The sequence below is a fragment of the Salmo trutta genome, chromosome 4 (assembly GCF_901001165.1).
Source record: "Salmo trutta chromosome 4, fSalTru1.1, whole genome shotgun sequence".
NCBI lineage: Eukaryota > Metazoa > Chordata > Actinopteri > Salmoniformes > Salmonidae > Salmo > Salmo trutta.
In genome coordinates, this window is record NC_042960.1 from 54,948,587 (window position 1) to 55,075,117 (window position 126,531).

At 44.1% G+C, this 126,531-nt stretch overlaps 6 protein-coding genes across 7 annotated transcripts; 1 reads left to right on the top strand and 5 right to left on the bottom strand.

Annotated features, from left to right (window-relative positions):
• The first annotated feature begins 19,168 nt into the window (after window positions 1-19,168).
• Window positions 19,169-21,135, top strand: LOC115192642 (MICOS complex subunit MIC13). Its single transcript, XM_029751394.1, has 4 exons — window positions 19,169-19,353; window positions 19,786-19,942; window positions 20,050-20,101; window positions 20,202-21,135. The coding sequence occupies exons 1-4, from the start codon at window positions 19,325-19,327 to the stop codon at window positions 20,297-20,299; spliced, it is 336 nt and encodes a 111-aa protein (XP_029607254.1). The 5' UTR covers window positions 19,169-19,324; the 3' UTR covers window positions 20,300-21,135.
• Window positions 21,136-27,975: 6,840 nt separating this feature from the next.
• Window positions 27,976-32,901, bottom strand: LOC115192643 (spindlin-Z). 2 transcript variants are annotated; one of them, XM_029751396.1, is made up of 5 exons: window positions 32,804-32,901; window positions 32,053-32,091; window positions 31,577-31,830; window positions 31,134-31,367; window positions 27,976-30,831 (listed from the first exon to the last, which is right to left on the bottom strand). In XM_029751396.1, exons 2-5 carry the CDS (start codon window positions 32,070-32,072, stop codon window positions 30,626-30,628), a joined length of 714 nt encoding a protein of 237 aa, XP_029607256.1. In that variant the 5' UTR covers window positions 32,073-32,091; window positions 32,804-32,901; the 3' UTR covers window positions 27,976-30,625. The 2 variants fall into 2 exon arrangements, with proteins under 2 accessions (XP_029607256.1, XP_029607255.1); XM_029751395.1 differs by having other exon boundaries at window positions 32,053-32,094.
• An 11,599-nt stretch (window positions 32,902-44,500) lies between these two features.
• LOC115192645 (complement factor D) lies at window positions 44,501-46,783 on the bottom strand. Its single transcript, XM_029751398.1, has 5 exons — window positions 46,688-46,783; window positions 46,251-46,413; window positions 45,973-46,105; window positions 45,499-45,753; window positions 44,501-44,952 (listed from the first exon to the last, which is right to left on the bottom strand). The coding sequence occupies exons 1-5, from the start codon at window positions 46,740-46,742 to the stop codon at window positions 44,797-44,799; spliced, it is 762 nt and encodes a 253-aa protein (XP_029607258.1). The 5' UTR covers window positions 46,743-46,783; the 3' UTR covers window positions 44,501-44,796.
• Window positions 46,784-47,196: 413 nt separating this feature from the next.
• LOC115192644 (mast cell protease 2) lies at window positions 47,197-49,055 on the bottom strand. The gene is made up of 5 exons (XM_029751397.1): window positions 48,516-49,055; window positions 48,254-48,404; window positions 48,000-48,135; window positions 47,620-47,886; window positions 47,197-47,504 (listed from the first exon to the last, which is right to left on the bottom strand). The coding sequence occupies exons 1-5, from the start codon at window positions 48,613-48,615 to the stop codon at window positions 47,343-47,345; spliced, it is 816 nt and encodes a 271-aa protein (XP_029607257.1). The 5' UTR covers window positions 48,616-49,055; the 3' UTR covers window positions 47,197-47,342.
• A 16,888-nt stretch (window positions 49,056-65,943) lies between these two features.
• On the bottom strand, window positions 65,944-69,162 carry LOC115192646 (duodenase-1-like). Its single transcript, XM_029751399.1, has 3 exons — window positions 69,034-69,162; window positions 68,609-68,776; window positions 65,944-66,148 (listed from the first exon to the last, which is right to left on the bottom strand). Exons 1-3 carry the CDS (start codon window positions 69,092-69,094, stop codon window positions 66,087-66,089), a joined length of 291 nt encoding a protein of 96 aa, XP_029607259.1. The 5' UTR covers window positions 69,095-69,162; the 3' UTR covers window positions 65,944-66,086.
• Window positions 69,163-80,865: 11,703 nt separating this feature from the next.
• Window positions 80,866-112,282, bottom strand: LOC115192647 (fibroblast growth factor 10-like). Its single transcript, XM_029751401.1, has 3 exons — window positions 111,872-112,282; window positions 83,293-83,396; window positions 80,866-81,145 (listed from the first exon to the last, which is right to left on the bottom strand). The coding sequence occupies exons 1-3, from the start codon at window positions 112,227-112,229 to the stop codon at window positions 80,951-80,953; spliced, it is 657 nt and encodes a 218-aa protein (XP_029607261.1). The 5' UTR covers window positions 112,230-112,282; the 3' UTR covers window positions 80,866-80,950.
• Between the last annotated feature and the right edge of the window lie 14,249 nt (window positions 112,283-126,531).

Here is a 126,531-nt window from a genome sequence, read left to right on the forward strand (position 1 = left end):
AATATCCCCAAAAACGAAATATGTTTTGGATGAACACATTTATATGAAATCCCAAAAACAAAAAACATGAACCAAAATTCACGCTACTTCTGCTAATAAAATCCTGTGCAATCTGGTCCCTACACAGGCTCAGGAGCCTGGCAGGGCGGTACTTCTTCCGTTGCCAGTATCCCTTGGAGGTCTTCTGCTGTGAATTCTTTCAAGCCCAGAAACGTTTCTGCCGCAGCCACAATGATGTACAATTTTGGGGATTTCTTCGACACTTGAGCGGTACAATTAATAATTGTTGCAATAAACAGCACAAAATCCACATTTTTCACACAAAGCGTGTCCGGTTCTCTTGATTGACAAACATTCACTAACGGCTGGGGTGTATCTACTACTATTTCATCAACACTAGAGTCGCTTGCTTTCTCAATTCAATTAATCAATCAAATGTATTTATAAAGCCCTTCTTACATCAGCTGATGTCACAAAGCACTGTACAGAAACCCAGCCTAGGGCCTTCCTCTGACACCGCCTGGTATAGAGTTCCTGGATGGCAGGAAGCTTGGCCTCAGGCAACAGAACATTGTACTGTCTACACTTGGTTTGTTGATTATATTAAAACATTTTAATTAAATCATTTTTAATCCGAACTAAAGTTTTGTTGCTAAGGATTCCACGACGCGGTTAGCCTTTATGGCTGGGACCGCAAGTTTGTGTTCCTTTTTTTGCGTGGATTCCGCGACTGCTAGCTGGCTGTACTACAGACACCTATCGTTGTCGTGTGAAAGACTCATTGTTATCTTTTCGTAAAACAACTGGTTGCAGTAAAGAGCCAATCTGGATACTAAGGAGATCCTGAGGGAAATCGACGAGTACCAATAGCTTTACGCTATGGAGGGACAACATACTCCATCATGGAAAGATCTGACCACCTCACAAAATAACTTTAACCTGACAAAAAAAATAAAAACAGATTCATCTACAGACACGGACGATTTACTTACAATTGAGGTAGAGGCTAGTGCTCTGGCTGGAATCCATGCAACACTGGAAAAGTTGTGTGAGGAGGTAGCAGGGCTGGGGGGGGGAGTTTGGAGTTCAGGCATAGGGAAATTCTCACGCTCCAAAGAGAAAACAAGACACTCACAGCCAAGATAAAAATCCACGATTCCAACATGGATTGTCTACTCAGGGACAACAGGAAGATGAAGGAGTCACTACTAGACATACAAAGTCATAGCATGCGTGAAAATCAATTTTTTTCTGGGATTCCTGAGGACGCATACAATAATCCTGAGGGTGCGATCAAAGAATACAATCAAACCGCATTGAAACTACCTATAGAGACTTTAAACAAGAGGGCTTTCCACCGAGTACACAGACTTGGAGCTCGGAGCGACAAGACCAAGGGTCCCGGACCGATCATCGCAAAATATGAACACTACCAACAAAAGGAGCTGATCAAAAGCAGAGGAAGGGAGCTTAAAGGGACCAAATTCGGTCTCAATGACAAATTTCCAAGAGAGATAAATGAATGTCGTAAGAGACTGTATCCGGTACAAAGACAACAAATGGAGAATGGTAACCGTGCCTTTATCATTGTGGACAAACTCTTTATAGATGGACAGCTATTCCGAGACAGCTCCATAACACCGTGGCTGTACTAAATTCTGCAGGGACTTCAGGTTACGAAAAACAAATAAGGTATGGGAACTGTAAAAGTATCTGAACATTATGAAGTGGATATGAACACACACATACTCAATTACATGCTTGCTTACACATATGGACACACACACACCTGATCTCGCTCTTTTCTCTCACTCTCTCTTTCTCTCTTTTCTCTTCTCTTCTCTCCCTCTCTCTATTGTCAAGAACTGTTTTATAATTTAATGTGTATTGTCTGTCTATCTTTTTTATGTATTTGTCTACAAGTTTATATATGTTAACAACAAGCAAGGGGAAGATATCAGAATAGGGCCATTGGGGAATAATAAGATATTGTATGGAATACATTTGTACTGTAGTGAAGCCGTCTCTCGAGTAATGCAAGGTCTCTTTCATGATCATGTGAAACGTCAATTGTTATGGAAATGCTGGGATGTGTTTTTCAATTATGTTAAAGGTAATTATGATGCAACTATGATGGTGATACGATATGGATTACAATTATCATCATGAATATTGAGGCTATACACACTACATGTTACACACATAGACACTCAACCATGCAAATTTGCAGAGTTATTATTTATTTGGACAGCAGATTTGCTACACACATAATATCTTGTCTCAATTTTCTAACATCTGTGGCATTGGCTCACAAGCAAACAAGCAAGGGAATAAAACAAATATTGCTAAAAACCTATTTCTTGAATTCTAAATATCAGACATTTGAAAGCTCTAGTTTTGACCTTCATAATACCTCTGATGGCAGTAACTTTACAAGCACTAATTATGGTCAATTTAGACTGAGAATAGTATTTAGTTATGGTAAGGGCTGAAATAAGTATAGCCAGTTATAATTGTAACGGTTTAGCAGATTATTTAAAAAAAGATCAGTCTTTACGTGGCTAAAAGAAAAGGAATATAACATATACTGTTTACAGGAAACTCACTCTACATCCTTAGATGAAGTTGCGTGGAAAAAGGAATGGGGTGTTGAAATCATTTTCTGTCATGGACAAAGGAACTCAAAGGGTGTGATGATATTAATTAACAAAAATCTCAATCTGAATGTGCAAATAGTCAGGAATGATTCGCAAGGAAGGTGGATCCTTTTGAAAATGAAAGTGGATGAAAAAGAGATTTGGCTCATTAATCTATATTGTCCAAATCAGGATGATCCACCCTTCTTCGAAAACATTTATACCAATTTATTGAACTTACAGGCAACAAATGATCTAGTCATTATGGTAGGAGACTATACCACAGTGTTAAGTACCTCAATGGACTGTAATGGTAATCACTCTACAAACTATCATCATCGTGCCCTTAAGGAAATCACAAATATTATGGACACATTAGAAATAGCGGATGTTTGGAGACTAAAAAACCCTGACCTAGTGAGATATACATGGAGAAGACTTAATCAAGCTAATCGTCTTGACTACTTTCTTGTCTCTTTCTCTCTTGTATCAAAGGTTAAAAAAGTTTTCATAGGAATACGATCGGATCATCATCTAATTGGCATTCACATAACTCTTATTTTCCACGTGGACGGGGATATTGGAAATTTAATCAAAGTTTACTGGAGGACAACTTATTTTTAACTAAGACAAAATAATTTATAACTGAATTTTTCCAGTATCATATATGTTCAGCTAATCCCCGTATTGTTTGTTATACCTTTAAACCATTCAATTCATGTCAGGAATCCCGCTTCCTGAGTCTGTTTTCTGCCTGAGCTGACTGTTTTTTTGTTTTGGTGTCTGTTTCCTGAGGTTCCTGAAGGCACCCTGTCTGGTTGCCAGGCGATGAAGCTAGGCCGGAGAACTCTTGATTACCCACACCTGCATCTCATCAGCCATCTGCACACCTGGTCCTGATCATCACCTCTTCTCTTCATAAGCCCTGACCTGACATCCATTCCCTGCCGGATCGTTAGCAATGAACAGTATGTTGTGTCAGCATATTAGCCTCATGTTACCAGAGTTACTTTTGTTGTTCTGTACTTTTTGCCGGTTACTCACCCCCGTTTACTCTGTCTACAGTCATCCTCCCGGAACATTCAACTCCCTTGCCTGGCCGTCGGTGGTTTCAGTGACATCATTGGATCTGCCTATTCACTCTCATCAACTCACCTCCGCTGCCGCTCCGTCTCCTGGATTATTCTATTTTCACCTCGAGACTGTAAATAAATACTCACCTTCATTTTACTCACCTTGTTCTGGTCTGCTTCTGGGTTCAGCTTTAGAGAATCGTGACAATTCAATAGTTCATCAATAATAAAAAAGCAGTTTCTGGCTAAAGAGACAAGACTAACAAAGGAAATCCATAAACAACAGTACAGGTAGATAGCAATAAAAACGATACTACAGAGATAGAAAATAAGTTAGAGGGAAAACAAAAAGAACTTGAGGAACTTATTCAAGAACGATCTAAAAAAATAAAGCAAACTGGATGGAATATGGAGAAAAATACACAACATACTTCCTGAATCTCCAATACAGGAACGCTAACGAAAAGAATTTGCAGAAACTCGTTACTGAAGACGGAGTCATCTATGATTCTCCAAATTATTTTTTAAAAGAGGAAGCTAATTATTTTAGGCAGATGTTCTCTTTTCCGTAGTCACGACTTCCGCCGAAGTTGTTCCCTCTCCTTGTTCGGGCGGTGTTTGGCGGTCGACGTCACCAACCTTCTAGCCATCGCTGGACGCATTTTTCATTTCCATTGGTTTTGTCTTTTCTTCCATCACACCTGGTTCCAATCCCATCAATTACATGTTGTGTATTTAACCCTCTGTTTCCCCTCATGTCCTTGTCGGTGATTGTTTATTGTAAGTGTATGTGTACGTCTGTACTGGTGTGCGTCGGGTTATGTTACCCATTGATTTTTATTATTATGTTTACCGGTGGGTTTTTTGTAAATAAACTGCGCCATTGGAAACACAGTTATTTCTCTCCTGCGTCTGACTTCTCTGCCGCCAGTTAAACACCCTTACATCCGTCTCTGTCACAACTGTCTTCGTCCTCAGACGAAACAGAGAAGTCCTCGTCTGAGAAAGTAGACCAATACGCAGCGGAGTTTAATTAATCAAGAATGTGAACACTATACAAAAACAAGAAACACAACAGTACAACAGTCTTGCAGGCTATACTAAACGCAGTGCAAAAACAACTACCCACAAAACACAAAGACAAACACACCCTACTATATAGGACTCCCAATCAAAGGCAACTCAACACACCTGCCTTCAATTGGGAGTCCAACCCCGATTAACTATACATAGAACCACAGACATAGACCAGTGACAAACCCCATACACATACATCAACTCCCCTCTGCCACGTCCTGACCAAACTACAATAACCAAATATCCTCTATACTGGTCAGGACGTGACAGTACCCCCCTTCAAAGGTGCAGACCCCAGAATGCACCTACACAAAACACAGAAACAAAACCAAAACAACAACAAAAAAATCCCCTAAACAACAAGGGAGGGAAGGGAGGGTGGCTGCCGTCAACGACGGCACTGTGCTACACCCCCCCTCCCCAACCCACCTATATAGGAGGCGGCTCAGGTGCGGGACGTGGACCTCACTCCACTTTCGGCGTCGCCCACTTAGGTGGCGTCGATGGCTGCGCCGGGCAGACGGACCACTCTGGCTGACCCGGGCAGACGGACCACTCTGGCTGGGCCGGAGGACAGGCGGGCCACTCGGGCTGGGCCGGAGGACAGGCGGGCCACTCGGGCTGGGCCGGAGGACAGGCGGGCCACTCGGGCTGGGCCGGAGGACAGGCGGGCCACTCGGGCTGGACCGGAGGACAGGCGGGCCACTCGGGCTGGACCGGAGGACAGGCGGGCCACTCGGGCTGGACCGGAAGACAGGCGGGCCACTCGGGCTGGGCCGGAGGACAGGCGGGCCACTCGGGCTGGGCCGGAGGACAGGCGGGCCACTCGGGCTGGGCCGGAGGACAGGCGGGCCACTCGGGCTGGGCCGGAGGACAGGCGGGCCACTCGGGCTGGACCGGAGGACAGGCGGGCCACTCGGGCTGATCTGAGCAGACGGGCCACTCTGGCAGATCCGGACAGGCGGGCCACTCTGGCAACTCCGGACAGGCGGGCCACTCTGGCAGCTCCGGACAGGCGGGGCACCCTGGCAGATCCGGACAGGCGGGGCACCCTGGCAGCTCCGGACAGGCGGGCCACTCTGGCAGCTCCGGGCAGGCGGGCCACTCTGGCTGATCTGGGCAGTCGGGCCACTCTGGCTGATCCGGGCAGTTGGGCCACTCTGGCTGATCCGGGCAGTCGGGGCACTCTGGCTGATCCGGGCAGTCGGGCCACTTGGGCTGATCCGGGCAGACGGGCCACTCTGGCATCTCCTGGCAGACGGGCCACTCCGGCATCTCCGGGCTGACGGGCCACTCCGGCATCTCTGGGCAGACGGGCCACTCTGGCAGCTCCTGACTAGCGGGCGGCTCTGGCAGCTCCTGACTGGCGGGCAGCTCTGGCGGATCCTGACTGGCGGGCAGCTCTGGCGACTCCTGACTGGCGGGCAGCTCTGGCGACTCCTGACTGGCGGGCAGCTCTGGCGACTCTTGACTGGCGGACAGCTCTGGCGACTCTTGACTGGCGGGCAGCTCTGGCGACTCTTGACTGGCGGGCAGCTCTGGCGACTCTTGACTGGCAGGCAGCTCTGGCGACTCCTGACTGGCAGGAACCTCTGGCAGCTCCTGACTGGCGAGGCTGGGCTGACGCACTAGATGCCTGATGCGTGGAGCTGGTACAGGACGTGCCAGCCTGGGCACACGCACCTTAGGGCTAGTGTGGGGAGCGGGGACATGCCGAGTCAGACTGGGCTGACGCACCTCAGGGCTAGTGTGGGGAGCTGGCCTGGGGCTCCATCCTCGCCTCGCCAAACAGCCCCTGTGCCCACCCCAAAAAAAATTATTGGGGCTGCCTCTTGGGCTCCCTTAGCTCCCATAACTTGTCCTCCCAGAATCTTCGCTCCTTCTGCCAAGTCCATCCATCAACCCGATGCTCCACCTGGCGCTGCTCCCTCCTCCTCCGCTGCTTGGTCCTTTTGTGGTGGGTAGTTCTGTCACAACTGTCTTCGTCCTCAGACGAAACAGAGAAGTCCTCGTCTGAGAAAGTAGACCAATACGCAGCGGAGTTCGTGTTCATTTTTTAATTTAATTCATCAAGAATGTGAACACTATACAAAAACAAGAAACACGACAGTACAACAGTCTTGCAGGCTATACTAAACGCAGTGCAAAAACAACTACCCACAAAACACAAAGACAAACACACCCTACTATATAGGACTCCCAATCAAAGGCAACTCAACGCACCTGCCTTCAATTGGGAGTCCAACCCCGATTAACTATATATAGAACCACAGACATAGACCAGTGACAAACCCCATACACATACGTCAACTCCCCTCTGCCACGTCCTGACCAAACTACAATAACCAAATATCCTCTATACTGGTCAGGACGTGACAGTCTCATCCTTTCCCACTGAATGAAGATTATGGTAAGGAATCTTTTCAAAATAATACAAAAAATGGGAAAATAACAAATGTACAGAAAGATCAGTGAGAAGGCCAAATTACAGAGGAAGAACTTTTTGAGGCTTTTGAATCCTTTCAGTCTGGAAAAAACCCAGGGCTTGACGGCATACCAGTAGAGGTATATAAAATATTTTTTAATATACTAAAAGCTCCATTGTTAGATTGTTTTAACTACTATAGAAATGGTAGTCTGTCAGGTACTCAGCAGGAAGGTCTGATTTATCTATTACTAAAACAAGATCCAGATGGAAAATATAAAGACCCAGTCTATGTAAAAAACAGGAGGCCCCTTGCACTTCAATGTTGTGATGCAAAAATACTAGCAAAATGCATAGCACTCAGAATTAAAAGGGTTTTACCAGGTATTGTTCATCCTGATCAGACAGGTTTTTTACTTGGACGATACATTGGAAATAATATACGACAATTACTAGAAATAATAGAACATCATGAAACATATAAGAAGCCAGGAATGGTATTTATAGAGGATTTTGAAAAGGCATTTGATAAAGTAAGACTGCATTTTATTTAGAAATGCCTGGATTTTTTCAATTTCAGTAATACTCTTATAAAATGGGTAAAAATAATGTATAGCAACCCCAGCTGTAAAATAGTAAATAACGGCTACTTCTCATTGAGTTTTGAATTGTCAAGAGGAGTTAAACAAGGGTGTCCACTGTCACCAAATCTATTCGTTATGGCCATCGAAATGATAGCTATTTAAATCAGATCCAATGACAACATCAGAGGATTAGAAATCCAAGGCTTAAAAACAAAGGTGTCCATGTATGCCGATGACTCAAGTTTTATATTAAGTCCGCAAGCTAGATCCCTGTAATGTATCATTGATGATCTAGATAACTTTTCTGTACTCTCTGGACTAAAACCCAATTATGATAAGTGTACAATATCACGTATTGGACCCTTAAAAAAATACAACTTTTACATTACCCTGCAGTTTACCATGGAGAGGTAAATACCTTAAATACCTGTCTATTTATGGAAAAATTGCCCTGATTAACTCCTTAGTCATATCTCAGTTTACTAATTTACTTATGGCATTGCCTACTCCTGAAGATTCATTTTTCAAATCATATGAGCAAAGAATATTTCACTTTATCTGGGACGCTAAACCAGACAAAATAAAATGTACCTATCTATATAATGAATATGAATTGGGTGGGTTTAGATTATTAAATATAAAAGCACTAAACCTCTCTCTAAAAGCTTCACACACTCAAAAGTTTTATTTGAACCCTAAATGGTTCTCAAGTAGATTACTAAGAAAAGCTCATCCATTGTTAAAAAAAAATATTTTTGACTTTGTGCAGATTGCCATGTCTCATTTTTGATTAATTGAAAATTATACTTTTTTCAAAGTATCTCTCTTTTTCAAACAAGCATTGCAAAGCTGGCTACAATTTCATCCCCCTGAAAAGATAGAACAAATATTACAACAAATATTATGGCTGAACTCAAATGTGCTGGTTGATAAAATACCTGTATTCATGGGAAAGATGTTTGAAAAGGGTATTTTGTTCTTAAATGATATTGTAAATTGGAATGGTAGAGCTATGTCCTTCAGAGTTATCAGAATTGTACAGAAAGGTCTGCTCAATCCGAGAGTACAACCAATTAATTACAGCATTACCCCAAAAATGGAGACAGGTGGCAGCGGGAGGAGGTAGGGAACTTGTCTGTCTAAAGGATCAAAACTGGCAGAGGAATAAAAATATCATAAACTGGAAAGTATACCAGTTTCATTTGAGGACCAGGATGTTGACAACTGTGCCATACAGATTGAAAAATAGTTGGGAAGAGAATTTTGATGTACCGATTCCATGGTACAGGGTGTATGAGTGGATATATAAAACAACGTAAGATTCAAGACTTCGTGTTTTTCAGCTAAAATGATTATATAGAATTCTTGCCACCAACAAAATGTTGAATATTTGTGGCATAAAATCATCGAAGCTCTGCAGATTTTGTTGTGACAGAATCAATTGACCATTTATTTTGGTATTGCCCTCAGGTAGCCTGTTTCTGGTCTCAGGTTCAGGAATGGCTGAAAATGCATAGCATTGATCTAGAATAGACCCTAGAAATAGTACTGTTAGGAGATCTGGAGAGACCGGGTCAGTCAATTACTAATATACTAATACTCTTAGTAAAAGTAATTATCTTCAACTCGCAATCTGTAGATTCTATTCGATTAGATAGATTGAAATTGTACGTTAAACATCACAGCATAGTTGAAAGATATGTGTTGTGTAGAAACACAAAGTGGGTGGCCAGCAGAGATAGATGGGATGGGCTGAGGGAAGCTGAGGGTTGGTATGTGGAATTGGAGACAAGTGGGAGTGGAGTTCCTGTGTGGGAGATAGAATGACGGTCAAAGATGAAAGTAAAAAAGTCTAAATAAAACATATTAAAAAGTACATTTGAATGACGCTAAGTGTGTCATAAGTGTCGATGAAGGGGGACCAAAACGCAACGGGTAAAGTGCTCATCTTCTTTTATTATTAAATAAACTGAACACAAACAAAAATAACAAACCAACAATAAACAGTTCCGTAAGGCACATAGGCTATACCGAAAACAACCACCCACAAAAAACACAGGAAAAACAGGCTGCCTAAGTATGGCTTCCAATCAGAGACTACGAAAGACACCTGCCTCTGATTGGAAGCCATACCTGGCCACACATAGAAAAAGAAACATAGAAATAGAAAACTAGAACCAAAATCCCCTAGAACCAAACAACTCCAAAACACACAAAACAAACACCCCCTGCCACGCCCTGACCATACTACAATTACAAATGACCCCTTTACTGGTCAGGACGTGACAAAGTGGCAGTGTTTTTACAATTAATGCCGGTTTGCCTGAGGCTAATGCCGTGCAGGTGTTTGTACACAGGCATATACACACATTCTCATTCAAATAAGCACATACAAGAACACACACATACATGTAATAGTGCCAGGCATGCACACAAACATATAGATTTGGCATTGTTGTTATGGTTTTAGTTGTCCTTGACGTCCTTTGTTAAAACATTTATTTTTATTTTTTTATTTTTTTTGCATTGTTGTTTGTTGTTTTCTTCTGTCTTTTCCTTTTTCTCTTTAGTTCATTCTCTTGGTTGTTGGTGCATTGGGGGGTTCTTGGGGATGGGGAATGGAATAGATTGTATTATTTTATTTTATTTTTTCCTGGCGTGGGGGCTGTGGGAGGGGACTCCAATAGTTGAGTGACAGCTATTGGGGAACTGTGGGGTGATCTTGGAGGGTTCGGGTTCACGTTTTTTGGCCTGATGGTAGATCGGTCAACATGCCCTTGAGCAGGGCATTGACCCTGGATGCTTCTGTGTGTTGCTCTGAATGGGAATCTGTTGGATGACTGGTATGATGTAGTTGTTGAGCGGCTTCACTGCAAGTATATTGTATGTTTCGAATATTAAAAAAATATTACAAAAATATTTCACCTTTATTTAACCAGGTAAACTAGTTGAGAACAAGTTCTCATTTACAACTGCGACCTGGCCAAGATTGTAACGATTGGCGTCGGGTGATGAAGAAGCGGACCAAAACGCAGCTGGTAGCGAACACATGTTTATTCTTACACTGAATAAAACACGTGTTCGCTCCCAGCTGCGTTTTGGTCCGCTTCTTCATCACCCGACGCCAATCGTTACAGAACAACCCACCGAACCAGGACCAAGCAGCGGGAGGAAAAGGAGCGCGAGAGATGGGCTCGCGAGGGAAAGGAGTTCTGGACCTGGGAGGAGATCATGTCGGGGAAAGGACCCTGGCGGAAGGATTCCCAGGTCGAGGAGGTGATGCCAGCCGGTGGAGGGAGTCGCAGGCGGCGGTCGAGGAGGCCCGGAAGACACCCCCAAGAAATTTTTTTGGGGGGGCTAATGGGGTGGTCCGGAAGGGCAGAGGAAGAGCCCAGACCACTGCTCTCATGGGGGATAACGGCGAAGGAGGAGGCAGAGATGTGGCAGGTCCTGGAGGACCTGCGTAGGGACAGCGTGGAGGAAGAGCCTTGGGTGGCAGAGGTGCGCACGGTTTCGCCAGTGCGCCTGCACAGCCCAGTGCGCTCTGTGCCAGCGCCCCGCATTTGCCGGGCTAGGGGGAGTGTTCAGCGAGGACGTGTTGTGCCGGCTCAGCGCTCCTGGCCTCCGGTGCCCCTTCTCGGTCCGATGTATCCTGCGCCGAGGACGCGCACTGTGTCTCCGGTACGGCTGCACAGCCCAGTGCGTTCTGTGCCAGCGCTCCACACTTGCCAGGCTAAGGTGGGCGTTGAGCCAGAACGGGTGATGTCAACTGTGCACTCCAGACCTCCAGTGCGCCTCCTCGGTCCAGGATATCCGGCGCCGCTTATGCGCACTGTGTCGCCGGTGTGCGGTCACGGTCCAGCACGTCCTGTGCCAGCACCTCGCCCTTGCCGGGCGAATGTGGTGCGTGTCCACAGTCCAGTCCGGTCCATCCCTGCTCCCCGCACCAAGCCAGTGGTGCGTGTCCCCAGTCCTGTACGGCCCATCCCTGCTCCCCGCACCAAGCCAGTGGTGCGTGTCCCCAGTCCAGTCCGGCCCGTCCCTGCTCCCCGCACCAGGTTAGTGGTGCGTGTCCCCAGTCCTGTCCGGCCCATCCCTGCTCCCCGCACCAAGCCAGTGGTGCGTGTCCCCAGTCCTGTCCGGCCCATCCCTGCTCCCCGCACCAAGCCAGTGGTGCGTGTCCCCAGTCCTGTACGGCCCATCCCTGCTCCCCGCACCAAGCCAGTGGTGCGTGTCCCCAGGCCAGTCCGGCCCGTCCCTGCTCCCCGCACCAGGTTGGTGGTGCGTGTCCCCGGTCCTGTCCGGCCGTCCCTGTTCCCCGCACCAGGCCCACGGCGCGTGTCCACAGTCCGGCACGGCCTGTGTCCGGTCCACCGGTGACCAGTCCTGTTCCGGTCGGCGGCTCCGCTCCGGAGCCTGAGCATGCCGCTCCACCGTGGTCCAGTCCGGGCCAGAGGGGTAGGGCTAGGGTGGAGGCAGGGGGAGAAACACGCCCGGGGCCAGAGCCTCCACCGAGGGTGAGGCGCCCACCCGGGTCCCCCCCCTAATAGACTTTAGGTTGGTGCGCCGGGAGTACGCACCATTGGAGGGGGGGGTACTGTCACGCCCTGACCAGGGGAACTCTGCTATTTTGGTCAGGGTGTGGTATTTCTATGGTTTATTTTCTATGTTTTGTTATAGCCTTTCTTTGTGGTTTATTTCTATGTTGGGCTCGGGGGTGATTTCCAATCAGACAGCTGTCGCTAGTTATGTCTGATTGGGAATCACATTTAAGTTCCTTTCCCCCCACGATGTTTGTGGGTTGTTGTCTCTTTTTGTTGAGCAGTTAATGATCAGGCATTTTCTTGGTTTTGTGTACGTGTTTTATTCAGTGTAAGAATAAACATGTGTTCGCTTCCAGCTGCGTTTTGGTCCGCTTCTTCATCACCCGACGCCAATCGTTACAAAGATAAAGCAAAGCAGTTCTACACAAACAACAACGCAGAGTTACACATGGAATAAACAAACATACAGTCAATAATACAGTAGAAAAAGTCTATCTACAGTGTGTGCAAATGAGGTAAGATAAGGGAGGTAAATAAAATAGGCCATAGTGGCGAGGTGATTACGATATAGCAATTAAACACTGGAGTGATAGATGTGCAGAAGATGAATGTGCAAGTAGAGATACTGGGGTGCAAAGTAGCAAAATAAATAAATATATACAGTATGGGGATGAGGATGAGGTAGTTGGATGGGCTATTAACAAATGGGCTACGTACAGGTGCAATGATATGTGAGCTGCTCTGACAGCTGGTGCTTGAAATTAGTGAGGGTGATATGAGTCTCCAGCTTCAGTGATTTATGCAGTTCGTTCCAGTCATTGGCAGCAGAGAACTGGAAGGAAAGGCAGCCAAATGAGGAATTGGCTTTGGGGGTGACCAGTGAAATATACCTGCTGGAGCGCGTGCTGTGGGTGGTTGCTGCTATAGTGACCAGTGATAAAAAAAATGAAAAAATAAAAAAGCTTGGCCTCAGTGATGTACTGGGCCATACGGACTACCCTCGAAAGTGTCTTGCGGTCGGAGACCGAGCAGTTGCCATATCAGGCAGTGATGCAACCAGTCAGGATGCTCTCGATGGTGCAGCTGTAGAACCTTTTCAGGATCTGAGGAACCATGCCAAATCTTTTCAGTCTCCTGAAGGGGAATAGGTTTTGTCGTGCCCTCTTCATGACTGTCTTGGTGTGCTTGGACCATGTTAGTTTGTTGGTGATGTGGACACCAAGGAACTTGAAGCTCTCAACCTGCTCACCTACAGCCCCGTCAAAGAGAATGGGGGCATGCTCTGTCCTCTTTTCCTGGACTCCACAATCATCTCCTTTGTCTTGATCATATTGAGGGAGAGGTTAATATCCTGGCACCACACAACCAGGTCTCTGATCTCCTCCCTATAGGATGTCTCGTCATTGTCGGTGATTAGGCCTACCACTGTTGTGTCATTGGCAAACTTAGTGATGGTGTTGGAGTCATGCCTGGCCGTACAGTCATGAGTGAACAGGGAGTACAGGAGGGGACTGAGAGCGCACCCCTGAGGGGCCCCCGTGTTGAGGATCAGCATGGCGGATGTGTTGTTACCTACCCTTACCACCTGCGGGCGGCCCGTCAGGAAGTCCAGGGCAGAGGGAGGTGTTTAGTCCCAGGGTCCTTAGCTTAGTGATGAGCTTTGAGGGCACTATGGTGTTGAACACTGAGCTGTAGTCAATGAATGGCATTCTCACATAGGTGTTCCTTTTGTCCAGGTGTGAAAGGGCAGTGTGGAGTGCAATAGAGATTGCATCTTCTGAGGATCTGTTGGGGGCGGTATGTAAATTGGAGTGGGTCTAGGGTTTCTGGGATGATGGTGTTGAAGTGAGCCATGACCAGCCTTTCAAAGCACTTCATGGCTACAGACATGAGTGCTACGGGTCAGTAGTCATTTAGGCAGGTTACCTTAGTGTTCTTGGGCACAGGGACTATGGTGGTCTGCTTGAAACATGTTGGTATTACAGACTCAGTCAGGGAGAGGTTGAAAATATCAGTCAAAACACTTGCCAGTTGGTCAGCGCATGCTCGGAGTGCACATCCTGATAATCTGTCTGGTAGGCTCGTGTCACTGGACAGCTCTTGGCTGTGCTTCCCTTTGTAGTCTGTAATAGTTTGCAAGCACTGCCACATCCAACAAGAGTCGGAGCCGGTGTAGTACGATTCGATCTTAGTCCTGTATTGACACTTTGCCTGTTTGATGGTTCGTCGGAGGGCATAGTGGGATTTCCTATAAACTTCTGGTTAGAGTCCCGCTCCTTGAAAGCGGCAGCTCTACCCTTTAGCTCAGTGCGGATGTTGCATGGCTTCTGGTTGGGGTATGTATGTACCGTCACTGTGGGGACGACGTCATCGATGCACCTATTGATGAAGCCACTGACTGACGTGGTGTACTCCTCAATGCCATCGGAAGAATCCCGGAAAATATTCCAGTCCGTGCTAGTAAAACAGTCCTTTAGCTTAGCATCTTTTTCATCTGACCAATTTTTTATTGACCGAGTCACTGGTTCTTCCTGCTTAAATATTGTCTTCTATCAGGAGCATAGAATTAGGGTCAGATTTGCCAAATAGAGGGCGAGGGAGAGCTTTGTATGCTTCTCTGTGTGTGGAGTAAAGGTGGTCTAGAGTTTTTTTTCCTCTGGTTGTACATTTAACATGCAGGTAGAAAATGCATTTAAGTTTCCCTGCATTAAAGTGTCCGGCCACTAGGAGCACCAACTCTGGATGAGCGTTTTCCTTTTTGCGTATGGTGGTATACTGCTGATTGAGTGTGGTCTTAGTGCTAGCATCGGTCTGTGGTGGTACGTAGAGAGCTACGAAAAATACAGATTAAAACTCTCTTGGTAGATAGTGTGGTGTACAGCTTATCATGATATACTTTACCTCAGGTGAGCAAAACCTTGAGACTTCCTTAGATATCGTCCACAAGCTGTTGTTTACAAATATACTTAGACCACCACCCCTTGTCTTACCAGAGGCTGCTGTTCTATCCTGCTTATACAGATTAAAACCGCCAGCTGTATGTTTTTCATGTCGTTGTTCAGCCACGACTCGGCGAAACAGAAGATATTACCATTTTTAATTTCCCGTTGGTAGTTTAATCTTGCTCGTAGGTCACTAATTTTATTTTCCAATGATTGCACGTTAGCCAATAAAACAGACATCTTGGATTCTCATGAAGTATCCCATATCTACCTCCATCAACACCCAGGCTATGACTCCTTTAACTGGTGCTCTACTTCACAGTTCAAAGCATAATACTTCGGGATTTGCAATTCTTGTGATTCCAAATGCCTTCTTCTGCTCTTCAGAAACAAAATTAACCTGAACAAGCCCATTCCTGGTCACGCTGATTGATTCCACTTTTCCCAATACATGCTTCACCTTCTTCGATACCTCAAACGGGTTTCTCAGATACACATCCTTATATATAAAAAAAAACGCATCCCAACAAGAAACAGACACTTATCTGACTCATCATCCATTCCAATTTTTGACAATTTCCTTTTCCTTCCATTATGTGACACTGCGATTTTACATTCATCATCTTCAACTTTACTCAACACTGTTCCCAATTCAGACTTGGCATCCACTTCCGCCATGATCCCTGCATGTCCCTCCTACGGCGAAGTCGGTTCCTTCACGTAGGTCAAACAAAAACACTCTAATGATTGGTTGACAAATAGTGCCTCCCACAATGCAGGGGATGGCTGCAAGTTAGAGCTAGTGAGGAGCAACTTCAGAAAATTGAAGTCAACTGCAGTCTAAACTTCATGACCTTTGATCACATGGTTGTTGTAAAGTTCATGCAGTTGACAAGTAGGCGCAAGTCAGACAATTTTTATCCCTGTAATGCAACACACTTTGAAAGGCAGAGACCAATGATGGTCACCGACTTAATAAAAATTATCTACTTGAATGTGCCCATTATTATAGGGAGGGGATGCAGCCAACTAAATTATAGGCAAAATCAATTAGGGTGCACCAACCAGAGCAATAAAATGATAACAGCAGATATTATCATTATTATTGATAGGCCTATTATTATCCCTCTCATTAATACAGTCATCAATATGTCTCTGACTTTATTGTGCCTTGATTACTTTTATCAGTTCACTGCAACTAGCGAACAAGCTGCAACAAAAGCTTAAACTGGACAGTTTTATCTCAATCTCTTCATTCAAAGACTCAATCATGGACACTCTTCCTGACAGTTGTGGCTAATTTGCGTGATGTATTGTTGTCTCTACCTTCTTTCCCTTTGTGCTGTTGTCTGTGCCCAATAATGTTTGTACCATGTTTTGTGCTGCTTCCATGTTGTGTTGTCATGTGTTGCTGCTTTGCTATGTTGTTGGTTAGGTCTCTCTTTATGTAGTGCTGTGTTGTCTCTCTTGCCGTGATGTGTGTTTTGTCCTATATATATATATATATATATACACTGCACAAAAAATAAAGGGAACACTTAAACAACACAATGTAACTCCAAGTCAATCCCACTTCTGTGAAATCAAACTGTCCACTTAGGAAGCAACACTGATTGACAATACATTTCACATGCTGTTGTGCAAATGGAATAGACAACAGGTGGAAATTATAGGCAATTAGCAAGACACCCCCAATAAAGGAGTGGTTCTGCAGGTGGTGACCACAGACCACATCTCAGTTCCTATGCTTCCTGGCTGATGTTTTGGTCACTTTTGAATGCTGGTGGTGCTTTCACTCTAGTGGTAGCATGAGACGGAGTCTACAACCCACACAAGTGGCTCAGGTAGTGCAGCTCATCCAGGATGGCACATCAATGCGAGCTGTGGCAAGAAGGTTTGCTGTGTCTGTCAGCGTAGTGTCCAGAGCATGCAGGCGCTACCAGGAGACAGGCCAGTACATCAGGAGACGTGGAGGAGGCCGTAGGAGGGCAACAACCCAGCAGCAGGACCGCTACCTCCGCCTTTGTGCAAGGAGGAGCAGGAGGAGCACTGCCAGAGCCTTGCAAAATAACCTCCAGCAGGCCACAAATGTGCATGTGTCTGCTCAAACGGTCAGAAACAGACTACATGAGGGTGGTATGAGGGCCCAACGTCCACAGGTGGGGGTTGTGCTTACAGCCCAACACCGTGCAGGACGTTTGGCATTTGCCAGAGAACACCAACATTGGCAAATTCGCCACTGACGCCCTGTGCTCTTCACAGATGAAAGCAGGTTCCCACTGAGCACATGTGACAGACGTGACAGAGTCTGGAGACGCCGTGGAGAACATTCTGCTGCCTGCAACATCCTCCAGCATGACCGGTTTGGCGGTGGGTCAGTCATGGTGTGGAGTGGCATTTCTTTAGGGGGCCGCACAGCCCTCCATGTGCTCGCCAGAGGTAGCCTGACTGCCATTAGGTACCGAGATGAGATCCTCAGACCCCTTGTGAGACCATATGCTGGTGCGGTTGTCCCTGGGTTCCTCCTAATGCAAGACAATGCTAGACCTCATGTGGCTGGAGTGTGTCAGCAGTTCCTGCAAGAGGAAGGCATTGATGCTATGGATTGGCCCGCCCGTTCCCCAGACATGAATCCAATTGAGCACATCTGGGACATCATGTCTCGCTCCATCCACCAACGCCACGTTGCACCACAGACTGTCCAGGAGTTGGCGGATGCTTAGTCCAGGTCTGGGAGGAGATCCCTCAGGAGACCATCCGCCACCACATCAGGAGCATGCCCAGGCGTTGTAGGGAGGTCATACAGGCACGTGGAGGCCACACACACTACTGTGCCTCATTTTGACTTGTTTTAAGGACATTACATCAAAGTTGGATCAGCCTGTAGTGTGGTTTTCCACTTTAATTTTGAGTGTGACTCCAAATCCAGACCTCCATGGCTTGATAAATTGGATTTCCATTGATTATTTTTGTGTGATTTTGTTGTCAGCACATTGAACTATGTAAAGAAAAAAAGTATTTAATAAGATTATTTCATTCATTCAGATCTAGGATGTGTTATTTTAGTGTTCCCTTTATTTTTTTGAGCAGTGTATATATAGTACCATTCAAAAGTTTGGGCTCACTTAGACATTTCCTTGTTTTTTTAAAGAAAAGCTATTTTTTTTGTCCATTAAAATAACATCAAATTGATCAGAAATACAGTGTAGACATTGCTAATGTTGTAAATGACTATTGTAGCTGGAATATCTACATAAGCGTACAGAAGCCCATTATCAGCAACCAGAAACAGACGCCTCACAAGTCCTCAACTGGCAGCTTCATTACATAGTACCTGCAAAACACCAGTCTCAACGTCAACAGTGAAAAGGTGACCCCGGGATACTGGCCTTCTAGGCAGAGTTGCAAAGAAAAAGCCATATCTCAGACTGGCCAATAAAAATAAAAGATTAAAATGGGCAAAAGAACACAGACACTGGACAGAGGAACTCTGCCTAGAAGGCCAGCGTTCCTCTTTCTTTTTTAAAATCCCAGCCCCCGCAGGAGGTCTTTTGCTTTTTGGTAGGCCGTCATTGTAAATAAGAATTTGTTCTTAACTGATTTGCCTAGTTAAATAAAGGATAAATAAAATTTAAATAAATAAATGTATGCACATGTTTTCTTGTGTTCTGAAATGTACAATCCCCCTCCCCCATCAACAGCAGCTGCAGCAGTATCACGAACTTTTTCTATCATTATTCGTTTTTATACCCAGACGAAATCCAGAAAAAATATCATTTGTAGTATAATATAAATAATTTGAAACATGTCAGTCTCTAAATATATTTATTTTTATGTATTATATTTTTACGAATCAGCTACTCTCGTTAAAAAAATCGTTTAAAATAACTGTGTCAGAGGGTTGCCCTTCAACGTAGTTTTCGAGGTAGCGTAACCGGTTACTCTTCGTTGTCGAGTTCATTCATTTCATGTGCGCTGTTGCAACTAGCCAGTAAATACACAACGTTAATTCAAGAAATATATATAGATTTACCCGTGACACTATGGCTGCTAAGCTATTGCCTGTTCTAAAGTAAGTTTTCGAGAAAGCATAGCTAACGTTAGCTAGCGAGTTATCTGGCAAACTGGTTAGCAGGTTGACATTTAGCTAGTTAGCTAACGGTAGTAGCTAGCTTTAATTTTGCTTTGAATTCATTAACTATGTCCATTAGTCATTATCCAGCCAGTTAGTTAAACAGCACACGATCTAATAGCTAGCTAGTAACATGTAGCTAACAACACTAACTGGCTAGATATACCAGATAGCTAGCAAACGATGATGCAACATTGTGAGGTGGTTTTCAAGTTATGAATTTACTTTTTGTGCATTTAACACGTGAATGTGTTTGTACACTTTAATGCCAGGTGTAACGTTTAACAAGGCATGTTTCTCTGTCATCAAATACGTGGCACTTCGCCATCCACTTAGTTGTTTTATCTCAGTGTCAATCTTTTTCTCTCACAGGTTGGCCACTAAGGTGACTATTGCAGGAGGTGCTTTGTATGTTACCTATGATTCTGGACTATTAGGGGGAAGTGAGCAGGGCTCAGAGGTCCTTGGAAAAGCTAAAGCTGCGATTCCCCCTGCAGTGGATGAGTGGGTGAAGTATTTTGGCTTTGAGGTAAATATCCCTTTATTGTACTGTGATTTAACTGTCTGACAGCCAGAATAATGCACTATGGAGTATGAGGTGAGGGAGGATTAAACGTGTATATGGCTTTCGTCTAGCTTCCAGCCGTCCCAAAAATTGGATTCTCCCCTGTCGAAGCGTGGAACTCGGGTAAGAAATGGTTGACAGTTGATTCATAAAGGACTTTTCCAGACTTACAATTTATTTTATTTTTTTAGCAATTTCAAGAGTTTCCGTTATTTCATTCCAGGGGTGCAGTCATCCATATCTGCTCTCTCATCGGGCCCTACAGCATTAGGTGGCTACACCAACCAAGGCTTGCAGTACCTGAAAGACCTCACCAAATGAAAAGTGACATCCTGCAACTAGCAGACATTTTAAGAACCTAATTTCTGTTATGGATTGGTCCTAATGCAATCACAACCAAATCCTCAGGAGTAATATGACTGGTGCAAATACATACAGCCCTCCTGTAAAAGTCGCTTGCTTTGAATGCATAGCACATCAACTATAAAATGCATTGGTACAGTAAAATCAGTCGAATTAGGCCATGGCCAGTGTTGATTTGTGGAATGTGTAGTTGCTGATAATGCCAGAACTCAATATTTGCATTCTATTGGGATGACAGTAATTTGTCAACAAGTAGAATACATTGCTTTACGCTACTTTGTGAGTAAAAAAAAAAGACTGCATCTGGATACCACAGCAAGACCTGCACCCAAAAGAAATTACAACTGATTGACATGTAGTGTTATGTCTTGTGTGCACATTGTTAATTGTACAATTTATATCTCAAGACTGATATATTTGGCATGTTCTGACATTGACCTGATTCCATATGTATCCCATCCAACACATTTTATACAGAAAGACTATTGTTTTCTGTATGTGTATATATTTCACTATTTAAGAGTGTAAAATAAACCTAAACATGTCAGATATGAGGCCTTTGGTGGGATCTGTCTTTTTTACTGAATATGTGCTGTGTACTTTAAATCAGTGGTTCCCAACTGTTTTTGCTCCACTAACTGAATTTTGCTCTGCTCGGAGTACCCCGTCATGTGTATTTTAACAGTAAGCCTATGGCAGAAATCAACTATACTTAACAAATATAAACAAAACTTGTAAAGTGTTGGTTTCATGAGCTAAAATTAAAGATCTCAAATGTTCCATACGCACAAAAAGATTTGTCTCATGGCTTTTTCTTTTCAACTGGCTAGAAGGCCAGCATCCTGGAGTCGCCTCTTCACCGTTGACATTGAGACTGGTGTTTTGCGGGTACTATTTAATATAGCTGCCAGTTGAGGACTTGTTAGGTGTCTGTTTCTCAAACTAGACACGCTAATGTACTTGTCCTCTTGCTTAGTTGTGCACTGGGGTCTCCCACTCTTCTGGTTAGGGCCAGTTTGTGCTGTTCTGTGAACGGAGTAGTACACAGCCTATGAAATCTTCAGTTTTCTTGGTATTTTCTCACATGGAATAGCCTTCATTTCTCAGAACAAGAATAGACTGACTAGTTTCAGAAGAAAATGCTTTGTTTCTGGACATTTGAGCTTGTAATCGAACCCACAAATGCTGATGCTCCATATACTCAACTAGTCTAAAGAAGGCCAGTTTTATTGCTTTAATCAGTACAACAGTTTTCAGCTGTGCTAACATAATTGCAAAAGGGTTTTCTAATGATCAATTAGCCTTTTAAAATGATAAACTTGGATTAGCTAACACAACGTGCCATTGGAACACAGGAGTGATGGTTGCTGATAATGGGCCTCTACGTCTATGTAGATATTACATAAAAAATCTGCCGTTTCCAGCTACAATAGTCATTTACAACATAAAATGTTTACACTGTATTTCTGATCAATTTGAAGTTATTTTAATGGACAAAAAGTGCTTTTCTTTCAAAAACAAGGACATTTCTAAGTGACCCCAAACTTTTGAGCAGTATGGTATATACAATCAAATGTATTTTTAAAGACCTTTTTAAATCAGTAGATGTCACAAAGTGCTATACAGAACCCCAGCCTAAAACCCCAAACAGCAAGCGCTACAGAAGTAGAAGCAGTGCCTTCGGAAAGTAGTCAGACCCCTTGACTTTTTCCACATTTTGTTAGGTTACAGCCTTATTATAAAATTGTTGAAATAGTTTTTTTCCCCCCTCATCAATCCACACACAATACCCCATAATGACAAAGCAAACGCTGTTTTGACATTTTTGCTAATTTATTACAAATACAAAACTGAAATATCACATTTACATAAGTATTCAGACCCTTTACCAAGTACTTTGTTGAAGCACATTTGGCAGCGATTACAGCCTCGAGTCTTCTTGGGTATGAAGCTACAAGCTTGGCACAATCTTGGCAAACCTGAGTTTCTCTCATTCTACTCTGCAGATCATCTCAAGCTCTGTCAGGTTTGTCACATGCGTCGAATACAACAGGTGTAGACCTTACAGTGAAATGCTTACTTACAAGCCCTTAACCAACAATGCAGTTAAGAAAAAAAAAGTTACAAATAATTAGAGCAGCAGTAAAATAACAATAGCAAGGCTATATACGGGGGTACCGGTACACAGTCAATGTGCGGGGACAACGGTTAGTTGAGGTAATATGTACATGTAGGTAGAGTTATTAAAGTGACTATGCATAGATAATAACAAAGAGCAGCAGGGTAAAAGGGGGGGGGGCAATGAAAATAGTCTGGGTAGCCATTTGATTAGATGTTCAGGAGTCTTATGGCTTGGGGGTAGAAGCTGTTTAGAAGCCTCTTGGACCAAGATTTGGCGCTCCAGTACCGCTTGCCATGCGGTAGCAGAGAGAACATTCTATGACTAGGGTGGCTGGAGTCTTTGACCATTTTTAGGGCCTTCCTCTGACACCGGCTTGTATAGAGGTCCTGGATGGCAGGAAGCTTGGCCACCAGTGATGTACTTGGCCGTACGCACTACCCTCTGTAGTGCCTTGTGGTCGGAGGTCGAGCAGTTGCCATACCAGGCAGTGATGCAACCCGTCAGGATGCTCTCGATGGTGCAGCTGGAGAACCTTTTTGACAATCTGAGGACCCATGCCAAATCTTTTCAGTCTCCTGAGGGGGAAGAGGTTGTCGTGCCAGCTTCACGACAGTCTTTCTTTTTTTTAAACGTTTTTATTTAAAACATGTTAAGTCAGTTAAGAACAAATCCTTATTTACAATGACGGCCTAACCCGGCTAAACCTGGATGACGCTGGGCCAATTGTGCGCCACCCTATGGGACTCCCAATCACGGCCGGATGTCATACAGCCTGGATTCGAACCAGGGACAATAGTGATGCTTCTTGCACTGAGATGCAGTGCCTTAGATCGCTGCGCCACTCGGGAGCCCAGACCGCTGCACCACTCGAGAGTCTTGGTGTACTTGGACCATGTTAGTTTGTTGGTGATGTGGACGCCAAGATACTTGAAGCTCTCAACCTGCTTCACTACAGCCCCGTCGATGAGAATGGGGGCATGCTTGGTCCTCCTTTTCCTGTAGTCCACAATCATCTCCTCTGTGTTGATCACGTTGAGGGAGAGGTTGTTGCCCTTGCACCACACGGTCAAGTCTCTGACCTCCTCCCTGTAGGCTGTCTCGTCATTGTCGATGATCAGGTCTACCACTAGTGTGTCGTCTGCAAACGTAATGATTGTGTTGGAGTCGTGCCTGACTGTTATGTCATGAGTGAACAGGGAGTACAGGAGGGGACTGAGAGCGCACCCCTGAGGGGCGCCCGTGTTGAGGATCAGCGTGGCGGAACTGTTGTTACCTACCCTTACCACCTGGGTGCGGCCCGTCAGGAAGTCCAGGATCCAGTTGCAGAGAGAGGTGCTTAGTCCCAGGGTCCTCAGCTTCGTGATGAGCTTTGAGGGCACTATGGTGTTGAACGCTGAGCTGTAGTCAATGAATAGCATTCTCACATAGGTGTTCCTTTTGTCCAGGTGTGAAAGGGCAGTGTGGAGTGCAATAGGGATTGCATCATCTGTGGATCTGTTGGGGCAGTATGCAAATTGGAGTGGGTCTAAGGTTTCTGGGATAATGGTGTTGATGTGAGCCATGACCAGCCTTTCAAAGCACTTCATGGCTACAGACAAGAGTGCTACGGGTCGGTAGTCCTTTAGGCAGGTTACCTTAGTGTTCTTGGGCACAGGGACTATGGTGGTCTGCTTGAAACATGTTGGTATTACAGACTCGAACAGGGAGAGGTTGAAGATGTCAGTGAAGACACTTGCCAGTTGGTCAGCGCATGCTTGGAGTACATGTCCTGGTAATCCGTCTGGCCCTGCGGCCTTGTGACTGTTGACCTGTTTAAAGGCCTTACATCAGCTGCGGAGAGCATGATCACAGGCTCCGGAACAGCTGATGTTCTCATGCATGTTTCAGTGTTACTTGCCTCGAAGCGAGCATAGAAGTAATTTAGCTTGTCTGGTAGGCTTGTGTCACTGGGAAGCTCTCGTCTGTGCTTCCCTTTGTAGTCTGTAATAGTTTGCAAGCCCTGCCACATCCGACGAGCGTCGGAGCCAGTGTAGTACGATTCGATCTTAGTCCTGTATTGACGCTTTGCCTTCGATGGTTCATCTGAGGGCATAGCGGGATTTCTGATAAGCTTCCGGGTTAGAGTCCCGCTCCTTGAAAGCGGCAGCTCTACCCTTTAGCTCAGTGCGGATGTTGCCTGTCTTGACTGTGTGCTTAGGGTTGTTGACTTGTTGGAAGGTGAACCTTTGCCCAAGCTTGAGGTCCTGCGTGCTCTGGAGCAGGTTTTCATCAAGGATCCCTCTGTACTTTGCTCTGTTCATCTTTGCCTCAATCGTAACTAGTCTCCCAGTCCCTGCAGCTGAAAAACATGCTTCACTGTAGTGATGTTGCCAGGTATCCTCCAGAGGTGGCACTTGGCATTCAGGCCAAAAAATTCTAACTTGGTTTCCTCAGACCAGAGAATCTTGTTTCTCATGGTCTGAGAGTCTTTTGGCAAAGTCTTTGGCCAACTCCAAGCGGGCTGTCATGAGTCTTTTACTGAGGAGTAGCTTCCGTCTTGCCACACTACCATAAAGGCCTACTTGGTGGAGTGCTGCAGAGATGGTTGTCCTTCTGGAAGGTTCTCCCATCTCCACAGAGGAACTCTAGTGCTCTGTCAGTGACCATCGGGTTCTTGGTCACCTCCCTGACCAAGGCCCTTCTCCCCCGATTGCTCCGTTTGACCGGGTGGCCAGCTCTTGGTGGTTCCAAACTTCTTCCATTTAAGAATGATGGAGGCCACTGGGTTCTTAGGGACCTTCAATGCTGTGGAAATGTTTTCCCCAGATCTGTGCCTCAACACAATCCTGTCTCGGCGCTCTACGGACAATTCCTTCGACGTCATTGCTTGGTTCTTGCTCTGACATGCACTGTCAACTTATATAGACAGGTGTGGGCCTTTCCAAATCATGTCCAATCAATTGAATTTACCTCAGGCGGACTCCAATCAAGTTGTAAAAACATCATGGATGATCAATGGAATCAGGATGCACCTGAGCTCAATTTCAAGTCTAATAGCAAAGGGTCGGAATACGTATGTAAATAAGATATGTTTTTTATTTTTCCAAAAACATTTCCAAAAACCTGTTTTCGTGTTGTCATTATGGGGTATTGTGTGTAGATGGTAAGGAAATTGTTTTATTTAATTAATTTCAGAATAAGGCTGAAACGTGACAAAATGTGGAAAAAGTCAAGGGGTCTGAATACTTCCCGAAGGCACTGTACAGTATGATCACATATCTCTCTTATGTGTGGGAATACTTTGGAACAGATTTCCAAAATTAAATTAAAATCACTTGTAGCTGATTTGCTGGTATTTTTACAGCCTTATGTCTAAAATACAAAATATATGATTATTTTTGGAAGGGAGGCTCAACTTGGGGGGACAAATAAAAACCCCTGCGGGCTGCCAGGTGGGGAACCCTGGCCTATGGTCTCATGCGTCTTCTCATGTACTCCCTGTGGAAAGGCCAAGTACCCGCAGGGGTCCTTGTACCCCTGGTTGGAAACCACTTTAAGGTATGTCGTAGCCTACTTAGGTAAAGTACTTGGATGTGAGGTTGGGTCAGAAGTATTATTAATTAAATTCTACAATGTATACTGCCTCAAAGTCCTATAACTTTGGGGGGAGTGGGGGGTTTAAAAGTTTCAGTCAAATTAAATCACAACTGTACATCATTCTGAACCTAAATCACATCCAATGGGTGAAAAATGGCAGAGGAAAGGGATGTGCAAAAAAAAAAAAAAAACTTTATTACTCATGACAACAATTACACAAATGTGTTATGGATTGCTACAACTCCAGACCTGGGAGGAGTAAAAAAAAAAAGAAAAGAAAAAAAAAAGAAAGAAAATGAACAATAACAGATGAGTGCACACAATCTTTTGGAGTTTCATTTTACTGTACATAGAAACACCACAACACAAATGGTGGTGATACAAGTAGAATTGAGAGATTGGTAGTTTAGCAACCAAACCGACATGTACGCGACTATGGGGCAAAACATACAGGGTTGGCTTAGATTTTTGATAAACTATATTTTGTCTCTAATGTTTATTGAAAACATAAATGTGCACAATGAGCACTTGTATGGGGTCAATTTCACTCCACATGTATTGAATTCAAAATAAAATATAACGTGAACATGAAAAATAAAGTTGAGAATGTAAACATATTTTCGAGGACGGGTGAAATAATGGATGTTGAAATCAAAAACCAAACAATTGAAAGCAAAATGTATAGAATTGTAAACAAAAATTAGACATCAAAAGCCAAAAACTTGTAAGCAAATAATTTTAAAGCGAGAGGAAAACTATGACAAATTGTAAAAAATATATATATTTGAAAACGAATGCAAAAATTGTTTTCGGTTAAACTTTCCCAGCAACCAATCCTGTTGAATACATTTTGCCTACGCTCTTGCCTGCATGTACCACCTTTTTGGTTACGCTACTCGTATCTTTGCTTTTGTTGGCTGTTTCTTTGCTTTCACTACCAGTCTTTTCGATTGTGAGTTTTGACATAATTATTCCGTGAAGAGCGGGGTTTAGAGGGATGCGTAGACAATGAGTCTCCATTGGTCCACTAGTTTTGGAGTGAGGGTTCGTCTTAACCCAATCAATGAACATGATAAGTAGGTAATAGAAAAAAAGCCTGTCTAAGTAGACGGTCTGACGTCACCTGGTTTTAGCTAACGTACTTCAAAATTGTCAGTCACGGGTCAATAATGTATGGATATTAGAAGCATGTCTATCTAATACATTTAATGACAAACCATCTAACTACTTAGGTAAACATATGAATAACCTGTTGCACAACGTTCGGCGCAGGTGTTGGTAACTGGTTCGCCATATCTGTTGCACAACGTTTGGAGCAGGTGTAAGTCATATGTTTACCTAAGTAGTTAGATGGTTTGTCATTAAATGTATTAGATAGACATGCTTCTAATATCCGTATATTATTGACCCGTGACTGACAATTTTGAAGTACGTTAGCTAAAACCAGGTGACGTCAGACCGTCTACCTAAGTAGGCAATAGAAAAAAAGGCTGTCTATCATGTTCATTGATTGGGTTAAGACGAACCCTCACTCCAAAACTAGTGGACCGATGGAGACTCATTGTCTACGCATCCCTCTAAACCCCGCTCTTCACGGAAAAATAATGCCAAAACTTACAATCGAAAAGACTGGTAGTGAAAGCAAAGAAACGGACATCGAAAGCAAAGATACGAGTTGCGTAACAAAAAGGTAGCACATGCAGGCAAGAGCGTAGGCTAAATGTATTCAATTGGATTGGTTGAAAGTTGAACCGAAAACTATTTTTACATTCGTTTTCAAATAAAAAAAAATATATAATTTGTCATAGAGTTTTGCTCTCGCTTTAAAAATTTTTGCTTAAAAAATGGTCTTATTTTTGTTTACAATTCTATACATTTTGCTTTCAATTGTTTGGTTTTTGATTTCAACATCCATTATTTCACCCGTTCTCTAAAATATGTTTACATTCCCAACTTTATTTTTCATGTTCACATTTTTTTTATATTTTGAAATCAATAATTATAGCGTGAAATTGACCCCATACACTTGTCCCTCAAATATAACGTTACAGAATATTAGCATAGATGTGACATCAGTCAAAACGCCTCAAAACAAGACATGGTATCAAGAACTAGGTAAAACGAGCCACCTACAGATTCCCCACGTGGCAGGTTCTTGTCATTGTTGCTAGCTATCTGACCATCCAGAATCACAACACACTGTCTTCTTCCCCATTGAAGCGTGCGCATCGTTTTCGTGACGTCAGCTAACCCGTCTATAGATAAGCCCTGACAATTAAAACATTTTACAGTCACATTTTCGAGTTAAACATTTTACTAAAATTGGACTGCAAAGACTGCCACAAAATTATCTGCCAGATATATCATATTATACCTCTGCAACTGTCATAACCAATATGCTTGGTTGCATTCAAGTTATGCATGCAAATCTGACAATAAAAGGCTACATTTATACTGGCAGCCCAATTCAGTATTTATTTCTCGCTAATTGGTCTTTTGACCAATCACATCAGATCCTTTCACATATCTTTTTCAGAGCTAATCTGATTGGTCAAAAGACCAATTAGTGAAAAACAAGATCAGAATTGGACTGCCTGTCTAAACACAGCCTAAGTACAATGACCCTTATGCACCATGGACCAATGTACTGTGTAAAGAGATAGACTGGATACCCTGGAGTGGTGAGTAGGACAGGAGACTGTAAATCTGAATTCTCCTAACCAGTCCATTGGAGTTTTGGGCTTCCAGGGATTACATTATGGAGTGTAGCTCCCAAGTCTTTAAAATAAGATTAAAAAGTGAAAACTTGTATTTTTCCTCTCAAAGGACCAGGCCTAAGGATTTTTTGGAAGCTGTCTTTGCTGCATTTCTCTAAATGAGATTTCTAGATGGGTTTTAAAGCTGGTGTTTCAATGGGATATTTACAATATAACGGGAGTAATCCCAACAGCATACATTTACAACACAATCTAAAGTTACAGATTAAATACTGTTTGCCGTGTTATAAATGTTTTATTTTCTCCATGCGTTTTACCATTATGGTTTACCATTGCTACAATATACCACTTGTTGTTGTTGGTCATGGATGTTATATTGGGGGAAATTATTGGATACTGCATTAACTGCCAACATTGCACATATTCTCTAATACAAACCGACAATAGCAACAACCTCGTCACGCAGTCTTTGACACATTTGTTTCTTTCGAGCATTTTTTACTTTTACTAATACTGACCAAATAGTGGCTTTAACATTAAACATAATAAAATTGTGAGAGGTTAGCAAACATATAGAGTATGGCAACATGATCAGCCTGAAGGCACTTTATGATGCTTGTTTATTTTCTATTGAAGATCAGAATGTAGTGTAAAGCCCTGCCTCTATTCTACTCCTCAAGCTAATCATACTGTCTGATGATGTTTTGAACATGTCAGGTATTGTTAGGGTGAGGAGTTTTCCTGATCTGGACAACTCATCAGGTTGTGTGGTCAAGAAAAACTCTCGGCCCTAACTTTATGAAATCCTGTATTCCTTGTTTCTAACAAGTCTTGATTCAGCATTATGAGTGTTATTTGAGGCAGTTCAAAATAGTGTTTGAACCATCACCACACAGCAGTGCTTCTCAACTCCAGTCGTCCAATAACCCCAACAGCAAAGATTTTTGTTGTAGCCCTGGACAAGCACACAGATTCCAATGGTTAACTAATCATCAAGCCCTCAATGAGTTGAATCAGGTGAGTTTGTCCCGGGCCAACAACAAAATGGTGTGCTGTTGGGGGTACTCAAGGACTGGAGTTGGGAAACACTGCTATACACTACTCCTAGGCCAGTGCAACCCAGTGCTATGAATCCAATGAAAGCACTGTGGGTTTATCAAGGAATGATTGTCTATGAACTGACTGACACAAATCAAACAAAGTTAGTTGCCTATTAATAAAGACAACAAAAAAATGTAATGATGCTTTCAGGGGCATCACAGCTTACTGCATTTCACTTTCAAAGCTAACACTTCACTGAACAAAACCGCTCAAACTAGTCTCTACAAAGAATCACTTATACATCATGCTCGCTGTTTGGTCATTCAAGGAACAAATATGAATGGCTACTGGGGGCAGCTTTTAGTTTTATAATATATAATTCAGTTCTGCTTTGAATTAAGCATCAAGATGTGAGAAACAATTGAAATGTGGTCGTTCTTGCACTATACTGTAAGTCTGTCATAGGGCAAGGTGCACTCCTGGACTGTCCAAGATGTGAGTCTGTCATAGGGCAAGGTGCACTCCTGGACTGTCCAAGATGTGAGTCTACGGTGGAGCACAACCACAAAATGGGGTAACCAAAGAAGTGGGGAGGGTAAAAAGGTCCTTCCAAGTGTACACGTTCCCACCCTCCTCCTAGTGGCCTACAATAGCATTGCTACAGTTCTGCTGTGCATATCATAGAACTAGATTGAATGTGGACTAATAGATTGCACTTCCTGAATGACAAAGCATAACTGTTAAACCCTCCAGGGCCTTTAGAGAGTTCGAGAGATAGAGAGAGGAGGATAAGTGAAAAGTAAGCGATGGAGTGAGTAAAGAAGTGTCCTATGTGGTCTTGACCAGGTCGTAGACATGGATGTGAAAGTCATCGTCGTATTTGATGTAGTATACAGAGGGCTTGGCAGGGACTTGGTAGATCACTAGGCCTGTTCGCTTCACACCTTTGTCAGTAACATACTCCACCTGCTTACCCACAAGACTCTCAGTCTCCTCGCCTGGCTTTCGGTCGGCCGGAAGCAAGTGCTTATTTTCTAGAGGGAAAAACAATGAATAATGTCAATGCTAGGGGTCTGTTCTTGAAATCTGCTTAGGGGAATTATCAAAATATGTTATGCTTATAAGTATTCATAGATAAATATTTGTCCTTTCTACAAGAACAAACACAGCAAATACTGTAAAGTAACCCTCCTAAATCCACTATCTTATAATTGGTGTGTAAAGAATAAACAAGTTGTTCTCTGTAATCAGCCTCTCTCCAGTTCTCTGTAGGGGGAAGTATCTGAACACTCTGCTGCAGGTGGAGATGATACTGAAGCTGAGAAATGGTCAATACCTGCTTCAGGTAAGATCCTGAGATCTCCCTCGGCATAATCGTCCCACAGCTGGTACATGTATAGCACTGGGTCCTTCTCATAGGTGATGTAATACCAGTTAGTCATGATGGGAGCCCTGGAGAGGACCATGCCTCGCCACTCATTCTTCTCTCCATCCTCCTTCTCAAAAAGGTGCTCCACCGCTTTGCCTACCAAATCCTCTGCCCCGTGAGGAACCTTGATCTTGTTGTTGACTGAGGAAGCAGATAAGTGTCGTCAAGGAAGAGACCAATATCGCATAACCACTGTGTCCCTGCTGTCTGATCATGCAGTAGCAGATATACAATAAGAACACGTCATAACCTGTGCAAACCAAATTATGCAGTTTTTGTATTACTCAGAGCAGAGGATATGAAGCCTGATCTAAAAAAGGAGTCAAACCCATCATATTCACAACACTCACCAAGTTTCTCTGTGAGGACCTGTAGATTAGACACCCTTTCGTCCTTGAATAGCTCGATGCCGTAGACGCAGTCAAACCCGTCGTACTTGACCATGAATAGTGAGGGGTTGACACTGAGACGGTCCAGGACGGTGCCTTTCCATTTGCTCTGGTTGCCCTTCTCCCTCCAGTTGTGTTGTATTCTCACTCCTAGGAGACTGTTGGGGTCAGGGGTCATCACTGTGGTGTCACTCAGCTCCCCGCTACTCCGCTTTCTGGGGACACAATTTATGTATGTCATAGTTGGATATGCAAACTCATAGGATAATTTCACAAGGAAGTGGGACATATTTGACATGTTATTATGAGTTAAACAATTCATATTTGCTCATAAGTGAAGCCTAGTGTAGCTTACCCTGACAGTCTGGAAAGAGGAAAATCCCAAAGTGTGCATGTCATGATAACATATTTACAGAAAACAACATGTTTACACATACCTGCCCCTTTTCTTGGACATACCTCCAAAACTTCAAATACTGCTGAGGGAAGAAACAGATAGAAATGTTCAGAGATTGGGAGAAAAACAGCCATTTTCAGAAAGATAATGCTAATCTTAGAAAGAGACTGAGCTGTTATGTGTACAGTAGTGGTTGAGACAGACAACCAGAGCAGCCAATGGCTTAGCATGTCTGAATAACTTCCTGGTTATTTCCTTGTATGCATTGCATCCATGGAGGTCACTGCAACCAATGCAGAACAAAACTGCCGCAGTTATACATCTTTACCCCACATTTCATAATCTATAATAATTCATGTAACTAACTATTTGAAGATACACAACCGGGATCAGGAAAAACAAACTCATAGACTGCAAGTTGGCTATGACAGATCAAGAGAAGTGCTATTCAACTTCAAGAAAAATACGTCAGGCAACACCACTGTATCCCACATGCATAAATGACAGGAGTGTAGCCAATTTAAATTCGCCACAACGATTGTATCACAAATGTAACATCGTCAATGTTACTATGTGACCCAGTGCTAGCCTATCGCACACACTGCTGATGAGACATGGAAAATGCGCGCCACAAGCACTGTTTGATCGTAATAGGTTATCAATATTTATTGTATTGATGTCAACTCCACGATATGCTGTTGTTCGGCGCACAAGAAAATGTAAATCTGTGTTAATGTCCCCGATAAATAATCAATAACACAATGGATTCTCTCCCATAAATATCATATTACCTGTACACGAATTTCATGCCAAAACGACTAAATTCTTCCAACAGAGAAACGCACACTACCGTCAATGCAAACCTTGCGAAACCTATTGGAAATGGGAGGATACTTCCGTGGGAAAAAAATAACTACAGCCCCCATAGAACCTCGAGGAGCGATGTCCGTTGATAGATAGGTGAAAGTCAGCGCAATGAACAATGGGAATTGTTGTCATTGTGGTGATGACCGCAGGTTTCGTTCAGGGTCGTTCTACGAAAATGGTGACTTTTTGACCAGACAACTATATATATTCTTTTTTTTTTTTCAGGGTCGTTCTACGAAAATTGTGACTTTTTGACCAGACAACAATATTTGTGTTGATTCATAATGTAAAGAGGTTAACTATTACCTGACTATACGTTTTGGTAAATATATATATTTTACCACAACTTATAGTCAGGTAATAGTTAACCCCTTTACATTATGAATCAACATAAATTACATCTTAATGTATTTTTATATTTTTACTACATTAAATACAAATACAAATGCTTGTGCTGCCTTTCTGTCACTGGTGTTACTGTTACCTATATTTGATAACAATTATTTAACATAACAATGGCTAACTGAACATCAAATCAAATGTTATTGTACCTATGTGTCTGGCTAGACTGTAAACTCTTCTTCCAGGCTCACATTAAGCATCTCCAATCCAAAGTTAAATCTAGAATCGGCTTCCTATTTCACCCATGCTGCCAAAGATACCCTCGTAAAACTGACTATCCTACCGATCCTTGACTTCGGCAATGTCATTTACAAAATAGCCTCCAACACTCTACTCAATAAATTGGATGCAGTCTATCACAGTGCCATCCATTTTGTCACTAAAGCTCCATATACTACCCACCACTCGACCTGTATGCTTTCGTTGGCTGGTTCTCCCTACATATTCGTCGCCAAACCCACTGGCTCCAGGTCATCTATAAGTCTTTGCTAGGTAAAGCTCTGCCTTATCTCAGCACGCGCTCCAGCAGGTATATTTCACTGGTCATCCCCAAAGCCAATTCCCCCTTTGGCCGCCTTTCCTTCTAGTTCTCTGCTGCCAATGACTGGAACGAACTGCAAAAATCACTGGAGACATATCTGCTCACTAACTTTAAGCATCAGATGTCAGAGCAGCTAACCAATCGCTGCAGCTGTACACCTGTACACCCATCTGTAAATAGCCCATCCAACCAACTACCTACCTCATACCCATATGTGTTTTTGTTTTTCTGCTCTTTTGCACACCAGTATTTCTACTTGCACATCCTCATCTGCACATATATAACTCCAGTGTAAATTGATAAATTGTAATAACTTCGCCACTATTGGCCTATTTATTGCCTTACCTCATTACTTCATTTGCACACACTGTATACAGATTTTTCTATTGTGTTATTGACTGTATGTTTGTTTATCCCATGTGTAACTCTGTGATGTTGTTTTTGTCGCACTGCTTTGTTTTATCTTGGCCAGGTCATAGTTGTAAATGAGAACATATTTTCAACTGGCCTACCTGGTTAAATAAAGGTGAAATATATATTTTTTTAATTAGTCACATGCACCGAATACAAAAGGTGTAGGTAGACCTTACAGTGAAATGCTTACTTACGAGCCTCTAACCGACAGAGCAGTTTAAGAAATATGGATAAGAATAAGAGATAAAAGTAACAAGTAATTAAAGAGGAGCAGTAAAAAAAATAAGAATATATAGAGGGGGGTGCCGGTACAGATACTAATTTGCGGGGCACCGGTTAGTTGAGGTAAGTGATCAAAGTGATCCATTTTTCATTTGGAAGAGTCAGCTTTTTAAACCAACATGGCTCAGTTTAAATTGTACATGTATGTAGAGTTAATTAATTAAAGTGACAATGCATAGATGACAACAGAGAGTGGCAGTGGTGAGGGGAGGAGGGGGCAATGCGAATAGCCTGGATAGCCATTTGACTAGATGTTCAGGAGTCTTATGGCTTGGCGGTAGAAGCTGTTTAGAAGCCTCTTGGATTTAGACTTGGCTCCGGTACCACTTGCCGTGTGGTAGCAGAGAGAACAGTCTATGACTAGGGTGGCTGGAGTCTTTGAGGTCTTGGATAGCAGGAAGCTTGGCCCCAGTGATGTACTGGGCCGTTCGCATTACCCTCTGTCGTGCCTTGCGGTCAGAGGCCGAGCAGTTGCCATACCAGGCAGTGATGCAACCAGTCAGGATGCTCTCGATGGTGCAGCTGTAGAACCGTTTTGAGGATCTGAGGACCCGTGCCAAATCTTTCCAGTCTCCTGAGTGGGAATAGGTTTTGTCGTGCCCGCTTCACGACTGTCATGGTGTGCTTGGACCATGTTAGTTGGTTGGTGATGTGGACACCAACGAACTTAAAGCTCTCAACCTGCTCCACTGCAGCCCCGACGATGAGAATGGGGGCGTGCTCGGTCCTCTTTTTCCTGTAGTCCACAATGATTTCCTTTGTCTTAATCCCGTTGAGGGAGAGGTTGTTGACCTGGCACCACACGGCCAGGTCTCTGACCTCCTCCCTGTAGGCTGGCTCTTTGTTGTCTGTGTTCAGGTCTACCACTGTTGTGTCACCGGAAATTTGAATGATGGTGTTGGAGTCGTGCCTGCTTGAAGCCACTTTCTACCACTCTAACTTCCAAGCATCTGCCTCTAACCCTAGGAAGCTCTTTGCCACCTTCTCCTCCCTCCTGAATCCTCCTTCCCCCCCCCCTCTCTGCGGATGACTTCGTCAACCGTTTTGAAAAGAAGGTCGACAACATCCGATCCTCGTTTGTTAAGTCAAACGACACCGCTGGTCCTGCTCACACTGCCCTACCCTGTGCTTTGACCTCTTTCTCCCCTCTCTCTCCAGATGAAATCTCTCGTCTCGTGACGGCCGGCCGCCCAACAACCTGCCCACTTGACCCTATCCCCTCCTCTCTTCTCCAGACCATTTCCGGAGACCTTCTCCCCTACCTCACCTCGCTCATCAACTCATCCTTGACCGCTGGCTACGTCCCTTCCGTCTTCAAGAGAGCGAGAGTTGCACCCCTTCTGAAAAAACCTACACTCGATCCCTCCGATATCAACAACTACAGACCAGTATTCCTTCTTTCTTTTCTCTCCAAAACTCTTGAACGTGCCGTCCTCGGCCAGCTCTCCTGCTATCTCTCTCAGAATGACCTTCTTGATCCTAATCAGTCAGGTTTCAAGACTGGGCATTCAACTGAGACTGCTCTTCTCTGTGTCACGGAGGCTCTCCGCACTGCTAAAGCTAACTCTCTCTCCTCTGCTCTCATCCTTCTAGACCTATCTGCTGCCTTTGATACCGTGAACCATCAGATCCTCCTCTCCACCCTCTCCGAGCTGGGCATCTCTGGCGCGGCCCACGTTTGGATTGCGTCCTACCTGACAGGTCGCTCCTACCAGGTGGCGTGGCGAGAATCTGTCTCCGCACCACGTGCTCTCACCACTGGTGTCCCCCAGGGCTCTGTTCTAGGCCCTCTCCTATTCTCACTATACACCAAGTCACTTGGCTCGGTCATATCCTCACATGGTCTCTCCTATCATTGCTACGCAGACGACACACAATTAATCTTCTCCTTTCCCCCTTCTGATAACCAGGTGGCGAATCGCATCTCTGCATGTCTGGCAGATATATCAGTGTGGATGACGGCTCCCTTGTGTCCTCCTCCAAGAGTGCTAAGAACCTTGGCGTGACCCTGGACAACACCCTGTTGTTCTCCACTAACATCAAGGCGGTGACCCGATCCTGTAGGTTCATGCTCTACAACATTCGCAGAGTACGACCCTGCCTCACACAGGAAGCGGCGCAGGTCCTAGTCCAGGCACTTGTCATCTCCCGTCTGGATTACTGCAACTCGCTGTTGGCTGGGCTCCCTGCCTGTGCCATTAAACCCCTACAACTCATCCAGAACGCCGCAGCCCGTCTGGTGTTCAACCTTCCCAAGTTCTCCCACGTCACCCCGCTCCTCCGCTCTCTCCACTGGCTTCCAGTTGAAGCTCGCATCCGCTACAAGTCCATGGTGCTTGCCTACGGAGCTGTGAGGGGAACGGCACCTCCGTACCTTCAGGCTCTGATCAGGCCCTACACCCAAACAAGGGCACTGCGTTCATCCACCTCTGGCCTGCTCGCCTCCCTACCTCTGAGGAAGCACAGTTCCCGCTCAGCCCAGTCAAAACTGTTCGCTGCTCTGGCACCCCAATGGTGGAACAAGCTCCCTCACGACGCCAGGACAGCAGAGTCAATCACCACCTTCCGGAGACACCTGAAACCCCACCTCTTTAAGGAATACCTGGGATAGGATAAAGTAATCCTTCTAACCCCCCCCCCCCCCCAAAAGATTTAGATGCACTATTGTAAAGTGGTTGTTCCACTGGATATCTTAAGGTGAATGCACCAATTTGTAAGTCGCTCTGGATAAGAGCGTCTGCTAAATGACTTAAATGTAAATGTAAATGTAGTCGGAAGTTTACATACACCTAAGCCAAATGCATTTAAACTCAATTTTTCACAATTCCTGGCATTTAATCCAAGTAAAAATTCCCTGTCTTAGCTCAGGTAGGATCAACACTTTATTTTAAAAATGCGAAATGTCCGAATAATTGTAGAGAGAATTATTTATTTCAGCTTTTATTTATTTCATCACATTCCCAGTAGGTCAGAAGTGTACCTACACTCAATTTGTATTTGGTAGCATTGCCTTTATATTGTTTAATTTGGGTCAAACGTTTCGGGTAGCCTTTCACAAGCTTCCCACAATAAGTTGGGTGAATTTTGTCCCCTTCCTCCTGACAGAACTGTTGTAACTGAGTCAGGTTTGTAGGCCTCCTTACTCACACACGTGTTTTCAGTTCTGCCCACAAATTTTCTATAGGATTGAGGTTAGGGCTTTGTGATGGCCACTCCAATACCTTGAGTTTGTTGTCTTTAAGCCATTTTGCCACAACTTTGGGGTCATTGTCGATTTGGAAGACCCATTTGCGACCAAGCTTTAACTTCCTGACTGATGTCTTGAGATGTTGCTTCAATATATCCACATACTTGTCATTTTTTGGGATGCCATCTATTTTGTGAAGTGCACCAGTCCCTCCTGCAGCAAAGCACCCCCACAACATAATGCTGCCACCCCCGTGCTTCACGGTTGGGATGGTGTTCTTCGGCTTGCAAGCTTCACCCTTTTTCCTCCAAACATAACGATGGTCATTATGGCCAAACAGTTCTATTTTTGTATGATTTTGTATGAAAATTACGATCTTTGTCCCCATGTGCAGTTGTAAACCGTAGTCTGGCTTTTTTATGGCGGTTTTGGAGCAGTGGCTTCTTCCTTGCTGAGCGGCCTTTCAGGTTATGTCCATATAGGACTCGTTTTACTGTGGATGTAGATACTTTTGTGAATAAGGGAGAGCCGCCCACTCTAGAAGCTCAGATGCAAAAATGTCATATCCAACGTTTCGACAGCCAAGCTGTCTTCATCAGGGTATCATCACAAACACTGCGAGATGACTCGTTTATATAGTGTCAGAAGACACACAGGTGTCTGTAATCATGGCCAAATGTGGCCTAATATCATTGGTTAACTCTGAAATATAAAAATGGCATACAAAGAACATACAAAAGAACAAATGGATAGCATACGATCATAGATACATTTTAGACTACACAAGCTTACAAACAATTACAATGGCAAAGTCACAAAAATCACAAGAATGGCTTCAGATCAAAGTCTACATTGAGACCGAAGGGAGCAAGGGTCTTTAAATTAAAGATCCAGGCAGCCTTTCGTTTTAATAATAAATTATCAAGGTCACCCCCTCTCCTAGGGAGGGTGACATGTTCGATGCCAATATAACGCAGAGACGAATCGAGTGGTTTGCTTCCATAAAGTGGGCCGCAACTGGGTAAGTCAAGTTTTTGCACCTAATGGTGCTACGATGCTCTGAGATACGTACTTTTAATTCACGCTTTGTTTTACCCACATAATTTTTACCACAAGGACAAGTTATAAGATGCCTTAGTGGAGCACGTAATAACACCTTTGATTGGGATCGATTTCCCTGTTTGTGGGTGTTTGAAGGATCTACATTTATAAGTGCCATTGCATTGAGCACAGCTATTATACTTGTAATTTCCATCCAGTAGGAGCGCAAATAGACGTTGTTCAGGAATATCTTGGGGTGGTAAATCAGAGTGTACCAATTGGTCTCTGAGATTTCTACCCCGCGAGAATACGACCAAGGGAAGGTCCGAAAACACAAGGGAAGGTCCGAAAACACATTACCGAGACTATCATCGGATTTTAGAATGTGCCAATGTTTGAGAACGATTCCCTTAATTTATTCAGAGCGCTTTGAATAGCGGGTAGTTAGAACGCAAGAATGCGTCTTTTTGCGAGGCTGACCTTGAAAAAGGTCATGTCTCATTTTGTTTTGAATTTTCTCAATGGCAATATTAATCTGATAATTTTTGTACCCCCTCTCCTTGAACTTTCTGTGCGTCTCAGCCATATTTCTGTCGAAATCTGGTTGTTTTTTACAAATTCTTTTGATTCGACAGAATTGGCTGTAGGGCAAACTATTTTTCAATGGAAGTGGGTGACAACTATCAGCCCTCAACAAACTGTTACGATCAGTAGGTTTCCTGTAAAGGTCAGTATATAGAACATTATTTTCACACAAGATCAGAAGATCAAGAAAACTGATTTGGCGTGTATCAGATTGCATAGTAAATCTCAAATGTTCAGAACAGGAGTTAAGAAAAGCATGGAATGCCTGGAGCTGTTCTGCATCACCCCTCCATAGAACAAAAATATCATCAATATACCGTTTCCAAATAATGATGTTAGGCAAGAAAACATTTTTGAGAGGGTTGAAAATGGACTGTTTCTCCATGTAACCCACATACAAATTAGCATAGTTAGGAGCCATGGGGGATCCCATAGCAGTACCCTTCGTCTGAATAAAGAAATCATTTAGAAACATGAAATAGTTATGTGTGAGTACTATTTCAGCCAATGTTATAATGCAGGCACTGGAAGGTAGTTCATTAGGGTCACGTTGCAGAAGAAAATGTTCCATGGCTTCAATACCGCCCTCGTGTGGAATATTTGTGTATAACGACTCAACATCAAAAGTAACTAACAAGGTGTTCTTAGGGAGAGGATCAAGAGATTCAATGATAGAGATCATACTGCTGGTGTCCTTTACAAAGGAGGGGAGCTGTTCTGAGATCATACTGCTGGTGTCCTTTACAAAGGAGGGGAGCTGTTCTGAGATCATACTGCTGGTGTCCTTTACAAAGGAGGGGAGCTGTTCTGCGAGTGGTCTAATAAAAAAGTCAACAAAAGTAGATAGAGGGGCCGTTACTGCATCAATGCCCGCTACAATAGGGCGCCCTGGAGGTTTTGTAACATTCTTGTGTAATTTCGGCAAAGTATAAAAAGTGGCAATTTTAGGGTGTTGAATAGCCAGAAAGTCATGTTCTTTGTTGGTTATCTGACCAGAATTTAAATACCCAACTAGGACAGTAAAGATAGTATTCTGAAATTGGGAAGTAGGGTCACTTCTGAGTTTTTGTAAAAGGTGTTGTCAAGCAGCTGTCTATGACACTCATTTACATAAGCTGTCCTATCCATGAGTACAACCGACCCACCCTTATCAGCAGGACGGATAAGGACTGACGTATCGGATTGTAAATCAAGCAAAGCTTGTTTTTCATCCTTAGGTAAATTATGGAAAGATTTGGACTCCTGTTTGTTCTGAAGGAGATGAGCAACATCTTTTTCAACAAGTCTGCAATATGTCTCGATAGAGTGATTGCGATTGGCTGGAGGTATAAAATAACTCTTGCTTCTAAAAGGAGTCGGAGTATGTAGAGGTGAGTAACCTACTGGTTCAATAGAAGTGTCAGGATTAGGGGAGCTAAAGTATTCCCTTACACGGATGTTTCTAAAAAACTTGAACATGTCTACCTTAACATCAAAATCGTTACACTGGGTTGTAGGCACAAAAGATAACCCTTTAAATGTATATATTGAAAGGTTTCTAGACCCTCTAGAGAGGGTCTAGTGTAAGGACAATGACACACAATGTTATCTATATGCCTCTACAGTCTTTTTGAGGGTTTCAAAACAAGTGCCAGGTGAAGTGGTACACCATATGAGAATATAGTGACCCACTGCATCTACTGAAGTGTCCCATTACAACTTAAAGCCACACTTTAGCAAAAGTAGGGGTCTGATGTTGATTTAGGAGTGGTAGCATCCACTGAATAATACATGATCAATTTTCCACTGGGCACAGACATCAGTTCTAGTTCTAATTTTGATTTACATTTGGTTGAGTTGTCAACAAATGTGAATTCAATGTTAAACCAAGAAAAGTGTGCGAGTGAGCTCAGAAACATTTAGAAATAACTGTTTTGAAGTTATGTCTTGGTAAAAGCCCATACCCACTGGCGGACTAAGCATTAGGCAGAAGTGGCAATTGCTTCAGGCCTCACATCATCAAAGGGCCTTTCTAGCTGGGCATAAATTATTATTGTACATTTTTTATCATGTTTAAATAATTTATCCCCCACATGCTCCACTCGAGGCGTAAAAAAATAAAAAGACCCATCAAAATCTGTCTGTTTAAGCTAGAGATATGTTTTTTGCATGGGCTGCGTCTCAATCCATCACATCTGCCCATCGATTTCTGCCTTCCGCATCTGCAGTGGAAGGTTGCAGAGCTACAGCAGTGTTTGTCAGAACAGAAGACAACCCTGAAAATCGGTCTTCTCACGAAAACATCTGTAGCATCGAACGGTTTGGCTACACACTAATATGACCCATCTTTGGAAAGACCCCCACAAGTGTCACGGGACACCTCTGAAGGTAACCCGGAAACTGGCCAAAAAATGTATGAAAGCAAATAGGGCATTTCCACAAAAGGTATAAGGGTAATTCCACTGTAAAAAAAAATAAATATATATCTATATATTCTGAGCTTTCTTATCTCTCAGATAGACAACAGACACTTCAAAACATACTTCCTTTTGATTACATTTTTGACTAGCAGTTTTTCCATGTTATTCAATGTGTTTCTATGGGCTAATAGCAGTTTTTCCATGTATGTTTCATCAAATAAATGTTTTTTATTTTTTTATCAGTGGTCCTAAAATTCGAAATCATATAGCTAAATGATCCTTGGTATGACCATCGTTAAACAATTCCATATGTTAGCTTAGAAATCCCAACCCGGGCTCTTAGACTCAAGGGGATATAATACACATTTATTTAGTAAAAAGACAAGTGTTGCTAATAATACTGCCATCGTTGTCCAGGCAGAGGACAAATACAGTATGTGTAGCCCATGGACAGTATCTGATGCTGTATGGAAAAAAATAGTATGGGGGCCTCTACTTGGGGCCTCCAAATCACTAAATCTGCTCCTGCCCATACTTCCTGGTGGACACCTGATTCTAAAAGATAATCAAAGATGGATGCCACATGTCGGTCAGAAGTCAGTGATATAGGGAAACTGATTGACAATTACATTGGTAGAAGTTTGTATGCCTTTTTACCTCTTTTCACAGATGGATCCAAGGACCCAGATAGTGGACACACAGGAGCAGGCGTTTACATGAAGGCTAATGAACTGTTGTCCCCAAGTGGGTGGAGGACGTACAACCTGTTAGAATCATAGTATGCACAGATTCTCTGTCCGTATTGAATAGTTTATCATCTGGTAAATCTAATAGGAGTGACCTACTATTGGAGGTATTAGAGCTTTGAAACATGATATATTGATGTTAATGTTCCACTTGGTAGAGGTGAGGCCAAATGTAAGATCAGAGCCATTTTGATAGATGAGTGGCAGAAGAGATGGTACTCTGAGCACAACGGCTGGCATTTATATGCCCTCCAAACAAAGGCCGGTGGACCAAGATTCTAAGGTCAGATTAGGAAGAAAGATGTGGTATTTTCTCGATTGCGTTTAGGACATTGTACATTGAACTTCTCATTACATCTGGTTGGCCAGCATGTGAATGGTTTGTGTCTGAATGTGTATGGTCAATGAAATGGTGGAGCATGGGTTGTTATATTGTTCTAAGTATGCTGAAGAGAGGGAAAGATTGAAGTGTGGGGTCATTGAGGTTGGACAGGGTTGGGAGGTTTGGAAGGGATTTTGGGGATGGGCGAGGGTCTATTAGAAGTTATTAGGGCTCTTTTTTTATTTTCTCAGAAGTACTGCGTTAGGTAGGAGGATTTAGAAATGTGGAACTGATGTTGTAAAACGTGATTGACCACCCACTTCAGCACAGTAGGTGGAGGCATGCACCTTTAACATTTGTTTGCAGACTGCCATTATATCATAGAAGAAAAAGAAGATGCCACGTCTCAGACAGCCGTACTTTGTAATGAATGATGGTCACCAGTTGAAGTATCCTGTGGTAATGAATGATAGTCACCAGTTGAAGTATCCTGTGGTAATGAATGATAGTCACCAGTTGAAGTATCCTGTGGAAATGAATGATAGTCACCAGTTGAAGTATCCTGTGGTAATGAATGATAGTCACCAGTTGAAGTATCCTGTGGTAATGAATGATAGTCACCAGTTGAAGTATCCTGTGGTAATGAATGATAGTCACCAGTTGAAGTATCCTGGGGCAATTCATTTCTGGGGGATTTTCAATTCCCCCTTTTTTGTTTAAGCTGGGCTGAAGCACGTTTGGGTATACTTTTTAATCATTAGGCTACATTATGCTTTGAGACAGGCAAAAACACTGCAATGATTAATCAATCAAGCACACCAATCAATGACATAGTCTGACAACGTGCAGTATCTGACACTGAGTCCTCTCCTCAGGAGTGGTGTAATGTACTTAAGTAAAAATACTTTAAAGTACTACTTAAGTAGGTTTTTGGGGTATATGTACTTTACTATTTATATTTTTGACAACTTTTACTTTTACTTCACTAGATTCCTAAAGAAAATAATGTACTTTTTACTCTACACATTTTTCCCTGACACCCAAAAGTACTCAAAAGTTATTTTGCATGGCTAGCAGGACAGGAAAATGGTCAAATTCACTCACTTATCAAGAGAACATCCCTGGTCATCCCTATTGCCTTTGATCTGGTGGACTCACTAAACAAAAATGCTTTGTTTTTAAATTATATCTGAGTGTTTGTGTGTGCCACTGGCTATCCGTAAAAAAATAAAAAACAAGAAAATGGTGCCGTCTGGTTTGTTTAATATAGGGAATTTGAAATTATTTATACTTGTACTTTTACTTTCAATTCTTAAGTATATTTTAGTAATTAAATTCACTTTTGATACTTACGTTTATTTAAAACCAACCACTGCTCCTCAGGTACACTATCGTAGGGATTTGATGGAACCTGCCGGAGCCAACAATGCATCCAACCTTCAGTAACATTGGCCAACTTATATATATATATATATAGAGAGAGAGAGAGAGTCTACTGCCTGACCATCCATACCAGGTGAGTGACCAAGAGCCTAAATGATGTAGAGAATCTGCATATGCTAATGTACATTGTTTTGTTTTTACTTTAAATCAGTAGTTGCTTTTAGTCTTTGAACATCAAGTCAAGAAATGATGGCCTGAGGATTTTTGCTAAATAATTTAGGGAACTCATGTCCTCCAGAGTGAGACACAGGAGCCAAAATGAGTTAACAAAGTTTAATAAAAACGTCAACAAGGGAACAAGTGAACAAGTGATCATTAAACACCTTGTGCAAACCTGGTCTAAATGAGATCATCAGTTATATTGTGTAAACACACACTGACAGCTTACATGCCCAAAACCTTAAAGGCAAAATCCACCAAAAAATTGGGGCTGGTGACACTTTGCTTCTTGAGTCCAGTATCTTAACTTGACTGCTGATATGCAAAACATTTTGTGACTAACAGTGGACTAATGAAAACAATTATAAAATATATTTTTTTGAGTGGATTTTCCCTTTAAGGGTTTCTAGTTAACACTGTCTGAATCCATCGGCGGTAGGAAGCCACTCGTGTGTACACATCAGGGGTACTGGGGTTGGCACACCTCTGCCCTGAGAAAGAGACAATGCCCGCTGACATCCCGTTACACACCAACGGACCTCCTGAATCACCCTGCAAAGAACAAAGGAGGAGTAGCATAGTTACAGCCTTGACTAGGATCAACTTTTATTCTAATTACCTTAAGAGTCTAAGTGGTTTTAAGATGGTCATACCAAGGATAATTTAGCCACTGAATGTTGAATTTTAGAACCCCTTTAAGGAGTCAACAATTTATGTGTTCTCTGTCACCTGCATGGTAAATGGTCCAGGAACAAAGGACAATGCCAAAGGACTAGACTTTATATATTTGTTTTACCCACATAAAAAAATGGCACTAAACTACTTCCATATATTTGTTCATAATTTTTTTTAAACTGGTACCGGGCTACCTTCAGACCAGTCCTGTGACGCAGTGGATTGCAGCCCATGCAAAAAACTGATATCTCTAGCTTAAACTGATGGATTTTGATGGGGATTTATGTATTATCTAATTCGATTTCTGCAGGGGCATGGACATCGGCTCTAGGGAGTTATAGCCAAGTTGTAGCCAATAATAGCCTGTCCCGACCAGGAAAAACTCATTGCAGAGAGTTATAGCCTAAAACAGTGCAGTCATACCGAGCAGAAGCCTTGGAAAGCTCTGGGGCCTGTTGCGCACACCATGCGGCTGGAGATTTCAACTGCTGTCCACCTGCGGGCACATTCTCTGGGAGGGACGATGGTGGCGTTGACCTCCTGCAACTTGTCTGGTAGTGTGCCATTATCACCTATATCCCCCCAGCCGGCCGTGGTGCACAAGCTTCCCTCAGCCATAGAGCCATTCATCAGAGGGATCAACTGTACTGCTGTGTTGAAGGTGGCCCTCCCTCTCAACTAAGAATGATCAGAGAGATGACACACTGTATAGATGATCTGTACGTCTTCATATGTATATGTATGATGTAAATATATTTAGGATATAATTATACTTTTTCTATCAGTTTTGCATGATTCTATAATCTATTTGATGTATTTTCATGGACATTAAACCTACAATGAGAAGTTAGCTTACAATAATCTCCATGGTGATACTATGTCCTTGATGTCACTCACCTTGAGAAGCATGATGTCATTCTCCAGGTTGTCCCCATACCTCGGATGTGGAATGGATCGAACCACATCCAATACTTGTTGTGAATTTTCATCCTCTGACAAGTCGTGAGCCCCAAGAACCACCTTGTATCGTCTGAAAATCAGTACATGAAAGAATTTAGGAGGCAATATTTATTTGCGCAATTACCTTGAAGGACTAGTGCAATAACTTTGAGGGAAATTAGTTTGAGAAAATCTGAGAGAGGTTAATATGTTAATGTTTTGAAAGAGATTCTCACCCGTCACAGTGAGCAGCGGTGAGGACAAAATCCTCTCTCACCAGAACTCCTCCACAGATGTGTTGACCACGAGACTGAAGGGAAGCCATGTAGGGACGAGAGTTGCGAGCAGCCTCTCTGCCACCAACAATACCCACTTTCGGCACCTTGCGCCCATCAGTGCCTTTGAACAGAAAGTAGAGAAGACTATTTCAATAGCTTTTGTCTATAGCTCTGCAATGCTACTATATCCGCACAGCTTACAACAAATGATGGTACTGTATGTCAGTTTGTTCATTACTGCCAAATAGAATATGAACCGCTGTATGCAAAAGCATTGAAATCGGTCAAATATACTTTTCATAACTAGTGCTATACTTTTCAATGTTAGTCTGCATGGTGCAGTCAGTTTAGTGCTATTGGTAGTTAGTGTGTTATAGAAATTAAACATAGCTTACTATTCAAGGCGATGAGCAGAATAACTATGTGAAGAACCACTGAGCAGATTGCCATAGTGCAAATGGACAAATGCCATGATGCACCTCGTGGGTATAAATATGTAGGGTGGGCGGGAGGGTGTTACTTTTTCAAAATGTGGTTATAGACAGTACTGGCTCTTTGTTCAACCCCCCAGTGTTTGCCAATATGTTGCTGTGGCTTCATGGTTTCAAATGTTGCTTGGTGTAGTCTATGATGAAAGCTGGTTGTGATATTATGAAATGATGACTCTGCTGGTTGGTCTGATTGCATAGCGAACACTTGTGCAATGAGACGCTACCACTAACCGTTGTTTAAAGTGTTAGAAATTTGTGGTGTTTGTGGTTCTGTGCATTACAGTTTGCCATGATGGGCTCAGTTTGTTGGTTTAACGAATAAATACAAAAAATGGTTTGGCCTGCAAAATTGTTTAGGTATAACACACAGTGCATGCCTTCTGATGTGTATGCAAATCATATCACTAGAGCAATTTCACCATGATTAAGAACACATTTATTTCCCTTACAGTACATGGTAATGCATTAGACAGTTTAACAGCAAACTAAAGAATCAGTAATATCATCAGTTATGTGTAATAGCCAAAGGCATAATTTTGCAGCAAACAAAGTATCCATTCTAACATGACTGCTTGTTGATGACCTCCTTTATCCAGGGTAAGTACTTGGAAATCTGAGTGTAAACATTGGGCACGTTGGGATAGGCACAGTTTCCATTCATGTTGAAGGAGACGATGCCCACTGCCTCTCCATTGCACACCAAAGGACCACCAGAATCCCCCTGTGGGAAAGAGAATAATCCCCTTATATGCCAAACATTGCTTACTGGTTCTTGCTTTGGATCTTCATGTATGATGTGTGTGTATTGAATGTAAATTAAATTAAATTAGACCAACCTGACATGTGCCTTTGTCGGTCTGGTATCCACCTGCACAGATGACATTGGGAGGAAGATTAAAGTCGACGTAGTCCCACTGCTTCTGGCAGACCTTCAGATCAATGGCTTCCACATCCACCACTTGAAGGTCGTCAACGATTGGGCTGCCTGTTTTTGTGAGGCCCCATCCAGCAGCAAGGCACTTTGTGTTGGGTTTGAGGACTTTATCCTTGGTTGGAAGCCTCACTTTTTTCACAGATTTGCTTAATTTAACTTTCCTAGACAGCTTGAAACACATTTAATATCTGTTTAGCAGTTATGAAAGTATATGACCTTCTAGCACTTTTAGGATACTCTGTTATATCATATGAAGACAAATATATTTAACTAAAGCCCTACCTTTAGAAGCATGATGTCACTACCATCCTTTACATTTTCATATGAGTTGGATTTGCATTTGCGTTCCACATTGTATCTGACAGCTTTCCCGAGGCCCATCTTGATGTTGTGGGTACCAAGAACAACACTCAAGTTGCTAGACAAGGTGCAGAACAATGTGTTTATCAGTCTGAGTAGTAAGGACGCTCAATGTATGTAATGATATGTTATTATTTGGAATTTACAGTTGTAATTGAGTTAGGCTACTACTGTACCTTTTGTTACAGTGTGCAGCTGTTAGCACAAAGTCTGGAGTGATGAGGAATCCTCCACAGATGTGCTTCTCATCGTTCTGCACAGAGGCCATGTACTGCAAGGAATTCCTCTTGGCTTTTTTCCCATTGATGATTTGACCCCCAAATGCAACTGAGAGGGTAAAAGTAGTACAGACAGCCACAATGAACAAAACCGTAAGGTAATAGGCAAATGTTAGAATCTCATTGATGTGTGTCCATTGAGTTCAGCAGAGAGACTTACCCGAATGTCCCAGATAGGTCAGGAGAACAGTGAGTAGAAGTTTGTTTATGGTGTGCATGTTTGGAGGGCTTGTCAAATGATCCAGGATTACCTGATTCATATGGCCCCTTTATATACACTAGACAGCAGTTTTTTTTCTGAGGAACACTGTGTGGCTTCACTTCTATGATGACTATCTATGATAATTCTAGCGATCCATGTATGGTTTCTTCCGGTAAAGGCAAGGTAGGTGGTCTCTGCATTTACTGGAACTCTGGCAGCCCTTCTACACATTAATGTAGGTGGTGAGTTATCATAGACACATAATAGCCTGCAGTAGTGCATACCTCATAGGTCAACTCATCTCCCCCTCTCTCATGAAAAAGCCTTGTCTTCTCTGGTTCGATGCTTTCCGGTGTTAGCCTGCCAACCAAGTGGTTTACAAAGGAGGACAACACTCTTGATGCCTTGAAAGACACTGGGACCTTGCCAATCCCACCAGGGTAAAAAGAGGGACCGTTCTTTTTCACAATGAAAACAAAATGTAAAAATATGAAACGGGGCATAACTTTCAAATCACTATAGAAACAACAGTAAATGACATATTTAAATGTGTTGCTAGTTTAAGATTAAGAGGAAGTTGTGCTGTCAACCTTGTTGACTCATCTTGATCCTTTGTGGTATTCTTCTGTGAAATGTTCTGCATCCCCTCTGAGTGACAGACAGGCAAGCAGGCAGAGAGGCAGACTGGAAGACAGACAGACTTACAGACAGATCATGTCCTCTGGTCTGAGAACTGCAGCTGTGGTGTGGTTTCAAAGCATTGTGTCGCCTTCATGAAACCAGAGTTACTTTGTTGTCTTGACCACAAGTTTCCACGTGTGGTGGAGTTTGATAAAGACAGCTGAAGATGTAAGAGGAGATAGCTTTCTAAAGATGTATACAAGTTGGCTTAAAGAGCTTAGTCATCATTTTAATTGCACATACTCTTGGTCTGAAGTGAAAGATGGAAAAGACACATTCACTTGCATGCATATACACTCTCTCTTACAAGCGCATTCATATTCTTCTCACACTCTCACGCTAACACACAGCACTGAGTTTATTTAAGGACTGATGGTCTTTTCTGTTTGATAAATTACATTTTATTAATTACAAATGTCTTCATTTGGTTCCTTAATACTTTATGATACACTTGATCCAGGAGAGATACTTGGATATTTTGGTATAGACGTTGGGCTCCTTGGGATTGTCACAGTTTCCTTTTTCATTGAAGGACACAACTCTCACTGCTGTCCCCTTACACACCAGAGGCCGTCTGAATCTCCCTGGTTAAAAAAGCTACTCTGCAAATCAAGTCACTTCTCTATAATGAATGCATTATCAGACCAACCTTAACTACATTCTCTGACCATACCTGACAAACACCTTTATAATCAGCTGCAGTATCACCAGCACATATCATAGACGGGGTTATGGTGGCAGTGTTCCCCCATGATCTCTGGCAGGAGGCTCTGTCTATGACGGTGACATTCACCTCTAGAAGATGTGGGTTTGCAGTTCCGCCTGTTTTGGTGGCACCCTACCCAGCTACATACAGTACAGTAGAATTTGGCCATGATGTCCTTGTCTTTCTTAGGGAGAGGGATCTGTTGCACAGATTTGCTTTTCGGCATAGTTTTGGCGAGCTATATTTGGAGCATATGACTGTAGTTAGATACAGTTGATTCTCAAGTAACCTATATGATATTATGCAAAGCAGTATTATGCACATCTTCAAAAGGTTTTCATATATGATTACTGCACCAGATTTGAACAAACACAAAATGTTTGCTTATTTCTTTCTCTATTTGATCTAAGGTCTGTTGGCATATATTACCTGGGCAATGGTGTGCTAAGCTAAGAGACATTCTGACATGTGTGCATTCTTCCACTGTCATGTACCTGCAACAGCATGATGTCGTTCTGAAATAACTTATTTGTACCCAGGATGTATGTGGTAATATTTCACATCAATCCTGCGAGCAGAGCTTTCCTGCCTTGAAATGTCATGAGCACCAACCACAACCATCAGATTCACACCGCTGTGAAGAGGAAACAACAGTCTACTTGCTGAGCATTGTCTCCGCAGAGGAACTCTGGAGCTTCTTCAGAGTGACCATCGGGATCTTGGTCACGTCCCTGACCATGGCCCTTCTCCCACGATTGCTCAGTTTGACCGGGCGGCAAGCTCTTGGTGGTTCAGATGGATTGAATCACTATGGGGGCCCAAGTTCCTCACACGGTACGTGGCTGTGTGGTTGAGTAGGTCAAATTTAAAAGAAATTGGTCACGCCCTGACCATAGAGAGCCCATGGTTCTCTATGGTATAGTAGGTCAGGGCGTGACTGTGGGTGTTCTATGTTGTTTATAAGAAACAATACTGTGCTGCCGTATTCATTGACCTGGCCAAGGCTTTCGACTCTGTCAATCACCACATCCTCATCGGCAGACTCAGTAGCCTTGGTTTCTCAAATGATTGCCTCGCCTGGTTCTCCAACTAGTTCAATGTGTCAAATCGGATGGCCTGTTGTCCGGGCCTCTGGCAGTCTCTATGGGGGTGCCACAGGGTTCAATTCTTGGGCCAACTCTTTTCTCTGTATACATCAATGATGTCGCTCTTGCTGCTGGTGAGTCTCTGATCCACCTCTACGCAGACGATACCATTCTGTATACTTCTGGCCCTTCTTTGGACACTGTGTTAACAACCCTCCAGACGAGCTTCAATGCCATACAACTCTCCTTCCGTAGCCTCCAACTGCTCTTAAATACAAGTAAAACTAAATGCATGCTCTTCAACCAATCGCTGCCCGCACCTGCCCGCCCGTCCAGTATCACTACTCTGGATGGTTCTGACTTAGAAAATGTGGACAACTACAAATACCTAGGTGTCTGGTTAGACTGTAAACTCTCCTTCCAGACTCACATCAAACATCTATTTCGCAACAAAGCATCCTTCACTCATGCTGTCAAACATACCCTCGTAAAACTGACCATCCTACCGATCCTCGACTTCGGCGATGTCATTTACAAAATAGCCTCCAATACCCTACTCAATAAACTGGATGCAGTCTATCACAGTGCCATCCTTTTTGTCACCAAAGCCCCATATACTAGCCACCACTGCGACCTGTACGCTCTCGTTGGCTAGCCCTCACTTCATACTCGTCGCCAAACCCACTGGCTCCAGGTCATCTACAAGACCCTGCTAGGTAAAATCCCCCTTATCTCAGCTCATTGGTCACCATAGCAGCACCCACCTGTAGTACGTGCTCCAGCAGATATATCTCTCTGGTCACCCCCAAAGCCAATTCCTCCTTTGGCCGTTTCTCTTTCCAGTTCTCTGCTGCCAATGACTGGAACGAACTACAAAAATCTCTGAAACTGGAAACACTTATCTCCCTCACTAGCTTTTAGCACCAGCTGTCAGAGCAGCTCACAGATCACTGCACCTGTACATAGCCCATCTATAATTTAGCCTAAGCAACTACAGTGAGGGGAAAAAAGTATTTGATCCCCTGCTGATTTTGTATGTTTGCCCACTGACAAAGAAATGATCAGTCTATAATTTTAATGGTAGGTTTATTTGAACAGTGAGAGACAGAATAACAAGAAATACATCCAGAAAACGCATGTCAAAAATGTTATAAATTGATTTGCATTTTAATGAGGGAAATATGTATTTGACCCCCTCTCAATCAGAAAGATTTCTGGCTCCCAGGTGTCTTTTATACAGATAACGAGCTGAGATTAGGAGCACACTCTTAAAGAGAGTGCTCCTAATCTCAGTTTGTTACCTGTATAAAAGACACCTGTCCACAGAAGCACTCAATCAATCAGATTCCAAACTCTCCACCATGGCCAAGACCAAAGAGCTCTCCAAGGATGTCAGGGACAAGATTGTAGACCTACACAAGGCTGGAATGGGCTACAAGACGGTGAGGAGTCAGCCCAGAACTACACGGGAGGATCTTGTCAATGATCTCAAGGCAGCTGGGACCATAGTCACCAAGAAAACAATTGGTAACACACTACGCCGTGAAGGACTGAAATCCTGCATCGCCCGCAAGGTCCCCCTGCTCAAGAAAGCACATATACATGCCCGTCTGAAGTGTGCCAATGAACATCTGAATGATTCAGAGGACAACTGTGTGAAAGTGTTGTGGTCAGATGAGACCAAAATGGAGCTCTTTGGCATCAACTAAACTCGCCGTGTTTGGAGGAGTAGGAATGCTGCCTATGACCCCAAGAATACCATCCCCACCGTCAAACATGGATGTGGAAACATTATGCTTTGGGGGTGTTTTTCTGCTAAGGTGACAGGACAACTTCACTGCATCAAAGGGATGATGGACGGGGCCATGTACCGTCAAATCTTGGGTGAGAACCTCCTTCCCTCAGCCAGGGCATTGAAAATGGGTCGTGGATGGGTATTCCAGCATGACAATGACCCAAAACACACGGCCAAGGCAACAAAGGAGTGGCTCAAGAAGAAGTACATTAAGGTCCTGGAGTGGCCTAGCCAGTCTCCAGACCTTATCCCTTAGAAAATCTGTGGAGGGAGCTGAAGGTTCGAGTTGCCAAACATCAGCCTCGAAACCTTAATGACTTGGAGAAGATCTGCAAAGAGGGGTGGGACAAAATCCCTCCTGAGATGTGTGCAAACCTGGTGGCCAACTACAAGAAACGTCTGACCTCTGTGATTGCCAACAAGGGTTTTGCCACCAAGTACTAAGTCTTGTTTTGCAGAGGGATCAAATACTTATTTCCCTCATTAAAATGCAAATCAATTTATAACATTTTTGACATGCGTTTTTCTGGATTTTTTTCTTGTTATTCTGTCTCTCACTGTTCAAATAAACCTACCATTAAAATTATAGACGGATCATTTCTTTGTCAGTGGGCAAACGTACAAAATCAGCAGGGGATCAAATACTTTTTTCCCTCACTGTACCTCTTCCCCTACTGTATTTATTAATTTATTTATTTTGCTCCTTTGCACCCCATTATTTCTATTTTTACTTAGCACTTTCTTCCACTACAAATCTACCATTCCAGTGTTTTACTTGCTATATTGTATTTACTTTGCCAACATGGCCTTTTTTGCCTTTACCTCCCTTATCTCACCTCATTTGCTCACATTGTATATAGACTTATTTTTCTACTGTATTATTGACTGTATGTTTGTTTTACTCCATGTGTAACTCTGTGTTGTTGTATGTGTCGAACTGCTTTGCTTTATCTTGGCCAGGTCGTAATTGTAAATGAGAACTTGTTCTCAACCTGCCTACCTGGTTAAATAAAGATGAAATAAATAAATAAATAAATAAAATTAAAATGTTGGTGTGCTTGGTATGGTTCCCAATCAGAGGCAGCTGTTTGGGGTTGTCTCTGATTGGGGATCATATTTAGGCAGCCATTTCCCCACTGTGTTTTGTGGGATCTTGTTTTTGTGTAGGTGCCTATTTGCACTTCACTGTCTTCACGTTTCGTTTGATCATTTATTGTTTTTGTATTTTGCTGAAGTTTCACGTTATAATAAAGATGTGGGTCCAATCATTATGACGAACGTGATAGAAGATCCCACCACAACAGGACCAAGCAGCGTGCCCAGGAGGAGATGGCCTCCTGGACTTACGAGGAGATCGAGGAGAGAATATCATGGACTTGGGAGGAAATCTTGGCAAGATACGAAAGCCTGCCGTGGAAGCAGACGCAAGGAGAGAAGGGAGGACAGCGATGACACCGGGGTTCGCGGCCACAAAGACAGCCCAAAATCTTTTGGGGGGGTGCACAAGGGGTGGTCGGCGGAACCGAGGAGTGAACCAGAGCCAGTCTGGGAGAAGAGGAAAAAACTGGAAGAGAGTGAACGGAGAGAATCAGAGACCGTCAGTGAGTTGAGGGAGAATTTGGAGGAGAGAGAAATGAGAGAGTTATTGAATTGGTGGAGGATGCACGACATTTGCCCTAAGGAGCGTGTTATTGGTTTACTGCCACCTGAGTCAGCTCTCCATACTCGTCCTGAGGAGCATGCTATCAGTCTGGTGAAAGTTGTGCCGGCTCCACGCACCAGGTCTCCAGTACGCCTTCCCAGCCCTGTACGTCCTGTTCTAGCTCTCCACACTCGCCTTGAGGAGCGTGTCATCGAACCGGTACCATTGATGCCGGTTCTACGCACCAGGTCTCCAGTGCGCCTCCACAGCCCAGTACGTCCTATGCCAGCTCCTCGCACTTGCCGTGCGAGGTGTGTCATCGAACCGGTACCATTGATGCCGGTTCTACGCACCAGGACTCCAGTGCGCCTCCACAGCCCAGTACATCCTATGCCAGCTCCTCGCAGTGGGTCATCGAACCGGTACCATTGATGCTGGCTATATGCACTAGGTCTCCAGTATGTCTCCACAGCCCAGTACGTCCTATGTCAGCTCCACGCACCAGGCCTCCAGTGCGCCTCCCCAGTCCGGTACGTCCTGTGCCGGCCCCACGCAGCAGGCCTCCAGTCCGCCTTCACAGTCCAGAGCTTCCGGCAACAGTTCCCAGTCCAGAGCTTCTGGATACGGTTCCCAGTCCAGAGCTTCCGGCGACGGTTCCCAGTCCAGAGCTTCCGGCGACGGTTCCCAGTCCAGAGCTTCCGGCGACGGTTCCCAGTCCAGAGCTTCCGGCGACGGTTCACAGTCCAGACCTCCTGAGACGGTCCACAGTCCGGAACCTCCTGAGACGGTCCACAGTCCGGAACCTCCTGGATGGTTTACGGTCCGGGACCTCCAGCGACAGTCCCACGGTCCGGAACCTCCAGCGAAGGTCACGGTTCGGAACCTTCAGCGAGGGTCAATGATCCGGAGCTTCCAAATACGCGTCCAGTCCAGCTCAATGGCAGGAGCTCTCCTCTGCGCCGATGCCCAGTCCAGACACGTCGTCCAGTCCCGCTCCATGGCAGGAGTTTTCCTCTGCGCCGATGTCCAGTTCAAACACAGTGTCCAGTCCAGCTCCATGGCAGGAGCCCTCCTCGGCGCCGATGCCCACTCCAGACACGGCGTCCAGTCCCGCTCCATGGCAGGAGCCTTCCTCGGCATCGAGATCCAGTCCAGGCACCGTGTTCAACCTGAGTCCATGGCTGGATCCGCGGGATGAGCGGTTTCTTCGGCCCGCACCAGAGCCACCACCAAAGATGGTGGATTCGCGAGCTGAGCGGGTTCTTCATCCCGCACTTCAGCCCCCGATGCTGGCGGATCTGCGGGTACTTTGTCCCGCACCAGAGCCGCCATTGACACTAATCACCCCCCCACCCTCCCTATTTGGTTTCAGGTTTTCAGGTATAGGTTTTCAGGTATAGTAGGTCAGGGCATGACTGGGGGTGTTCTATGTTGTTTATTTCTATGTTGATGTGTTTGGTATGGTTACCAATCAGAGGCAGCTGTTTAGCGTTGTCTCTGATTGGGGATCATATTTAGGCAGCCATTTCCCCACTGTCTTTTGTGGGATCTTGTTTTTGTGTAGGTGCCTGTTTGCACTTCACTGTCTTCACGTTTTGTTTGATCATTTATTGTTTTTGTAATTTGCTGAAGTTTCACGTTATAATAAAGATGTGAAACGCTACTCACGCTGCGCCTTGGTCCAATCATTACGACGAACGTGACAAAATTTGCCATCTTACTGCCCCAGAAGTCAGGGGTTCAGTTCCTGCTTCTGCCTGTCCCACTTTCCCTCCTTCTCTGTCTCCTGCTATTTCTAATCTGTCTCAACAAAGCACTGAAAAATAAAGGTAGACTTCCACAGAATAATATTCTCCCAAGGCCCTACTCAGACTTGACACATTGATTTAACGTGGACAAAAGGAAAAAGAAAAGGACCACTTGCCCCTTGAAGTTTAATCACAGCAAAATTCCAAGCCAAAGAAAAGAGGAACAAACCAAAGTAATGGACAAATGGAAGAACTCGAACAGGACAATGACGATGAATTCTACAGATATGAAATACCGTCATGGGCATACCGAGCAAAAAAACTGAAAGTGCTGATGTAGAACCTGCAGAACACACAGTTGACCCCAAACAGGACACACCTGTGGACAACCCAATGACTCTGCCAAAAGAGACTCAGAACGAAGTGGAACAGACAAGGGACTTACAGTGCATTCGGAAAGTATTCAATCTTTTTTCACATTTTGTTACGTAAGTGTTATTCTAAAATGGATTAAATAGTTTGTTTCACTTCATCAATCTACACACTATCCCATAATGACAAAGCAAAACAAAAAATATTTTTTTGCAAATGTATTAAATATAAAAAACTAGCATATTTACATAAGTATTCAGACCCTTCATTCAGTACTTTGTTGAAGCACCTTTGGCAACGATTACAGCCTTGAGTCTTCTTGGGTATAACGCTACAAACTTGGCACACTTGTATTTGGGGAGTTTCTCCCATTCTCCTCTGCAGATCCTCTCAAGCTCTCAGGTTGGATGGGGACCATCGCTGCACAGCTATTTCAGGTCTCTCCAGAGATGTTCGGATCGGGTTCAAGTCCAGGCTCTGGCTGGGCCACTCAAGGACATTCAGAGACTTGTCCCAAAGCCACTCCTGCATTGTCTTGGCTGTGTGCTTAAGGTCGTTATCCTGTTGGAAGGTGAACCTTTGCCCCAGTCTGAGGTCCTGAGCGCTCTGGAGCAGGTTTTCATCAAGGATTTCTCTGTGCTTTGCTCCATTCATCCTTCAACTGAAATGTGTCCTTCTGCATTTAACCCAACCCCTCTGAATCCGAGAGGTCGGGGGGCTGCCTTAATTGACATCCACATCTTTGGCACCCAGGAACAGTGGGTTTAAACCGCCTTGCTCAAGGGCAGAATGACAGATTTTTACCTTGTCAGCTCAGGGATTCGATCCAGCAACCTTCGTTTAACTGGCCCACACTCTAAACCGCTAGGCTGATTGAGGCCACTGTGTTCTTGGGGATTTTTTTGTTGCTCAATGTCTTTATTTTAATAACTTTTAATTGCTAAATATTTCCAATAAATGGCAGCAGAAGACCACAAAGTTATAGGCTTTAGCAGCAATTTGATTGTCCATAAAAAAAATAGCATGCAACCAAAGAATATATGTCATATGATTTTCTAAAATGGTTACTAATTACTTTACATAGTATATACACACTACCATTCAAAAGTTGGGGTCAATTAGAAATGTCCTTGTTTTTGAAAGAAAAATAACATCAAATTGATCAGAAATACAGTGTAGACATTGTTTATGTTGTAAATTACTAGTGTAGCTGGAAACGGCAGATTTTTATGGAATATCTACATAGACGTACAGAGGCCCCATTATCAGCAACCATCACTCCTGTGTTCCAATGGCACGTTGCGTTAGCTATTTCAAGTTTATCATTTAAAAGGCTAATTGATCATTAGAAAACCCTTTTGCAATTATGTTAGCACAGCTGAAAACTGTTGTTCTTATTAAAGAAGCAATAAAATTGGCCTTCTTTAGACTAGTTGAGTATATGGAGGATCAGCATATGTGGGTTCGATTACAGGCTCAAAATGTCCAGAAACAAAGCACTTTCTTCTGAAACTCGTCAGTCTATTCTTGTTCTGAGAATGAAGGCTATTCCATGTGAGAAAATTGCCAAGAAAACTGAAGATCTCATACAACGCTGTGTACTACTCCCTTCACAGAACAGCGCAAACTGGCTCTAACCAGAAAAGAGTGGGAGACCCCAGTGCACAACTGAGCAAGAGGACAAGTACATTAGCGTGTCTAGTTTGAGAAACAGACGCCTAACAAGTTCTCAACTGGCAGCTCAATTAAATAATACCCGCAAAACACCAGTTTCAACGTCAACAGTGAAGAGGCGACTCGGGATGCTGGCCTTCTAGGCAGAGTTCCTCTGTCCACTGTCTGTTCTTTTTCCCATCTTAATCTTTTATTTTATTGGCCAGACTGAGATATGGCTTTTTCTTTGCACCTCTGCCTAGAAGGCCAGCACCCCGGAGTCGCCTCTTTACTGTTGACCGTTGAGACTGGTGTTTTGCGGGAACTATTTAATGAAGCCTGCCAGTTGAGAACTTGTGAGGCGTCTTTTCTCAAACTAGACACTCTAATGTACTCAACTAGTCTAAAGAAGGCATTTTTCATCTGTGCTAACATATTTGCAAAATGGTTTTCTAATGAGCAATTAGCCTTTTTAAAATGATAAACTTGGATTAGCTAACATAATGTGTAATTGGAACACAGGAGTGGTGGTTGCCAGTTTCCAGCTACAATAGTCATTTACAACATTAACAATGTCTACACTGTATTTCTGATCAATTTGATGTAATTTTAATTGACAAAAAATGTGCTTTTCTTTAAAAAACAAGGACATTTCTAAGTGACCCCAAACTTTTGAGCTAGTGCATATCTATCTCGTATTAGGCTGTGTTGCTTTTGGGAGAGCAAAACAATAAATAACTATAGCCCTTTTATACATGTATAATATAATAATTTTAACATCTGATATAACAGTGCGAGTAGACACCCTCGAATAGAAAAGACAGAGTGCAGCTTCCACATCCTGCCAATAAATTACGTCATGCACATCCACGCGGTTACAAATGTACCTCCGCTTGTGCGAGAAGGCAGAGCAGCTCGATGCTGGCTGATGAATTTGACAATGCATGTATCTCGGAAATACGTTTCTCGACCAGAGGTCACTGAATTAATGTTCGGGATTATTGATAATCGTTATTGAAATAGTAATCAGTATAATTTCAAAACATGAGCATGAAAATAGGTATAATAAACATGAATCATTATTATAGTATTCACAAAAATCTGTTAAAATTATGTTCAGCCCTTTCTAAGGGACAGAACGAAGCGCGCGAAGGAGTTTTACTGTGATGGCGAACTGAAGGAGGAAACGGAGCCTCTGAAATTTAATCCGTGGTCTTATCCCTGCCATCTATTGGATTATTTAGCAATTGTATACATTTTTTCGAAGGCAATGTGTTGATTTTACCATCATTTCCATACCGAAGGTCACTGAATAAAGTGTATTTCCATACTGAAGTAGTAATTACTCAGAATTGCAAAATATAAAATACATATTTATCACTTACAACCATAAAAATAGCAATTTACAGCATAAGAATAAACAACTGTTGATTCACCTTTAACATAAACAGAGACACTAGACACAGACACTGTAGATTAGATGTATAAATTGAAATCTGGTAGATTTAAGAGCTTTTGCTTGCTAGAGCAGTTTGTTCTCAGAAGTGTGCTGCCTGCCATGCCATGCTATCAGAGAATTAGACCTGTGAATAATGAAACAATTTTGCTAGTTCAAACCACAAAATGCAGAACACAAAGGCAAATGGTAGCAGATTTTTTTATTTTTTATTTCACCTTTATTTAACCAGGTAGAACAAGTTCTCATTTGCAACTGCGCACCTGGCCAAGATAAAGCAAAACAGTGCGACACAAAAAACAACGCTGAGTTACACATGGAATAAACAAACGTACAGCTAATAACACAATAGAAAAAATCTGTATACAGTGGTGTGCAAATAAGGTAAGATTAAGGAGAGAAAGGCAAAAAATAGCCCATAGAGGCGAAGTAATTAAAACTGGAGTGATAGATGTGCAGAAGATGAATGTCAATTAGAGATACTGGGGTTCAAAGGAGCAACAAAAAAGTAAATAACAATATGGGGATGAGGTAGTTGGATGGGCTATATACAGATGGGCTATGTAAAGGTGCAATAATCTGTGAGCTGCTCTGACAGCTGATGCTTAAAGTTAGTGAGGGAGATATGAGTCTCGAGCTTCAGTGATTTTTGCAATTTGTTCCAGTCATTGGCGCAGTGAACTGGAAAGAAAGGCGGCCAAGGAGGATTGGCTTTGGTGTGTGACCAGTGAATATACCTGCTGGAGTGCGTGCTACGGGTTTCTGCTATGGTGACGCAGTGAGCAGAGATAAGGCGGGCTTTACCTAGCAAAGACCTGAGCCAGTGGTTTGGCGCCGAATATGAAGCGAGGACCAGTCAACGAGAGCACACAGGTCGCAGTGGTGGGTAGTATATGGGGCTTTGGGTGACAAAAACGGATGGCACTGTGATAGACTGCATCCAATTTGCTGAGTAGAGTGTTGGAGGCTATTTTGTAAATGACATCGCCAAAGTATGGATTGGTAGGATAGTCAGTTTTACGAGGGTATGTTTGGCAGCATGAGTGAAGGAGGCTTTGGTTGTGAAATAGGAGCCGATTCGAGATTTAACTTTGGATTGGAGATGCCTTAATGTGAGTCTGGAAGGAGAGTTTACAGTCTAAGCCAGACATCTAGGTATTTGTAGTTGTCCACATATTCTAAGTCAGAACGTCCAGAGTAGTGACGCTGGACGGGCGGGCAGTTGCGGGCAGCGATCGGTTGAAGACGGGGGTTATGATATCATTTAGGACCTTGAGAATGGCTGAGGTGCACCCATGACCAGCTCGGCAACCAGATTGCATAGCAGAGAAGGTACTGTGGGATTCGAAATGGTCGGTGATCTGTTTGTTATGTAACTTGGCTTTCGAAGACCTTAAGAAAGACAGGGTAGGATAGATATAGGTCTGTAACTGTTGGGTCGAGAGTGTCTCCCCTTTGAAGAGGGGGATGACCGCGGCAGCTTCCAACCTTTGGGGATCTCAGACGATACAAAAGAGTGGTTGAACAGGCTAGTAATATGGGTTGCAACAATTGTGGCGGATAATTTTAGATAGAGAGGGTCCAGATTTAGAGCGTTGGGCTAGTAAACTGAAAGATTGCAAGTTCGAATCCCCGAGCTGACAAGGTACAAATCTGTCGTTCTGCCCCTGAACAAGGCAGTAAACCCACTGTTCCTAGGCCGTCATTGAAAATAAGAATTTGTTCTTAACTGACTTGCCTAGTAAAACAAAATAAAAACCCGGCCAGGTAGTCCTGAGGCATGGTCCCTAGGGCTCAGGTCCTCAGAGACCAAAGAGAAGAATTAGAGAGAGCATACTTAAATTCACATAGAACACCAGATAAGACAGGAGCAATTCTCCAGATATAACAGATTGAAACATAAACTACTGCAGCATAAATACTGGAGGCTGAGACAGGAGGGGTCGGGAGACACTGTGTCCCCGTCCGATGATACCCCCAGACAGGGCCAAACAAGCAGGATATAACCCTACCCACTTTGCCAAAGCATAGCCCCCACAACACTAGAGGGATATCTTCAAACACCAACTTACCATCCTGAGACAAGGCCGAGTATAGCCCACAAAGATGTCCGCCACGGCACAGCCAAGGGGGGGCGCCAACCCAGACAAGGAAGATCATGTCAGTGACTCAACCCACTCAAGTGACGCACCCCTCCTGGGGATGGCATGGACGAGCACCAGTAAACCAGTGACTCAGCCCCTGTAATAGGGGTTAGAGGCAGAGAATCCCAGTGGAGAGAGGTGAACCAGCCAGGCAGAGACAGCAAGGGCGGATCGTTGCTCCAGTGCCTTTACGTTCACCTTCACACTCCTGGGCCAGACTACACTCAATCATAGGACCTACTGAAGAGATAAGTCTTCAATAAAGACTTAAAGGTTGAGACCGAGTCTGCGTCTCTCACATGGGTAGGCAAGACCATTCCATAAAAATGGAGCTCTATAGAAGAAAGCCCTGCCTCCAGCTGTTTGCTTAGAAATTCTAGGGACAGTAAGGAGGCCTGCGTCTTGTGACTGGCAGGACCAAATCGGAATATAAGTAGGAGCAAGCCCATGTAATGCTTTGTAGGTTAGCAGTAAAACCTTGAAAATCAGCCCTTGCTGAACAGGAAGCCAGTGTAGAGAGGCTAGCACTGGAGAAATATGATCACATCTTGGGGTTCTAGTCAAGATTCTAGCAGCCGTGTTTAGCACTAACTGAAGTTTATTTAGTGCTTTATCCGGGTAGCCGGAAAGTAGAGCATTGCAGTAGTCTAACCTAGAAGTGACAAAAGCATGGATTAATTTTTCTACATATTTTTTGGACAGAAAGTTTCTGATTTTTGCAATGTTACATAGATGGAAAAAAGCTGTCCTTGAAACAGTGTTGATATGTTTGTCAAAAGAGAGATCAGGGTCCAGAGTAACGCAGAGGTCCTTCACAGTTTTATTTGAGACATATGGTGTCCAGGACACAGCTGGTGGGCTGAAGGTGGTCTATAACAAGTGACATCTAGCAGTGGCTAACTGACTACTAGCTAGTAGCTAGTTAGCTGCCTATCTTCTGTTGGGGGTTCCGGGTTCTAAAGTATAGAAAATAGCAGATCCATTTCACATTGGGTGAGGCAGGTTGCAGGAGAGTATGTTGAAATTGAGGTTAACATTTTTTTTTAAAAATATACTGCTCAAAAAAATAAAGGGAACACTTAAACAACACATCCTAGATCTGAATGAAAGAAATAAACTTATTAAATACTTTTTTCTTTACATAGTTGAATGTGCTGACAACAAAATCACACAAAATAATCAATGGAAATCCAATTTATCAACCCATGGAGGTCTGGATTTGGAGTCACACTCAAAATTAAAGTGGAAAACCACACTACAGGCTGATCCAACTTTGATGTAATGTCATTAAAACAAGTCAAAATGAGGATCAGTAGTGTGTGTGGCCTCCACGTGCCTGTATGACCTCCCTACAAACGCCTGGGCATGCTCCTGATGAGTGGCGGATGGTCTCCTGGGGGATCTCCTCCCAGACCTGGACTAAAGCATCCGCCAACTCCTGACAGTCTGTGGTGCAATGTGGCGTTGGTGGATGGAAAGAGACATGATGGTCCCAGATGTGCTCAATGGGATTCAGGTCTGGGAACGGGCGGCCAGTCCATAGCATCAATGCCTTCCTCTTGCAGGAACTGCTGACACACTCCAGCCACATGAGGTCTAGCATTGTCTTGCATTAGGAGGAACCAGGGCCAACCGCACCAGCATATGGTCTCACAAGGGGTCTGAGGATCTCATCTCGGTACCTAATGGCAGTCAGGCTACCTCTGGCGAGCACATGGAGGGCTGTGCGGCCCCCAAAGAAATGCCACCCCACGCCATGACTGACCCACCGCCAAACCGGTCATGCTGGAGGATGTTGCAGGCAGCAGAACGTTCTCCACGGCGTCTCCAGACTCTGTCACGTCTGTCACGTGCTCAGTGTGAACCTGCTTTCATCTTTGAAGAGCACAGGGCGCCAGTGGCATATTTGCCAATCTTGGTGTTCTCTGGCAAATGCCAAACGTCCTGCACGGTGTTGGGCTGTAAGCACAACCCCCACCTGTGGACGTCGGGCCCTCATACCACCCTCATGGAGTCTGTTTCTGACCGTTTGAGCAGACACATGCACCATTTGTGGCCTGCTGGAAGTCATTTTGCAGGGCTCTGGCAGTGCTTCTCCTGCTCCTCCTTGCACAAAGGCGGAGGTAGCGGTCCTGCTGCTGGGTTGTTGCCCTCCTACGGCCTCCTCCACGTCTCCTGATGTACTGGCCTGTCTCCTGGTAGCGCCTCCATGCTCTGGACACTACGCTGACAGACACAGCAAACCTTCTTGCCACAGATCGCATTGATGTGCCATCCTTGATGAGCTGCACTACCTGAGCCACTTGTGTGGGTTGTAGACTCCGTCTCATGCTACCACTAGAGTGAAAGCACCGCCAGCATTCAAAAGTGACCAAAACATCAGCCAGGAAGCATAGGAATTGAGAAGTGGTCTGTGGTCCCCACCTGCAGAACCACTCCTTTATTGGGGGTGTCTTGCTAATTGCCTATAATTTCCACCTGTTGTCTATTCCATTTCCACAACAGCATGTGAAATGTATTGTCAATCAGTGTGGCTTCCTAAGTGGACAGTTTGATTTCACAGAAGTGTGATTGACTTGGAGTTACATTGTGTTGTTTAAGTGTTCCCTTTATTTTTTGAGCAGTGTATATGAAATATATACGAAGAAAAAAATATATATCACGGGACACGACGAGACAAAGACCTCCCACATGTCTGAACTGCTACGCCATCTTGGGATTCTGGGTAAGTACGCTGGTTAAATTAGAATTAGCTTTTAGAAAGCCCTATTTCCCCAACACAATGGCAACGTCTGAATTCGCCAAAAAACTTCAATGTATATTTAGATTTTTTTTCAAGTCGGTAGGGAAATTAAGAGGGGTAAATAGACCAATGGTCATTAATATAGAGTTGGTCCGACCTTTGCTGCCATAACAGCCTCCACTCTTCTGGGAAGGCTTTCACTGATGTGGAACTTGCTGCGGGGACTTGCTTCCATCAGACCACAAGAACATTAGGTGAGGTCGAGCACTGATTTTGGGCGATTAGGCCTGGCTCGCAGTCGCCGTTCACATTCATCCCAAGATGTTTGATGAGGTTGAGGTCTTTGTCTTCTTCAGGACTGCTGGTTTCAAAGTGCTGAGGACTCTCTAAACCCTTTACAGATGTACCACTTAGTTTTCACATTTGTACATTGCCTGACACCTGGTATAGATCACAGATTATGACTGTTGATATGTGCCGGGAGAACAGCCCTAAGATTATATTTTGCCGTACTTAGTCTATTAGTTAACTTTCTTTGATCAAACAGAAGGACAGTTTTAATCACTACTTTTTCTTGTGAAAAACAATGGCTTAAAAGTATTTTTAATTCCAGATATTAATGAAAGGATTGTGTTTAGAAATGCTTGTAAGATCATTTGCCATGCATCTCAGTATATCCAGCAGAGGGAAGTCAGACATATTTCTGAAAGTTATTCAGTCTTACAAACAAAAGATGGTGCAGCTTCCTCACTAAAGTAGACATGGGCCTAGTTTCCCACATTCATGTTTTCCCCCCTACAATGCATTGGTTACTACGTGCAACATTGACCTACTCTAGTGTTTTGGTATAACACCAGGGAATCCCACCAGTTGTTGTACCTATTCATAGTAGTATATACCTCGTCCCTCATTCAAGAGCTATGTGTCTCACATGGAGGTTGACACCCTCCTGTGTTTCACCCAATTCTGTGCCAATGTAACCTCTACATGCCAACCATGACCACCTACAGGTTTATAATGTTTGACAGACTTTGCTACTGTCATCTCAGTCTGTTTTTCAAGTACCTATGCAGCAGTTTTTGTACCTGCTAAGTTTGCAGTGCGTTAGTGCCGTGCTTAGCAGCACTACGAACCAGATAGATGAACCACAGTGACCAAGGCTTCTGGCACTGAAAATAAGCAGTGGTGAGCGTTCAGAGAATTGTGTCGCTTTCATGTAACCGGAGATACTTTGTTGTCTGAAGCACATGTTTCCATGTAGCCTATCTGTCTAAAAATAATGCATATAAAATAATAACCTATGTTGTCTGTCAGTACTTGAGACCTTTACAGGAAATCAACACACACGTACATACACTCAGTTAATATTTTCTGTAACAAGAGTGTGTGTGTTTATTAATCATTTAGTTGACTGATTTAAGTCCAGTTACTTTCTTGATCCAGGGGAGATAGGTTGATATGTTGTGTAGACATTGGGTGCTTCGACTGGTTGCAATGGTCTGCATCATTGAAGGACACAACTCCCACTGCTATCCCTCCACACACCAGAGGACCTCCTGAATCTCCCTGAACTCAATGGTTGAAACACAGACGAGAAGAACAGTTACTCTACATTTTGAAAAACAAGTATTTTATATATATATACAGTACCAGTCAAAAGTTTGGACACACCTAACTCATTCAAGGGTTTTTCTTTCTTTTTTACTATTTTCTACATTGTAGAATACTGTGAACACATCAAAACTATTAAATAACACAAATGGAATCATATAGTAACCTAAAAAAGTGTTAAACAAATCAAAATATGATATATTTGAGATTCTTCAAAGTAGCCATCCTTTGCCTTGATGACAGGTTTGCACACATCTGGCATTCTCTCTCATCCAGCTTCATGAGGAATACTTTTGAGGGAGTTCCCACATGTTCTGAGAACTTATTAGCTGCTTTCCTTCAGTCTGCAGTACAACTCATCCCAAACCATCTCAATTGGGTTGAGGTCGGGTGATTGTGGAGGCCAGGGTCATCTGATGCAGCACTCCATCACCCTCCTTCTTGGTCAAATAGACCTTACACAGCCTTGAGGTGTGTTTTGGGTCATTGTCCTGCTGAAAATCAAATGATAGTCCCAAACCAGATGGTATGGTGTATCGCTGCAGAATGCTTGTGGTAGCCATGCTGGTTAAGTGTGCCTTGAAATTCCTCAATGAATCACAGATAGTGTCACCAGCAAAGCACCATCACACCTCCTCTTCCATGCTTCACGGTGGGAAGCACACATGCGGAGAACATCCGTTCACACTACTCTGCATCTCACAAAGACACGGCGGTTGGAAAAAACTCATGCGCTATGATGAAACTGGCTCTCATGAGGACTGCCACAGGAAAGAAGACCCAGAGTTACCTCTGCTGCAGAGGATAAGTTCATTAGATTTAACTGCACCTCAGATTGCAGCCCAAATAAATACTTCACAGAGTTCAAGTACAGACACATCTCAACATAAACTGTTCAGAGGAGACTGGCGTGAATCAGGCCTTCATGTTAAAGAAACCACTAAAGAAACACGAGCAATGGACATTAGACTGGTTTTGAGATTTGTGCTTAGTGGGACCATCATTTGTTGTTCAACGGACAATGACACAAACACACCTCCAGGCTGTTAAGGGCTATTTGACCAAGGAGAGTGATGGAATGCTGCATCAGATGACCTGACTCCACAATCATTTGACCTCAACCAAATTGGATCATTGCTGCCCGACTTGCTTCCATTCAGCCACAAGAGCATTAGTGAGGTCGGGTACTGATGTTTGGTGATTAGGCCTGGCTCGCAGTCGGCGTTCCAATTCACCCAAACATGTTCGATGGGGATGAGGTCAGGGCTCACTATTTAAAACACTTGTCAGCAACGAGTGTGGGTGAAATAGCCAAATCCACTAATTTGAAGGGGTGTCAACATACCTTTGGTCATGTAATGTATATACACATACACTGAGTGTACAAAACATTAAATCAAATCAAATTTTATTTGTCACATACACATGGTTAGCAGATGTTAATGCGAGTGTAGCAGGGACAACTTCCATGACATAGACTGACCAGGTGAATCCAGGTGAAAGCTATGATCCCTTATTGATGTCACCTGTTAAATCCACTTCAATCAGTGTAGATGAAGGGGAGAAGACAGGTTAAAGAAGGATTTTTATGCCTTGATCAGAGGGTGAATGGGCAAGACAAAATATTTGTGCCTTTGAATGGGGTATGGTAGTAGGTGTCAGGCGCACCAATTTGAGTGTGTCAGAACTGCAAAGCTGCTGGGTTTTTCACACTCATCAGTTTCCTATGTGTATCAAGATTGGTCCAATACCCAAGGACATCCAGCCAATTGGAGTCAACATGGGCCAGCATCCCTGTGGATGTCACAATCGTCAAAAGGAGTAGACCAAGGTGCAGCGTGGTAAGTGTTCATCGTTGTATTTATTTGAAATCAGAACACTAAAAACAAAATAATAAACAATGATAACGACCGTAACATCTTGCAGGCTTAACAAGCAGTACAAAAATAAGATCCCACAACTACAGGTGGGGATAGGCTACCTAAGTATGATTCCTAATCAGAGACAACGATAGACAGCTGCCTCTGATTAGGAACCATACTCGGCTCAACACAAAGAAATCGACACCATAGAATGCCCACCCCACACCCTGACCTAACCACATAGAGAAACAAACCGTCTCTCTCAGGTCAGGGCATGACAGTGGAATGCTTTCGATGCCTTGTAGAGTCCATGCCCTGAAGAATTGAAGCTGTTCTGAGGGCAGAAAGTGTTCCTAATGTTTTCAGTGCGGCCCTCCAGACCTAGTTGTAGACCGAATGTGGCCCCCAGGGCAAAATTTGTCTGACTCCCCTGTTCTACAGCATAAAGCAAATCTGCAATTTTTTACAAAGACCACAGAACCACTTAGGACTTCTTGGTGTGAGTAGTTTTCTCCCTCAAATAGTTCAATAGGATAAGAGTAAAACCAATTACCTTTGTAGCAGTGAGCGGCCGTCATGACAAAGTTATCTGACACAAGAAACCCCCCACAGATATGTTCGCTCTTTTCTGTTTCCTTGTTCCTCTCCTGCACAGAGACCATGTAGGGTTTAGAGTTGGTTTTGGTCTTTTCTCCATTCACAATGCCAGAGTCCTGGTGGGCTGGTAGAGACAGAGATATCCCCAATGAAACCCAAATTAACAACAGTGGGCTTTAAACAACTAGAATTCAAAGACTAGAATTTGTGATGATCACGTGAATTTTATGCTTTTGCTATACAACCAAATCAGTGTCACTTTGCAGTTTTCTGCTGTCCATGGTTAGAGGGTCAAATGTCATCCTCTTTTAACTGCCAGAGTGAGTGGAAGTGTGAGTGGACATGTGATAGGTTGAAGTGATAGATAAAGTTTGGTCTTACCTTTGAGCCCTTGAGGGGGCAGGAGAGTGACCAGCAGGAGCAGGACAGATGTGGCAGCCATATTGTCAGAGAGTGTGTCTTCTTCTCAGACTGTCCTCAAAAGTCCTGAGCATCTTTATAAACCCTTCCCAGCTCATCTACCTACACAGGGTTTGACCTATGAATGTGTGAACCTTGCATATCATTCATTCACCCACCACATTCACACCTCATATAGGTCACCACATTGTGGTTATTCACATTTTAACTCGAACAGCAGGACACTGACAAGCAGACATGGTGGTCTTGCACTGGTAAATCCACACTCTGTTTCTCCCAATCTGTGAGAAATAGGCTTAAGGGGCAATCTTCAGTTGCTACATCAATTTTTGGACTCATAAATGAAAGATATGCACCAATTGATACTTGAATAATATAACTTATAATTGACTCATGGGCTCAGGTCAACTGTCATCCCATCAGAACCCAAAATATAAGATTGTTTCCCCCCAATGTTTTTAAACAAGTAAATGCAAACCAACACTGTATAGCCTCAAAACTTGGTTAAAACTAGAATTTTTTATATCATGGATGCCCAATTCTTGAATCCATAGCTCTGTCTATACATTGAGAGTGGTTACATTTCTCCAGCCCCATCCCTCAGCTTTCTACCAAAACAGGGGGAGCTCTTTGTCATTGTGTTCAACTGCTGATTGCTGCTTTAAGAGATTAATCCTTTCATTCCAATCCTAGTGATATGCACAGATCTCAAGTTAGGATTCAGCTCTTACAGATTTAAACATTTAAGAGTAAATAAAGTACTGCGGTATATCCAGTGGAGGGGGCAAGAGAGTCAGAACTATACAAGCTGCCACAGAAAACATCTGATCATCCTTTTTCGAATTGACTGACCTTCGTGTCTTAAAGAAATTATGGATTGTCGTTTCTATTTGCTTATTTGAGCTGTTCTTGCCATAATATGGACTTGGTCTTTTACCAAATAGGACTATCTTCTGTGTACCACCCCTACCTTGTCACAACACAACTGATAGGCTCCAACGCATTAAGAAGGAAAGAAATTCCACAATTAACTTTTAAAAGGCACACCTGTTAATTGAAATGCATTCCAGGTGACTACCTTATGAAGCTGGTTGAGAGAATGCCAAGAGTGTGCAAAGCTGTCATCAAGGCAAAGGGTGGCTACTTTGAAGAATCTTGAATATAAAATATATTTTGATTTGTTTAACACTTTTTTGGTTACTACATGATTCCATGTGTTATTTCATAGTTGTGATGTCTTCACTATTATTCTACAATGTAGAAAATATTAAAAATAAAGAAAAACCCTTGAATGAGTAGGTGTGTCCTAACTTTGACTGGTACTGTATAAAGTGGGTAAAACAGAACGTAAATTATTAAAGTGATCAATGTTCAATGACTCTATGTACATAGGGCAGCAGTCTCTAAGGCGCAGGGAAGAGTACCGGGTGTGGTAGCCGACTAGAACAGTGACTAAGGTTCAGGGCAGGGTACTGGGTGGAGGCCACTAGTGGTGACTGTTTAACAGTCTGATGGCCTGGAGATAGAAGCTGTTTATCAGTCTCTCGGTTCCAGCTTTGATGCACCTGTACTGTCTCCACCTTCTAGATCAGGGGTGGGCAACTCCAGTCCTCGGGGGCCTGATTGATGTCACACTTTTTCTCCATCCCTAGCAAACACAGCTGATTAATCAAATTGCATTCTAAGCTGAAGATCATGATTATGTGATTATTGGAGTCAGGTGTATTAGCTGGGGCTGGGGCAAAACTGTGACACCAATCAGGCCCTCGAGAACTGGAATTTCCCACCCCTGTTCTAGATGGTAGCAGGGTGAAAAGGCCGTGGCTCGGGTGGCTGAGGTCCTTGATGATCTTCTTGGCTTTCCTGTGACACCGGGTGCTGTAGATGTCCTCGAGGGCAGGCAGTGTGCTCCTGGAGAGTCCCGTGGTTGCGGAGGGTGCAATTGACCATACCAGGGGGTGATACAGGCTGACAGGATGCCCTCAATGGTGCATCTGTAGAAGTTAGTGAGGTTCTTAGGGGCCAAGCCCTCTCCCTGTCAATGTGGGTGGGCCGTGCTGTCTCTGCTGTCTCTTGTAGTCCACGATCAGCTCCTTTGTTTGGTTGACGTTGATGGAGAGGTTATTTTACTGTCACCACTCCGCCAGGGCTCTCACCTCCTCACTGTAGGCTGTCTCATAATTGTTGGTATCAGACCTACAACTGTTGTGTAGTCAGCAAACTTGATGATTGAGTTGGAGACGTGCATGACCATGGCAGTCCATGGGTGAACAGGGAGTACAGGAGGGGGCTGAGCATGCACCCCTGTGGGTCCCCCCTGTTGAGGATCGGCGTGGCGGAGGTGTTGCTGCCTACATTCCCCACTTGGGGTCAGCCCGTCAGGAAGTCCAGGACCCAGTTGTGCAGGGAGGGGTTCAGTTCCAGGGCTCTGAGCTTAGTGATGAGCTTGGTGGGCACTATGGAGTGAAGGCTGAGCTGTAAGTCAATGAACAGCATTCTTACGTAGGTATTTATCTTATCCAGGTGGGATAGGTCAGTGTGCAGTGCAATAGTGATTGCGTCGTCTGTGGACCTGTTGGGGGCAGTATGCAAATTGTAGTGGGTCTAGGGTGTCAAGTAAGGTGGAGGTGATATGTTCCTTAACTAGCCTTTCAAAGCACTTCATGGTGACAGAAGTGCATGCTACGGGGCGATAGCCATTTAGTTAAGTTACCTGGGGAGGCAATCAATAAGGTAATAGAGTTCAGGTGAGTCCCATGAAGCGCTGATGCGCGTAACAATGGTGACAGGTGTGCGTAATGATAGGTCACCTGGTGCCGTTGAGCGCCAGAGAGGGGGAGCGGGAGCAGGTGTGACAGTACCCCGTCCCCACCCTCTAGGGGCACCACCCGGCATCCCCCCTGGGCGAGCCTGGCGGGCCGGCCGAGGCGCGGGAGCTGGACTAGCCGGGCTGAGGCATGGGAGCCCGATGAGCTGGCTGAGGCATTTTTATTTATTTATTTTTATTTCACCTTTATTTAACCAGGTAGGCAAGTTGAGAACAATTTCTCATTTACAATTGCGACCTGGCCAAGATAAAGCAAAGCAGCTCGACGCATACAACAACACGGAGTTACACATGGAGTAAAACAAACATACAGTCAATAATACAGTAGAAAAATAAGTCTATATACAATGTGAGCAAATGAGGTGAGATAAGGGAGGTAAAGGCAAAAAAGGCCATGGTGGCAAAGTAAATACAATAAGCAAGTAAAACACTGGAATGGTAGATTTGTAGTGGAAGAAAGTGCAAAGTAGAAATAGAAATAATGGGGTGGCAAAGGACAAAATAAATAAATAAATACAGTAGGGGAAGAGGTAGTTGTTTGGGGCTAAATTATAGATGGGCTATGTACAGGTGCAGTGATCTGTGAGCTGCTCTGACAGCTGGAGCTTAAAGCTAGTGAGGGAGATAAGTGTGTCCATTTCAGAGATTTTTGTAGTTCGTTCCAGTCATTGGCAGCGGAGAACTGGAAGGAGAGACGGCCAAGGAGGAATTGGCTTTGGGGGTGACCAGAGGAGATATATCTGCTGGAGGCGCGTGCTACAGGTGGGTGCTTCTATGGTGACCAGTGAGCAGAGATAAGGGGGGGACTTTACCATAGCAGGGTATTGTAGATGACCTGGAGCCAGTGGGTTTTCGCGACGAGTATGAAGCGAGGGCCAGCAAACGAGAGCGTACAGGTCGCAGGTGGTGGGTAGTATATGGGGCTTTGGTGACAAACGGATGGCACTGTGATAGACTGCATCCAGTTTATTGAGTAGGGTATTGGAGGCTATTTTGGAAAGAGACATCGCCGAAGTCGAGGATCGGTAGGGAATGTGTCATTTTTACGAGGGGTATGTTTGGCAGCATGAGTGAAGGATGCTTTGTTGCGAAATAGGGAACCAAGTCTAGATTTAACTTTAGATTGGAGATGTTGATGTGAGTCTGGAAGGAGAGCTTACAGTCTACCAGACACCTAGGTATTTGTAGTTGTCCACATATGCTAAGTCAGATACGTCCAGAGTAGTGATGCTGGACGGGTGGGCAGGTGCAGGCAGCGATCGGTTGAAGAGCATGCATTTAGTTTTACTTGTATTTAAGAGCAGTTTGGAGGGCCACGAAGGAGAGTTGTAATGGCATTGAAGCTCGTCTGTAGAGTTGTTAACACAGTGTCCAAAGAAGGGCCAGAAGTGTACAGAATGGTGTCGTCTGCGTAGAGGTGGATCAGGAGACTCCCAGCAGCAAGAGCGACATCATTGATGTATACAGAGAAAAGAGTTGGCCCAAGAATGGAACCTGTGGCACCCCCATAGAGACTACCAGAGGCCCGGACAACAGGCCATCCGATTTTGACACATTGAACTCTATCAGAGAAGTAGTTGGTGAACCAGGGCGAGGCAATCATTTGAGAAACCAAGGCTATTGAGTCTGCCGATGAGGAGTTGGTGATTGACAGAGTCGAAAGCCTTGGCCAGTCAATGAATACGCAGCACAGGTATTGTTTCTTATCGATGGCGTTACAATATCGTTTAGGAGACCTTGAGCGTGGCTGAGGGTGCACCCATGAGCCAGCTCTGAAACCAGATTGCATAGCGGAGAAGGGTGCGTGGGGATTCGAAATGGTCGGTAATCGTTTGTTGACTTGGCTTTCGAAGACCGTAGAAAGGCAGGGTAGGATAGATAGAGGTCGGTAGCAGTTTGGGGTCAAGAGTGTCCTCTCCTTTGAAGAGGGGATGACAGCACTGCTTTCCAATCTTTTGGAATCTCAACGACACGAAAGAGAGGGTTGAACAGGCTGGTAATTGGAGTTGCAACAATTTCGGCAGATAAGTTTAGAAAGAAAGGGTCCAGATTGTTAGCCCGCTGATTTGGTAGGGGTCCAGAGTTTGCAGGCTCTTCAGAACATCAGCTGACTGGATTTGTGGAGAAGGAGAAATGGGAAGGCTTGGGCGAGTAGCTGTGGGGGGTGCAGTGCTATTGACCGCCGATAGGGGTAGCCAGGTGGAAAGCATGGCCAGCCGTAGAAAAAAATGCTTATTGAAATTCTCAATTATAGTGGATTTATCGGAGGTGACAGAGTTTCCTATCCTCAGTGCAGTGGGCATCTGGGAGGAGGTGTTCTTTTTCTCCATGGACTTACAGTGTCCCAGAACTTTTTTGAGTATCCCAGGCATATCCCAGGCATGATTGGGATGGGAGCCTGATGAGCCGGCTGAGGTGTGGGAGCCCGATGAGCCGGCTGAGCATGACGTGGGGATGGGGAGCCTGCTGACCCAACCGAGGCAAGAAAACCTCTCGAGCCAGCTAAGGCATGGAAGCTCGATGAGCCAGCTGAGCCCACCCCTGGTTAAATCAGCAGCGGCACCCGGACCCGACTTCCCCAAACCCCACAAAAAACAATGCTTCCAATATTGTGTCTGCATTCTGTGAGGACAGATGCTGGGAGACGAAAAGAGCAAGTACAGGGAGTGAAGATTTAATGGATAAACACATGAAACAAAACAAGGACAGCGTCTGGACAGGGGAAACATAACATAATGCAGACACTGTGAAGAATCTGAGGAAGTGACAGATATAGGGGAGGCAATCAATAAGGTAATATAGTCCGGTGAGTCCCATGAAGCCTGATGTGCGTAATGATGGGGACAGGGGTGTGTAATGATGGGCCGCCTGGTGTCCTCAAGCGCCAGAGAGTGGGAACAAGAGCAGGCGTGACAGAAACAAAGCAACAAAGCAACAAACACAAAACTTTATTAAAACTTAAAATGGCACTCCAGTCTCCTTTTCACCTTATTTAAGAACAAATTTAACACCTCATTTAACATCTGAAAGGCACATCTCAATAGGTGGTCCAGGTAAGTCATGACATAGCAGTGGGGGGGGGGCCTTTCCTCTTTTGTTCTCTATTGCTCCTCTATTGCTCCTCAAACAAGGAGGAGGCAGATGACATCACGGATTCCCATTAGACCAACTCATTGAATGCCCTACTCCTTTAAGTTTGCAGTTGTGTCTAAAAACCACTATTCTACACAAAACATATTTTTTTACCCTTTAGTGTGTGTGTACTTTACTGTATTTATACTGGGGATATTGCTTTTCAACAGTAAAAGTTCCTAAATCGCTGGAGGTCTTCTTTAATATGTTAACTTCTTATCCTTCTGTGATATTGCAAGAGTTCCCAGGTTCAGATCCCAGACGAGCCCCACAAAATGGATCCTCAGTACAGCATAGGAGGTTACACTTCTCTTGAATTGTAAATTATTTTTCTTCTCATGTTTTTACCCTTCTTATGAGACCCTGTGAATCATACCTACAACACATTGTACCAAGAGGTGTCATACCTACAGCAGTTTACACAGAACCAGACATTATTAAAACTATGTGTGGACCACAATTGAAACAGGACTCCTTTAATTTCAGAGACCTTTAGAAGAGAATTGGCCCACCTAATGCCACAGTTCTGATGGAGTGGGATGGAGAGCTAGTGAAGTGGAGGCAGAGATGGAGGACGCACACACAGAGGTGGGACTTGAAGGGGAAATTGGTACATTAGTGGCTCCCAGAGGGAACTATATTAAAGCTCATAGCTAGTCTCGACTCGAGGCAGTCTGGTCAAAACACTATAACCCTCTTAGTGTATGCTACATGTTGTTGTCACTCTTGATTAAGTCTGTCTCCATATTTATCTTGGGTACTGAAAAAAACCATACAATTTCACAGCTGTTTCATTAAAAAAAAGGGTGCCCCCTCAAACTGAACTGTAACAGAGCATTGTATTCCTCGCCCTTGGCCAACAGTGTCAAGTTATCTGTGTGTTCTGTTCTTGAGAAGCAGATGATGACAAGGCTTGACAGAGGAAACGGACACTTTCTGGTAATGGATATTTTGATGCGTCTGAATACAGCCCGCCAGGGTAATAAAATAAAAACTTTTTCACCACAGCGAAACCAACTTATTTTAAAACCCCTAAGAAGGACAAATTAGCCTTGATGAATTTCAAACATTATACTTGGAAAAATCATCTTTAGGGAAGAACATCCACCTGCTAGTCCTTGAACATGAAAGGACAGCGTGTGCTACCGTAGCGTTAGCTCTGAGAAAATATCCCAGCACAGATGGTGACAAAAGACAGAGACAGTCTAGCCCTCTCCGCTTGGAGAATTACTCCAAACACACACTGGAGCTCGAGGGGCAGGGTGGATAAGGTTTGGCCCGCCTCAGACTTCTCATGAACCTGTCCCGACTTAGGCCTTTTCCAGTCACCAAAAGCCAAAGACAACCTTATGATGTTGACTGGGACTTGCTTCAGTTGGCCAAACTATCTGGACGGAGCCTCAGCCTACTCCACCCTTTCCCCATCCTCCTAGCCCTTCCTTCCCAGCCTGCGGTGTCTGACATGCCCGCAGGCATCTGGGAATGCCATATGGGGGGTGAGTGTGGACGGAGGCCTCTGGGCACCAAATATCTGTGAAGTGGCATAGTAGGGCTTTGGGGGTAATGTAGCTGGTGCGTGTGGCCCTAAGAGGCCCTGTCTCATGTGGCTGCAGACGCACAGACTAATCTACTCACTCAGTGATGAGAAGGCCCGGCCTGGCCTTTCTGATGGATCTGATGTCTGCTGCCAAGACTCCAGCAGACAGTTCGGCCAGGCAGCCACAGAAAGAACAAAAAGGTAAAGGAATTTCTGAAAAGTTATGAAACTTAACTCGTTCTAACTGACATTGTAACTCATTCTAACTGAGTTCTACGAGGAAGAAAATAAACAGTCTGCTTTGTCTGAGACATTGGACATACAGTATTCTCATACTCTTCTAACATACAGGTACACACGCACACACTCACGCACGCACGCACGCACTCACACACACACACACACACACACACACACACACACACACACACACACACACACACACACAGACATGCACATGTGCACATCACAGACTCATCGTCTTCCCTCGGTCTATTCACCGTAATAACTTGGGCTGTTTTTGTAACAAAACATGACCCTAATCCCAAATGCAGGGAGCTGTGAATGGCTCTGAAACAAAATGGCAGACAAATGAGAAGGATTAGAGTAGGCCTGTGAAAGACTGAAGGGTTTGCTATTGATCTTCGGTGGTCCTGGGCTCTCTCTGGGCCTTTCTGTTTAAAAAACCCCACTGGGTAAGAGCATGCAGGGCCACTCCAGAGCCCCCTCGGCGACTGAGAGACACACAACAGCCGCAATTAGTCTCAGGAGCTGTAATAGCAATTCAATAAGCGCTTTAAAATTCTGCCCCTTCCCCCCTCCTTTTTAGTCTACATACAATCAGATCGGTATTGTGAGTGGCAAGTTTTTTTTTTCTTCTCCCACCCACCACAGTTCTTTTCACTCCTCTGAGAGAAATTGACCACACAGGGTTTCAAAGGTCCCTGAAGCTTTAGACGTTGTAGCTAAAGCCGCATGACTTGTGCCCCCATCATATTATTGCTTGTTTTGTCTGGAAGAAATCATTTTTATGAATCTTTTACAGATGACAAGGCATGTATAGATACAAAAAAAAAACTGCTTAGTTCAATAATCTACATACAGTATGTGTCTGTAAAATAGGGTAATAGGCAGAAAAATGTATACTAATATTCACTGTTTGAGGTTAGAATAATTCCCAAGTACTGCCCTAACATTGTGAGGTCAGTACAGAGTTCTGCTGTAAAGAATCAGGACAATCATTAGAACACTGAACAGCTATGCATTGCTATGGGGTCGTTTTCAAATATAGTTCTTCACAATTAAATGATATTGCTTATTTTTCTATGCCCTTTGCCAAACCTTGGAACCAACCTATACGAGTGCATCAACACATTGCGTAGTGACACATAGCAACTGATCAAACCCTATATTTAGTAAGAAGCACCTGTGCATAGGGCATTAACTGCCCATAGTAGAGTGGGAGTGGGTGATGTCATTTGGAGGATATCCATTCCCATTCACTTGTATTATGTTTTGGAGCATTCCACCTTGATAGTTTCATGGCGTTTTTGATCAAGTCGATTGCTTTGAATGACCGCTGCCTAGGGATCCCTCTTGTTTTTCTGGCGAGCGCACTGGACAGGACAGCAGAAGAACAATGATAATTACAGGACTCCCATTTAGTATCCCTGTGCTCTGAGCTGGTCTGGTATAAACAGGCAGCCTCACCTTAAGCCAAGAAATACATTCTGGACTGTTAGACGAGTGGAGAGGTGAAGACACTTGACGATGAGGCGAGCCATTCAACAGAACAGGCATAAAATGGGATTACTTTACTTTGTGGGCTTGCATGTTTCAAAGAGATGCTGTGCCTGCTGAAGGATTAACAAGGACGCATTGGTCGAGAAACACCTGCAAAACTAGACTTCTGCAATTACAGTATATATCATCTGTCTATTGTCTACTAAACTTTATTTCCCCACTTAACTGTTAGTAAAATACAGAACTAAGTGAAGGTTTCACTGCTTTCAGCTGTTTCTTGTGAGACCCTATAGATTGGGCATGTGGCACTTTAAAGGTTCAGATGGTGTCGCAGCTGAAACTTCCCCCACTAAGATACAAGTAACCCTTGGCCACGTCTTCAGCTCTAAAGATGTAAAAACTGTAAAAAAAAAGGGTGTAAAAAGGGTGTAAAAAAAATACAATTTAAAACTTACACACTCAGTCTCCCTAGACCATCACACCCACATCCAATTGTTTGGCAGACCTTGGATCGAACGGCAGCGTGACACAAAGTTGTTTTGAATAGACATGTTTCCCATCAAAAACAAATCACATTATGACGGGCTGAAACGTTTGCCTTTCTCCCACCAATAGAGGGCCATTCATCTCCATCTTTGCAGTCTGCAGGGTAAAAAGATTCTATAGCCTCCCATTCTACCAGGCCTTCATGTGATTAAAGACCTGTGATAGCCCATTGAAGAGCTCATCAGGGGAGGTCCCACTATCAATCCACTCCCGCTGTGAATGTTCATGTGGGGATGATTGATGATGATGCAGATTATGTAACTCTGATGAGATGTTGACAACGCAAAAACAATCAAGGCAAGTACAGTACATTAAATGAGAGGCAAAAAGGGTCACTCTTTAGAATGGAGCTAACTGAAGAGATGTGGAGCGTGTTAGCATAAGTGACTCCATGAACATTGGGTAATTTATGTGCATTTTATTGACGTTCAAGCTGAACACGAACCAAGACACTCACTAATGTTGTTTTGATGACAGTATTCAACTGACAGACTACCTAATAACTGACTAATAGTTGAAACAGGTGTTCTTGTAGATCCTCATTGCTGACCATTCAGATGATGGGAGGAGGTGCCATATTGCAGTAACATACAGTATAGACTAGAATATGGACTGGAATACAATTAGGATTTCAGACTAGACACAAAATGGAGACAATAACATCAACTTCAAATGTTATACGGTACAAAAAGGTTGAAATATATTAAAAGTTCTATTTGCAACAGGTTTTTGAAAATGTTAGCAAGACATGACAAGATAATGCAATACCAGCTACCATACATACAAAATGAATGGGTTGTCCTATCACATACAACCCAGTGGAGGCTGCTGAGGGGAGGACGGCTCATAATAATGTCTGGAGTGGAGAAAATGGAATGGCATCAAACACATGTAAACCCCCTATTCCACTCCAGTCATTACCACGTGCCCGTCCTCCCCAATTAAGGTGCCACCAGCCTCCCGTGATACAGCCTCATATGCACTACGTGTTTCAAAGGGAGTACCGTATGCATTTAACTACTGAATTCTGGAACTAACATATCAGAGACAACGTCGTGACTCCCACTTTGAAAGATTTGACCCCTGAGCTAGTGGTCTAGGATGAAAAAACGAGGCTAAAGCACACTTCTGCAGAGCTCACAAGTTTCATTTCAGAAACCCAGTAGACCCGACAGCCTTCTAGTCTATGTCTATTCTATTCTAATATTTACTTTATGTTCCTATTCTTATATTTTATTACTTCTTATTGTTGTTGCATTGTCGAGAAGGAACCTGCAAGTAAGCATTTCATTGGACGATGTATACCATGCGTATCCCGTACATACGACTAATAAAACTTGAAACTACCAGATGTCTTACAGCAGATATCCATGGGTATCAATGTACATCAGTCCAAACGTTTCCATAAACATGGAATTCTGTCCCCTCTGTATGAAATCCACTTAAATGCAGAGTCCTTTGCAGCGTTGATTGTATAGCCCTTCAGTATCTTTAGAGAATCATCTCTCTTGCTCAGATGGATATTTTGACAACCTAAATCAAAGTCCTGTTTACTGGTTTGTCAGCTCTTTTACATCGGCAGTCCATTGGTTTAACAGCATATTCTAAGGTCACTCAAGGGAAAGCATTGTCTCCTGTAGAGTCGCAGAAATAAGGGATGGGGGCAATATATAGACAATACTCGTACCCTTTAGAGGGAGGATATGTTTCAATTACACACTTTCTCAGCGGACGGTGGTGTCAAAATAACTCCTTGACACAGAAGAGTGTCATCAATATTATCCTCTCAGCTTGATAATCAATCATAATAATAATAGACATACTGTATTTACACAATATTAGCAGCTTTACTTCTGGACCTTATGCTCGGGGGGGGGGGGGGGTTGATGAATAACTTAAACTTACTGTATTATGCCCCCCACATCGATCTCGACAAACAAAATAGTTTATAAAATCCCAACAAATGTACATATATGGGAGAGGGGATGGATATAATAATAATCAAATAATCATATTATTCCTAATTATCTTGGTAACCACAACACTAGTAGGAGGGACTGGCTGCAGAGCAGAGCATGAGTCCAGTTGTTCATCTATGAGGGCAGCATGGGGAGGAAGTGGGTGGAGGGGTGTCTCCTCCGGGCTTTGTGACCTCGCCGGGGCTTCCCCCTGCCGTTCAGAGATACGAACATCTGCCTGCCGCCATGTTTCCAGCGCAGGGAGGCATACGTGTTGTAGCCGTTCTCCTCGATGCGCTCCTTGAACTTACAGTTAGGGTTGTACTTCACCTGCAGGGGAGGGAGGGGGGGAAAGAGAGGGAGAGAGAGGGAGAGTGAGGGAGAGAGAGAGAGAGAGAGAGAGTAGAACAGGTGTTTATTATGACCAGAAGAAGTAACTAACAGCAGTAGCATGGACACACCTCTGAGATAGGGACAAAGGTCCATGTCTGTTATTGCATTCATGTTTTCCATTTATTTCTGTGTTGTTATGGAGTTATTTGTTGTGTGTTGTTTCTATGATATTCCATAACAAAACAACAACCATCCACATTGAATGACAAAGCATTTTATAATTAGGTGTTCGTGTAATGGCTGTCATCTGAAGTTGAAGGAGTGGACCAAAGTGCAGCGTGGTAAGTGTTCACATTTTATTTACTATGAAACACATGAACAAAAGAAACAAAAAACTAAAAGCCAAACAGTTCCGTCAGGTACAGAATCCACTAAACAGAAAACAACTACCTACAAACACAGGTGGGAAAAGGCTGCCTAAGTATGATTCCCAATCAGAGACAACGATAGACAGCTGCCTCTGATTAGGAACCATACTCAGCCAAAACAAGAAATACATCACATAGAATGCCCCACACCCTGACCTAACAAATAGAGAAATAAACGACTCTCTAAGGTCAGGGCGTGACAATTCGTTATGGTTGGATCATGGCCAAGAAGATATAACAATATAAAAACATGTATTTTTGATACTGAAACTAACCTACATGAAAAAGTGTTAATCTGCAATGTAAAATGTTTTGACAGTCATCTATCAGATTGTTATCTCTTCCTTGATCCATTTCTGAGGCTAAGAACCGAAACAGGGATTTGTGTCAATATACAGGCACAGGAACTTCCTATCTGTACGTAGGTATGACCTAAAGATATGACCATCAAAACAGATTCTGGAGCAATCCCCTCTACATGCCACTATCAGGCTGAGATCACAGGGCCCCTTAATGGAGATAGCATCAGCCTAGCTTGGATTCTCCTTCTTAATGGGTCATTAAGGGAGGTTTCAGTGGGAGGCTCTAGGAAGCTGAGTGAGTTCATCTATGTCCTGTTTATGCTGGTGGCAGGGTGAAATAATGGTCTGCAACTCATCACAGCTTCACATTGCTGACTGACTGCCGAGCTCCAGATTTCTCTCTCTCTCTCTCTGAGCTGTAAAACACTTAGATACCATGCCATAGGTCAGCCTCATTACATGACAGAGAGAGAAATAGAGACGAGAAAGAGAGGGAGAGAAAGAACGAGAGAGCTGTGTATGAGCACAACAAGTGGCAGATGGCATGCAAGACCTTCACATCTGCCTCTTCTGACATCTTAGTTCAGCCTCCTTTTCTTGGCTATCTGCAGTATTATGACTTTCTTGGCTCTGTGCAGTATTCGACTTTCTTGGCTCTGTGCAGTATTCTGACTTTTCTTGGCTCTGTGCAGTATTCTGACTTTTCTTGGCTCTGTGCAGTATTCTGACTTTTCTTGGCTATCTGCAGTATTATGACTTTTCTTGGCTCTGTGCAGTATTCTGACTTTTCTTGGCTCTGTGCAGTATTATGACTTTTCTTGGCTCTGTGCAGTATTCTGACTTTTCTTGGCTCTCTGCAGTATTCTGACTTTTCTTGGCTCTGTGCAATATTTTGACTTTTCTTGGCTCTGTGCAGTATTCTGACTTTTCTTGGCTATCTGCAGTATTATGAATTTTCTTGGCTCTCTGCAGTATTCTGACTTTTCTTGGCTCTCTGCAGTATTATGACTTTTCTTGGCTCTCTGCAGTATTATAACTTTTCTTGGCTCTCTGCAGTATTTAGACTTTTCTTGGCTATCTGCAGTATTTTGACTTTTCTTGGCTATCTGCAGTATTTTGACTTTTCTTGGCTATCTGCAGTATTTTGACAGTGGAACAAGCCTCTCTTCAAGACTTGCATGCGAGCATCAACTGCAGCTATTATCAAGCTGGGCCCAGGTATATAGTCATGATTGATATTGCCACTATTAGAACTTGATACTTGAAACTCTGGCCTGCTATTGATTTTCCTAGTGTGGACCTCAAAAACTCATTTGAATGGAATGACCTGTGCTTGGAGGAAACATCAGTGTCCCCTAGCTGGAACCTGGCTGCCCATGATGTCTCATGAAACAATGTTGCAAGGTGTACCTACCGATCCAAAGAGTGTGCCTTTTTTGGACATTGCTAAGTACAGCCCGGTGCTGACCGATTTGATGGCGACGACTCCCACACTGACAGATCGGATTTCCATTAGAACTGAAAAAGAAGGAACAGAAGTCTCTGTTAGAGTTTTCCATCATAAGCTACTCTATCATTATCGATTAGGAAACCAGACGGGCATATGCTCTGGGGAGAGGGTTTTCCCAAGACAAAAGAGAAAAAAAACTGGATATGCATAATGGCCTATTTAAATGAATCCCTACGGGAAGAGACATCTGCACCTCAGTTCCTTATTAACAATCATCTCACTGAGAACTACTAGACTGCAGAGACATAAATACATTTGAAAATAGGCTGTGTCATCCTTCAGAAATACAATGATATGATTCAAATCAGCCACTTCAAAAACATATCATAAACAATATTCAAGAGGAAAAATCTATTTACTTGTAAGACAACACTGTTTTCAAGTAAAAAAAAATACAACAAAATTATTCTGTGTCTGGAAGTACGGTATGATTTATGCAATGAAATGAGAACACCCAGTCTTTTAATGCATTCTGAGCCAGACAAAATTTTCCAGAGCTCACTGTATCTACACCCTCTCAGTAGACTGACTATAGCATTCAGCACAAAGAGCATTATGGGCTGGGTCCTGTCTGCACAGGGAGGGAGTGCCATCATCCCAGACCAGACACTGACACTCCACCCAGATGATGCCCGGTGAAGTTTACTACACAAAGCAGCGTCTGATGGCCACTTACACCAACCTCTTACCCACTTTCTCCATAAAAGACCTGGCAGTGCTGCAGGCTAATTGTTTCTTCTGGGCACTGATTGCAAACAAATCCCATGTGGCTTGGTCATGATCTGGTTTTAGTCTACACAAAAAGCCCTTAGCCATTGTCATGGTGATAGACAGAAATGTTTTGGAGATGACCTGTGGGTCTTACCACAGGAGCCTGAAAAGGACCTAATTGCTGGATACGCTGCTCCCTTGGAGAACTCCTCCTGTCTCACCTTCAAAGGCACCCTGATGTGGCCTGCTATCAGATCTAAGCACACATCCCTCCCAACAGACATCGCAAGCCATGGAAACCTGTTTTTGGAGGAGAAAACATCTTGAGAAACTTGCTGTTTTTTCTCCTCTAATGGACACCCCTGAATGTTGCTGAAAAGGGAAACGAGGCTAACAAATAGGCTGTTGCATTTGGACAGGACCTGTAAACACAGTAACACATCAAGGTGCTGAAGGAGATGTGGACCTCACACCAATGAAGTAGGAGCAGTAAACTCACGAAGCGCCCAGACCAGCGGTGCAGCGCTGCTCATGCAGAACCACATGTGCTGAAGGGGGCAGCTAGTGGGTTTCCGAGCAGGGACACTGGTTAAACCCATCCAGCGATGAAAAATAAACTCGCTCACCAGGGTCCGAGCAGGTGTTACTCTCCCGCTACTGCCATCTTTCCTCTATTTATTTATGTAAATCCAGACTTTGTTTGGAAAGAAATTAGGAAAAAGCTGTAATTGGGAGCAAGGGTTGGCTTAATATGTTTGGGGATAAAAAAAGAGTATTATAAACTGGGTGGTTCGAGCCCTGAATGCTGATTGGCTAAAAGCTGTGGTATATCAGACCGAATACCACGGTTATAACAAAAATGTATTTTTACTGCTCTAATTACATTGGTAATCAGTTTATAATACTATAACGCACCTCAGGTGTTTGTGATATATGGCAAATATACCACGGCAAAGGGCTGTATCCAGGCACTCCTCATAATAACAGCCCTTAGCTGTGGTATATTAGCCATATACCACACCCCCCCAGGCCTTATTGCTTAATTATATGTCAATCATTATTTGAATATGTTGGTAACCTATTTTATGAAAAGGATAATGCGGTTTGAAACACCCGTGCCAATATATCCTCCAAACACCGGCCTCTCAGGCATTATCACTTAAATAACAGAGAAGGGTAATGGTCTTAGAGACACTTAAGATCAGGGGAAGTTTTTATTCAGGTGAAATCCTTATCAACAAGTGACATTGTCAAACCAACCACTAGATAAGACAGCCAAAGACATTGTCCGTTTCTCTTTCCTTCTTCCTGAACCATGGAGCGATACACAGACTCACAGCTGCTACCACCACTATCCATGCTTACCAGTTGAGGTCATCCACATCAGACACACAGCGAGGCAGAGAGGCAGAGAGGCAGAGAGGGTAAATACACAGAGCGACAGAGAGACAGAGAGGGTAAATACACAGAGAGACAGAGAGGGTAAATACACAGAGAGACAGAGAGACAGAGAGGGTAAATACACAGAGGACCTGTTGAGTGTCTTTCTTCTCTGACATGTGTGTACATGGAGCCCCTTTCTCCACACAGCTGCAGTGGGACAGCCAGCCAGTCAGCCCAGGGCCAGTCAGCCAGCCAGCCAGCCCAGGGCCAGTCAGCCAGTCAGCCCAGGGCCAGTCAGCCAGCCCAGGGCCAGTCAGCCAGCCAGCCCAAGGCCAGTCGTCCCAGGGCCTGTCAGCCAGCCAGTCAGCCCAGGGCCAGTCAGCCAGCCAGCCGGCCCAGGGCCAGCCAGCCAGTCAGCCCAGGACCAGTCAGCCATCCCAGGGCCAGTCAGCCAGCCAGCCCAGGGCCAGTCAGCCAGTCAGCCCAGGGCCAGTCAGCCAGTCAGCCCAGGGCCAGTCAGCCAGTCAGCCCAGGGCCAGTCAGCCAGCCAGCCCAGGGCCAGTCAGCCAGTCAGCCCAGGGCCAGTCAGCCAGCCAGCCAGGCCAGGGCCAGTCAGCCAGCCCAGGGCCAGTCAGCCAGTCAGCCCAGGGCCAGTCAGCCAGCCAGGCCAGGGCCAGTCAGCCAGCCCAGGGCCAGTCAGCCAGCCAGCCCAAGGCCAGTCAGCCCAGGGCCAGTCAGCCAGCCAGGCCAGGGCCAGTCAGCCAGCCCAGGGCCAGTCAGCCAGCCAGGCCAGGGCCAGTCAGCCAGCCAGCCCAGGACCAGTCAGCCCAGGGCCAGTCAGCCAGCCAGCCCAGGGCCAGTCAGCCCGCCTGGCCAGGCAGGTACCAATCCATCCAACTGCACCCCCATCCCCATCCCTCTGATCCTTCAAAGGCACGTTAGCACTTTGATGGCAATGTCCCCTTTACGAGCTGTGTTTACAAACACTGGGTGTTATGGTGGCAGGGAGCGTGCAAGCGACTCACAAGCCATTAGGCCCAGGCAGGCTGGTGATTGGAGCTCACTGTGGGTTTATGGGGACTTGTCTAGTCCAATGAAAAGCGCTGGTGCCTGAAAGTGCTGCTGCCTCTAATTGCCATGATTTGCTGCTCTGAGCTCCAGGCACGGTAGGTGCTACCATGATCCTCACTCTGATACGTAGATTGCACTATGTACTAAAAGCAAGGAGTGGATGGCGGGGTTACAATGACTTTTCTTCCCTGAGGTATCGAATGCAGGAACGTGGATCTCTCACGTGTGAGAATAGTTTTGTACGGACGATCGTTTGGATATCAGTCTTCAAATAGACCTCATTATGTTAAGGCTAATGACCATGAGAACTCACGTTAGACCCACATGTCATGTGTGACAACATGTTGTGTCATATTTATGCAATGAGTGTTTCTGCTTTTTTCAATGCAATATTAACTCATTTTTGCATGTTAAAGAATTATTACATGTGCACATGCAATAAAGGAACTAATGATGAAAGAAAGGGTAGCTATCTGTAATCATGATGTTTATTATAACCCACTCTATGCTGTGCATGTTTCATCTGCTCTGTTGACGAGACAGGTAGCGTTATCTTCTTTCTTACCCTTGGCAGGATCTGTTGACATGTTTTGGCCAGAGCTGTTAATAAGCTGAAGCTGCTATTACAAACAAATCCCTATACATGACTAGTCAAGTGTGGACTGACCGTTTTCTATCTTCTATGGGATTTTCAAAGCCCAGTCCTCTTTTACTCTTTCTCTTTTCTTTCGTTCCCCCTTTTTTGGAAGTGAGCCCCTCGTCAGATCATTCAGCCTTTTCTGACCTTGAAATAAAAACGCAGAAAGGAAAGCGAGAGACTCTCACGGGGTTCCTTTTGTCAAACTCATGCTATGGGAGGAGGAGGGAGTGGGTACTGGGTGTAGGGGCTGGTAATAAAAAGGGGGAGGAGGGGTCATAAAACTATGTGGACTCCAACTTGCCCCTCCGTCCCCCAATAACTCTTTGTTACTTACCTGAGATGTGGAGGAAAGACAAGATCTTATTAATGACTGAGCTTTTTGTTGGACTTGGGGGGGACGGGACGGGTGGGGACGTTCCATCCCATCACAATTAAAAAGCAGGGGATAAGGGAGGAGGAGAATCGAGTGAAAGATTTCTTGGATTGCCCCCTTCAGCAGCCCTCCATGGCCCGGTGCTCGACCAGGAGAGAGCCTGGGAATCGGGGCGCTCCCGCTGGGCGCTTGCTCTTGATTGACATACCTTTTCAATTATTTCACAGTTTGCCTTTAAAATGGAGAGGTCCCTGTTGTTTTTTTCTCTGCCCTCCTTTTCAAAACACAAGCTTTTCATGCTGTGTCTTCACTGCTGGGCCTAATGGCTGTGACCAGCACCTTTGATCTGAGCTGACCCCCTCAGAGGGCTGAGGGCTGAGGGCTGGGGACTGGGTCCAAGCAAATGCCTGTGTGAGTGTGTGTGCGTGTGTGTGTTGGTGTGTGCATGGTTAAGGAAGGAGGGGACAAAGCCAGCATCACTCAATAGTACTTTAAACACCTTGAAAAATGATCATGGCAACAAGAACTTGATAGGTGATTGGATCGAAATCGTTTCAAATGAACCCTGGCAATTAACTTTTTATGTAGCATCACTCTGTTATTAAGCATACTGTTTTTACTCTAATCTCAATGGAGGTCACACGTTTTGAATGAATTCGCAGAATATGGGAATCTGTAGATCTATACTACAGATGTACTATTTTTACATTATGAACAATTCTAACATCAAAAGGAGGATAAGGAAAGTCATTCATATTAGCTTCAGCTATACGTGTCTTGTTGAAGCTATGTGAACCATATCAGTCTTATCAGTCTTATGTGAGCCATATCAGTCTTATCATACAGCCAAACTCTGCTGGGTAGAAAGGAGAAAAGGACAATCGACCCCTCTTGGCCTTTTTTCGTCACTTTTTATGAGTATATAGTGCTTTTTAGACATCTTGAGACCCCCTTCTTTTGTGTGGCGCTCGAAAGGCAATGGGGTGAACAGAGGAGGAGAAAGGGGAGCTTAACTTCACACCACTGGCTTCTACCTTGTCGCTTGTCTGTGTTTGAAAGGCTGGGGAGGGAAAGCCTGTTCTCAGTCTGTCCTGCTCGGCCTCACATAAAGGACTACTTTCACCTGCACGTTTAATGGATAGTCTCATCTAGAACTCAGTTTACACACAACTTTCTCCTTGACCTGTAGATTAGATACTGTAGGGCATCAGAGGAGCAGTATTAGTTTCATGACAAACACTTGATAAGGACGTCTCTCAACAAAATGTATAGGCTTTTATCACATTTTTTTTTTTAATGAGCGAAAAAAATACCCCCACCCTCCCCTCCCACAACCCTAACAAAAACAGCTGACCTGGCCATCAGTTAGTGGGCCATTAAAAATACAAACATCATCATCTAATTGGTTTCAGTCCCTGTCCAAGCTGACAACCTGATATGATAATGCTGAACCACATTGCCATGTGGTTATGGGCACCCTGAGGTTGTGGTGACAGATCAAGTCCAAGGACAGAAGCATGTCACTGGCAGGTTCATCGCTCTCTCTCAACACAGCTCTGAGGGCATAGAGGTAACAGAGGTAAGAGGTAACAGAGGTAACAGCGGTTAGCCAAACGGTGGGCTTCCAAGTTCTGTGGACAGGGATCTGTAATGTAAGATCCGCAAAATATATTTGAAGAAGAGTGGATCATAAACATAAAGTTTTATATCATTAATTGTAGAATTTATCGCCTGGTCGAAATACCACCGAATAGACCCCCCCCCATAATGTCAAGGCTTTTGTTGAATTACATTAATTCCATTCCGACTGAAAGAGTAGCTTGGCTAGGCTTTGGCTTTGAAAATATGATTTCTAGACGTTACCTATATAATAGAATTGGTAACAGAGAAGTGCTTAATATAATGGGCATTTTATAAATGACATGTATAGTATGGAGAATACCCATTGGATGGCCACAGTCTTGACAATTTTACCGCTACATTGGGCGGGCCATTCGTTTTAGTGATAGCTGAATAATAGATGGTGAATTTCTTGTCAGGGACCCAGTACATTTCGATTATAATAGCAGAATTTACTGGAAGCCTGATAATTCTATCATGGCATGTGATACTGCCTCATTGATGACCGTTTTTTTTAATGAGTGGCTGTATGAAACCAAATCTTCCATTAACTTCCAGTCTGACAGTGTTGGGACGGAAAAGGATCGCTTACAGGATACACAGACGTCTGCTGGGAGGCGAGGAGAGAGACTCGCTAACCTTCACATACGAGCTTGTAATTCAGTCAGGGTACATGAACTCACACCCACTAAGGAAAAAGACAGCAGAAATATATTATCGAACAGCTTTCAATATTACACTGTCTGTATATTACTACACAACACTTGGTACATTTGGTGAAGCCAAGTTGCACTTGTCGCAATTATATATTTCCACAGTATAATGGTACACTTTGATTGTGACATCCAAACTGAATCATTAACCACTTCATCTTTCAAACAGCTTTGAACTCTGGGAAAACAGAGAGGGGTGCATTTAGGTAGGTTGTATGTGGTCCGTGTGCGTGATTGGCCCTGTTACATGATGACATGAAAGCAAAGATGGGCAGGTTTATGTTAGTGCAGGGAGGGAGCAGGCAGCAGGGCTTGTTTGGGTCAGGGTGCTGCATGGTGCTTGTTTGGGTCATGGTGCTGCATGGTGCATGTGCCACATGTCTTTCCCATTAACCCGTGTCTGAGGAGGAGGTAATGGACAGAAAGGAAGCAGCATTGATCAGGCTCAATCTCAGCATCTACCTGCTGAAACCAGATGACAAAGCCCAGGCAGGGAAGAGCTACAGGGAAGGGCAGGCAGAGAGAGCCCCATAGAGCTCCATAAAGACCCATATCATGACTGACCGAGCGGCTGGTTGGGTGATTAAGAATTACAGCTGGAAGAGAGATTACCCCTGCTGAAATATCGCACCCTTTGAAACAAATTTAGAGACATGAGAGAGAGGCCTTGATTAGCCAATTGGGGGAGAATTCCCTAAGCACTATTTCCAATCCTGGAGAGCTCAAATGGTTTGCTCATCAGAAGGAAGAGAGAAGGGAGAATTGGATATCTAGCCCTGTAGATGTACATGCAAATCAATGCACCATAACTAAATCCAATTCTAGGAGAAACTAAAAAACATGTTTAACCCTTAGAGGTGAAACAAACATGCTTTTGACTATCTTCACATCACATTCACTTTTCATTGAATGTTTTATTCATGTCATTTATCTTCAGGGATGTTGGTTTGGATGCTACAATATGTTCTACATACAGTTTCATTTAAAGCCACTCTAGTCAAACTTGCTTCAGATGGAAAGCGAGCCAGAGTGTATGATGAGGGATCTGTGACCTTTGGTTTTTACATGTTTTCTTTTTAGAACTGCACGCTTCATAACTAATGTGGCTGTCAAAAGGTTATGCCAGTTTATGCTGATATACTGAACATATGGTGTGATGCCCTCACCAGTTTACAGGACTGACTGGGGCTGGAAAGCAGAATAAAATGTTCAATCTCTGCCACCCCAGAGCAGTGCCCCAGAACTGTTGAGCTGCCGCTGTGGAGCTCAAGGCTCAGCATCAGGGCAGCAGCCTGTGTCTCCGGACATGCATCATGCCTAATTAAGTCTCACAAGGCAAAGATGATTTATTCATCCCACCCAAATGGCTATGAGACATGTCTCCTTGGGGCAGAGTGCAGCTAAGTGGCTCCCTCACACAGACACACACAGAGACACACACACACACACACACACACACACACACACACACACACACACACACACACAATGCACAGAGTGCAATACACACAAATACACACACTATGATAGTACATATATACTGTAATGCAGTATACACATTCAACAATGTGTTGCCTCTAAATGCTGACTGCTTGTCTAAAAAATGTCATTTTAAATCATTCATTTCCAGACCCAGACATACGTGAGACTCAGACTTAGATGAGATGAAAGCTACTGAAACAGAAAAAATTGTAAACCCCACACCAACTTGATGAAATCTGAGTCTCCGCAATAACATTACCTGAACATCTCTCTCAGGTCTACAGCATGTTGGAGACATTAAATGCATCCAAAGTAGCCGAAGTGAAAAGTATCCAGCCTTTTAGCCTCTCTCTTGAAATGAGGTGAGACTGTCTTGGACTCTTGGCTACCAGAGGTTCTAACAAGTAATAAAGATACTCAAGGCTATTTTTACTCTCATTTTTGGGCGGTTGTGATCATTCCTTATAGTAATGGATGTTGTTTTTATTATACAGATGTACTTTTAATAACCAGTCACCCTGACACGGTTAATGAAGCGAGGATAAGACAGTACAGTTTGAAGTTTGTACAGTCTGGTGCATGTCCTACTACACACACCACAACCACACACCACTACTACACACACCACAACCACACACCACTACTACACACACCACAACCACACACCACTACTACACACACCACAACCACACACCACTACTACACACACCACTACTACACATACCCCTACCACACACCACTACCACACATCACTACTACACACACCACAACCACACACCACTACTACACACACCCCTACCACACACCACTACCACACATCACTACTACACACCACTACTACACACACCACTACTACACACACCCCTACCACACACCACTACCACACACCCCTACCACACACCACTACTACACACACCACAACCACACACCACTACTACACACCACTACTACACACACCACTACTACACACACCACAACCACACACCACTACCACACACCACTACCACACACCACTACTACACACCACTACTGCACACCACTACTACACACACCCCTACCACACACCACAACCACACACCCCTACCACACACCACAACCACACACCACTACTACACACACCACTACTACACACACCACACCCACACACCACTACTACACACCCCTACCACACACCCCTACCACACACCACTACCACACACCCCTACCACACACCCCTACCACACACCACTACTACACACACCACAACCACACACCACTACTACACACACCACAACTACACACATCACTACTACACACCACTACTACACACACCCCTACCACACACCACAACCACACACCACTACTACACACACCACTACTACACACATCACTACTACACACCACTACTACACACACCCCTACCACACACCACTACTACACACACCACTACTACACACACCACTACTACACACACCACTACCACACACCACTACTACACACACCACTACTACACACACCACTACTACACACACCCCTACCACACACCACTACCACACACCACTACTACACACACCCCTACCACACACCACTACTACACACACCACAACCACACACCACTACTACACACACCACAACCACACACCACTACTACACACACCACAACTACACACCACTACTACACACACCACTACTACACACACCACTACCACACACACCACAACCACACACCACTACTACACACACCACAACCACACACCACTACTACACACACCACAACCACACACCACTACTACACACACCCCTACCACACACCACTACTACACACACCACAACCACACACCACTACTACACACACCACAACCACACACCACTACTACACACACCACAACCACACACCACTACTACACACACCACTACTACACACACCCCTACCACACACCACTACTATACACACCCCTACCACACATCACTACCACACATCACTACCACACACCACTACCACACACCACTACCACACACCACTACCACACACACCACAACCACACACCCCTACCACACACCCCTACCACACACCACTACTACACACACCCCTACCACACACCACTACTACACACACCACTACTACACACACCACTACTACACACCACTACTACACACACTACTACTACACACCACTACTACACACACCACTACTACACACACCACTACTACACACCACTACTACACACCCCTACTACACACACCACTACTACACACATCCCTAACACACACCACTACTACACACACCCCTACCACACACCACTACTACACACACCCCTACCACACACCACTACCACACACCACTACTACACACACCACTACCACACACCCCTACCACACACCCCTACCACACACCACTACCACACACCACTACCACTACTACACACCACTACTACACACACCCCACCACACACCACTACTACACACACCACTACTACACACCACTACCACACACCACTACTACACACACCCCTACCACACACCACTACTACACACACCCCTACCACACACCACTACCACAAATCACTACTACACACACCCCTACCACACACCACTACTACACACACCACTACCACACACCACTACTACACACCACTACTACACACACCACAACCACACACCACTACTACACACACCACTACTACACACACCACTACCACACACCACTACTGCACACACCACTACCACACACCACTACCACACACCACTACTACACACACCGCTACTACACAGCACTACTACACACACCCCTACCACACACCACTACTACACACACCACTACTACACACCACTACTACACATACCACTACTACACACCACTACTACACATACCACTACTACACACACCCCTACCACACACTACTACTACACACACCACTACCACACATCACTACTACACTTACCACAACCACACATCACTACTACACACACCACTACTACACACACCACTACCACACACCACTACCACTACTACACACACCACTACTACACACCACTACTACACACACCCCTACCACACACCACTACTACACACACCACTACTACACACCACTACTACACACACCACTACCACACATCACTACTACACATACCACAACCACACATCACTACTACACACACCACTACTACACACACCCCTACCACACACCACTACTACACACACCACTACTACACACCACTACACACCACTACCACACATCACTACTAAACATACCACTACTACACACACCACTACCACTACACACCACTACCACACATCACTACTAAACATACCACTACTACACACACCACTACCACACACACCACAACCACACACCACTACTACACACACCACTACCACTACTACACACACCACTACTACACACACCACTACTATACACACCACTACCACTACTACACACACCACTACCACACACACCACTACCACTACTACACACCACTACTACACACACCACTACTATACACACATGCCAAAACCCTGTGTCTGTCTGAGGACTTACATGTGTCTTGTACGGTGTCTCTGTACAATGTGAGGATCTATACAATACCCTCCCTGCTGATGACTTCATGTGTACAGTACAGTGAACACTACCCTGCCTGCTGATGACATGCATGCGTGAACAATAATGTGACTAGATCATGTATAGAAATAGCCATTCTATTTACATGACATATGCAATATGTTGTGTAGTCAATGAGGTACCTGGAGGAAATTGAAACAGAGTGAGAGGAAGGCCTGTCCGGGTGTGACGGTGTCTGTGTGTTTCCTTCGTATATGGCCAAGAACACGGAACAACAACGGACAATTGACAGAATGGAGAACAGGAGAACAAGAAGAAAAGAGCTGGCAGAGCTTGCTCCTTCCCTACCCAGATCTCCACTGTTGTTCCCACATTCCTCTTGGGGGATGAGAGCGCCGATGGGCCTGATTACATTATTTGCCTACTGACTTTTAATCTATCAGTCGACACTCACTCACTGCTGAGCTATCTGTATGTGTTGGGATAGGCTTGCACGGATGTCCCATACACACTGGACAGCTCCGCATAGACCAGTAGTATGGGAAGTGATGGGGAATGTGCAGTGATATGGGGCTGTGGGTAGACTTATGTCATTTTATTGTTGAAACGTTTTTCTCTATTTATGGTCCTACGGATATCAATCGTTTTCAAAAGATGGCCAGCGGGACACGGTAATTTTTTTTTTTACAGATTTTGCACAGACAAAACTACGTATTTCAATGGCATGTGCAAATCATAGAACATTCCACATGACAGTATCGAGATAAACAAATAATGCAATGCTTACTCAAAATAGTTTACACAACATCCCCAGATGATAATGAAGTGCAACTGTGATTCTCTGATCTGAATGCATCTAACCTATGATCCTGGCTCTTTTTGCAGGGTGCTTTACAGTTCTACGGTATGGTTGAGTTGTTTTATCTTATAAACAAACACCCCTTTGACAATGTCATACCCAGTATAGTTTTACAAGCCCACAGCACAAGTCATGCAGTATAATGCCAGCAGTTGACGAATGAGCATTCAATGTCAAATTAAATACTACTTGTATGACATGCTACTAGTACGGAAACATGAATTCATCCCTATTCCGGCTCTATTTTACTCTAACCCTCTGAGTGCAGACCAGAACGGGCTTCTGCTGTGTGTGTGTGTGTGGGGGTTGGTTTGTTCTTGTATCCTTATGGGGACCTAAAATCCCCAAAAGTCCCCACAAGGATAGTAAAACAAGGAAAATTCTCCCTTTTGGGGGACATTTCCCACATCCCCTTGAGGACAAAGGCTATTTTAAGCTTAGGAGTTAGGTTTAGGGTTATGGTTAAGAGTTAGATTTAGGGTTACAGTTTAAGGTTAGGATTAAGGTTAGGGTTGTGGTAAGGGTAAGGGTTAGGGTTATGTTTAGGTTTAGGGGTTAGGGAAAATAGGATTTTGAATGGAAATTAATTTTAAGTCCCAGTAAGGATAGAAGAACATAACGTGTGTGTGTGTGTGTGAACGGGTTAGTGCTCAGGTGAAAACTGACTCTCACACTCCCTCGGCCGCGGATGTGAGGGGTGACATTCTCTAGCACACAATCCCTCTCTGGTACAGTTTCATGACCCGCACAGCACTCGGCCCAGTTTCCCCTTTATACTGCTGCTGCTGGGAGAAGTGCTCGGGGGATTAGCCAGGTCCTTCAAAGGCCATTAAAGCAAATGACAGGTATCCTGTTTCGGCGGTGCTGGGACAGGCCAGGTGAGGAGCACAGAGGCCAAGCAGGAGAGCAAGGGTCAGCTGGGGACAAAAAGACAAGGCCAGCGTGGGCCCCACTCTATCTGGCTCACTCGCTGGCTCTCCTAAACTGGGAGCCCTGCGTTTATGAATGGTCCTCTTGATGGGACCGTCGAGACATTGTCTCACTCTGGTAACTTTAGCTTTTTTACAGTCCGGCGTTTTGTTTTCAGATTGGGGAGTTTTTCTTTTCGTGTGGGCATGGCTTCCCCGATGGAGAATTTTTAACTTACCAACGATGCTCATTCACATTGTAATTTGCATTGCGATACTTCTCTAAAGTAAAGAAGCACAAATGAACACAAAAGACTAAGCAGTATGAAATGAACGGTTTTTTTTCAAACTGCCCAAGATTTTGGAGGACAAATGTTGTTGGTGACAAATGGATTTAGGTTAAGTCATTCTGTTTCCCTCTATGTGGGGATATCAGACTCTATCGTACTAGTTAGAAGTTATGATATGGTACATTATTATAATAATAATAATAATAATAATAATAAATGGGACTTATATAATACTTTTCAAGAACCCACAGTTGTTTTACAATTGCAGAAACCTGGCAGCTAGTGTTGTACTATATGAACTTGGACTGAATCATTGCCAGACAATCCTTCCCCTCGGCTAAACATTTTCTTAAAATTGCACTTAGATTTTGCATTTCCATCAAAGACCTACATTTGAATACTTGGGACAGCCACACACCATTATAGTTTATCAGTCCATTGTTTTATCAGTCTACATCAATCTATTGGACATTGTGTAAGACATGAGACAGATACAGCTGATAACCATGTATAGATGGCCATGGAGAGTTCCATAGCCTGCCATTGTCCCTGGACATCACATACACAGTTTGTCCCTGGACATCACATACACAGTTTGTCCCTGGACATCACATACACAGTTTGTCCCTGGACATCACATACACAGTTTGTCCCTGGACATCACATACACAGTTTGTCCCTGGACATCACATACACAGTTTGTCCCTGGACATCACATATATAGTTTGTCCCTGGACATCACATACACAGTTTGTCCCTGGACATCGCATACATAGTTTGTCCCTGGACATCGCATACACAGTTTGTCCCTGGACATCACATACACAGTTTGTCCCTGGACATCACATACACAGTTTGTCCCTGGACATCACATACATAGTTTGTCCCTGGACATCACATACACAGTTTGTCCCTGGACATCACATACATAGTTTGTCCCTGGACATCACATACACAGTTTGTCCCTGGACATCACATACACAGTTTGTCCCTGGACATCACATACACAGTTTGTCCCTGGACATCACATACACAGTTTGTCCCTGGACATCACATACACAGTTTGTCCCTGGACATCACATACATAGTTTGTCCCTGGACATCACATACATAGTTTGTCCCTGGACATCACATACATAGTTTGTCCCTGGACATCACATACACAGTTTGTCCCTGGACATCACATACACAGTTTGTCCCTGGACATCACATACACAGTTTGTCCCTGGACATCACATACACAGTTTGTCCCTGGACATCACATACACAGTTTGTCCCTGGACATCACATACATAGTTTGTCCCTGGACATCACATACATAGTTTGTCCCTGGACATCACATACACAGTTTGTCCCTGGACATCACATACACAGTTTGTCCCTGGACATCACATACACAGTTTGTCCCTGGACATCACATACACAGTTTGTCCCTGGACATCACATACACAGTTTGTCCCTTGTCCACCGCCACACTCTCTCTCTCTCTCTCTCTCTCTCTCTCTCTCTCCACCCCAGCCCCACTCGGTGAACGACTATCTAGCAGAGCTGCGGAAGTGTTGAATTAACCAATTACCTCTTGCAGATAAAACACACGTTCTCACAGTCTGGTAGACCAGGGTCAAATGTGACCAATTACCCCATCCCCTCCAAGCAGAGATCCTCAGTCTGTCTGATTCATCCACAGTAAGACAGGGCAAATCCCTCAGAATCCTGACCCATAACTAGAATTGCCCAACCCAAAGACACATAGTAAAATTCTACAACAGTAAATCTCAAAAACAACACTGAAGAAAACAGACTAACAGTGCACATTACCATTAAGTTGGGTTGCCGCTGATGTACTGGGCCTAGCTATGCAGATACTGAACATCAAATAACTTGTTGTAAACTATTACAAACATTAGTCATTCAAGATAGGGTATGCAGTAAAAGAGGTTTGTATGGGAGACCTCCCGCCCTGCCACACAGATAGCTAATCATGTCATCTGTAAACACAGCCATATGGAAGACGTGCTCATACTTGGAATGCCAACATGCAACAAGTGGTATTATAAACAGTGAGTTCCTCAGGTCTGCTAAGACTATGCTGTGACCCCATTAAATCCCTCCAGCATGAACAATCAGACAACAATCGCCCTGTACTGATGAAACCAAGAGGCATGGGTGGCAGCCCCGGGGTGCAGTGGTGCGGGTCGTGGGGCGACTGAGGGATTGGAGGGGTGAAAGGGGTTAACTGAGCCACAGTGTGGTCATCTGTCTGCGTCTGTGTGGTACGGAGGGGGTTTTCTTTAATCAGGGAGAGAGAAGGAGCGCAATGCCTTGAAATCATGCATCACATCCGTAACGAGCGAGAGGCTGTCAAAGGCTTCACAGATAGTTACGAGCAGATTCGCCCCGCGCTTTGTGACTCACGGCTTCTGCAGTTTCCTGCACTTTACTATCAAAAGGGGGCCACTAAATTACAGTTGGAGTTGCATCTGCAGCTGGTTTGCTGTCCAGACACAGGCACAGGCAGCCCCCTCTGACTGGAAACAGAACCAGAGGAAAACAAGGGCTTGTTTACCATTTCCTACCTTCATCTTTGGCTGCAAAACGTGCAACACTGATTCAGGAGCAGGCGCATCTAAACTTAAACAGATAATGTCAGGTTAAACAGTGGGGTTTCATAACTTAGGAACAGCGAGAACTTGACGCTCGTGTTTACAAACCCAATTATCATGCTATCAGAATACATGCTATTTCATGAACTCATTTGAACTCCACTTAGTTCCCTTTAGCCTTAATTAACCCTAACCGGTCCAGTGATGACCTCTGGCTTATTTGGGTTTCTTCTGAACCTCCCTGTTTCCAACTTATCCAGGACTCTGGACAAAATAGGGACGGTGTTGCCATGACAACCAGGATGAGACGAGGTGTGTGTCTCTTTGAGTGGCAGGGGATGAGGTTGGGTGGCTCATCAAGTTAACTTCAGAGAAGTAGAAAGTTCCACTGGATGAATATTATACAGAGTCGTCTCCCTGGCCTCAGTTTGCCCCGTATTTACATTATTAAAATGAGACGGGCAGACAGGGAGGTGACAGGCGGCACAAGAGGGAAATCAGGGCCCTGTCAGAACTGTCACTAGCTCCACTGGCCAAAGGGCCCTGACCCCAATCCTATCCACTGCAGGGGAGGAGAGAGAGAGGAGGGGGAATGGGGCTGGCATCTAGACCCTGTCGGCTCATCCCAGCCACCACACACACACACACACACACACACACACACACACACACACACACACACACATTCACGTCAACCAGCTCATGTTGCAGCCGCTGCAACTGTCACTGGCAAAGATGTGGCGAAAGCCTGCAATTTTAAACACATCTAAATATTCTGTCTGGGGATGCCTTGCTACGGATGGCTGCAGGCTTCGGGGGGGTTTCATCACCTGTTCTCTGTGCCACATTGTTAACCAACTCCAATTCTTCATGAGTCATAGTCATTTCTGAATAAATGCTTAGTTATCTGATATATTAATGCACCGTCCCATATGAAAGTAATGTTACAGTACACTCCCTCTGCCTCATTCATAATATTCCGTCAGAATAAGCTATAGGCAGGAATCATTACTGTAACTGCTCAATGAGGTGCTGGTTTGTTTTAGATTGAAATCCTTCTGATTGAGTGTACTTCCTTACTGCAGCCGTCTGTGGAGAAAGCCCACTGATACTCCAATGCTTTGTTACCACCCAATGTGCTTTAATGAAGAGCATGAGCTCCTACATAGAGAGAGAGAGAGAGAGAGAGAGAGAGAGAGAGAGAGAGAGAGAGAGAGAGAGAGAGAGAGAGAGAGAGAGAGAGAGAGAGAGAGAGAGAGAGAGAGAGAGAGAGAGAGAGAGAGAGAGAGAGAGAGAGAGAGAGAGAGAGAGAGAGAGAGAGAGAGAGAGAGAGAGAGAGAGAGAGAGAGAGAGAGAGAGAGAGAGAGAGAGAGAGAGAGAGAGAGAGAGAGAGAGAGAGAGAGAGAGAGACTGAATCTACTGAGGTAAAGTCTGGTTCTGATTAGCATTAGTGGAAGGAAAGGCACATCTTTCTCAGTGTAGAGTCCACATCATGCTCCTACAATGGCACAAGAATAAACACTGCAATCCATTCTATAAAACACACACGTGCAAGTTCACAAAGAACTTTTACACGCTACTCACATCCTGCTCATTTTCACTTAGCTAAATGCTCCCTCAGATACAAAACAGGTACAGGGGATGCGTGTGTAATGCATTTCTACAGGGAGGTGAGGTGCATCGTCTAAACCTGATGGTATGCCAAACCTGGGGAGTTGCTGTTTTTACACTTTTACATTTGCATTCATTATCCCCTTCCAGAAATGGCTATGAAGGTTATAGTACATCAGACAGAAACTTTAAACCTGCTCGACTTTGTGTGGGCATACGAAACTATGTCAAGGTATTCCTCCTATCTTGAATATTGTATCAATATTCTGGGTGTGGCCTAGGACTGCAGAGGGGTCAGGGTTCACTCCTGTAATCTGTGAAATCACATCCGCTGTCTCACACAGGAGGAGCTTGGGAGTCATAGCGACATGGTGTAAAGATAAGGCCTAGTAGTAAAAATAGACCACTATGTCCATGTAAATCTGTCATTTCCAGTATATTTCACCGTGACACAATGTGACTTCCCTGTGGAGGTGTTGTAATTAGCCAGATATACACTCTATTACACACATAGTAGCAGTCAATGAATCTCTCTTTCAGTTGCCTGACAGCAGGTTAATATTTACTCCCAGCCATGCACGCAGGTTGTTGATGTGAGGGACTTGGGTCCAGAGAGCTTTCCACACAACGCCTCTCCTCCCTCCACAGACAGATGAGGCAAGGCGGGTGGGTCTCTCAGGCCGGGCCCCAGACTGCTGTAAGTAGGAAAGGGTGGGGAGGCGAAGGACCAGATTTACGTGAGTGTAGGGGCGCGTGGCATCCAAACCTTGCCCTATTTTATGGTTGCTTGTTGCTTCCTTTAATGATGCAATCCAGGAATATCTGTCTAATGGGTGGGCAAGTTAGCCAACAATCGGCAGGTGTGCCGACTACGCATTCTTAAATGATATTGCCTTCTTCCTTTTACCATTTGTTACTCACATCCAGGACCCTGTGATTGCAGGTCAAATTTGTACACTTTTAAACTCTCCAGTCAGGCATTACCTGATTTCAATGATGCCAGGTTGTGCCTCTTTTTTCCTTAAAATATTATTTTTGCTATCTCCTCTTCTCTTCCAGGGCCAACAGCTCTTTCCAAGACGATGATGTGAGACTCTTTATTCAAAAAGGTCAAAATAAAACCATTAAAACTCTGACAGTTGGCCTGCCCTCGTCTTCCACCTCGCAGAGCCTCGCAGAGCCTCGCAGAGCCTCGCAGAGCCTCGCAGAGCCTCGCAGCACCGGGGTTGAGTCCATGTCTCCCTCTCCGTGTTATGGAGCGGCCTGAGTGCTGGTGACAATATTTCCTTTGGCAGATGATGATTCAAAACATACTGTATGGTGCTGCTGCCTGAATAAGACTGGCTGACTGGCGGTTCCCAGCCGATCTAATGAATACTTACTTTACGCCTTTCACAAAAACCCCTCTAATAATAACAGTGCTAATGACCTCTCATTGAGGAAAACGCTGAGCTCTACTCCCCTCTGAAAAGTAACAGTCCGTGTAAAACACTGCAATGCCCACTGTAATGTATTGTAGGTCATTAAAATGATGTATAAGCAGGGAAAATCATTTAGGGAGCATGGTTTGAACTCTATTAGCTAGAGTATATTAGTCAAGGTAGCCAGCAGACAGAGCTGAATAACATCAGACAAGAGCTGAATAAACATCAGACCGATCTTAATAACGTCAGACTGAGCTGAATATTGTCAGACTGAGCTGAATAACGTCAGACGGAGCTGAATAACGTCAGACGGAGCTGAATAACGTCGGACGGAGCTGAATAACGTCAGACTGAGCTGAATAACGTCAGACGGAGCTGAATAACGTCAGACGGAGCTGAATAACGTCAGACGGAGCTGAATAACGTCAGAGCTGAATAATAACGTCAGACTGAGCTGAATAATGTCAGACAGAGCTGAATAACGTCAGACTGAGCTGAATAACGTCAGACTGAGCTGAATAACGTCAGACTGAGCTGAATAACGTCAGACTGAGCTGAATAACATCAGACTGAGCTGAATAATGACAGACAGAGCTGAATAACGTCAGACTGAGCTGAATAACGTCAGACGGAGCTGAATAACGTCAGACTGAGCTGAATAACGTCAGACTGAGCTGAATAACGTCAGACGGAGCTGAAAAACGTCAGACGGAGCTGAAAAACGTCAGACTGAGCTGAATAACGTCAGACGGAGCTGAATAACGTCAGACGGAGCTGAATAACGTCAGACTGAGCTGAATAACGTCAGACGGAGCTGAATAACGTCAGACTGAGCTGAATAACGTCAGACGGAGCTGAATAACGTCAGACGGAGCTGAATAACGTCAGACTGAGCTGAATAACGTCAGACTGAGCTGAATAACGTCAGACGGAGCTGAATAACGTCAGACGGAGCTGAATAACGTCAGACTGAGCTGAATAACGTCAGACTGAGCTGAATAACGTCAGACGGAGCTGAATAACGTCAGACGGAGCTGAATAACGTCAGACTGAGCTGAATAACGTCAGACTGAGCTGAATAACGTCAGACGGAGCTGAATAACGTCAGACGGAGCTGAATAACGTCAGACTGAGCTGAATAACGTCAGACGGAGCTGAATAACCTCAGACGGAGCTGAATAACGTCAGACGGAGCTGAATAACGTCAGACTGAGCTGAATAACGTCAGACGGAGCTGAATAACGTCAGACTGAGCTGAATAACGTCAGACGGAGCTGAATAACGTCAGACGGAGCTGAATAACGTCAGACGGAGCTGAATAACGTCAGACTGAGCTGAATAACGTCAGACGGAGCTGAATAACGTCAGACGGAGCTGAATAACGTCAGACGGAGCTGAATAACGTCAGACGGAGCTGAATAACGTCAGACGGAGCTGAATAACGTCAGACTGAGCTGAATAACGTCAGACTGAGCTGAATAACGTCATACTGAGCTGAATAACGTCAGACGGAGCTGAATAACGTCAGACGGAGCTGAATAACGTCAGACTGAGCTGAATAACTTCAGACGGAGCTGAATAACGTCAGACGGAGCTGAATAACGTCAGACTGAGCTGAATAACGTCAGACGGAGCTGAATAACGTCAGACTGAGCTGAATAACGTCAGACGGAGCTGAATAACGTCAGACGGAGCTGAATAATGTCAGACTGAGCTGAATAACGTCAGACTGAGCTGAATAACGTCAGACGGGGCTGAATAACCTCAGACGGAGCTGAATAACGTCAGACGGAGCTGAATAACGTCAGACGGAGCTGAAAAATGTCAGACGGAGCTGAATAAGGTCAGACTGAGCTGAATAACATCGGGGGAGCTGATTAACATCAGACAGAGCTGAATAAGGTCAAGGGGAGCTGAATATCGTCAAGGGGAACAGGGTTTTTCTGGCATCAAGAACACTTGATGACTTGTCTCGCTGTATCTTTCATTTATAGGCTGTCAAACTGTAATTGTTTCAGTTCTCCGCAATGAACTCTCTCCAAGGTCTATAATGTGTGAAGCTCTTATTCCCCTCGTCATTAAAACAGCCATGCAAATGGACACCCTCTTAACATCGTTTACTCAAGTCTTTAGAAGAGGGTTCCTTATTGGCAATGAGATCGTCTCCTTTTTGTACTCTTTCAAATCCACAGGATGTACAAAAGGTAGGATGTAAAAAGGAGTTTGCTCTTGGAGCCAAAGTCAGACTCAATAAACCCAGTGATGAACTCAGTACGTAACAGAAAAGAGCTGAGGCCAGACCGCGGTTGTTAGCTGCTAATTGCCCAAAAAGCCTTGCCATTCATGATATCAAACTCCGGTGTTAGAAGCCAGTGAGGTTAGACTAATTAGTGCCACTGCCACACGTTTCCCGCAACATTCCCAGGGTGTGTGTGTGTGTGTGTGTGTGTGTGTGTGTGTGTGTGTGTGTGTGTGTGTGTGTGTGTGTGTGTGTGTGTGTGTGTGTGTGTGTGTGTGTGTGTGCAGTTTTTTTGTTGCTTTTTGCCTCCCAATACCAGGAACCGCTGGCAAGAGATCGATTTTTATAGTTTCCCACTCGGACCAGGGCCGCTGTCCTTATTCGGAAGGATTAAAGCGGCAGGATTCGTGGGATTTTCCCCTCCTGTTGGCACCATGATTCTCTACGAAGCCCCTTAGACTCTTTGGAGGAAACCTTGCACAAGGTCTAATGAGCAGTGGGAAAGACTCCAGCTCTCCTACCTTTTAAATGTCCACCACAATACTAAGCAGAGCACACCCCGGCCCTCTCACACCCTCATTAACGTGTGTGAACTCCCTATTCAAAACAGCCTGTCCTTACTTTAGCCAGGTGCTTCCCTCTTTAGCTTTTTCTCCATGCTTTTGATCCAGTCACACATCTAAGTCCGTCTGACTTCTCTAAGCGTTAATGATGAGTCATGAGGAGGAGTTAGACAGAATATTTTAGACAGAATATAACTTTCTCACGCCTTCAGAAGGGCTAACTAAATACCCAGAGCATAGTGTAGTGTCTACCAAGTGAATGTTTAAGGCCGAAGCAAGGAAATACAAACATGTTATACAATACATTTGGGAAATAGGGAAATAAACAAGTCATTCAGTCAATGGTTGGGATTCCTGCCTTGGCTCATTATCAGGAACATCGTCAATATGGAAAAATAATCACAATGAAAAACTCAGGTGTCCACATTACCTTCATGTTTACACCAATGATAGGTCAGTTTTACTGCCCTCTCTCTCTCAAGACCCCTTGACTGTTTCCACATTTTGTTATGTTACAGCCTTATTCTAAAATATATATATATTTTAAGCAAATCTATTTACACACAATACCCCATAATGACAAAGCAAAAACAGGTTTTTAGATTTTTTTGCAAATGCATAGAAAAAAAACTATCAAGTATCACATCAACATAAGTGTTCAGGTCCTTTAATCAGTAATTGTTGAAGCACCTTTCGGAGCGATTACAGCCTCGAGTCTTCTTGGGTGTTATGCTACAAGCATGGCACACCTGTATTTGGGGAGTTTCTCCCATTCTTCTCTGTAGATCCTCTCAAGCTCTGTCAGATTGGATGGGGAGCGTCGCTGCACAGCTATTTTCAGGTCTCTCCAGAGATGTTCGATCGGGTTCAAGTCCAGGCTCTGGCTGGGCCACTCAAGTACATGCAGAGACTTGTCCTGAAGCCACGCCTATGTTGTCTTGGCTGTGTGCTTAGGGTCGTTGTCCTGTTGGAATGTGAGTCTTCGCCCCCAGTCTCAGGTCCTGAGCACTCTGGAGCAAGTTTTCATCAAGGATCTCTCTGTACTTTGCTCCGTTTATTAATTCCCTCAATCCTGACTAGTCTCCCAGTCCCTGCCACTGAAAAACAGTAAAAGGGGTTGTTTGTTATTGTAATGTGGTCAGGGCGTGGCAGAGGGTGTTTGTTTTGTGTGTTTCGGTGTATGTTCTATATTTTCTATTTCTATGTGTTTATCTGGGTTTTCTATTTCTATGTTGGGGTTTTGGAACGACCTCCAATTAGAGACAGCTGGTTGTTGTTGCCTCTAATTGGAGGCCATATTTAAGTGGGTTAATTTTCTCTTGTGTTTGTGGGTGGTTGTTTCCCTGTATAGCCTTACGGGACTGTTTTTTGTCGTTTGTTTTGTGTAAGTGTATTTTTGGTTTTCCTTCTAATAAAAAGAAGATGTTCACTATATCTGCTGCAGTTTGGTCCGCTCCCTACAACGACGCTTATGACAACAGGATGCACCTGAGCTCAATTTTGAGTCTCATAGCAAAAGGTCTGAATACTTAAGTAAATAAGGTATTCCTGTTTTTTATGTTTAATACATTTGCTAAGATTTCTGAAAACCTGTTTTTGCTTTGTCATTATGGGGTATTGTGTGTAGATTGATGAGTAAAAAATGTAATTTAATACATTTTCGAATAAGGCTGCAACATAACAAAATGTGGAAAAAGATTCTCTGAATGCACTGTGTGTGTATATATATATATATATATATATATATAAAATGGCACAGATGAAGAAAGATAAAACAGCAAATTGGCAAATAGCATGACTTCTCTGATTATACTTGTCGCAGGGCCTTATTTCCTCAGGTTGAACGCGGTGTCATAGCCTGGAGGTCGCTCAACGGTTCGATGCCTTTAGCCACACCCTTCATTTCAACAGTGGGTCATTTTCAAGTGAGATGTGAAAATGGCTCATACATTGGCATACTTGCCAACTATATTTCATAGGGAACTGACCTGAGGAAAAAGGAAGAAAACAAGGTTGGCCAGCCTTAGTCCGAGGGATATCAAACATTGTGTTGGGATTTTATTGGTCCTTAACAGCATTCTCTCTATTCAGTGATTGGCTGCTGTGGTTTATCGTGTGGAAGATGGTCCAGCCTCGACAGCTGTTGTGCTCTGCTTAATTAGAAAGATTTGACCCATGACCTGGGACAGGATATGATGAGTAATGACTTTTAGAGCCTTTGTAAACACTTTGATTTGTTTGGCCCTTCGATCATTGTACCTCTACCATTTGCTAAAAAGAAAAACATGTTGAACCCCAATCAGTCAAAAATAAATCTCTCTCCTTTTATTATTATTTCAACACGCAACTTTAGTGCCTTGGTGACATGGTAGTTTGTAATCATATGAAGGCCTACTTTGCCAGTGAGGTTTTTGCAAGCTTTCCACCATTGGCTCGGTTTGACAGGCACTTTATCATGGCTGATGGGTATCTAGATCATTTGTTTTATAAATACTGTGCTGTGGCCTGTGGGGATTAGGTCTGGCTGTGACAATAACAAGTTTCAGGAATTGATACATGACCTGTGTGCTCAAAAGCATCAGGATAGAACATGATGCTACTGTATCAGACAGAACTGCACCTTTGAAATTATAAAAAAAAAATATGCAACTGATATCTGGCCCACAAATCATGTCCAGAGCAGTACAAGTGTTACATTTCAATATATACCACAGATCATTCAGTCATTCAGTGTAATATTCCACTGCGGGACTTCAAGAACGTCACTGTAGAGGGTCGGTATCATATTGTATCTCGACATAAATATGTGAACACAAATCACAGCATCTATCCTGGTATAATACACAGTTGAATTATTGGAAATTATATCCCAACCATTTTGATTTTGGACTATCAGTCCCTTGCTCACCCTTTGCACTCAGACTGTGCTCCCTGCTCTCTTTAACCCCACTTTCTCTGTCTCTCTCTCTAAACTGAGAAAGATGTGCCTTTCCTTCCACTAATGCCTAACCAGAACCAGACGTAACATTACCTTACCTTCAGCTCTCTCTCTCTCTCTCTCTCTCTCTCGCCCAGCCTCTTCCTTCAGCTGTTCCATACTCTGGTCCACTGGGATTGATACAATATTTTCCAACCTCAATTAGCAGAGGGCCCGTTGACTAATTCCAACTGTTTTTACACCTGAGAGGTTGGGAGCAGGGGCTGGAAAAACTGAGTGAGGCGAGGGTGTAGCAGGGCAGTCGGGGCAATGTAGCCGTGTTGACAGACCACAACACTGAGAACAAGGAGGGTCCTCGCACTGGACAGCATTCAGGGCTCTGCTGAGCTGTGCTTCCCCATTCACACCAGCAACATTAAAACATGTGGGAAGGAGCAAGGGGTCTGCTGCGTGTGTGTGTGTGTGTGTGTGTGCGTGCGTGCGTGCGTGTGTGTGTGTGTGTGTGTGTGTGAGTGTGTGTGGACATGTTTAGCTATTCTTCTTCAAGAATACTAAACAAACAAACATAGTGTTAAGGTTAGGTTTTTGGGTTACGGTTAGGGTTAAGATTAGGGTTAGGGTAAGAGTACGGGTTAGGGTTAGGTTTAAAGTTAGGGAAAATAGGATTTTGAATGGGACTGAATTGTGTCCCCACAAGGTTAGCTGTACAAGATTGTGTGTGTGTGTGAGTGTTTTTGTGTGTGCGTGTGCTCATGTGTGATGTGTTCACAGAATTTGGTTACATTACATCTATGTTTGGATAATAAAGTAGTTGCTGTTTCTTTATGTTTTATTAGACACTTGAGACATTTTTGTCAACTCAACACAAACATCTACTGTGCCAGCCAAGCCACTTAAAACTCAACACAAACATCTACTGTGCCAGCCAAGCCACTTAAAACTCAACACAAACATCTACTGTGCCAGCCAAGCCACTTAAAACTCAACACAAACATCTACTGTGCCAGCCAAGCCACTTAAAACTCAACACAAACATCTACTGTGCCAGCCAAGCCACTTAAAACTCAACACAAACATCTACTGTGCCAGCCAAGCCACTTAAAACTCAACACAAACATCTACTGTGCCAGCCAAGTCACTTAAAACTCAACACAAACATCTACTGTGCCAGCCAAGCCACTTAAAACTCAACACAAACATCTACTGTGCCAGCCAAGCCACTTAAAACTCATCACAAACATCTACTGTGCCAGCCAAGCCACTTAAAACTCAACACAAACATCTACTGTGCCAGCCAAGCCACTTAAAACTCAACACAAACATCTACTGTGCCAGCCAAGCCACTTAAAACTCAACACAAACATCTACTGTGCCAGCCAAGCCACTTAAAACTCAACACAAACATCTACTGTGCCAGCCAAGCCACTTAAAACTCAACACAAACATCTACTGTGCCAGCCAAGCCACTTAAAACTCAACACAAACATCTACTGTGCCAGCCAAGTCACTTAAAACAACACAAACATCTACTGTGCCAGCCAAGCCCCTTAAAGATATGTGTACTCTATTTCACTGAGACAGTCGTACTGAGGCTGCAGTCTTGTATCTGTGTCAGTGGAAGCTCATTAAAAATGCAGAGCTTCCGCCCAGTCGTCCCTCTCTAATCTAAAGCATAGTGACCATATCAATATCAAGGAATTCTCTAGGTGCAATGACCTGTGGTAACACAGAACCCAAACTGGACCTCAGAATAGACCAGGCCATATCGTCTCATTGTGAGGTATGACCACATCACGACCATAAGGTCCATTTCACTCATTTCAAGGCCGAATGACCACTGGTTTGGCAGGGTGCAGCTTTAGGGGTGCATGCAGGTACACACCCTCACTGTGCTGTAGTGTTCATAGAGAACCGTTCTTTCCAGGGCAGGAAATGAGAGGATGGTGGTTAAAGAGTATGAGAGCATTGCATTTGGGGGCTGCACATTTTCATGGGGAACCACTCTGTACAACTGACTAAGCACTTCTGACAAGACCACGGAAAGACACAAATCTCCCAATCCAGATGCATCACTTTTGCTGTTTTCCAGCATGAAAAAGCTTCATGTAGCTGCAGTCCTCTTAAGAACTTCCATTGCGATGCAAATTCCTGATTTCCGCTCCTGCTCCAATCTGATTTTAAAGTGTCAAACATAAGTACGACCTGAGAGAGTAATGTTTTATGATTATGTCTGACATCTAAACTACCTACATGAAAATTAGAATCCCCATTTGAGGGAAAACAAACACCAGCACAATTTTGAATTGTGATAATTCAAGTCAATGTGAATGGATGTTGTGTGTGTGTGTGTGAGGTATAAAACTGTCAGCCAGACGAGAAGTCTAGTAGCCCCGGCAGGTTAACAAATGTCCCCGACTGTTAAAAGGCTGTACACAGTGGCAGACTGACTGGGCAGTCCTTGCTGTTACCTCGGTAGCATGGAAAAACCCTGATTCAGCCACTTGTGTAAAAAGGCATTAACGACTAAATACATAAATATAACCGTCAAAGGCATAAACCTCTCAAGGCTGTCCAGTGGCCACTGGGAGGCCAGTTCATGACCAGAGACAACTCGTCTGTCCTGGTCAACAGTCTGAAAGACACCATTGATGGAGATTGTGGAGTGAGTGACACCTATGCCCAGTGCACTGCCCTCCTCTCAAGTGTCCTTATTACTAACATCAGATACAGTGCATTCTAATCTGGGGAATCTTAACATACCGAGATGAGATAATAGCAGCTGTTGAAAGAGCTGATCTGTTCAAGGCATTTTTTGGAAAATCATTGATTGATAGGTGTGTGTGTAAGAAGACTTTACACTTTGCATGGGTATGTAGAAATTCTCTGAGTGTCTACCGTACGTTATACAGTGCTGGCGAGCCCAATGCACCTGCTGTACGTGGAAGTGAAGCCAGCTCTCTGGTCTAGTCTGAAGTTTTCACATACACGTGATCTTTGTTAGCGGTTGATTCTGGGTCTGTACTTAACAGTTTATATCACAGAGGCTCCAAATTATCCTGACAATTCCACTAACGAGCGCTCAACAAAATCGGTGAGAAAACTGTGAGAAATAGAAAATTGCTGCCCCTTGAACCAGAGGACTTTCAACACAGTTTTGACAAGTTAATCCCCTGTGATATTGAAGCTTTTTTCCCAAGCCCAGTTTGCATGACCAACTGATGCTTTATGTCTTTCTTCAAGTCTGCCTTGCTGTAAACACAGTGCCGGGTTTCCCATGAGGTGTGTTAATCCACACTGGGTATTCCCAGTTTACCTAGCAACGCCTCCTGCTCCAAACACAACATAAATAGGAGTGACAGGCTGATATAAACCAGTGAAACCCCTATGAACCACTATAAAAGTAGCAAGATAAGAGAGTTCACACCACCATAAAATATAATATAGTGTCACAGGCATCCCGCCACTCCTCCATCACATAGGAGAGATAGAGAGGGGAGATAGTGCCAGCTTACTCACTTTCAGCGTAGTTTTTCCGTCTGGTGCCGTCCACCTTGCCCGTTTTGTCGATACAGAGAAAGAATTTGTTGGCGGAGTAGAGCCGCCTTAGTCGGACATCGCCCTCTAGGTGATTGTAACTGCGTGTGTGCCGCTCCAGTGTCCATGAGCAGTTAATGCCCCTCGCCAGTACTTGGAGGGGCTCATGCCCTACCCCAGGTGGGCAGCCCCCCAGAGCCGTGCCAGCCACCAGGAGCAGGGTGAGGCACAGCAGGCTGAGGGAGGCAGCGCTGGGCAGGGGCGGAAGCCCGGCGTGGGCAGTGCCAATGGCAGCGAGGTCAGGACCGAGTCCGGCGACGGGTGGCATCCATCTGCACATGGTGGGTCAGACTCCCAAGGTGCACCTTGCACAGGCAGTAGGCATGTTGGCTGGCTGGCTGGAGACCCAGGCTGTGTGGTCCAGTCGAGTGGTCTCTCTCTCTCTGAAGGTGGAAAGGGGTGGTGATCAAGCAGGCAGCAGACCCTGTCACTGAGGACCAGTCAATAGAGCAGAGAGGAACCTGGGCTTCTAACCAGCCCTCTGTCACAGATTACTTTGTCTCTTTACTTGTCTGTCTGATGATAAACTCCTATTTCTCTCTCAGCCTCTATTTACTCACTCTGTCCCCTAAAATGATTTATTTTGTAATTCCATTGCCAAAAGTAATCTGTTACTTTCTGTTGTTTTCCTTGTTCTGTTCCTTTTGGCGTGTGTCCTTCTTTCCAGCTGCAGAGTCAATCAGTGTCCTGTCCTGCGATGTGTGCACCTTGCGATGCTCCTCTCTCCAGCTGGACTGGAATACAGTGCTTATCTGGCTGAGAATGACTTGAGTGAGGGAGAGTGAGTGACTGTGTGTAAGTGTGTGTAAAAGTGCAATAGGGAGAGCGAGTCACAGAGAGAGTGTGTGTGTGTAGAGAGAGAGGAGAGAGAGAGAAACAGAGAGGGAGACAGAGGGAGAGAGTGTGTGTGTATGTCTGTGTATATGTGAGTGAGAGAGGCAGAGTGAGGGGAAGGTAGAGTGAGAGAGAGAGTGAGGGGAAGGGAGAGTGAGAGACTGTGTGTATGAGGAAGAGAGAAAGAGGCAACAGTGAGTGAGAGAGGCAGTCAGTGAGTGAGAGAGGCAGTCGGTGAGTGAGAGAGGCAGTCGGTGAGTGAGAGAGGCAGTCGGTGAGTGAGAGAGGCAGTCGGTGAGTGAGAGAGGCAGTCGGTAAGTGAGAGAGACAGTCAGTGAGAGAGGCAGTCAGTGAGCGAGAGAGGCAGTCAGTGAGTGTGTGTCTGGTCTGTCTGCCTCTATGAAGCAGTGAAGCAGTAAATGAATGTCTCCACTCTCTCCTGTGCAGTCCGTCCCTTCTCCTGTGTGGAGTGGGAGGCTTGGGCTTGTCCTGCATTTTATCCTGGGCAGGGCTTGCATCTGGGGAGTTGAAAGGAGAGGGGTGGGGCCACAATCATTGATAACTATTTGAAATAAACGAGAGAGGCTTTGCACAATCTCTCTTTTATCATTTCTTAATGTAGCCTATATCTCTTAATAGTGGATCCTAGAAAGCCATAAGCCGGCCACCTGTAGGTTTTTTTGCTCCATGGAAAGAGTCAACTGGAAAGTGTTAAGTCAAACTCCTTTGTTGTACCAGCACTTGAATAATTATCCTAGGTCAGCAGTGAGAATGTACATTGACATGGAAGGGGGCCTTTTGTGACACCTGTGACTGGACTGTTTGTAGACACATGGGACAGATTAAAGAGGGCTTTAGTTTGTCGGAAACAACGGCAGAGGAGTCTTCTGATCACCTGTGTTAATATTTCTTTGAGGTGGTTTCTGATGTTCACTTCTGATTTGTGAGACCAGGGTGGTAATGGTGAACACCTTTTTAACAACTTCACACTCTGTCTGTCTGTTGTCACAATCAGGCTGTAAATCAGGACTGAGTCATTGCGTTCAAATAAATGAATATGTCACCTTAGGGCCTGCTCCAGCCTTTTGGGGACCCTAAGCAAGATTTGGTTGCGGGGAGCCCCCACCTCACAGGCAAACAATTTTGGTTTTAAAGTTAATTTCCTGCAATTCAACACATTTTGCATTGGGGAGTAGAGAAAATATTATCTTGCAATTTTATTACACATTTCATGCAATTCTACTTCTTTTGCCATGGGACAGAGAGATACAAATTGCAGTTTAACAGCTTATTTCCTGCAATTCGACACATTTTGCCATGACTTATGCCATGTTAATGATATCTGAGTGGGAGGCAGTCGGTGAGTGAGAGAGGCAGTCGGTGAGTGGGGGCCCCCTTGAGGTCAGAGCCCCTGGGTCCGTGCCCTGTGAGCACGTTGGTATACGGCCATGATTACTACAAGTTTAGATAGCTGACTAGACTAACTTACCAATCTAAAAATAGTTAGCTGACATGGCTAATCGAGTGACTGTCAGTGACTGACATAACAAGAGAAAAACTGTCAACAGTAAGTTGACGTCCTAAAAAATATAAATATACCTGTATATACAGTCGTGGCCAAAAGTTTTGAGAATGACACAAATATTAATTTTCACAAAGTCTGCTGCCTCAGTTTGTATGATGGCAATTTGCATATACTCCAGAATGTTATGAAGAGTGATCAGAAGATTTGCAATGTCCCTCTTTGCCATGCAAATGAACTGAATCCCCCCCAAAAATGTCCACTGCTTTTCAGGCCTGCCACAAAAGGACCAGCTGACATCATGTCAGTGATTCTCTCGTTAACACAGGTGTGAGTGTTGATGAGGACAAGGCTGGAGATCACTCTGTCATGCTGATTGAGTTCGAATAACAGACTGGAAGCTTCAAAAGGAGGGTGGTGCTTGGAATCATTGTTCTTCCTCTGTCATCCATGGTGACCTGCAAGGAAACACATGCCGTCATCATTGCTTTGCACAAAAAGGGCTTCACAGGCAAGGATATTGCTGCCAGTAAGATTTCACCTAAATCAACCATTTATCGGGTCATCAAGAACTTCAAGGAGAGCGGTTCAATTGTTGTGAAGAAGGCTTCAGGGTGCCCAAGAAAGTCCAGCAAGCGCCAGGACCGTCTCCTAAAGTTGATTCAGCTGCGGGATCGGGGCACCACCAGTACAGAGCTTGCTCAGGAATGGCAGCAGGCAGGTGTGAGTGCATCTGCACGCACAGTGAGGCGAAGACTTTTGGAGGATGGCCTGGTGTCAAGAAGGGCAGCAAAGAAGCCACTTCTCTCCAGGAAAAACATCAGGGACAGACTGATATTCTGCAAAAGGTACAGGGATTGGACTTCTGAGGACTGGGGTAAAGTCATTTTCTCTGATGAATCCCCTTTCCGATTGTTTGGGGCATCTGGAAAAAAGCTTGTCCGGAGAAGACAAGGTGAGCGTTACCATCAGTCCTGTGTCATGCCAACAGTAAAGCATCCTTAGACCATTCATGTGTGGGGTTGCTTCTCAGCCAAGGGAGTAGGCTCACTCACAATTTTGCCTAAGAACACAGCCATGATTAAAGAATGGTACCAACACATCCTCTGAGAGCAACTTCTCCCAACCATCCAGGAACAGTTTGGTGACGAACAATGCCTTTTCCAGCATGATGGAGGACCTTGCCATAAGGCAAAAGTGATAACTCAGTGGCTCAGGGAACAAAACATCAATATTTTGGGTCCATGACCAGGAAACTCCCCAGACCTTAATCCCATTGAGAACTTGTGGTCAATCCTCAAGAGGCGGGTGAACAAACAAAAACCCACAAATTCTGACGAACTCCAAGCATTTATTATGCAAGAATGGGCTGCCATCAGTCAGGATGTGGCCCAGAAGTAAATTGACAGCATGCCAGGGCGGATTGCAGAGGTCTTGAAAAAGAAGGGTCAACACTGCAAATATTGACTCTTTGCATCAACTTCATGTAATTGTCAATAAAAGCCTTTGACACTTATAAAATGCTTGTAATTATACTTCAGTATTCCATAGTAACATCTGACAAAAATATCTAAAGACACTGAAGCAGCAAACTTTGTGAAAATGTATATTTGTGTCATTCTCAAAACTTTTGGCCACGACTGTACACTGAGTGTACACAACATTAGGAACTCTTTACATGACGGACTAACCAGGTGAATCCAGGTGAAAGCTATGATCCCTTACTGATGTCACCTGTTAAATCCACTTCAATCAGTGTAGCTGAAGGAGAGGACAGGGTCGGGGGCTCTAAGCTACTGCTTATACCTGGGGCCGGCACTGCTGATACCTAATGTATTCCATTCAATATTTGTCAAAACTGTCCATATTCTGTCCTGTCCTCACTCCTTCAGTGTATTCCTGATGGCATTTGAAGGGTGGCTCAAGTTCACTGTATGCTAATCATTCATAACGAAATGAGGACAAAACTGTAATGTGTTGACCTTTGTAACACCAAAGTAAAACCAACTGAAATATTCACTTTCATCTGATTCTACCAGCCGAGTGTGCTAGGAGAATCCGCTGTGAGAGCAGCCGCAGCACTCCACAGCACATGTTCTAAAGTGAGTCTATCCAGTTAGTGCAGCACTTACTTCCTTTTAAAAGGGTCCCGGTTTCAATGATGTGTACCGCCCCGGGGCGACCACGGTGTCCAGGGGTGGAAGTGTGTTTGAGGGGTGCGTGCACAGAGAGGACAACAGTGACTTCACACTCCTTCGCTTGTTAACTGCTCCCAGAAGCTTGGCTGTCCCTCTATCCCCCCTCTCCAATCATAAAAGACCAGTCAGACAGAGGCCAGCTGCCCTCTCTCTCCCCCACAGCTCCCAACCCCCCTAAACCCTGGCAGCCATTCCTGTCTACCTGCTTGTTCTGGCCATTAGATACTGTGGAGTTCCTCCTCAAAACTTCTCTCTCTATTTATCTGCATGGGCCCCAGGAAAAGCGACATTTCACCCCCAATTAAACCACTCTGCAGTGTCTCTTGACTTCCAGTAGGTTTATTCCTTCTTTCCTTCAAACTCTCCTTATTTCCACCCTGTGGAGTTCATTGGAGTGACTGTCTGTTTGTTGTTGCCTGCCTGTGCTGTTGCCAGGCTGGAGGAGCCTGGGCTGGGAGAGCACAGCACACATTGGGGATGTGTTTTTTGTTAGCATTGTATAAAACTGTTTCCCCCATCTTCAAAAAAATGTAAACAGTTAGCAGGACAGCTGAGTGTTCGTAGACTTGGCTGTGTAATTGTTATAGGGTGCTCCAGCCTTCTCCATCAGCACTGTAATGGAAAACAATTTTCTTCAATGTCCTCTGAAGCGCTAGAAGACCTTCTATCACAGCTTGCTTTGCTTATGCCTGCTCAAAAATGTGTGTATCTAAATACAAATATGCAACTCTAATTGTCATCAGTGAAGCTTATACATCTACCTTCAGGTGTGGCTGGTAGACTTTGCATCATGCTGTGGGAGTGTAGGCCGACATACCTTTATATAAAACAAATGCTAAAATAACTGGGGTAAGGGGTTTTCTTTGGATTCTATTTGATTCTAATGCATCTTTAAGCTAATTTATATGATAACTCTTCTATTTCCACTTCATTCGTATGCCAGCTGCTTGGTCATCCCTATTTTCCCTTCATGGAGAGTGAACTCTTTCATGCGGCCTGCACCCCCAGGAAGCTCCACTTGCCCTTCCTCTCTGAAAATTACCCAGAATTAAAATCATACAATCATGCTATGTACTGTATAACTTCTTACTTAAAAGTTAGTCTGCCCCGGAGGTCAAGAACAAAGTTTATATCCGCATCTGAATGTCAGATGTGGCAGTAGATTGCTTTGTGGTGTCCTGGGTCCAAGCGAGACACACGCTCATATATTGCTGTCTGTGGCTTAACTATAGACCGACAGTATCCTTAGCTATTGAAGTTGGATACATTATTGAATAGGTAGAATATGAATGACCCTAAATAGAGCTGTCTGGATATTTCCCGGAGGATATGGTGTTTGAAAGAATGTTGTATTGTTCAATTATTTTATCATATTTAACCAGAACCCTGTATATTTATCACTGTGCTTTATTCTCAGTTACCAGTGCAAGACATACTAGAATGACACATGCAGTATAGCATTAAATACAGTACGCCTACATGACATAATCCAAGTCCATTCAAGACTTTAGTCAATGTGATGATCATTAAGAACAAAGCACATTAATTCCCTATCCTAAAATACGAGGCAAACACTAAACTCAGAGATCAGTAACAGGTGGGGGGCCCTCTGGTGTGACGCAGCTCTCTCTCCAAATGAGAAAGGGCTGGATTTTTGGTAGTTTGAGCCCTCCCCTCTCTCCTTTCCCCTGCAGAAGGCTTTCAGTCAGCTCCCACGTTGCGTCTCGCGGCCAGGGTGCGCCCTGAGCAGAGAAAGCTCTTCAGCCCGGGCACCAGAGGAGGATGTTCACAAGCAAAGGAACCTAATCTTTCCCAGCAGGGATCCAAGCGGCTCTGTAAGTGTATGAATGGAGATAATATTTCTGTAATGAGTCCTGTTTGTACCCTCAAAGTCTTCAAAAAGGCCTGAAACTCGACCTCCCTCTTAGCACTGACAATCCCTCAGTAATAGATCCTATTATTAATTGTTTTCTCTCTCTTGCTAACTCCACTGACTCACTCCCTGTTTCTGTACTCTTTCTCTCTCTCCCTCTCTCTCCCCCTCTCTCTCTCCCCCTCTCTCTCTCTCTGATCTCCTTTCAGTTGATCACCCCTGACCTCTTGCTTTTTAAGCATATGATCATTCTGCTCTTTTGTTATTTATCCAAATATTAAAAGACAGATTTACATTCGTAGTATATAAGTCTCTTCACATTGCCCTAGTTAGCATCTTTTTGTAGGCCTACCAGATTTATGGAAATTTACGAAATTCACAAAAGGGAAATACTGTTAAAATATAATGCCATGCCAATACATTATTACAACTTCTGTGTTTATGCAATTAGTCTGTTGTCACTTGTCGACTTCCTGCCAGTTTGAACCAATGCAGGTGTTCTTGATATCTCTGTGCTGCACACCGTGGGTGACTGTGTAAACATCCGGGACTCATTCAGGAACTGACCAGACCACCACCATCACTGTGCCCTGGCCTAGTCAGAGCACGGTTCATTTGCATATCCTGCTTCATGACTATTGTCTATTGTCGGTGGCCTGGTGATAAGTGGGGCACCTATCTGATGGACTTTACTGTTCTGAAAGATCCAGATGGCGGGAGCAGATCCCGAGCGATACCACAAACTGCGGCTTTTTTAAGGAAAAAAAAGAGACATGCCAGGTGTGATTAAGTAGCCATGATTTTGCACGTCAGTGATTCTGAAGCAGATAATCAGAACACTGATAAAGTGAGAGACAGAGATAGCCGTATATAGACATGGTTACTGTAAAGACCTCTGCTGGCTCAGCATTTTACAACCCCTCAGAGGGTTTGGACAAGAACCAAAAGGATGTTTTGAGTCTAGCATTAAATACAGTGATGGAAATAACTAAGCATCACAAAGGCAAACTGCTACAGTACATGTGGCTCTGTAGTCAGAGCCATTATTCCATTAAGTAGCACTTGTAAACACCAGCTGTAACAGGCGTCGTATAGAGGGGACCAAGGTGCAGCGGCGTGTTGAGTGCTCATAATATTATTTTAATGAAAACGAACACTTATACAAAACAAACAAAACGACAGTCAACAGTTCTGTCAGGTTACGTAAACGAAACAGAAAACACAAAATACATACAAAACAAACCCCCCTGCCACACCCTGACCATACTACTATGGCAAATTATCTCTTTCATTGGTCAGGACGTGACACCAGCATGAAAAATGATTACAATATTTTCTTAGATTACTCCATCATTCAAGCCGTCTTAATGTACCTTCCCTCTCTGTGTGAGAAACCCTGTGAGAGTGGTGAGTCAGTCAGAATGGTCAATATGTTTGTATTAATTCCCTGTTGATGCTCATACTTTCAATATTTGCTCAATCTGTGTGGCAAACAACGAATCAAATAAAGTTCTGTCATTAAAACATTATTTGTGGCAGTATTGGCAAATAATCATGCAGGACTAGAGTTTAGGAAGAAATACTGATGTAATGTGACCGACAAAAACATAATTCCTACTGTATGTGGCTATGCATATACTGTACATGTACAGTCCAGTACACACTATCATTTCCTAAATATGTTTTCTTGACCATTTCTACATGATGACTAATATCTGACATGTCCAACAACGACTCCTCTCGGATGTCATGCAGTTGGACAGCCGAAAGCATGCAGCTGTCTCGAAAAACACTCGTTTCTTTCCACAGGGGGAATGTCACATGTTCCATTTGAGAGGCACACACACATATGCTCAAAGCATTTACCAACACGAGCCTTTCACAAAGCACCTCCGTCAAGTTTTCTTGGCCAGGTGAACTTTCAAAACAGCGTCCATCTGTAAAACAAAAAGGGAGCCCCTACAGAGGTGTGCAACGAATCCATATGATCAAAGTGTGTGAGAATGGCAGCCTTGTCCTGGCCTGGCTATTATCAGGGCCATGAATGGCTGTCTTCTCCCCTTTTGTTGGCTCAGGCATTGACAGTCACTCACCCGGCAATGACTGTCACCAGCGCAAAGAGCCAGCCGCCAACAGAGGCCGACCACATCAAACGAGCCTGTCGAGGGGCCCTGCTCGTGAACCATAGCAACAAACACCTCCTGATCCTCACCTACATCTCAGCAGCAGACACCAAACGATGTGACTGTGATCCCAGCCACCACCTCCATTGAGAAAATATATACTGCCTGGACCTCATTTCCCAGCCTGACCTCTCAAGTAGTACTTATGTTAACTTCCAGCGCCTTACACAAAAGGCTGTACAAGTCTTTAGGAATGCTTTAGAGGTGACAAGTGGAATCTGACACTTGTTAGGTCAAACAGCATGCATGCTATTAGAACGATGTAGAATGTATGTTCTGCATTACTTAAATTTAGGATACAATGAAAATGGCCTATGAAAAAAAGATCGCATTCAGTTTCATTTTAATTGTATTGTACTCCAGAAAGCACTGTGCATTTGTTTAAAATGGTACGCTGAGCATAATATTGAATAAACAATATTCAATTTTCCAAAGATGATATCTTGTAGACCTTCTGCTTCTAAAAATGACAAGTCTCACAAGTGTATTTTGCAGTGCATAGTAGAGACTGGACAGTTTATATGAATCTCAAAAGACCAGACAATGTATCCTATTGGTTCCCTAACTAATTAGGAAGCTCAAATGAGCCAGATAAGGTTCAAGCACATCATTCATAATATGAAGTTATTTAGCAGCAGAGATAATATGATTATTTTCCATAGTATCAGGTCAACATGGTAGCCCTATTAGGTTGTGTCAGAGGAAGACCCTAAAAATGTCTAAAGACTCCAGCCACCCAAGTCATAGACTGTTCTCTCTGCTACTGCACGTGAAGAGGTACTGATGCATCAAGTCTGGAACCAACAGGACCCTGAACAGTTTTTACCCCCAAGCCATAAGACTGCTAAATAGTTAATTAAATAGTTAACCAAATAGCTACCCGGACTATCTGCATTGACCCTTTTTGCACTAACTGTTTTGACTCATCACATACTCTGCTGCTACTGTTTACTATCGGTCACTTTATTCCTAGTTATATGTACATATCTACCTCAATTACCTCATACCCCTGTACATCGACTCAGTACTGGTGCCCCTTGTATATAGCCAAGTTTTTACCTCGTACCCCTGCACATTGACTCAGTACTGGTGCTCCTTGTATATAGCCAAGTTATTACCTCGTACCCCTGCACATTGACTCAGTACTGGTACTCATTGTATATAGCCAAGTTATTACCTCGTACCCCTGCACATTGACTCAGTACTGGTACTCCTTGTATAAAGCCAAGTTATTGTTACTCATTGTGTATCTATTATTACGTGTTTTACGTTCCTATTATTTCTCTATTTTCTTTATCTCTGCATTGTTGGGAAGGGACCTTTATGTAAGCATTTCACTGTTATTCTACACCTGTTGTTTGGGAAGTATATGACAAATACAATTGTATTTCATTTATTACATTGTAATTACACACTGACAACATGGAGAGTCAGTTCAAATGTGTTTTAAAAGTTGACCCGTGGTGGTTGGAAGCCATCCAAAAGGTTGTGGGTCTTTATATTATGTGGCAATTTCTCACTCAAACCAAGACATGAGAGTACCATCAAGACCACTTATGTATGACCTCTAGTTTGACCTTTGTTCTACTTATTTTATGGTAAGGCTGCCACCTATAGGTGATATAGGTCACACACACGTCACACACACCTTGTTTTTTTAGTGCCGTTCATAATTTCGACATTTGATAAGATATTCTTAAATAATGATAAAATAGAAATCTGACCAAACATAAAAGTTATTATTCTCCCTAGAGAATAAATGATACAGGTTAAATGCCCAATGCAGCCATTTTTACCTCAATATCAAATCATTTCTGGGTAACAATTAAGTACCTTACTGTAATTGTTTTCAATTAAAATGGTCAAAAATAAACCAAAATATCTTCTTAACAAAGAGCAATTTCTCAAGCAAGAATTTAGCTAGAACTGTCTGGTAGTGGTCTGAGTGGGGAGGGGAAAACTGAAAACTAGCTGTTATTAGCAGCGAGGTTTGGAATTCTCTTTCTTATTGGTGAATCAACTAATTTACCGCCTGGTGATGTCAGCAGGCAGGCCAAAACTCCATCCCACCATAAACTGTAATGTCTTATGTTTCCTCGAGCCGTGGCTGAACGACGACACGGATAATATATAGCTGGCTGGGTTTTCTGTGCATCAGCAGGACAGAACAGCTACGTCTGGGAAGAAGGGGGGTGCGGGTGTCTATCTACGTGTCAATAACAGCTGGTGCGCCATGTATAATATTTAAAAGTCTCAAGGTATTTCTCGCCTGAGGTAGAGTACCTCATGATATGCTGTAGACCACACTATCTACCAAGAGAGTTTTCATCTATATTATTCGTAGCTGTCTATTTACCACCCCAAACTGATGCTGGCACTAAGACCGCACCCAACGAGCTGTATAAGGCCATAAGCAAACAAGAAAATGCTCATTGAGAAGCGGCGCTCCTAGTGGCCGGGGACTTTAATGCAGGCAAACTTAAATCAGTTTTACCTAATTTCTACCAGCATGTCACATGTGCAACCAGAGGGAAAAAACTCTAGACCACCTTTACTCCATACACAGAGACGCATACAAAGCTCTCCCTTGCCCTCCATTTGGAAAATCTGACCATAATTCTACCCTCCTGATTCCTTCTTATAAGAAAAAAATAAAGCAGGAAGTACCAGTGACTCACTCAATACGGAAGTGGTCAGATGACGCGGATGCTATGTTACAGGACTGTTTTGCTAGCACAGACTGGAATATGTTCCGGGATTCATCCAATGGCATTGAGGAGTATACCACCTCAGGCACCGGCTTCATCAATAAGTGCATCAACGACGTCGTCCCCACAGTGACCGTGCATAAATATCCCAACCAGAAGCCATAGATTACAGGTAACATCCGCACCGAGCTAAAGGCTAGAGCTGCCGCTTTCAAGGGCCAGGACACTAATCTAGACGTTTATTTGAAATCTTGCTATGCTCTCAGATGAACCATCAAACAGGCAAATCATCAATACAGGACAAAGATTGAATCCTACTACACTGGCTCTGACGCTCGTCGGATGTGGCCGGGATTGCAAACTATTATGGACTACAAAGGGAAACCCAGCCGCAAGCTCTCCAGTGATGCGAGCCTAACATATGAGCTAAATGCCTTTTATGCTCGCTTCGAGGCAAGCAACACTGAAGCATGCATGAGAGCACCAGCTGTTCTGGAGGACTGTGTGATCACGCTCTCCGTAGTCGATGTGAGCAAGACCTTTAAACAGGTCAACATTCACAAGGCCGCGGGCCAGATGGATTACCAGGACATGTACTCAGAGCATGCGCGGACCAACTGGCAAGTGTCTTCACTGACATTTTCAAACTCTCCCTGACTGAGTGTGTAATACCTACATGTTTCAAACAGACCACCATTATGCCCATAGTCCCTATGCCCACCGTGCCATAGCATTCACGTCGGTAGCCATTAAGTGCTTTGAAAGGCTGGTCATGACTCACATCACCACCATCATCCCGGAAACACTAGACCCACTCCAATTTGTATATCATCCCAACAGATCCACTGATGACGCAATCTCAATCTCACTCCACGCTGCCCTTTCCCACCTGGACAAAAGGAACACCTATGTGGGAATTCTGTTCATTGACTACAGCTCAGCATTCAACACCATAGTGCCCACAAAGCTCATCACTATGCTAAGGACCCTGGGACTAAACACCTTCCACTGCAACTGGATCCTGGACTTCTTGACAGGCAGCCCCTAGGTGGTAAGGGTAGGCAACAACACATCTGACACACTGATCCTCAACACTGGGGCCCCTCATGGTTGCGTGCTTAGTCCCCTCCTGTACTCCCTGTTCACCCACGACTAAGTGGCCAAGCACGACTCCAACACCATCATTAGGTTTTCTGACAACACAACAGTAGTAGGCCTGATCACCAACAACAATGAGGCAGCCTAAAGGGAGGAGGTCAGAGACCTGGCAGTGTGATGCCAGGACAACAACCTCTCCCTCAATGTGAGCAAGACAAAGGAGCTCATCATGGACTATAGGAAAAGGAGGCCCGAACAGGCCCCCATTAACATTGATGGAGCTGTAGTGGAGCGTGTTGAGAGTTTCAAGTTCCTTGCTGTCCACACTATTATTGTCCAAACACACCAAGACAGTTGTGAAGAGGGGATGACAATTTTTTTTCTCCCTCAGGAGACTGAAAAGATTTGGCATGGGTCCCCAGATCCTCAAAGTTTTACAGTTGCTCCATCGAGAGCATCCTGACCGGTTGCATTACTGCCTGGTATGGCAACTGCTCGGCATCCGACAATAAGGTGCTACAGAGGGTAGTGCATACTGCCCAGTACATCACTGGGGACAAGCTTCCTGCCATCCAGGACCTACATACTAGGCAGTGTCAAATGAAAACCCAAAAAATTGTCAGAGACCAGTCACCCAAGTCATAGACTGTTCTCTCTGCTACCACACGGCAAGCGGTACCGGAGTGCCAAGTCTAGGTCCAAAAGGCTCCTTAAACCTGTTTGAGCGCATGAACCGCTAGCGGGACATCTACGACAACATCCGGTGAAATTGCAGAGCGCGAAATTCAAATATAAAACTCGAAATATTAAACATTCATGAAAATACAAGTGTCATACATCATTTAAAAGCTTAACTTATTGTTAATCCAACCGCGTTGTCAGATTTCAAAAAGGCTTTGCGGCGAAAGCATACCATGCGATTAGAGAGTAGTATGGAGAGTAGTATGTTCAATAGGGAAGATAAATAATGAGGAGCGCGCACCTCATTCACGCGCCAACAATACTACTTTTCTAATGAGAGACACCTTGGAAAAACTACAACTACTTGCACATTTTTCAAAAAACAAGCCTGAAACCATTTCTAAAGACTGTTGACATCTAGTGGAAGCCATAGGAACTGCAATCTGGGTCCTATCTATTTGTATATCCCATGGCCTGTGACCTAAAAAAACAAAAACATTTCAGGGTAGATTTTCCTCGGGTTTTCGCCTGCCATATCTGTTCTGTTATACTCACAGACATCATTGTAACAGTTTTAGAAACTTCAGAGTGTTTTCTATCCAATGCATATCCTAGCGTCTGGGCCTGAGTAACAGGCAGTTTTCTTTGGGCACGTCAGTCATCCGAAATTCCGAACAATAACCAGTATGCTGTAGAAGTTTTAACAGCTTCTACCCCCAAGCCATAAGACTGCTGAACAACTAATCAAATGGCCACCCGGACTATTTACATTGACCCCCCCCCCCCCCCGTTTTTACACCGCTGCTACTGTTTATTATCTATTGCATAGTCACTTTACCCCTACCTATATGTATAATTTACCTCGACTAACCTGTACTCCTGCATATTGACTCTGTACTGGTACCACCTGTATATTTCCGCGTTATTGTTACTTTATTGTGTTACTTTTTATTAGATTTTTTACTTTAGTTTATTTAGTAAATATTTTCTTAACTCTATTTCTTGAACTGTATTGTTGATTAAGGGCTTGTAAGAAAGCATTTCACGGTAATGTCTACACCTGTTGTATTCGGCGCATGTGACAAACACAATTTGACTTGATTTTTCACTGCACTGAGACTATAAACAAACTTTTTACATACTCTGAGTATAAAAAACATTAGAAACACCTGTTTTTTCCATGGCAGAGTGGCCAGGTGAACGAAGGTGACCACTCTTATCCATTATTGATGTCACCTGTTAAAACCACTTCAATCAGTATATAGATGACGGGAAGGAGACAGGTTAGAGAACGATTTTTAAGCCTTGAAACATGGATTGTGTATCATTCAGAGGGTGACTGGGCAAGACAAAATATTTAAGTGACTTTGAACTGGGTATGGTAGTAGGTGCGAGGCGCACTGGCTTGGGTGTGTCATGAACTGCAACGCTGCCGGGTTTTCAAGCTCAGCAGTTCCCCATGTGTATCGAGAATGGTCCACCACC

What these genes read in the sequence shown, in the direction of transcription:
- LOC115192642 (XM_029751394.1), top strand. Translation starts at nt 19,325, where the DNA reads ATGGCTGCTAAGCTATTGCCTGTTCTAAA. An exon ending in AAGCTATTGCCTGTTCTAAA is followed by an intron (nt 19,354 to 19,785) that starts GTAAGTTTTCGA and finishes TTTCTCTCACAG; the next exon opens with GTTGGCCACTAAGGTGACTA. An exon ending in TGAAGTATTTTGGCTTTGAG is followed by an intron (nt 19,943 to 20,049) that starts GTAAATATCCCT and finishes GCTTTCGTCTAG; the next exon opens with CTTCCAGCCGTCCCAAAAAT.
- LOC115192643 (XM_029751396.1), bottom strand. Translation starts at nt 32,072, where the DNA reads ATGTCCAAGAAAAGGGGCAG. An exon ending in ATGTCCAAGAAAAGGGGCAG is followed by an intron (nt 31,831 to 32,052) that starts GTATGTGTAAAC and finishes TTGTGTCCCCAG; the next exon opens with AAAGCGGAGTAGCGGGGAGC. An exon ending in GGTCCTCACAGAGAAACTTG is followed by an intron (nt 31,368 to 31,576) that starts GTGAGTGTTGTG and finishes CTGCTTCCTCAG; the next exon opens with TCAACAACAAGATCAAGGTT.
- LOC115192645 (XM_029751398.1), bottom strand. Translation starts at nt 46,742, where the DNA reads ATGGCAATCTGCTCAGTGGTTCTTCACATAGTTATTCTGCTCATCGCC. An exon ending in TCTGCTCATCGCCTTGAATA is followed by an intron (nt 46,414 to 46,687) that starts GTAAGCTATGTT and finishes TTCTGTTCAAAG; the next exon opens with GCACTGATGGGCGCAAGGTG. An exon ending in CTTTCCAAGGCTTCTGCTCG is followed by an intron (nt 44,953 to 45,498) that starts GTATGACTGCAC and finishes TGTTCTTTGCAG; the next exon opens with GGTGATTCAGGAGGTCCGTT.
- LOC115192644 (XM_029751397.1), bottom strand. Translation starts at nt 48,615, where the DNA reads ATGAATCAGGTAATCCTGGATCATTTGACAAGCCCTCCAAACATGCAC. An exon ending in GACCTATCTGGGACATTCGG is followed by an intron (nt 48,405 to 48,515) that starts GTAAGTCTCTCT and finishes TTACCCTCTCAG; the next exon opens with TTGCATTTGGGGGTCAAATC. An exon ending in GTGACATCATGCTTCTAAAG is followed by an intron (nt 47,887 to 47,999) that starts GTAGGGCTTTAG and finishes ATGTGTTTCAAG; the next exon opens with CTGTCTAGGAAAGTTAAATT.
- LOC115192646 (XM_029751399.1), bottom strand. Translation starts at nt 69,094, where the DNA reads ATGGCTGCCACATCTGTCCTGCTCCTGCTGGTCACTCTCCTGCCCCCT. An exon ending in GCCCCCTCAAGGGCTCAAAG is followed by an intron (nt 68,777 to 69,033) that starts GTAAGACCAAAC and finishes TGTCTCTACCAG; the next exon opens with CCCACCAGGACTCTGGCATT. An exon ending in GGCCGCTCACTGCTACAAAG is followed by an intron (nt 66,149 to 68,608) that starts GTAATTGGTTTT and finishes CATTGAGTTCAG; the next exon opens with GGAGATTCAGGAGGTCCTCT.
- LOC115192647 (XM_029751401.1), bottom strand. Translation starts at nt 112,229, where the DNA reads ATGTGCAGATGGATGCCACCCGTCGCCGGACTCGGTCCTGACCTCGCT. An exon ending in ACGGAAAAACTACGCTGAAA is followed by an intron (nt 83,397 to 111,871) that starts GTGAGTAAGCTG and finishes CTTCTTTTTCAG; the next exon opens with TTCTAATGGAAATCCGATCT. An exon ending in AAGGCACACTCTTTGGATCG is followed by an intron (nt 81,146 to 83,292) that starts GTAGGTACACCT and finishes CCTCCCCTGCAG; the next exon opens with GTGAAGTACAACCCTAACTG.